The 144,179-nt window shown below is 38.6% G+C and overlaps 3 protein-coding genes and 1 long non-coding RNA gene across 5 annotated transcripts in view; 2 read left to right on the plus strand and 2 right to left on the minus strand.

Moving 5' to 3' along the window:
• The first annotated feature begins 3,284 nt into the window (after positions 1 to 3,284).
• anos1b (anosmin 1b) lies at positions 3,285 to 53,236 on the plus strand. Its single transcript, XM_062424088.1, has 15 exons — positions 3,285 to 3,610; positions 16,094 to 16,141; positions 30,495 to 30,557; positions 31,281 to 31,488; positions 35,625 to 35,809; positions 37,953 to 38,082; positions 41,311 to 41,404; positions 41,947 to 42,184; positions 46,153 to 46,291; positions 47,936 to 48,181; positions 49,100 to 49,194; positions 50,236 to 50,398; positions 50,820 to 51,052; positions 51,770 to 51,913; positions 52,083 to 53,236. Exons 1-14 carry the CDS (start codon positions 3,398 to 3,400, stop codon positions 51,908 to 51,910), a joined length of 2,196 nt encoding a protein of 731 aa, XP_062280072.1. The 5' UTR covers positions 3,285 to 3,397; the 3' UTR covers positions 51,911 to 51,913; positions 52,083 to 53,236.
• LOC133984651 (uncharacterized) lies at positions 44,489 to 49,957 on the minus strand. The gene is made up of 3 exons (XR_009925425.1): positions 49,842 to 49,957; positions 45,151 to 45,241; positions 44,489 to 45,043 (listed from the first exon to the last, which is right to left on the minus strand). It is a non-coding gene; the product is annotated as an uncharacterized LOC133984651 (long non-coding RNA).
• A 1,357-nt stretch (positions 53,237 to 54,593) lies between the features above and the next one.
• Positions 54,594 to 64,594, plus strand: LOC133985158 (sentrin-specific protease 5-like). 2 transcript variants are annotated; one of them, XR_009925439.1, is made up of 11 exons: positions 54,594 to 54,667; positions 56,381 to 58,164; positions 58,686 to 58,791; positions 59,037 to 59,184; positions 59,831 to 59,878; positions 60,084 to 60,161; positions 60,880 to 61,017; positions 62,569 to 62,652; positions 62,986 to 63,036; positions 63,121 to 63,287; positions 63,455 to 64,594. XR_009925439.1 is itself a non-coding variant. In XM_062424737.1 (10 exons), the coding sequence occupies exons 2-10, from the start codon at positions 56,679 to 56,681 to the stop codon at positions 63,229 to 63,231; spliced, it is 2,250 nt and encodes a 749-aa protein (XP_062280721.1). In that variant the 5' UTR covers positions 54,594 to 54,667; positions 56,381 to 56,678; the 3' UTR covers positions 63,232 to 64,594. The 2 variants fall into 2 exon arrangements, 1 of the variants encoding a protein (XP_062280721.1); XM_062424737.1 differs by having other exon boundaries at positions 63,121 to 64,594.
• A 24,872-nt stretch (positions 64,595 to 89,466) lies between these two features.
• The window catches only part of ak4 (adenylate kinase 4), a 439,278-nt gene continuing 384,565 nt past the window's right edge, over positions 89,467 to 144,179 (minus strand). The window contains exon 6 of the transcript XR_009925434.1: positions 89,467 to 89,476. The gene's annotated coding sequence lies outside the window, so the exon portion shown is untranslated. The remainder of the gene's footprint in view (positions 89,477 to 144,179) is intronic.

A 144,179-nucleotide genomic window follows, 5' to 3' on the forward strand; every position in this document is an offset into this window, starting at 1 on the left:
AATGATACAGAGGTCTGTGACTGAGCCAGAAGGTTTGCTGTAGCAGATTTATTCAACATCGGATTCAAATATTCAATAGATTTATGTAACAGTGGTTGAAAATAACTACTTTCATATTACTTGGAAATAAAAAATATAAATACTTAAATACTTGTTCTTTATGTTTGCCACTTCATACTTCTACTTCACTACATTTTTGAAACACTTTTATGGATTAAACAACCAAGATGTGTAAAACATAGTTAAAATCAACATCACTTTGATCAGCTACAACATTAAAATTTTGCATACAAGTTAATGCATCAATAATAAAAATGCAGTCATAGAATCAATACTGTACACTGATATTTAAAAGTTTAATTAATAATGCTTATATTTGTGGTGTTTAAGTACATTTTCCTGATAATATTTTTGTTCATTTTTGAATGCGTAACATTGTGTAACATGAGGAGATTTTAGGGTTCATTAATGTTCATTTATGATTCATGTAGCTTAAGGGAGAGGTTCACATTTTTTCAAGTCTGTCTTAAAACAACAGTCAGGTGCCCAAATAAACATTGAAACGGTTTTTGCTCGCACTAATCATTCCTCCTGTTCATACTGACCTTTAGGAGATCTCGTCCACGTGCGCTTTTAATTTTAAGTGATGAGGGACAAAATCTACAATCCTAGTATTGATCAAAATGTGTTTATAAAAGTTTATCTGAAGATAATATGAGGCTTCAGCTGGATGAGTCAGTCAAATCAAGTGGATATCTTCCATGGTTAGTCTTTTTAGTTAATTGTTTTTTTAATCCCTCTTGTTTCTTGACAGACAGTTTTTCATGATGGAGGTTTGTTAAAAAAAAGAAAATTTGGCACCATCACTACTGTAACTTAACATATATTGAATTTATTTGACTAATTTGGACGTCTGAAGCCTAATATTAGCTTCAAACAGACTTTTAAATACATTTTTGGACAGAAAAAGGGTAGTGGATTATGTCCCCCATCACTTATATTTAAAGTGCATTATGAAGGAATCTCTTAATGGTCAGTATGAACAGAAGGAATGATTACAGCAGGGAAAATGTGTCAATGTTTGTTTGGGCACCTGACTGTTGTTTTAGGACACAAATGAAAACCTGTGAAACTATCCTTTAAGAGCTGAGCTTCTGCCAGACATCTGTGTGCCTCTGTCTGTCTGTCCCACTTTCTGTCTCTCTCTCTGTTTCTCTAACTCGCTCTATTCTTCTTTCAAGCCAATTCAAAGACATTTGGCTTCTGTTACGTGTGTGTGTGTGTGTGTGTGTGTGTGTGTGTGTGTGTGTGTGTGTGTGTTTGAATGTGTACGTGTGCTTGTGTGTGATGTTTGAGTATGTGTTGGGGAGGGTCTTTACTCCACTAATGGTTTGTTCAGAAACCTGAGCAGGGTGTTTTATGAAAATATGAAAATATTCTTTCCGTCATTTACTTAATGGGTAACTACTGTGTGTTCATGTGTGTGAGAGACGGGGGGGGGGGGGGGGGGGGGGGGGGAGAGAGAGAGAGAGAGAGAGAGAGAGAGTGTGTGGATGTGTGCACATGTGTAAGAATTGATTTTACGCTTTCTGATTTAAGGACTGCCAAGGTCCTCTGAGGTCAGGTATGCACACACACACACACACACACACACACACACACACAAACAGAAGCTTTGTACACAATGACAGCATGTCTTCATGCACATTACTTATTCACATTTTGTCTCATAATGACTTTGTATGTATGTCTCTCTCATAGTAGTAGCAGCAGTAATGCAGTTCTGATCAGAGTATTGTCTAGACAAGTAGATCCCAATCTTGGAGTTGGCAATCCCAAGGGGTCCAAAATAAATATGTGAGGCCACGAGACTTATTGTAATGAGAAATAATGATTTGTTTTAACTTTTGTTGGATTTTTACCTTTCTTTTGTTAAAATACTAAATATGGTGACCTCCCCTTCAGGGCTGTAGAAGTCCTTCAAATTAAATCTCAGAAGGCAAATCACAAATCACAAAACTTATGTCCACACTGAAGCCATCATCTATGAATGATACAAAATCAGCAGCTGATGTCTTCATTTTGAGGGTTTACAAGCCATAACGGTTGGGAACCATATACTAACCTACATTACGCAGGCCTTTCCACAGTATATGAATGAGGAGCCTGGTTTCCACTACAGGGCCAAGATCATGTCCTGCCAGTACTTACTAAATATTTATATGACTTAATTTCCCTAAATCAAAATATAGGTGATTCTTTCTACAACTTGTTGCCAACAGAGATGACTCCTCTGCTGGTTTACAGTTTCGTATAAACAAATATGTCTTCCAACCCTGCATCCTAAACATCTTGACAGTGGCCCCACAACTTTTCAACACTTTTCAGTTCACTGAAAAGTGTTGAAAAGTGGTGACTAACACACTGACTGGCTCTTTGACAGGCACCTACCTCAACACATTCTTCAAGTCTCTTTCCCATTAATAAATACTCTTTTATTAGTCTGCTCTAATAATTACCCTTGGAGAGGATTCCCAGACTATAAAGGAAAGTTTGTTTTTCAGAATAGTAATGGTAAGTGTTAATAGGCCTGGAACCTGCCATACAAAGGCTATAAATGCCATCTCTAACTTTACTGCATGGTCTCCACTGATATTTTATACAGTTTCAAAAGCATTTATGTTGATCTTCTTCAACAGACTGTTTATTTCTGTCTGTTATCTCCAGAACTGAGTTGATCATTTTTTAAACTCTTTTTTTACTTTACTTTTTAAAAATCTGTTTAAATGATAAAAAAGAGAACGTTGATAAAAGTGATGCAAGAAAATTATAATACACATTTTACATTTTTGAATTGAAGGAAAACACAGGTATTGGATCAGGAATCAGCAGATTCTTTAAATTAAGGTATCAGAATTAGAATTAGAAAAGGAAAAAGTTGGATCAGCGCTTCCCTGTGTGAAAATCATCAAGATAACAATTACAATGATGACAAATTGTTGCATGAACACCTGTGATACGAATTGCATGAGGATGAAGGTGAAGATTAAAATGATGAAGATGCTGAAAAACAGTATTGTGATGATGATGATGATGATGATGACGGAAGTTGGTAACTAGATGTATACATGTGGTGGGAGAATTGGTGTGAGTGACAATAATGATGATGGTGATGATTTTGAGGATAGTGTCATGTTAGACGATGAGAGATGAAGACTCTGCGTGGCTGCACTTGTGGTGGGAGTGTCCGCGAGGGGGGTAGAGCCGCTCCACTCCCTGCTCACGCGCAGGCAGGAGAAGCACGCACATGCTTCATTTCTGAACTTAAGGTCGCTCGAGCAGGAGGTTGACGCTCCGGACAAGAAGAAGAAAACTCTACCGTTTTAATTTACCGTCCATGATATATTCTGTTTCGTACTTACATCCCGGTGCCATGTCAGTTCGTCGGGCCAGTTTGCTGCTCCTGTGTGCGGTGTTGGCGGTGACGCGTGCTCGCCGGAGTTCACCGGAGCAGGAGGATGTTCAGGAGAAAATCAACAGCGCTAGATGCACGTCCAGGTGTCTCACTCTGCACATGACTCAGCTAACCGCTGCCTTCAGACACATCCAGGTAAATGTCTGACACATTATGACCCTCATTAAGAGCACCAATTTACCATCTTATTAGGCAAATTGATGCTGTTTGCCACTTAAATCCCTAATTACATTAGTTTGATACATAATATAACGCTATGTGACCCTCAAAGGTGTCTGTATTGCGCAAATGTAAGCGCAAATAGGCTGCATAATTTTAGACTACAACATAAACTCTTGATTTAAAAGGTGCATTATATATATATATATATATATATATATATATATATATATATATATATATATATATATATATATATATATATATATATATATATATTCTGTAATTTTACAGGCCACCTGTATTGTGGAAAACACACTGCAACTCTATAACTGTTGATTCATATAGTTCAGTGGGCTCGGCAGGGATTTTGTTTACAACAACAACATTTTGCTAATTTGTTTTACACTCAAAGCAGCTTATCCTAAAATATTTCACAGGATGATATTGGAAGAGTGAGCTGAAGTGAAGGGATAGAAATGAGCATCTTTAGTCAATCAGGTGCAGCCAGTATTTAAATAAAACAGTGGAATTTAGGTTGAAATTATTTTCTCATAGAGTAGTAACACACTGACATAATGACTTTTAAGTGAATTTGCAGATTCAGTAGTTTTCAGTTTGTGATTTGTGCGTGATGACGGCGCACAGTGATGGATGTGACCACAGGCATTTTCGTCAGACCTATGACATGAAAGTTTAGAGGCGTCATTAAACTCAATTTCAACAATACTAAACTGCTGTTATTCTCCATTCTGATTGACACACCAGATGCACACATACCTACGACGTTTGTAGTTGTGTCACTTTTTGTCCGTAACTCTATGTTGCTTTCTGAAGAAAATATATTTATTCATTATAACAATATGGTTTTCTTCCAGATTTATTTTTAATTTAAAAAAAAAATTGCATTCCTTCCTTTTTAATACAAAAATGGCATTTTCAGAAACAATGTCCCTACAATGATTTTAAGTCAGTTAAGAGATGTTGTTGTTATGCACACTGGAAAAGCACTTAAATGATTAATAAGAAGAAAATTCATGATCTTGACTCAAACAATGTTTTTTCCAACATGGCTTTCATCAGGGTGTTTTGGACAAATGTTTTGATCTTGCTCAGAACTTGCCCTGTGCCAGTACTTAAAGGGGCAAAGGTAGACTGAAAATGTTAGGTTATTAGCTTATAGTAGTTGACAAAATTGCTCATCTTAGTGAAATCGCTGGCCCATGCACTGAAGCCTTTGTAGTGAGGAATGTGAGATTAACGGGGACATTAGGACGTTACCAAGTACGAAAAGCCACTTATCGTTAACGGCTTCAACATGTGCATGCTGTGTAGTGGGTGGGAAAGTCATTAACCGCAAAGTTCAGCCCCCACGGCTCAGAGGTGTGTAGAAGAAAGTGTATGTATGTGTGTGTGCATGTGTGTATGTGTGTGGGTTTGCATATGTTCATGTATAAAACAAAGGTTTGGTCTGGTCCTCGGCCATCCAGAATATACTCCCGCCACCTGTGCATTGGGTAATGAGGGTGGCCCCTGGATGACTCTCTAGCTGTAAGATGTGGGTGTATGTGCGTGTGTGTGTTTGTGTCTGTGTCAGTGTGTGTGTGTGTTGGGGTCTCTGGAATGGAGGTGTGAGAAAGGGAACATTTGGTTTAAACTTTATGAAGTGGAGTGCAGTAGTCAGATGTTGAGCAAACAGCAGCGATGGAAATGAGACCAACTTACTGGGAGGTAGCAAACAAGCCAGGCATTCATTTTCTACTTGGGTTACATGTTAGGATGTGGACAAAATGTTGCATTCCATTCTGATATGACTCTTAAATGTTTCAGTAAACACAGCTTGTGTGTGTTCTTGGCTTTAGCTGGTGTCCATGGTGTGTTTACACCACCAGGATTTCCTCACTCTGCCTGCTGACATCTGCAAACATACCTGTTGATGAAATATTCCAGAATCCAGAAAAGGAAAAACAAAGGTCAACCGACTTCATTTATAGTTTGTCAATTACACTTTGTGGTGTGCTGTGCAGTAAATGGTCCATGTCTGTGTCCGAAATCACTCCCTATTTACTTTATAGTGCACTGTATTTACCCTCCGCCATTTTATTTTTGATTGTCCGAGTGTGTAAAATTATCCAGTATGTATTGTCCTCAAAAACTCCACAATGGAAAGAAAAAGTAGTAGAACCATTGCATGTCCACTACCTTCTGCTAAAGATCCAGTGCAATTTGTCGTATTTTATGCATGCAATAATCACCATTGTGCGACTCTACTATTGAGGTATTAAGAGAGATTCAATAATACATAAAAGGACTCTGCAGCTAATGGTGACGACATCTCAAATTGCTTTAAACTTTAAAGGACCAGTGTGCAGGCTTTATTGGCATCTAGTGGTGAGGTTTCAGATTGCAACCAATTGAATACCCCTCCCCCCTTTCAAGTGAGTAGAAGAACCTACAGTCGCCACGAAACTTGCGAAAAATGCTAAGACCTTCCTCTAGAGCCAGTGTTTGGTTTGTCTCTTCTGGGCTAGTGTAGAATCATGGCGGTGCAACATGGTGGGCTCTATGGAAGAGGACACATTTTCTATGTAGATATAAAAGGCTCATTCTATGGTAATGAAAACACAACAATTTTATTGTCAGATGATTATACATTAATTAAACATATGAATATTGCATTCCATTTCTGCCAAGTCCATTCTGTTTGTGTAATGCAGTGTGTAAATTTTACACATTGCATCTTTATTATATTATAAGTAGTGATTGAGTGAAAGATGGAGTGTAGTGATTCACTAAAGTTGGCTATCCCAAGTTTAGTGCTGTGCTTCCTCCTAATATCTAAATTTGTTTTGATAATTCCACTTGTTTCCAACCTACACTTCTAATTTGTTTTTAGTTTTTTTAGATTAAAATTAAGATTAGATTTAAGACTCAATGCTAAATGGAATGACTTCACAAATTGTCTGTAATAAGAGTATAGTTTTATATCATCAAATTGAATATATTTGGGTTGGATAATTTATCTGTCTCAACAAACAGTTTGAACATGTCACCTCAAGATCAGGGAAACTTTGTAATTGTTTTGCCTTTTTTAAACATCACACAATATAGATTAATCAAAAATGAGAGAGAGATTGATCCCTAATGAATTTATTTAGTTATTATTAGCTGCATCTCAATTCAAATATATCTGACAGAAAGAAGTCATTAATTGTTTGAATTACAGAATAGGACTAACAGGAAAGGACAGTGCTAATGTTTTACTCAGAAACTCATTTTAGGATACAAATTGTGTACTGAAAACATTATATTGTACCAAAGTAAAAAGAGGCTTTAAACTTTGAGCAAATAAGGAAATAAGTTTCCTCTCAGCCACATCCTGGGAAACAGCATCACTCCCTGAGCCTATTATAGGACAGTGTAAGGAAACACAGAGAGATTGATGGGTGGGGGAGTCCGAATGTTAGAGCATTCATTCATTTAAGGAACATAATGTTTAAAAGAACATTTTGATAGCAGCTCCACTGACTATAACATCAGCAAGGGCAAATGGAGCTTTACTCATCCTCCACTGTCACCACAATCAGACACAAACACACACATTGCTTCCTCTGGCTTTATGTGGGTGAACCCTGTGTTTTTGGCTCCTTCTTTCTCAGTGTGCGTGTGGCTAGCGTGTAGCCACTAGAATGTGAGTCACCAGTTTTCTATTTACACCTCTCTTTATGCTGCTTCCCTGGGTTTTCCACTACTTTCCCTAGTATGGTGTCATAGCTTAATTATAGCTCTTTGTGTGTGTGCACACATGAGCATATATATGTTGTCATATTCCAAAATTCCTCCTTGATGTGAACTCCTAAAAATACAGGGGGAAAAAATGCGGGCTGGCCTGCAGAATTGAAACTTTTTGCACATACGTCGTAGATTAGATTAGACCGCGTGTCTTAAACACTCACAGGTCTGTGGTGCTGATGAGCGGATGGTTTGCAGTTCAAGCTAGGGCCGAGGGCCAGTGTGTGCCTGAATGAGCTGTCTGTGTGAGAAAGAGCGTTCATGTTTACGTGTGTGTGCGTGCATGTGCGTGTGTTTGTGTGTCCAAGCTGCTCTGCGGTAGGTAGCACTAATCAGCCCAGAGGTCGGTCAGTGAACCAGTCACGCTCTGAAAAAGAGCAGAGACAACGGTCAGGTCAGGTTGCACAGAGATAGACGCAAAGATAAAGGTAGGTAGACAGACTCGGTCAAGCACGAAGACGGGCAGCGGGAAAAAAGACGGCAGGTAGACACACACAGACAGGTGTGATAGACATATATGAAGACAGACATCCTCACAAAATCATACACAGGCTATAAAGTGGACTGATATGAAGGCAGACAGGTAGGCAGTGAGACAGCCAGAGGGGTGGGTGACAGCAGGAGACAAAGACTTGTTTGATTCGTCCCAGAGATATTATGCCTCTTTCTGCTGCTTTGTGACTCCCTGTCATTTGATCGGTAGAAGCAGGGATAGATAGTGATAAAGTTGTGGGTTGTGTAGGATTGACTCTCACCTGAAACCAGGACAAGAAATTCCAAGACACTAAATCACAGCTGGAATGGCGAGGCACCAAGCGGCAAGGCTTTGTTCTTTCAGCCACAGAAAACGAGACGGACAGAAAGACACTTTTTCCACATGAGAACTGTGAGGGGACGTTATACCTGATCACTCAGCAATTAGATCCATTCTTCTTCTTGCCGGTGACTATTTTTCTTGGTTGAGGCAAAACTAAACTTGATAAATTCAAGTATTCTCTTCGTTGTTGCTGTTGGAACTGAACCGAAACAGAAAGACACTTGCCGAATGGGACGAGATTGAGGACCATTATAACAACCACGTTATTGTGATGCTTGTTGTTTACAGGATGTGGGCCACCCCAAACACCAACGTTGACACACGTGCACAGACGCACACACACGCACGCACACACACACACACACACACACACACACACACACACACACACACACTAATTAGGGGCTTCTGTCGGGAATGTTTAGACCTCAACATAGGCTTTTTGGGAAGAACTTTATATTCTTGAGTTGAGTGGAAGTTAGTCATGTTGCAGTCACATCTGCGTGCACACACATACACACTCACTCACACACACACTGTAGCTGTGCTTGCTTCTGGTCATCTGGGGGTGATTAATGCCTAGTATTAAACAGACTTTCTACTGCACCTCACCACAAACACTGACCACCACACACACACACACACACACACACACACACACACACACACACACACACACACACACACACACACACACACACACACACACACACATAACTCACACACACACACACACACACACACACACACACACACACACACACACACACACACACACAGAATATGTACACACACTCTTTCTTTTTCTGTCCCTCTCTCACACAGACACACACACACACACACACACACACACACACACACACACACACACACACACACACACACACACACACACACACTTTTTATCGCTGAATCTGGCAGAAGTGTGATTTATATCTCACTCTCTTTCAAACACTAAAGGGTGTGTGCAGCTGTGCGTGTGCATGCTGATTGTGCACATATATCTGTGTGTGTGTTTTGTTCATATGTATGCGTGTGTGTGTCCCTGCTGCTGCATCCACTAATATCAGGTTGTTATTCTTTAGCAATGATTACTGTGGACTCAGCGGCCATCAGAGCCATGTGGAAGTCCTTTAGTGCAAGTGTTTCTTTTCATTGTGGGTCAGTTCTGTTTCTGACGGGTCTCTCGTGTCTCAGGCTCAGAGATTCTCTCTCGGATCCCAGGCAAAATAAAAGTTTAAGACTTTGTGTTTATAGAGTAGGTATAGAGCCATGTGGAAATCCATCGTTAAAAATGAAATGGGGTTTTGCACATTTTTGTTAAAAGTCATGGATAAAAAGCTGGGCGGAACAGAAATTCTCTTAATATTTTTCAAGCATTGTGTCTTGTGAGAATGACTACATGGATTTGATTTATGTAGGAGCTATAAAATGCACAAAGCCTTTGGACCAAAAAGTTGTGTATGTCCTTGGGTTTTACATTGAGCTTTGCAAATGAAGACAACACTTACAACTTTCTACACAACCATTACTGAGCCACAATAAAGGCATTTGTAAATTGTTCAATGTTCTTCCACTACGTATGAACGTACAGTATTTGAAGTGGGCTTTCCATTAATAAAATAAGGCTGATGACTAAACCCCAGCCAGACGAGCAGCAGTCACCAAAATTTATTGTATCCTGTTTCACAACTAGTATCCACCACCTCTCGCCAGTCTACTCTCTGCTCCTATTAACTAATATTTATTTCCATCTTTCACCTTCTTTTGTCAGTCTCCCTCTGCTCTTTTCAACTTCCTCCCTACCTCCCATTTCCTCTCAGTCTCCCACATCCAACTTGTCTTCTCTTCTTCCAATCCTCCCTCTCCTTCTCTCTTTCTCTGACTTTTTCTAAATGTGCAGCTGTTTTGCCGCAGACATACTGTACACACACACACACACACTTTGAGACCCCACGAAACCCCACTTTGACCACTGTTTAATAGCCATACGGCACACAGGCCCGCCTAAGCTGCCATGATTCGCTCTGACAGCAAATGTGTCCCATGAAATTGACTTGGGATGAGTGTGTGTATGTGTACATCCACATGTGTGTGTATGAATGTGCCTGTCGGGGAATGGGAAGACAGTGAGAGAGAAAGAAAAGATGAGAGCTGAAGAGGGGTGACAGAGAAGGGGGGATGTTATGACGAGTAAGACAGAAAAAGAAAGACAGCGTGAAAAAGATTAAGAGAGGGGATGAAGATGTGAGGCCAGCCTTGGTGGAAATCTGGAGATGTTTAACTGGCTTCACGGTCCTCAGTTCTTTGACTGAAGCATCTACAGTATTTCATCACAATGATTTTCAAGTCCTCTCCTGTAATTTTTACAGGAGTTGGCAGAGCTGTGTAGAGACTAGACTAGAGTTGGAGGGTACAAATCAATGGCAGAAAGAGTGACAGAGTGTGACCAAAGTAAGGGCTAATCTGGATGAGTAGCAGAAGGAGGAGGACGTAGGAATTTAAAGTGTGTGTCTGTGCATGTATTCTGTGTCTGTGTATTCAAATCCTCTGACAGTTTTTTCCTCCTCAATACTCAACATTTAAAATCCACCCTAATACAAGGTCAGGTACAGGCAACTGGCAACTTTAGAAAGACATTCTGGGAAATGCAAGGAATTTGTTTGAGAAGCCAGAAGTACTAAAAGCAGCGAATTATATCGCTCCATCAAAAAAAGAAAAGAAAAGTGGACATTATGAAAGGAATGCTCCATATGTATTTGAAGTGGAATTTGCTACAGAGTGGCACTACAAATGGAAATTTTACAGTGCTAATGTAAATTAAAGTTACCCTGTGGAGTTTTAGACCACTGGTAGCACTATGAAGCAATATCTTTATGAGTGGGTCCTTGTTTTGTTAACCTGATGCCAAATGGTTTGTTACACGGAACCATCTGAGAAATCATCCAGAAAGCTGTTTGTAAAAGGCACTTTGAAAAAATACTTGTCAGGTTGTCTAACACCATCCATCATCTACAGTATTAAACCATGCGAGGCAGCTGGATTCACGATGCTGATTGGCCCGAACCGCCAACACAAGTTTTTAATTTGAAGCCTTACAAGATGGATTGTCGCATTATCTTGCACATTCAGGTGCCTCCTAAGGTAATCGTTTTGTTTGTCTTATGCACAAGCATAAGGACACACATGCATGCGTTAACATGTAGTTGTGTCCCAATGTTTTTGCATAATTTCACTGATTGACAGGTGGGGGTAATATGCCAACGAAAGCAGAAAAACATAGTGAAGAAGAAGTAAGTAGTCAAAAAATCTGACTTACAAATGTTTTAAGAGAAAGGAAGTGTGTTCAGCATGTTTGTTAGGCCTCTTGGATACGCATAATGTGTACAGAAGAACCCCGCAGGGCACCTTTAAGTATATGACAGTATATTTTAACAATATCCAGCAAAGCACATTACAGTTAAACATGTAAAAGTTTTACTTCTCTTGATTTCGTTCTGGACTCGTTTACCACATGACCACATCGCAAAGGAACACGTATTATGTTGTTGAATGTCTGCAAAAGTTTGTCTCCCAGAAGTGAAGCTGGTGAAACTTTGGCGGGTGAATTAATGTCTGTTAAAATTTTAAGCACAGATTAGTAAAGTTGTTCCTGACTGTGTCATTAAACAGCATTAATGGGAGGAGAATGTGATTGCCTCTTAGCTATACCAGCTGCTTAAAAACATTTGAGAGAGAAAATAACTCCTCTATTTGTGTGAATTACACTGCTACTAAAGACCTGTATCCATGGGGACTGTCACTTATTGTGCAATCAGCAGCAGCACCTGGGCAGCCATACTTTTGGCTTGTCGAAATTGCCTTTTAAAGACAGGAAAGACAAGAAGAAACATAAAAATAGTGGGCAAAGGAGGAGGTGTTTTCTCTCTGTCTCTTGAGTGATACCATGACACCCGTCTCTATGCTTCTTCTCTTATCCATTCCTCTTTCCAGCCATCCTTCCCCACAGACTTGTTACTAATCTTTTCATTAGGGGTTTAACCAATGCTTTAATCCTCCATTGCTTTCTTCTTCTTCTCTCTCTCGGCCACCTTTATAAGAAGCTGCTTTTTCTGTCCCCAGTATTATCCCTCGTAACAACTAGTACAGATTTCTGTTAAGCCAATGATATCAACCCCACTAATACTTATTTAGTCTTAAAGGCATTCTAACGCTTGTATGTAATACACTTTTTAAAATGTATTTACCAAATTTATGTTAGAGAACAAGTTAATTGACAGAATTTCTCTGTAGACATTGTGAAACTCAGCCGCACTCCTTGTGTCTCCTCTCTGAAATCTGACTGCCTCTTCACTGCTGCCAACAGCTGGATGATTGAGGCAGTGGTGAGCAGCTGAGCGGTGGATATGGACAGTGGTGAGAGTATGAGAGGAATGAGGCAAACAAAATTTGGGGAGAACTTGGAGCTCTTCCCATTTTCACACATATTCTCAATTGCAAATCTCGGCAGAAAGCAGGCGAGGCTGATGATTTGTCAGTTGTGGAAATGTGCAACACTTGTGAGAGGAAGCTGTCCCCGTGCTACAGACGCAAAGCAGCTTTTAATCACACTTACACCGTTCAAGCAGCGCATCTTTAAAGTATGTCATAGTCTTAAATCCTTGCAGTCAGATTACAGTGGCAGTTCATGGCTGTTCAAATGACAGTAAATACTTCACTACTAGGCTTGTGGGTGACATAAATTTCCAAATGTGTGCGTTGAAATCCAATTTTACTGAAATTGCATCTGTTTTGAATGTTACGACTGAGTCTCTAACCTTTAATTTCAGCCCTTTTACCCCATTTCTAACCCCTTAACCCTCGTCATACCAGAAGCACAATGCTAGCTAAAAGTGTGTGTGTGTAGAAAGAGATGAAACTGGTTCAGGCTAAATACAGCTCACTCAGGAGAGGGTTTAGGAGTCGTTAACAGGGCTCATCCCACACACCCACACAAACCGTTAATGCACGCACACACACACGCACACCTACCCACACATACTGCACATGCATGCACACACACCTACACATAATGTACAAGCACATACACACATGCAGACATGCTCACACACATACACACATACACACACACACCAGAGGTTCATAGTCTCTGGAGGGACACACACATGACAACAGACCGCTACACAATGTGCACACACCAGTTTTCTAATAGCTGTTTTGATGTTGGATGATGGCATCGTGATTGTGCCGATGATGACAAAGCATTTCAAAGAGAAGGTTGCCACACTGACTATTTAACCCATGCAAGTTAAAACAGCTGACCCGGTTTTCAGCCTGCATTTTAAACCATTAAAATGATTAACAATCTCCTGAAACTTAAAAAAAGAAGAAGATATAAATACTTGTTGATGGGGAAGAAGCTGTTGAAAAGAAGCTGCAGGGTGATTCCTGTTAAGTGTTGTTGCACACAAGCAGTAACATCCACATTGTGAAACCAACAGGGCTAATGGGAAATAGCACTAAAATGATTAACTGATTAATCAACCCATGGAGTGACAGAAAAGTAATTGTTAACAGATCTGAATATTGGTTAGGCATTTAAGTAATTAAATTAAATTTAAGTTATTAAGCAACCACACAGCCATGCCAGCAGCTCTGTGAGGCTGCAATTATGCTCAGTGGTGCCTTAAATGCTCACATCAGGATGCTAACATGCTGTTTAGCAGGCATAATGTTTTACCATCTTAGTTTATCATGATAGCAGACTAACATTTGCTCATTAGGACATACAAAAACAACAGCTAAGGCTTATGGGGATATCATTACTTTTTCAGTTATTTGGCCAAAATATTAAGAGATTTACCTGATGACAACTTTAGATGCCTGTTTTCAGCTTTTCCTTTATCCAACTGTCATGTGAATTTGTAGTGAAACTTGGAAATGTAGTTAGAAATAAAATATGACTCAGGTGTGCTTCCAGCTGGGATGAGGCTGTTAAAATTGTCCAAACCTGAGCAGTGAGCACGAAAACATATCAGTAAGACACCAGACTGAATCTCTCAAGACATCATTAATACTGAGTATGTTCAAGTCTTTAGTACAGACACACATGGTCCCCCAGAGTCCTGTTGACTTCGGTGATCTCCTGACTTTTCCTCCACTGCTTCCAGCAGGTTGACATTTTTGCTTTTTAGTGACGTGTCTTGACAACTACTGGATGGATTGCCATGTAATTAGGTGCAGTTAGACATTCATTGCCACCTGCCACCAGCTAGTCAAGGTTTTCACTTAACTAGTGAAATATCTCAACAGACATTCATGGTGTCCAAACAATGAATACTAATGACTTTGTCGATGCTCTTACGTTTCCTCTAGTACCACCATGAATTTGAAATCTGTTTTTGAGTGAAATGTTTCAATAATTAATAATGAATTTCAGTTAAATATATTTCAGACATTTGCGTACCCATCAGGATCAATTTACTCAATTTTACTGTAACAACATAATCAAATTAAATGTTTTAATTGATTAACACTTTGGCTTATAACCAAATTCTTGAAATATTCCCACCAGTCTCATTAGTATTATGTGTTAGTGCTAAGTGAATTTTAGCGTGCTAACATACACTTAGATGATGAACAAACAATATGCCTGCTGTAACATCAGCATGATGGTATTTAACTCAATCAAAGCACTGAATACAACCCCACAGGGCCCCTAGCATGGTTGTCGATTAAAAGATAAGTTGAGTTATTGAATTAATAATTGATAATCACCGTACATACTGTATATTTATTTTCAGTTATATTGATCTTGATGATTATTTATTATTTATTAATGATGTTTATAACTAAGTACCAAAACTTCACAATGATGTACTGTAAGAAAACCCGAAAATGTCGAGGGCTGCAATTAACTATTACTTTCATTATCGATTAATCTTCTGATTATTTTTTCAATTGTTGATCAACCATTTTGATCAACAAAACATCAAAACTAAAAAAATATCCATCACAATTTCCTAGACACCATGGGAATGCCATTACATTTCTTATTTTGTCTGAACAACAGTCCAAACATAAAGATATAAAACATATTTTAATGTAAGACAGGGAAAAGCAGCAAATACTTACATCTGAGAACCTGAAACTATAAGATTTTTCGCATTTTTGCTAAAAAAGGCCTAAATGATTAATTGATGATCAAAATAGTTGCTGATTAATGTCCTGTCGATCAGCTAATTGATTAATCATTGCAGCTCTATGCAGGTCTACATTACTTTGTGTGATCAATAAATAATAATAAGTATGTATGAGATCACTCTGTTCTGCAGCATTTTATTAATAGAATAAATAAAGATTTGCAATACTCGGGAGACTTTTGGTTTTGGTTTGGTTCATCTGCATTTATGTTGCTGTGGTCATATGACGTTTCCCTCTGTCACAGTGGTTATAGCAGCCATGTTTACTGGTGGTCTTGACTCACCAAGCAGTAACTGTACACACACACATACGCAGACACACAGATACACACATAAACATAGATCTTACCAAGTGACGTGATCTCTGTCTGGTTCAGAAGCCACAAACACAGTATGTTAAGTCATTTTGCACCCGGAGGATGATTATGTAAATAAGAGAAAGGTTGAGTGTGTGTGTATCTACATGACAGGTTTGCTCTGGTTATGTAATTTGGTCAGCAATCTTTTATTAACAATATTTTGCTTTCTGTCTCCCTGTCAGTTACCCTGAACACAGGCAGAAGTCGTCAAACACATGATTTGTCTGTGAAAGATTTATTTCCTTCTCTGTGTTTGTTTTAATCCTCGTCCTTTCCGTTTTTCTTCCAGAGTGACCAAGTTCTGGTTTGGTGTGAAAACCACAGACGCTGCGCTCAGGTAAATACACATACACACAAACATGTACTTCTATGAGAACGTTGTACTGACTTGAATTTACACAGTCATTACTATAACCATATCCTAAAACCAAGTCTTTGATAGAGGTTTAACACTTGTTAGCAGTACATCCAACTTGATGGTGTGTGCCAACAGCCATGATTGGTCTTGTTCATGTGTGAAGCTGATGAAGGTTCTCCTCCTAGTTTCTGCACCAGCAACTCTCACTGGTTAATTAAGACATTTTAACCACTGGTGGTGGATCTTGAGAGAAAGCCTGTTATGTCCGCCTGGTCAAGCAGCTATAGGATTCCCCAGAACAATAGTAGATTTACCAGTGATGAATAATTGTGCAGAGGGGAACTGTTCATTTTAAATCCGTGCCAAATGAGGCAGAAGTCTGAAATGTCTTGACTCTTCAATAAATTGCTAACCTTACGTGACAGACAGATTTGAAAAAAATAGTTTTTTAGATTGAAACTTTTGTATCTTACCAAACAGCTCTAGTGTTCTTTGCCATGACAAATATTAAAAATACATTTTGGATAAAAGCATTTGCCAAATGATAAAATGTTAACAGGTGTTTATGACTGGCTGGCACATTATTACTATTGTGTTTTATATAGGATAGGATATATTAAAATAAAAGCAATTATCCACAGAAACAATGTATTTCTGCTCCATGCTACGTCAATCGCTATCTGTCACTGGTGTAAGGGACCAAATTACATGTTGAAATGCAAACAAAAAAACAATAAAAAAATGGATGCTGATTTGTTTTTGCTTGTTGTACGTGGCAATATGAGAGGTGTGATAATACACAACGATGTATCTTGTGTCTAGAAAGTAATAAACTTGATGCACAATATAAACAGCCTCTGTCTCAAGGGGCACGGGGACAGAGTCACAGAGTCTTCTGCATCTTTTCTCCCTTCACTTCTCTATGGAATCTTTACACTCACCGCATGACTCCTGTAATAGCAAAGGTTGTGTTTTCAGTTAAAATAATGTCCTCCACTATATCCCCATTATCCATCCTCCCTGGAGCAGAAATTAGCCCCTGTTTATTCACTTAACACTGCCTGCCAGGAGGCTTTAGCATGTGTGTGTATGTGTGTATGTGTATGTGTGCTAATTCATTGTTTGATTCATGAGTAGTTTCCATCCTGATTATTTTTAGCTGCCAGTCTGTCCACTCTGCAGCAATTCCAGTTTGTTACAGCTTTCTGGATTTAGACTTCTGGTCCCACCTCAGAGTCACAGACAGTGGGTGGATAAAACACAGACTGAAGTTGGATCTCCTTAGTTTAATGCAAATGATCATGTTCTAAATCAGAGAGGCTAAAAGGTTGTCAGGGAAAATGTATTAAATATTGTAAAAAAAAAAAAAAAAAAAAAAAAAGGAATTGTATATTCACATGAGAAGGAACGCATTTTTTAATTTAAAAAAATGACATTTGAAATACTTTTATGGACTAAACCCTGACGCTGTTCTCTCTGTAGCCAAAACATGCCTGTGAAATATCTGTCCACCATGACCTTTTACTTACAGACTTTAACTTACTCAGTATTAATGATGTCTTGAGAGATTCAGTCCTGTGTCTTATTGATGTGTTTTCTGCACTCTTCGTTCAGGTTCAGACCTTTTTAAAAGCTTCAACCCAGCTGGAAGCACACCTGAGTCGTATTTTATTCCTTGCAACATTTCCAAGCATCGCTACAAATTCACTTGACAGTTGGATAAAGGAAAAGCTGAAAACAGGCAGAGGGAACGTTTTTTTTTTTTTTCCTCTGCAGCGCATATCTCAGTAGAGTGTGTGTTGAGGTCAGCAGGGGTTAATGTCAACAACAGCCAAGAGCGTGTCCACCTCCTCCCCAAAAAAACCCTACTACCAACAGGACTGTTGCAGGGGATACCACACTGAGCGAAACATCAGACATCAGCTTTCAACTATACATAACCCCCCACCACCTCAAACACAAACACACAGCTCCTTTGACCTTATAACCAAACTTTTCTCTTTCATTTCTTTACTTGTTTCCTTCCATTGTTTCTACTCCTGGTGTTCAGTGTTCAACAAAGAAACTGAGAGAACGAGAAAGGAAAATATTTTCTAGATTAATAGTGTGTGTAAACTTTATTACCCTGGCTTTGGGTCTTGCTGTTGTACATGTGTGAATACCAGTGTGTCACTATGCTGTAACCGTGGTCCAACAGCAGTCTCAGAGACTGGCCAGTGGGGGCTGGCTCTGCGTAGACCACAATTTTCCTCTCAGACAGCCTGATACTGCACAGACATGCACAGTGTCTCCTCTTGCTTGTTTCAATTGCAAACTTGTTAGTTCTTACCATTTTACAGTCTGTTGAAAGTGGATACAGTGCAATTTGTAAAAGTCAGTGTGGCATGCCAATGAAAATAAATTAGAACAGAAACAAACGTGTCCCGTTCGTCAGCAATAATTGCCAAGATTAATCAAAATAATGAATTACACAGCAGAGGAAGTCCAACACTGTTAATGCTCCCAAGGTGTGAGTATTTGTTAACGCAATATGTTTGGATCTTGCTGTTTTTTGTTTTTTGTAATTGATTATGCATCTTGGGAACATTACACAGTCTGCACAGTTCACTTCATTATTGTTTTATTAGGCTAACAAAAGTGCCACATTCTTCTCTATTCTGTTCTGAATTTGTTCTAGTAACATATTTGATATCAGAGGGAAAACAGAACTAAGGGGAGACAGACTAGAGTATCGTTTGAATTTGCCTAGAAAATGACGAAAACAAATATTCCCTCATGAAAATAGTTGCATATTAATTTACTGTCCATCGGCTAATCAGCTACCAGTTGCAGCTCTAAATAATATATTGGCAGATTACCATTACCGTTTTCACATAAACATTTGACATAAAAGTAAGATCAGGAACCCTTAAATATGTTTTTTTTTTTTTTTTTTTTTTTAAAGAATTGTGACAGAAAAATATGTAGTGAGTATCTTACAGGAAAAAGATAGTGTTGTTAGTGCTTTCTGACCATGTAACGATGGCACTGTCCTTTAAATATATCTTTGCAAATTCTGTGCAGCAAAATTCTTGTTACTTCTATTATCTGACATACCCATTAATGCTAATATCTGTCAATTTACTGCTCTAATAAACAGAAGCCATTGTCTGAAACTGGCAAAATGTAAGTCCCTTTCACACATGCAGTCTTTCTCTGAAATGTTCAGGAACATTTCCTGCATAGGTCATGTGTGAATGGGAACAGGGATGGATGTTCCAGGAAATCTGTACTGCCAAGACCGAGTCACATTTCTGGGAAAATGTTGTTATGGCTGTGTTGTGAATGAAAGCAGTAGCATTGCATGTAAAGACTTATGTCCTTCTGATGAAAGACGATTTCACATGGAGCGATCAAAGCAATCCCAAGACTCGACAATGTTTCTGAAGACATTTGAAGCGAGAAAAAGGAAATGCAGTTACTGAATCGTGATTCATATTTGATCAGCACTTCATAGTTGGAAGGTTTGATCTGAGTTTTGTGAGTTTCGCCCTTTTCTCCTGTTCAGTTATAGGCGGTTGGCATCTGTAAGTGTTGGATTGCTGTCATCTGCTGGACTGTCCCTTGCCTCATGTATATCGAGGTTGCCATGGCATGTGTGAAAAGGTGCAAGATAGAAATGTTCCTGAATGTAGCTGCATGTGTGAATAGCGAAACTTACCAGCAGTTCAGTAATTTACCAGGATCTACGTGTGAAAGAGGCTTTAGATTCATGTCAGAAACCATCTGATCACCAGACATTTGATGCCAGCTTTCATTACTTGATTTGTGCTATAGACACCTTTCATTTGGTACCAAAACAGTATTGAGGCTTGATAACCAGTTCCAGTTTTAGACCATTTTCTGTAGTACAGTAAAAAAAAAAGAAAAGAAAAAAGAATGAGGGATTAGAGGGAGTGGAGTCCCCCAGTCATTAGCTGTTGATCTGTTGGAGTAAAAAAGCACTCCTCTGCACAGTTTGATTTTTTAACTTTTTCTCAGGGGAGCCACATTTTTCTTATGTTTATAAAACCAATTTTAGGGCTATTAGTACAGCAAATCTAGCAAAATGTGACTTGGTCTCAACCTACATTCCACTGCAGGATCTCATAAAGTCCTTTGGCAGTGTAACATGCTCAATAACGTTTGACAGAGTTTTACTGAATAATTTGGGGACTCATATTAGTTTTCCCTCAACTCCTTTTTTGGTCATGATCCAGACTTTGAGCAATGCTGATCTATATTTTTCTCACCCAGTTGTAACATGCATAACACATTGTCACACACCCACACACACAAAATGGTGTGCTGTGAAACTAAAGGATTACTTGAATTTTCCCATGTCTTCTATTTCAACTAGGATGCTTCAAGCTTGAAATGATTTGTTTTTTCATAACAAAATGTCCAAAAACCAGTTATATGAAAAATGAGTTTTATTAGAAATTTCATTTCGGGCATTTTCTTTAATTTATCTTCAGTTTCAGAGCCCTGTCAACATTTGTTTATAAAATGTTAAACAAAATCATGTTTTTAAAATAAAACATGCCATAATGATATACAGCTAATCTCCTGGACTGTATATACTGCATGAAACCTTTGATTACAAGACCTCCTCATAGATAGGAGACATTTATTTATGAATGAACAATGTTGAAGATTAAGTGAGTGCCTTTTACATGATGAAAGAAAGAGGGAGGGAAAAAATTAAACAGATAAAGGTAAGCAGCGTCATAGACTGTGCTGTTTTATCTGTTCCTTTGTTACATCAATGCCTAGGGTCTTACTATTGAAGACACATGCACACACCCACCCACACACACACACACACACACACACACACACACACACACACACACACACACACACACACACACACACACACACACACACACACACACACACACACACACACACACACACACACACACACATACAGCAGGCAGATGTTGCACCAACACATATGGTTTGTGTCACATCATCAGTGGACTCTCTCATGGAAACACACATGGGAGTTGACTAAAACCAAACTACAGCCCTCACTCAAATCTTCCATCTGTCTATTTCCTCCTTCTTTTATCTCTTTCCTTCTCTCTCACACACTCACAGATCACACACACACGTACACACACGCGGAGTTGTAGTAGTAATGTGTACCAGGTGTTTGAGGCAGCGGGGTGTCCACTAACAAACAGGTCTCTTAACTTGGTTTTAAGAAGTTTGCATTACTTGTAATACCAGCTGGAACAGTTCTGCATGTTTAATGGCCTTCGATTTATAATCTGTAGATGTCACCTCATACTTATAACTCACAATATGAATTATATTTTAATTACCTGTGAGTCAATCTTTCCATAAGCCAACAGGTTACCTTTCAACATATAAATTATAAGAGGCTACCACAAGAAGCACTTCTATTGTCTTATCTATAGAGGACACACACATACATACATAGAGGATAGGAATGGTTATTGTGTAACCCCACTACCCCATTTATCCCCCTCTATAAATATCTCTATAAAAATATCTAAGAAAAATATTTATCCATCATTTTTCAGATATTTAGGTTTGTGGATGCCACTATGTTGGAGATGTCACATATTTCAACTCATCCTTGGGGTTTCTAAAGGGTTCCCAGGGCAGGTGAGATATATAGTCTCTCCAGCATGTTCTTGGTTTTCCCTGGAGTCTACTTGCAGTCGGACATGCTCAAAAAACCTCCAGAGGAAAAGCGTTGTAATCCTTACAAGGCAAAAGAGCAGCAATTCCTTTGTGATGGCAGTGTGTTCATCAACTTATCTCAAATGGAGAAGATCGGAAGCAAAGAAATCGCTCACTTTTCACTATGGCACTGGCTTGCAAGGACACAGATATATTTACAATTTTATCAATACCAGTATTGATACCAATACTGCTTATTGATACTCTTATTGATACACTTCTCCATAATTTGGTTTAGTGTACTTTTAAAAAACAAAAGCCAGAAACCATATTGTATTAAGTTACTGTGAGTTGTAAATTCACCACCACTGAGCAGAAGTCAGAAGATAATATTATCTCGGAGCCTGACAAGCCTGGGCAAGGCTTCTCTTCCGCTGAGCAGCCCTCCTGCTCCTGCCTTTGTCTCAGGCTCACCCTGGTCGGCTCTCTCCTCCACCAGCTGCTGACTATACAGCGCTACCTTCTTCTTTTTTCTATTTTAGCATTAAGTTTGATTGTTTTTGAGAAGTTGATCAGTATTTCAGTACTGACCAGTCAGGAACTGGTACTGGTTCTCGATACTCATCCCTACCTGTAAGCATTTCTTAGCAACTATTGTGTAAGTTAAACACTCACTGCTTTCTACAACAATTTACTGGTATTTCGTGCCAAGCCAAATTTCTTTTGTCTTTGTCCTTATAATCTGGGTCTTACAAAAGTGGAATTCTTGAAATGAAATTTTCTTCTCCACCTACATCTTCCCATGGCTTCCTGGTCAACCAGTAAGCCACTTATTCAATTTCACTGCATCATTTCTAGGTGAATTTGCAAGTTCACATTTTTTAACTTTCAACCTCTCTCTTTTTTATGTCAGTCCTGCATAGCATGGATTCCACAATGCCTTACAAAGAGATTTGCTCTGAATGAATGAAGGTGAAGTTTGTGTTGCATCACGCTGCATTCAGTGGGTCATTCAATCCATTATGGATTGTAATGTTTTTTATTTTAGAAAAATGTTTTTCTATTGAACAATAAATTGTTAGTGACTTTGAATATATAGTGTAGCTGCAGATATTTTACAGCAATCCCATCCCCAGATCAATGTGGTTTTAATGTGGCTATTATTCACATTGTTACCATGGCAACATTAACTACTGGAGAGACTGTTGTTGTTGCAGAGTTCATGCATTAGCCTTACTCTGGAGAATTTGCTATCATCTCCTAAATCACAGATATAGAATGTGTCTCATTTTCTCCAATGTAAATGTAGTTGTAAGCTACAGAGTCGGATTGGCCATTCGGAGCAATCTGGGTGGGCCGGTCGCCCTGTGGTCCGCTTGAGCATCCCATTATACAAAAACAAGAGTGAGAGAAATGCCTTGTCGGCCCACTCTGATTATGCACCCCCCCTTTGTGTAATAAGTTTGAGAACCCCTGGCATAGAGCTACTGGAAAATCGAGAGCTTTGCCTTCAAGCTCAACCATGTGTTCACCGCAAAAAAATCTGGTACAATGCTTACATCACTACAGACACTGCATCGACAACCCCGTCACGCTTCATGGTTCTAAATCTCACCTCTATTGTGCTGCTCTTAGGTGAAAATTGAGTGTTGGTTTGAAATGAAATCAACACTCACAGTGTTGTGATCAACAGGTAGGAAGAAATGGATGCAGAGGAATCAGTTGGAAAGAGCTTCAGCAATCAGGCTTCATCATCTCCTTGTGCTACTCTGAACCCCCTCCTCTGTCTCCCCCCATAGATTTTAACAGCGTTCATTATCACTTCACTTGCACAACCCAATACAACAGCTGCAAAGACCAGCTTATATAAGCTTGCACATCTTTTGCTGGCATCACTTGAATTCTGCTTCTTTCTTCTACTTTTCCCACAGTCATTTCTATTCCTTTTGCTGTCCAACCTCGTCCACAAGTTTAATATGATTTCTGGTTGAGATACATTACATTTACTGGGCCATAAGTGGCATTTCTGTCAAAATATTGTCAGAAATGCCAGTTTATGCTCCCACAGCAAAGGGATATACCAATTATCAAAATCTGGTAGCTAATAGAAATAGCTAATCTGGTAAACTTCAGCATGTTTTATAGAACCTGCGGTAGGTTAAATATTTTGACTTCGACCTGCCACCAACACATCAATGTCTTCATGGTTCATACTTCCTTCCTTTCTCTGTACAAAAATCTTTATTACAAACCAGACAGTTTAGCATCCTTTAGTAGCTGAGTTCACCATTTTTGACAGAGAGAAAGCACAAAAAGAAATTTAGTGGAAACACAGAGAGAGAAAACTGTGGTAGAGTTCGGTTGTAGGCTAGTGTGGGTGCATGTGGTTCGAGAGGTGAAGAAGTTAACCACTGAACTATCTTGAGGCATTTGTCTTCCTTTTACTCACTTTCCTTTGCTCTATTCTCTTTCCTGATGCCTTTCCACTCCTCCCACAAGCTGCCGACATAAGTTAGCTCTGGTTGTGTTGCATGTTTTTCCAAAGGCTTGGCTAAACTCAAACCTGCTTTTCAAAGGGATTTTTAGAATTTGTTCCGCTACTTTTCACTCAATTACCACAAAGCCTGAAGTGTGTGTGTCTGTCTGTCTCTTTGTGTGAGTGTGTGCATGAATATATGCGTGTATATGCATATTCAAAAAATATGTCTCCACCATAAACAATTACTTTTAATTAAAATGACTATGAATGATTATGAATAGAATAAATAGTCATGTACTTTGTACATTGTTGAGGAAAATACTTACACCATTTTTAAAGATTTTTAGAATCATATTTTATAGTCAGTGCTCATCTTTTTCATCCATTGCACTGTATGTACAATGGAGAACATACAGTTCAACCAACTGTAAAGTGCAGTATTACATTAAATGCAACAGTAGTGCGTGTAGCATTGTAACATGCTAAACCCAGTAGCATCATCATTCATCATTCATACATTAATTTTAGGCAACAGTATGAACACTGGGGAATAACGGTAGCCTGCAGTTAGTTTAAGTTGAAGTTGGTGAACATGAAAAAGCAGAAAATGACCACAGCGTTATTAATAATGTCATCACATGTGATTTCATTTAGTATGGTATTTAGGAATGTTTTAGTTTTTTTCTTTCAAGCTTTCTCTGAAGCACATTTCACATATGGGGCAGCTGTGGCTCGGGTGGAGCGGGTACACTAACTAGAATATCGGTGGTTTTATTCCTAGCTCCTCCGGTCTGCTTGTCAAAGTGTCCTTGGGCAGGATATTGAACCTCAAATTTCTTTGTATGAATGGGTGATTTAACATTAGAAATATTGTAAGGCCTATCAGATAAAAATGTGCTATATTGCTCCTGATGAGCAGGCTGTCACCTTACATGGCAGCCTCTGCTATCAGTGTATGAATGTATGTGAATGGGTGAATGTTGGCACGTGTTTTAAAGTGCTTTGAGTGGTTGGTAGACTAGAGAAGCAACACATAAATGCAGTCTTTTTTTACCATTAATCTTTTGGAGAAGAAGACATGAAGATGATGCTGTTTTTCACATCAAACAGTGCTTCAAGGTTTTCAGAATGGCTGATGGTGGCAGATGAGAAAAGCTGAAGGGAAATCACTTTCAATCTGTTATAATGTTTCGGAAAGTGTAAAGAATCTTTTACAGAAGAAAAAAACTTTCATACCTGTTGCTTTGTTGCAAAAGAATAAAGTTTATGATTAATTCATACTGATACTGATACTGATACAGATACAAAGATGATGATTGAAAATCCTAGTAAGGCAGGTTAGAGTAAGCAAAAGCTGGCATTGACTGTCTGGTCAGATCTATGATCTTGTTCACTCATTATTTGATCAGACCTAAACACTTTGCGTACTGTACGTAGAAAAAGTAAAATAAGGACCTGAATTACTGATGACAAACCGAAGACATAAATTAACATAAATAGTCTTTCACGTTGCAGCCACTGAACTAGTGACCATATGGAGAGTGAGCACATCTGGTCTGTGGCTGTCTTTCTTTGTCTCTCTCTACCAACTTCTCTCTGGACCTGTTTCACTGTTTGTCTTTCATCTCCTCTCTCCTTTTCAACTGACACTCACTCCTTTCCCCCCTCCATCCTCTCCGAAACCACATCTCTCCTCCCTTCCTTCTCTCGTTTCCTCTCCTCCCTCTCGCTGAGTGTGGCTGTCATCCCTCTACCGTGGCAGGTGAGGCCATTAAGCAGCAGGAGAGCAGGAGGGCTGAGAGACAAGGTGTGTGTGTTTGTTCATGTGCGTGTGCGTGTGTGTGTGTGTGTGTGTGTGTGTGTGTGTGTTTGTGATTCATTATTATACAGATACTTGAGATCCTATGAAAACTGTGCACACATTCAGGCATATACACAGTGATTAATCTTTGCTCTGTTGTTACAGTGTGTTGGTGTGTTAAACAGTAACATCTCTAACCTCTGACCTGTGCTGTGTCTACTGCTCTCTCTCTCTCTTTTTCACTCACACACATAACTCATCATGTCACCTTCAAGGCCAAAAATGTCCGTTTGTCTCTCAGCCCCTCTTATACAAACACAGTGCATGTACTTTAAAGTGATTTACAACATGCAAGTGATATTTGAGAGTGTAAGGTGTATACTGCGTACATACCAAGAGTGTTTTCACTCAAATCCATTAGCCTTGTCCTCCCCCTCTCTCCCCTCTTTCCCATTTCTCTCCATACTGTAGGACTGACCATCTACAATAGTGGTGGAAGAGGAATTCAGATTCTTTACATTAGTCAAAGTAGTAATACCACAATGTAGAAGTTTTCATTTAAAATCTTACTGAAAGCTGCAGTAACCACATTTTTTAGATTACCAGTGGAAGAAATGTGAAAGTTGTCGCTCATATGTCACCCGACTCATCAGTCATTTTGGGGATTTTAGCATCGTTCAGCTCATTGTTTTGGTTTTGGCTCATGAGTTTACCGCATTTCAATTCAATTCAACATAACTTTATTTATCCATGTGAAGACAATTGTATGTTTTCATTATGTTTTATTGTTCTCATCTGTGGCATTTCCAGAATCATCTGTTTTCAGAGAAAAAGCTCAGATGAACCCATGTATGAAAGATCAAAGTCAGTGACTCGCTGCTTAACATAGTAGAGAGTGAATATTGCTCTTAGATTAACTAGGTGTCCAGAAACATGGCTCTATTTAAATATGGATGTGGTTCATTATCTGCTGACTGTATAAATACAAAAACGATCTGGTAACATTACATGGTGATAATATGTTTTGCTGGCCTGTCCCCAAGTACACTGCGGCCAAGTGGCCAAAAAGTAAAAGTACCCATTAGGCAGAATAATCCCTCTGTGTGTTTTTATATAATATTTTATTATTGGATCATTATTACTGATGCATTAACCTGTAGGCAGCATTTTACTGCTCATCAAGGTGAAGCTAATTTAACTACTTCATATAGTGTTAGGTAGTTTAATCAGTAACAGTGCATTGTATTTTACAAACATGCATACATATATTGCATTTAATTTTTTTTATAGCTGTCAATGACCTATCTACCAGCACAGAACATACCTAAGAGAGGGCAATTATTACAGATATTAGTGATATACATGCCTGAGAAACCAGGACACTGACCCCTTCTGAGGTTTCATGAGCTCCAGTAACCAATGAAACATGGGCGAAGGGGAGATGCCCATTTGAAAACCCAAAGAAGCCTTTGGGTAGACTTTACTCTAGGGAGGGAGAATGCCAAAGGAGGACATAAATCACGTTTTATGAATACTATTTTTTGCCAAAAGCATCAAGAAGCACATCCAAGAGGGCAACATTTCAAACTGGTCAAGCAGAGAATGCGTGCTGTATTTTAAAATACAAATACACCAGGCTTTGGTTTCAGTTCTAATGAAGTACAGCCACAGTAAAGACAATATTCCTACATTTATATGTTAACATAGTCCCTTCTAGTCTCTTATAAATAATTTTGTGAATATTGAAGCTTACACCAACGCCATTTAACCCAAAGACAACTCCTGAATTCTTAAAGACTCAGTAATGAACTTCAGTGAGAAGGGATGTGTTTGCCTTAGAGAAGAGACGAGGAGGAGGAGAGGCAGGGAGATTAAGGGAGCTATGATTGGAGATGAGGCAAGAAAGGAGGCAGAGAGATGAGACGAGAGGTGAAGGAGCAGAAGAGGAGGAGTGATAGGGTGAAGACAGGAGACAAAAAGAACAGAGGATTAGAGAAAGGGATGGAAGGGGGAGAAAGGAATAAGGGAGGGTGAAGGACGAAAGGAGAGGAATGAAAAATTAAACATGTCTGTAACTGATCAAAGCAAAGGACGAGAGGGGGGAGTGAAGGATGGGCTGGGTTTGGATGGAAGATTGAGTGGAGGGGATGTAAAAAAAAAAGACAATATTGGTTTGTGTGTGTGTGTGTGTGTGTAAGGTGTTTTGGGGCAGAATTTGACAACCTTAAGCTCTACGCAGCACGTGGTTAAATGAAGACACCCATGGGAGCTCCTTGAAGAAACACATCACACTTCAGGATCTGGTTACAGTAGTGAGTGTGTGTGAGTGTGTGTGTGTGTGTGTGAGTGTGTGTGTGTGTGTGTGTGTGTGTGTGTGTGTGTGTGTGTGTGTGTGTGTCTTACATTATCTCTGTGTCTTCTCATACTCCTTCAGGAATGCACCAAAACGAGCAGTAGAGAGAAAAAGGAAAATAACTTAAAGTGATACTTCTTTCGAAATGTATCTTTTGTGGAGAAAACATCGGCCTCAAATATGACTATAAAAAGTTTGTAGTTTGCTTCCTAATGGAGCATAAAGGCTGTGGTCAGGTTGGATTCATGGCAGTTATAATGGATTTAAATGTGACAAATTTCATGGCAGCAAAAGTATCAAATTGTTCAAAAAAGTGCTGCATGTTGTAACATTTCTGTTCATCCTCATGATAAGGGCGTTCCAAAAAATCATATTTTTGCCATGCTGATCAAAGGAAGAGCAGGAGATGGGCAGTCTCACATGCATGTAGTGGTGATTTTAAATACCACTTAGACTGCTTGTGATGTCTAAAGGGCAACCAGCACACATTGAAGTGTCAACCCACAATCAGCTCTTCTGAAAAGCAATAATTATATGACATTTGGTCCCCCAGTCTGGTGCAATGACTACTTCTTCAGTCTGGGTGATGTGTCTGGTGTATGCTACGTCAGATTTTATGTGTCTTGCACTTCAGCTTTGACTTCTATCTTTAGTCATAATTTAGAATAATCCACTAAACATTTGCTGATCAAAATATACATGAAACTACAACATGAACTCCTACAGAAAGTTTATAACATATGACACCAAGAGGGGATATTCGCAAATAAAAATATGTGACTAACTGGCTTTCACAGCGTGCGAACCAGTGCTTGACATGCCTGCTCACAAACTGAACTGAGGATTGAGGCTTTGTAATAGGCCATATTTTGGTAAAAAATGTGAGTGTTTGGAACATACTGAACATACAGATGGACAACAGAGAAGGGAGTCGAGTTGTTTTTCTGGAGGTTTTTATTTTATGATGTCAGTTTTGAAATCCTTGCATGAATCTAAGCTGACCACAACCTTTGTTTTCTGTGGAGAAGCAAACTGCAACTTTTTTACAGTCACATTTCAAATGTAGGACTAGAGTGGCAACTGTAATACTGAAACAAGAGATTTAAGTATTACTTCAAGCTAAACTAAATTTATTCTTGATTTAAGTTAAATTAACCAACTGTACAACATTAAAAAGCAATCATTCTTCGTGCTTAGACCCCAATTTATATCCATCAAGTTGCAAATCCAGCCACATATGGCTTCAACTGGCTTCGGTTTGTTGAGTCTGTATGAATCCTTGTTACAAGTCACAATATAGTGTTCATTTTAAACATTAAATTCAAGTTTACATGGTCTCTAATGCAGTGCTCAAGTGTGACGATAATCCTAAAAGCCTGCAGTTGTCACGTGAAAAATAGTAAATTGCACCTTCTTTTTTTTTAAAACAGCTGAGATTGTTTCCATCCAACAGTAGCCATTTATTTTTATAAGTTGAGTTTTTATGCCTCTTTGTCAGTTCTGTTTGTTCCCCTGGAATCAGTGTGATGGAATAAATTGGAGAAATGATTGAAGCCAGGCGCACTGGGGAGCTGAGGGAGACAGACGGACAGACAGAGCGAGAGAGAGGAGGGGGTGAAGGTTGGGGGGTGAAACCGCAGTTTTTATATGTTGTCTGGTTTTAATTTGGTAAGAGCTATCATTCACCAGTTCACTGAGGTGGCAAACCAGATGATTGTGAGTATGTGTGTGTGTGTGTGTGTGTGTGTGTGTGTGTGTGTGCGTGCGTGCTTTAAAAATGTGTGTTTCCCTCTGTGCTTTCTACTTACTTAAACACTGAGATGTATGCCACTTTATTCATCCTTGCTCATCATTGTTTTGTACTACATGTATCTTCAAACCTGGCCTACTTTTAAAGGTGCTGATGTAAAAATGTTGTTCTTCACTTATTTTATCATGTGTAATGAAGCTGTCAGCAAAGTATAAATTGTAAAATATTTTCCTGATTGTTTTCAAAGCCTCATTTGTTTCTTTTTATCTGTAGTGCCTTCAGCCATGCAAAGAACTGTGGGAAACCAGGAAGATGCTTTCTCCAAAGACTTGTGAGGTAAGACAGAGAGAGTATCGTGTGTGTGTGTGTGTGTGTGTGTGTGTGTGAGTGTGTGTGTGTGTATGTGTTTGTGTGAGTCACAGTGTCACTTCTGCACTAGAAACTTGCTTTTGTTGGCACAATGACACTTGAGTTTTTAGTCTGTGTGGGCCATGAATTAAAATTCTTGTGTGTGTTTATGCAAGGTTTTGTTTGAGTGTTATGAATAACATATTTGTGTGCTTTTGGATGTATACATGTGAGAGTGTGCACCAGTTTTGTGTGTATTTTGTACGTGTGTGTGTATGTGTGTGTGGCCTTAAATGATTATTTGCAGAACCAGTCACTGCGGTTTTCAGATAGATTAGTTTTTCATCACAATAGCTGAAGCATGTTACTGGCTGGATGGCTGACTGGCTGGCTGGTTAGGAACACAGAGCAATTCAGAGCTATTAACTAAAGCTTGTGTTTACATTTTGCTGATCTGCAGCCATGTGCTCCGATGCAAATATACACACACACGCACACAGTTGTATACACATGTACTCCTTGTGAGACCAAATCTCAAGGGCTGCTTTCAAAGACTCAGTAGGAATTTACCAAGGGAACACTTTCACCTCTGCTGTGTGTTTTCCTGCCCTCTTGTGTGTATTTGTTTATATTGTAATAATAACTTCCCTCCCCTCAGTTCACATCTTTCATCTCCCTCTTTCTCTCATTTACGTACTCTCCCTCCATCAGAAACAGACAGAGTGTGTGACGAGCAGGGAGTTTCTGGCCTCCTTGAGGTCATCCAGACAGGGTGACTGCCCTTCGCCTCAGCGAGCAACCGGATTTGCCGCAGCTTGCGTGGAGAGCTGCTCATCAGACCAACATTGTCCCTCCCCCAGGAAGTGCTGCTCCAATGGCTGTGGACATACTTGCCAAGCCCCAGCCAATCTATATAAAGGTAAATGTGACTCCGTAACAGCTGGTCGGCGCTTGTTTGTAAAAGCCTGACAGTTTTAAGTGAGAACATCTTTAACACTTCACTTCATATTCTGACCCTTCACAGTATCCTCTCATAAATAGCCTCTATACCAAACTTCCACAAATCTATTTTCTTTCATAAATACCTAATCATTCATTAGTAAATAGGTGATTCATCCTTCATGAAGCTTTCAGAGAGCTTCACAATCATTCACAATCACAGTATATTATGGCTGTACATTACATAAAACAGGAGAACACGACAGCCATCATGATTTCATTGAATTGTATTGGAGGCGATGAATGCAACAACATTTTTGAATGGTTATTTTTGATTTTAATATAAAACAAATAAGTGTAAAATGTGCATCAGCTCCACTAAAATTAAGTTTCCATTTTTGGTCATGGAAACAGTCATAAGATTTCAGGCTAAGACAATGGTGTAGGTGTTTTTATTGCTTTCAGATGGACGGATAAGGTTACAGTAAGGTTTAATGAAATAATTGTTTTTTCATTGCATCAAGCTTGGCTCTGGGCTACTTAATATGATGTTGATAAAGGAATTTGATCAGTCCAATGCTTGCACACATTTTAATTAATAATATAATCAGGCTTTTTTTCTTTTAAAAACAAGCTCTTTTCTTGTTACTCATAGCACTGAACATGTTTTTGTTTGGGAAGAATGTACATCCAGTTTTTGATGACATCTAACTCTTGTTCCTGTGGTGTTTAAATGCGTTTACAGTGAGTTGCTTTTGGTCAAAAATGTCTGCCAAATAAATTAAATGTAATTTAATGTGATAAAGATCATTAAATACTGCCTGCTTGATTGTCTGAAGTCCCAGAGGGTCCTGTTGTGGTTAACAGCTCCATCTCGAGTCTGTGTGAGGGCTAGACAGGAACATAAACCGCCTCACATGCCTATGTGGTGAAGACTGGACCACCATCATAATTAAATACAAAGAGAGAGTGGTGTGAAATGCTGGGATTTGCACATTTTGGGTTGACAGTCTTTTGTTGTGAATATTTTCACATATTTTGTATTAAATGTCATTAATTTAGTCAGGAAGTATAAAATCACTATTGTTATTTACTTATTTAAAGCGATCCCTGTTAGCTAATGGCACCAGCTAGTCCGAAGTTAGAGTCCGAACACAATACATCATATTCATCATATGGATATACAACATCACATTTGTATTATGTTATGTTCATCACACGTGCACTATTAATTGTGTTACATTAAGAAAGTCATTCATATTTTCTCAAACATTAATTCAGATGTACATTCATTTCTGACTCTACTTAACCCAGTGAGTAGATGGTTGGGTAAGAACGAATTAGACTCAGGGGCCATCACCAGGGAACAAGAACAAGACGCTGACCAACATTGGACTATTGATCAGCTGTCTAAATAATGCATTCTTAAATGGTATTTGAATGAGAATTTGCTATTATTTAGACTTATAAGAAAGGGGCAGCTATTCCAATGACTGATGGCACGATAAATGACTTTTTGTACTGCATTAGATTTTGGGCAACATATCCACCTGCTGTTCTAGTGAAAAGACTGTCAACGTTACTACATTTGATAATTCGAGTCTGTAAAAAACTAATTGTATTACACCCCGTGTTTTACACGAAAGATACGGTAACTTCATAAATGAGATGGCGTTTCGTCTAAAGTTTTTTAATTAAATTAAAAGCCCATCATCAGTAATATCAAATCCTACATTAAATCTATCTCCTTTAACCATACGTTACACATTTGTGTAAGGGTGGAAAAAGTGGAGTAGTTGTGTGTGTTTAAACTTGTATTTAATCCATTACAGTCAAAGTTATCTTGTACTTGTGAATTGAATATTCTGCCTTACTGTCCAGTGTGTCAGTGCCCACCGAGCCATGTTCAGGACGTGCATTCAACTACTTCCTTAATTCACTCACGTCCATGCTGTTAGAGTGAAATGTACACCTTTTACTAAGCATTATATTGGTTTCTTAAAACTGCCCATATTTTACCGTAGTGCATTGATCCTGTTTACAAACAAAATCATTAAAATAACTTGTTATATCAGATGGTTTGGTTAGAAACTTGTTATCCAATTCCCCAACAGAAGAGCTTTCAGATTTCTTTGTCCACCTTATTTCATTTGAAGTTCTCCAGAGTGCTTTACTATTTTGTTTTACAGCAGAGATTTTCAAAGTCTGAGACTGTACACCTCCCCTCAGACAAAGCTTCTAAAAAAAGGTGCCCCATCATCCCCCTTTAGTTTACTTGCTTAGTTTTGCTCAATTCTTGGATGCCTTTGGGATCATGATTCTGTTATTTGATCCCATTGACAGTCAACAACTGAGCCAAGATAGTTTGATATTGATGTTTGACATACTTCAAACTAGACCAAATACATAAAATATGTCTGACTGTAAGCATTTATTTGTTTCTGACTCTGAGAAAGTGGGAGAAACAGTAAAATTCCCCAAAACTACTGTATCTCTGAACTATCTCCAAATCAAATTTAAGCTATTCTATGTGATCTCCTTTTGATAACTAATGTAATAAATAATGTAATATTTATTCATTTCCATTCACCAAGCATCCCCTGAAACTGTTTATTTTATATATATTTTTTATTTTTATTTTTATTTTGTTGTGTCACAATTGATTGAATATTTTGTCAATATTCTGTCTTCCACAGAACTTGACTTTGTAGATTTGGCTTCATCTCTCTTCTTCATGACATATTTTAAAGACTCACTCAAAGACTCAGATCAAGAGTTGATCTGGATTTGGCAGTACACTTCATGGGAGCATATTGGTAAACAATCCTCATAAAAATATGTAAAGAAGCCTCTGGGTCCTGACTAGCATATGCATCAACCCAGCTTATATTTCTGACATCTTCCAAAAAACATTCAGAGGTTAATTTCTTGCATGTTCTTGTATGTGTAACTTTAACAGCACATTTAGGGATTTTGGTTTTCCTGGTAGTTGATATCATGTTATGGTCACTGAACCCTACAAGCAGAGAGACCGGTTTAGTGCTGCGCTTAGGAGCATTTATGTAAATGTGGTCAATGCATGTAGCAGATGTACAGCCAGTACTGTTAGTAAAGACTCTGGTCGGTTGAGAAATCATCTGTGATACATTCCAATGATACCATTTTCTTTTTTATTGAATATTGACTTGCAAGCCAGTTGATATTCATGTTCCCTAGTAAGAAAATTTCACATCTGCAACTCTGTCAGCTTACATAAGTCATTCAAATATTGAGTGAGTATCAGTTCCAGGAGGTCTGTAACAACAGCCTATCAAGATTGGCTTTAAGTGAAGACAATGTACGCTAGCCCATAAGTTATTTGGCATGAACTCAGCACAAAGTGTTGCAGGAAAACTATTTGTATGTATGTTTATTTATGTATATTCTGGATGGTAACATCCAAGTGGGTCTCAGACACTGCCAAGATGTGGATGGTTTTATGCTGAGTAAGATATTTCAGTTCATGGACCTTATTTCTGACAGATGTTCAGATGTTACATCATAAGGCCCTTTGTTGGAGATGTTAACATGTTGAATTTCATGATTTGTAACAAAATATGGTGACATTCAGCAGTTTAAAAGAAATCATGGAAAGTAATAGGGAATAAGATCATTTGTGTGGTTATTTTCAAATTATCCGTCAGCAATAGAGATAGTACATGGAATAATCCTTCAACCATGATCCATTAGTCTCCGCAGGATATTCAATCATCAAACTTATCCAGTTTGTTGATATGTCTGATAATGAGAACTTTGTCGATCCGTTCAAATTAATGAATACTTTGCTATTTGCGTTCCAAGTTGCCTGGATCTTATTTTGTTTTCTTAATATGTGTGCTTTCCTGGCGAAGTCTGTGTTCTTGGTGAGGTGTTCATTGATATACACATCAGTCCCCTTTAGTTTCTGTCTTTTTTCTTTCTGTTGGTGAAGCCAGTAGATCATATGTATAATTCAATTTTATGGATATAAAGGTGTTTTAAACGTCATATAAGTTTGAAGGCTTCTCCACATGCCGTCTATCCCACCCATTGTTAAAATAGCTTTTAAGTACCATCACTTTTTTTTTTCTCTTGCAGGTGTTCCTCTGAAGCCTCGTAGAGAGATGAGCTTCGTGGAAGATTTGGAGGGTCATGTGAAGGTGGTGTGGGTGTCAAAGTTCAATGTCAGCGTGGAGCCAGTCATTTACATGCTCCAGTCCCGCTGGAACATAGGCATTCACCCCAGTGAAGATCATGCCTCTCCTTGGGCCACCGTTGCCATGGTAACTAACATACAGCCTCTCACCTTTCACCCTGGGTCTTTCATTGAGAATTTGTAGATTTAAGATACTGAGATCATAAAGGAGATGCTTCTTATTGACTAAGAAGTTGATATAAGGTGTTACTCCATTAAAAAAATATGTTTATTAATTTTTGATTGTTCTGTGAATCATTTTCTCACATGTGAAGAGATATCGTCCCTTTATGTCACACTTTCTGCAAAATAATTAAGGGATATCAGCTGTAGAGATGTTGGTTTAACCCTAACCCAGATATATTACAACATAGTTTATTCTGTTGAATCAGAAACTTTGACAGTAGTAATCAAAGTTATAAAAATCGTTCCCTGTGACTTTAACAGTGGAACAACGCCACAAAGTTTGTAACATATCTTTACCTCATAACTCTCCAATTTGCCTCGAATGATGAAACTTCTCAACTATGGAGATGGATGTTAGACTCTGTTTCCACCTCATCAGTCTGCTGCCTTGCTGTCTAAACCTCTCCACCCCAGCCAGCCTCCCATTCTGCCAGGGTAAACTGTATGAGTGTGTATGTGTGTGCATGAGTGAGTGTGTGTGTGTGCACTGTACGTCCACGTGTATGTGCCTGTGTGAGGTTAGGTAAATAAGCAGAGCTTAAAAAGGAACCACAGGCAGCCACAGTCGTTCCACCGACTGACTCTGAATGACTGAACGCTCATTATGGACTTAAATAGATGGCAGCTCGTGTCTGTGAGTGTGTGTGTCTGTGTGTGTGTGTGTGATTGTGGATGAGTGGATTTTAAGCAGTGATTACATTTGCACTGTCGGGGAGACAAAACATGTGAATCTTAAGCAAGTTTAACCATAATTTGGGCAAATCATTTAATTTCACTATTATCAGATGGAATTCCAATCTAACTGTGTTCATTTGACTTTCCAACTCGTTAACTTGTGAAACTCATATGTCTAAAAGTACACAAGGCTGTCATCCTTTTTCAAGGAAATAAATTATGGATTTATGAGATATGACAGGATATATGACCAGAGTGGGTTTGGACTGTGAAGTCTGTTTCTGTTTACAATAACGGTAATAAAATCATAGTAACAGCGATTTCAGTATTAAAAGCATATAGGTCTTGGTATAATGTTAACTATTGAGCATTAATGTGCCTTTTGGAGAAAAAGAAAGTGTTAATTAATTTGCATTTCTGAGATTTTAAAACATATTCTGCAAAAAAGTTTTGACTTTTTTCTCACCCAAGGATCAAATTAACGTAAATGTTTAATATTCAAAGGTTGTAGAAACATTGTGGAGTTTTCTGGCACAACTTCACCTACTTCCAAAGTGCATGGAGAAGGGGAAAAAGTCTGAAGAAAAATCAAACTCCAGCAACACTTGTAGTATAGGATTATTTAGACCAACGCGTTTCGGCTTGCGTTGGTTCCTGATGAAGGCCGCAAGCCGAAACACGTTGGTCTAAAGTTCTCCTATACTACAAGTGTTGCTGGAGCTTTGTTTTTCTTCAGACTTAATATTTAAAGGTTCCCTGTGGAGTTTTTTTGCAAACAAACCAAAGTTATCTTTACATTCGCTGTTACTCACCAAAATTCATTGTGTACATCCTTGGGAACTATGAATGTGTTTAATGTGTTTCCTTCCTTGTAAAACATTTGCACAATAGGTTGTAAATCCTGTATTGTTTACAGCCATTTACTGGGTTGCAGTATTCCTCTCTGCCTGTGTTGGTGCCTTGCTGTGTTTTTTGACACTTTATAGCCACCTGTAGAGGAGAGCAATACCATGAAACAAATGGTGGGACAGCGTATCATATCACCCATGTTCACATATGCGTCCATGTGTGCGTGCACATTGCAAACAAAACAGGGGCCCACTAATAAAATACTGCTCCATTGTGCTATGAGATGTCAAAAACACAGCAGTTTAACTTGGTGAGTTATGTAAAATTGGACATATCATTAAAACATATGCCATCATTTAATAATTGTCCACAAAAAGGAATGAAACCTGTCATATATTGTTTTATCTGTTAGATAAAAGAAGTTAATGACACTCTCAATGCTCAAAGCCTTTCATATAAAGTATTTTTCTGTCATCCACCTGGTTTGTTATTAATACATGTGACGTAATTGTACTTTTTAGACCCTCTCTGAAGATGTGGTTCTGTCAGATCTGAGACCTCAACGTTGGTACCAGTTCAGAGTAGCAGCCATCAACAGCCACGGCAGCAGAGGCTTTACCACACCCAGCAAACACTACATCTCCAGCAAAGGTACTACTAACATGCTATAAACACATACTCTCATTTTCTTCAGAGAGCTGTTATGTATGTCACAGAGAGAGTGATGATTCCTCCTGTTTCCATAACCTATCTGTGAATTTTGATATTCTGTCATGAGACACTAAGCAAAACACTGATTCCTGCGTTCCATTTGTGTCATTTTAAGAGAGATATTACACCTCTCTGAGGAAAAGTCAAAAACCCGGGAAAATTTCCCTTTCTCTCCTTCCCTGTTCTTTCTCTCTTTTTCACTCAGAGTTGATGGATAAGGTACACACAGCAGGCAAACCATCAGACAGTTCATAAAACACAGACAGGAAACAGAAAATACACACAACTGCATGCGCACACATTCACATATAGTGTACAGACACACACTTATATACTCACTCAGTTGGTTTTGTGCCAGAATGAAGTCCCTCGTGGGTCAGTGAGACAGAGTGAAAGTGAGAGTAAGACAGAAAGGCGCACGCACACACACACACACACACACACACACACACACACACACACACACACACACACACACACACACACACACACACACACTAACACACACACACACACACACACACACACACACACACACACAAACACAGTAGGAGGTCCTAGCTTTAATGCTTAGCAGACTTAGATCATATTGGTGTTTAGCCAGGATTGGCTAGTGATATGAATCCCCTGCCAGGATTGGCTGGAGCATGTTTGTACGTGAATAATGACTTCAGGTTGGACCGAACTTTGGAAAATGGTTCTTTATCAGTTGAACACTTTGGGGAGATTATGAAGAGGTGTCTGAGATACCATTTTCCACCTCTGCATCAAAAGAGCAAATGGTGGAATTCTTCATGAAACGTCCCTGGCAGCTCATGGTGCGTTACTTTGCATTTTGGGAAATATACCTGTTTGTTTTCTTGCTGAGACTCAGATGAGAAGATTGATACCACTCTCAGATGGTATCAATCTTCTCATCTAACTCTCTGCAAGAAAGCAAATAAGCGTATTTCCCAAAAGGTTGAACTATCCTTTAAGACATGACGTGTGTGTGTGTGTGTGTGTGTGTGTGTGTGTGTGTGTGTGTTGGTGTGTGTGTGTGTGTGTGTGTGCGCTCTTGTATATATTTTAAGGGCCTGGGCTAAAGGTTAAAGACACACACTTAGACATTCCAAATACCATCTGATCAGAGTCAGAGTCTTGTGTTTCCAGTTCATTAGTCTGATTAGTCAGGGGCTGTAGGTCAAGGGTCACAAATCAGGAAGCTGGCAGATGTCAAGATGGTTGAGGTTCCTCCACTGTGACCTGGTGTTAACCAGAGAGAAAATCTGAGTTTGAAGATCTCTTTCCCGTTCATTTAGATGTAAGTGTTGTGAAGGACCTGCCAGCAGTAATTACGAGAAAATGTCTGGATGAGAAAACTCATCTTAATGTCTTCATTTTATGAAACAGTGGAGTGAAATCCAGCTGATTGAGGGAGAAACAGAGAGAAAAAGCCCTCAGAGAAGAAGGTATGTTTTGGTTCTGATCAGGCAATTACTGTTGGCCCAAAGAGACACACTGCTTGTTCCAAAAACATATTAAATGCATATACATGCACACACAAACAGGCCAGGTCTTCCAGCCCTAATATTTTGCTATAACTTTGATCTCTGCATCTGGAGCAGCCAAGCACAGCCCGGGGCCTGTGGGAGGCCTGCCATGGGGGATGTAGTTCTAATCAGATACATTTTGTAGTTTTAATCAAATACAGCATTGGGATATGAGGCTCTAATGAGATACAGAGCCAGTGTTGAAAGAGCGATGACCCCAGGATTTCATCTGGGAGGCAAACAGTGACTAGTGGTGGTCGTCTTTGGTCTTTGTTGTGGTAGCTACTGAAAAGGTAGGCTTCAGACTTCTCCAGTATCACTCACCTTTGATGCTGTAAATCTAATTGGCTGAGTGGACCTGACTGAGACCAAGCGGAAATTATCCTTTTCCCCTCAAATGGCTTTTGTATTTTGCTCCGCTGCAGCACATTAAACACTGAGTTATTAGACAATTTAATAAAGCTGGTGGACGTCCTCTGCTTTGTAAGAATAGGGATCTCAGCACCAGTCCCTCTTCACCACATAGGACCAAATGATTAAGTGTTTTTATTTGAGATCAAGATTGCAGTTTTTTATATGACAAGGGAAGTAATTTTAATCGGAAGTTACAGCCAAATTTAAAGTTAACAGCATCTTAACAAGCTGTTGCAAGTGAAAGTTTAACCATTGGCTATAATGACAACTGTTTATTCAGCTGGAGCTAATTAATTTTAATTTTGTGAGTTGGCAAAACAACAAAAGTAATTAACTATAGGCTGCCGTCTAGTTGATATGCTATGCATCTCGACATCTGTACTATTTTCGCTTGGCCAATTTTGTAATTTTGATGTAATTAACCAATAAATATGACACCACTTTTGAATGTCACAACTGTCACATTGAATGAATAGATTGATGAATTAAGGTTTTATTATTGTGTCACATGTACAACTATGACCGTACTGCATAAGCTTACAAGAGACAGTAGAAATACTATAAAAATCTAGAGTGCTGCATGTACATGTTCAGAAAATCTTTTGCTTGGTGAAGACCTGAGAGGTTCCAAACTTTGTATTTTTCAGTTCATAATAAGAAGACTTTGGATCTATAATCCAGTGTGCGAACACTCAACCTTTTCCTTCATTTAATTTATTTTCCTGCATATGAGTTATGAATATATAGTACAGGATGTGCACACACTTTCTTTTTGCTCTTTACTATATAATTCTGGAATTACATCTGAATATTGTTGACTAATGTTAAGTATAACACTAATGTAATCAATTAGACGAATGTACTTATAAGTTGACTTTTCTTTGACTGACGGGTTTAAAAGAGCCCTGTGAAGACCTCAACAACAAGCAGCTGCATTAAATTATCTGATTTTGTTTCTGTAGAACAGAGGGTGAAGTTGTGACAATGTTTGGCACTATTGTATCTTGTTTATTACTATGCAGTACGGACCTTTAGCTTAATTTATATTCACACTTTACATCACAATATTTGTCTTGAATTGTCAATCCTGTCACTATCTGACATGATGACCAACAACAAATCTGATATTCTCGGTCATCTGAAACAGTTCTAATGAAAATGTATCCTTATGATGATGATGTTATTTTGATGATCATTTGTTTCTCTGTTCATCTCGCTGCAGATCCCTCCCTTCCAGAACCTCCAATAAATATCAGAGTGAGCAACCAGACTCTGGACTGGACGGGTTCACAACCAGGGTCCCAGCTCACAGACAGGTATCTAAATAGATGAAAGATAATTCAATAAACCTGTTTGTGTTTTTCCTTGCTGGGTAGTTGCTATGCATCGTTTCAACTCGGCAGGCTGCCGTTGTGGACAATCAGTCGTAAATTGTGATCAGGTGGATAGTCAGTGCCTGTGTGATTGCTTAGCTGCATACACATTACAGTTCATCCTTGTTCAATCATATATTACAGCATCTTTTCTGTTTGTGCAGTAATGGAAAACAAGGTCATATTAAGTTCAGCCCACATCTTGGATCAGCAACAATATTCCAATGAAATCTTTAATAATAGATGCGGGCACAGAAATTGTAGCTTACATAGAACATGATGATGAAAATGTCTGAGCCCCTGCTGTACTCATATACAGTAAATAAGAGATTTAACACTGAAAACAGGTGACAGACAAGTGGAGCATCAATTTTACAGCCACTCAGTGGGCGTACAAGGAAGGAAATACTGCACTTTCTAGTTCATTAATATGAATTTGTTGACATTCATGCTGTGATGTTTGACTTTGTGCTTTCTTTTCATAGGTCAAGGGGAAATGAGGTCACTGTGACAGTCTTAATACGCTGGGAACCTCCCAGGGAGGGTGACCTGCCAGTCCATAACTACAGAGTCACTTGGATATCTCGACATACACACACAGCACACAAAAGCACACATTCACTGCATGCACATACACATACAATGCACAACAACATGCACACACGGCTTACACACACACCAGAACAGGGTAAAAAGGAGAGCAACAGCAGAGTGACTCAGGGGGTAAGAAGACTTTCTGTTCATTTATTTACACTAAACACATAATAAAGTGATGGACACGTGCATAATAATAATCTCAATTAATAAAAGTATCTCATTCACATCTAAATTTTAATACAGTCTTTACACATTGTTTAAAGGCTTGCATACACACACTCACACATTTGTACTTACTATACCTCTTAGGACCTGCAAATCTGATAACCCAACCCTCTCCCTAACTTTAATAACTATTTGAGACAGAAGATGTACACGTGGTGCAAGTCTACTCAACGTATGCTTGTCCCATATTTGACCCACTCATTTGAGACAGTTGTCAATCTGTTTGTCACTGTTAGCTGAGGCTCCAGTCTGCAAAGTTGTTTCCTTTATTTCACTGCTAAACCAGAGAATTAAACTGTACTCTGAATAATTACCATCTCAATTTCACATCTCCTTCTTAAAATAACTTACAGTCACTTTCTATCTCTCTCTCTGTCTCTCTCTATGCAAAGTCAATTAAATTATATTTTTATATTTTACCATTCCTGATAGCAATGCCAGTGCTGGCCACATCCAACTTAACTCATGAGGAGGGTTGTAAAGACCCCAGAAGCGGGTTTGATGACATTGGTCTGAATGAGTTTCAACCTAAACCTTTTTTATATTTACCCTAAACAAAGTCTTAAAGGATAGGTTCACAGTTTTTCAAGTCTGTCTTAAAACAGTCAGGTGCCCAAATGAACACTGACATGTTTTTTTTTTTATGTAATCATTCGTTCCGTTTGCACCAGCCCTAGTTTACAAAAATGTATTTGAAAGTGGCATTAGTTGTCCAAATTTGTCAAATCAAGTCGATATCTTTTTACTGTGAAATTCCCATTTTGTTATTTGTTTGTTGTTGAGCTAAATAGGAAAACACTGAGACAAAAGAGGAATTTTTTTTTACTAAAAAGATTGTAAGTGTTTAGATATCCACCATATCTGCTTAATTAGTTTTACACCTGTTTTGAGACAGTTTAAAAAAATGTGAGCCTGTCCTTTAACCCTAAAGCAACCATTTTAGAATTTTGAATGAAACTCCTCAGTCTGTAGGTAAAAAATCACATTGGTCCTTACAAAGGTTGAAATACAAGAATGCAAACGCAACATACACCACTGATCTGTAGCTGCACCTGAGAGATTTTACTAGTCTTTTAAACCCATGAACCACACACGCACACACACACACACACACACACACACACACACACACACACACACACACACATTCCTATTTGTACCCTGGTTGTGATTACTGCAATGATTTTACAGGCCTCTGCAGTGCTCAAAGAGAACAGGTCCTGTAAACAGCTACTGTGTGCAAGTGGTGGTTCAAACTGAAATAACTGATTTAATTTGCTCATACACAGCATTACACAGGTAAACAAGAAACAGCACATACCATTGTAATCTATTATGCTCACATTTAGCACTCTTTTAAGTATATATTCTTAATATTAGACCTTAAGTTACTGCAATTAATTCAGATTAGAGAATACACAACTGAAACACCTGTGGCCAATAAAAATTCATACAAATAGGAAATGGGAATACTAAGTGGGACTATGGCATCTTAAATTCAGGATGTGGATTTATATAATGAGCAAAATATAATGAGGTGATGGCCACTAAAGTTGATTAAACATGATGTTATGGTTATTATGGTTGCAGTTTTCGAGAAGTGGTTTTATGGAGTTGCATGCTGATCGTATGTACATGTATTTTACATTAACTTATAACTTTATATGTTTAAGTTCACATGTTAACTATTTTCAATCTGGTTTTGACATATTCACCCGGAAATCATTGTTTGGCACGCTCGCTCATTTCTGAGGTCTTTTGCAGACATTCTGTGCATATGTTCCTTGTGAATCTGAAAATGCAATATTGTGCTCAGACATACCATTATCTTCATGGGACATAACTTTGTTAGAGTGCTATGACAACATGTAGGCTTCACAGCACTGGAATAACATGACAACTTAGCCACATAGATTGATTGACAACAGGCTCCGTGGCTCTCCTGCATTTGGATAATATGTTTAAGTCAAATCAAAGCATCAGGGAACAAGGGCATTTGTGAGTGAGTGTATCAGTTATCACAGCTGTAAAGCATAAGACCTGTGTGAAACCAGTGTTATATGGTGGATATTTTATGTTGAATCAGAACTATATCTTCCAACTTAACATGCTTATGTGGTGAGAAACATGATACCAAGCGAATTATGGGATATGACGTTATTTTACAGTGATAGAGTGAGTCATTGCTCTCTCATTGTTTGCTCAATTCACAAAGAAACTTCTTCTTTCATAGTGTATGCTTGAAATTATAGTTAATGCAGCAGTGACAATTAAGAGGGTGGATCTTGCTATTATGATTATAGGTGTGATTATGATGTTAAAAAAAGCAACCAAGCAACCAAAATACCCATAATCACATCAAACAACACATATTACAGCTTCAATGCAGCAGTTATGATTTCCCATGTATTGACTGAACATTTTCCTTCAAATTTGTTCAACATTTAGAAAAAAACAAAACGTTTTGATGAAAGTACTCTTTGCACAGGATCCCTCCACTTAAGACCCACTTAACTGCTGAAGAATGATGTGAATATTTACTTCAAGAAAAGAGAAAAGATTAAAAACATAAACATCAGAGCTTCAAGGTTTTAATGCAAGCGCACTCATATGGTCCTAGCTATCCTAAGTAGTGATGGCGATCCCAGACTGAGCCTGGTGGAGCCATTTATCTGTAGTCTGGTCCTCTGTTCTGCTTGGCTGGAAGGCCTGGAATTTAAATGAGGCCCCCTAAATAGTGTTCCCTACTTGCAGCTGCATCTATGCACACACAGAGACAGTAGCATCACAACAGGTAGGAAGCAGAAGAGCATAGTTGCACTGTTAAAATGGTGAATTCGGAAAATTCGGTATATTTTATTGCTCACCATTAAGATGATACATTCCCTCGATTTCTATATAACAAAAAATTGTGTCAGTCAGGAATTTATGCAGGACTGGAGGGTTGTAGCATTAAACCTGTAAAAAGTAAAAGGGGAAATTAGAGGAAGTATTCAAACATGGAAAAACGTCTGCTGAATCAGCGCTTTTACATATACATCAGTTTCTTACATATAATGTCCTCTGACATTATGCACTAAAATAGAAATCCAGGCTTTTCTCCCTGTGTGTCACAATTACCCCCACACACATGCGCGCGTGTACAGCTGTACAGACCATATGTTTTGTCTATCTTGAGCGCAATGGAAACACTTCAACCCCATTTTGTCTGTAGGTCAAGAAACTGCTTTTAACTTTTGTCTCATTCTGTCACAAGTATACATACATATAGAGACACACACACACACACACACACACACGCATGCACACACGCACGCACACACACTCACACACAGGCACACACACAGACTTGTTATCATCCAAGCATCTCTTTGTTGTGACTAGCTCGGATCCACACAGACAGACAGAGCTGATTGACTAAGAGCCTGTTAATTAGCTGTCAGTCAAGCAGCAGGCTAATGTGGAACAGGTCTTGACTGTCAGTCACAAGGCACGCCACATACAGTACGCCTCTCAGGATGATGATGATGAGGATTATGGTGGCAGTGAGAACGATGATTATGATAATGATGGTGGTGGCTATAGTGGCAATGTGGTTTCTATCACAGATTATATAACAGGTTTTTTTTATATACTGCCTGCTTTAGACTGACAGTCTAAAGTGATTGAATGTAAGGAATTTTAGACACAAGCTCATCAAAATGACTTATATATTATATAGATATTTTCTACAATTTCAATGAGACATCAGTCAGATTCTAACCAGTGAATTACAGACTGAGAAGAATCCAAGGACTGCAGGCCTGAAAGGCTAAAACAAACTGTTTATTTATGGTCTAATCCATCCCATTTTGTAAATGATGTTATAGGCGCAGTGTGAGCTGTGGCTGCAGGGTTTGCTGCCCGCTACTTCTTACTTCCTGTCTGTCCAGACAGTGGCCTACTGGGGTCAGAAGAGACTGAAGAGTCCCAGAGCCCAAATTGTTTTCACTACAGTCACTCATACAGGTAAACGAAAAACAAACATCTCCTTCATAGGGCTCGGTGGTATGACCTAACATTTACACCATAGTATATTTATTTATTTTTATATTTATTTGACAATGACAATGTTTATCACTGTATATATGTCTCACAAATTGAGTTGATTCTGATTTAACAGTAAAGCAATTGAGGGCTGGGTTAGTAATTATTTATTATTAATCTCAGTTAACTATTAACATGCTTTAGTGTGATGAGTTAGTTTAATACATAGAATAGAATAGAATAGAATATACTTTATTGTCCCCTAGGGGAAATTTGTCATGGATGAAGTATCTGAGTATGCTTGGCTTCAGTCTGCAGTACACCTTCAATTTTGGGTGAAATATTGAGGTTTTATATTGTACATATCCACTGTTTCCACCATTTCCTGAAAGCAATCTCTGTCAACACTCTGGATTAGCATAATGTTTTTAGGTACATGACATGTATAGATGGTGTATGTGCAGTACTGAAAAGTTGGCTGGAAATATTTAACTTTCAGGAAGAAGCACAAAACGTCCAATAGGTGTAGTGTACAGTTTTGTCTTGTAGGAATACAAATAGTAATAACAATAAATAAAAGTAAGAAGCTTCTTGCCAAGTAGTTTGAACTGTAGATGCACCGTTTGTGTTGCTGTGATTCAACCAAACAGCCATGCCACCTTCTGTAGCAACTGAGGAACTCAATCCTAAACATAAACTCTCGTCCATATTTCTGAACATTTTATTAACTTGCCATGCCATTAATAAATACCGTTTATGTGGCCCACGGCACCCATTTGTTAACAGAGCCATACATTATCGAGTTAATGATTTTCCTGTTAGTTCAGAGTTGGTGCGTTTGCTGAATGTCAGCATATTCTGTCTAACTACAGCTGCACTTTTTAAACACACTGACTGTTTAGTGGAAAGCGGTGATGTTAAGTGTTGTCCAGGCAACAGAGGTATTTATAGGTGACCTGTCGGTCAGTCCAACAGAGGATTATAGCCAGCTGCAGCTCAATTATCAAACCACATACCAATAATGTTATATGGAACATATTACCATTTATAATTTTGAAGTATTCATTTTTGACACAATCCATGTACAGTATTAGTCTGGTTTCTCTCAGTGCTAATGAGGGTCAGTTAGGCCAGATAAAGGCAATTAGTGTTCCTGAGTAAATTAAATAAATGGGAAAGCTAGCTACCAGCTGCACTCTCATCACCACTTTATGGTTTTCCTGGCATAATATATAACATTTATGAATTCCACGTGCTGTATAACATATATCAAGTGAGTCATATGATGTATTCTTGTGAAGTTGACATTTTTCAGAACAGCTACTGCATAAAGGCTACTTATTAAGTGCAAAATGGTTGTTTAGTAATTCAAAAACCAGTGAATATTACTCCTGCATCCCAACTTTTTTTTTGTGGGTTTGTAGAATGAACATTTTCTGACCACATAAAAGGGAATTTGTGTGGATGAAACAATGTTTATTATTCATAAGCTTTGACATTCACATTATTTTTATTTCATACTGTCCTGTTTGTTTTCATTCCAAAGAAATGCCTTCAAATCAGCCAAACTCCATATTTTAACATTTATTATTTTTCTCCTCTCCTCTCAATCCAACTCCACCAAAGGAGAAGACTTCTCCAATGAGCTCCCCTCTTCTTCCTCCTCATCATCTTCATCATCCCTTCCCTCATCTCCTTCCCTCTCATCTTCCTCTCCTTCTTCCTCAGACCTCCCACTTTCATCTTCTCTCCCTCAACCTGAATCCCCCCTTAACCCCGTCACCCCTGGTGACCTACGCCTGGAGGTTGCTGCCCCTCATTACCATAATGATCAGCTGCAGGTCAAGGTGTTCTGGAAGTGGTCTCACCATGGTGAGTTGATTTGGAAACACTTACTGTAACAAATTAACAACACACTGACATAAAGCCCAGTGTCACACTGTATATTATATCGGACTACAGAAACAACCTTGGCTTCATCTGACTCCAGCAGGTAGATAAGTACATGAAAAGTGAAAAGGTACATGTTCCACTTGCCCTGATTGTGAGTCTTTCTTTATCTACAAAGAGCACTGTGCTTTACTGATTTATTTATGCTCAACTCTAGCATATTTTAGGAGAATATTAACAGTTTTTTAACCTGAAATAATGCTGAGAGGAGTTTGCATGGGTTCTCTTGGTACTCTTGGCGTTCCTCTCTCAGACTAATAATATGCAGGTTAGGTTAATTGGTGACTCTAAATTGTCTGTAGGTGTGAATGTGAGTGTGAATGGTTGTCTGTCTCTATACTGGATGTTTGCCCTGTGATTGACTGGTGACCTGTCCAGGGTGTATCCCGCTTCTCGCCCCAATGTCAGCTGAGATTAGCTCCAGCTCCCCGCAAGAAAATTGATGGATGTAATGCAGAGAGGGTGGATGTGTTTATTTGTTTGCATACAGCCCCAACAACCTGCAGCAATAAGATAGGCAGACTGTAGCCTCGGAGGATAAAAACTCCTTGAAGCACTACTCACTGCTACTCCTTTAGCGTATTGTTCTGAGCACATGGTAGTAATTGAAGGGTGCTCAGATGAATGTATTAACTTTTTTATGAACTCCTCTCTTGTGTAGATGTTGGCAGCTGGACAGTCAGAGGACAATGTTCAGAGATTTTTGAAAGAAAATCAATCTCAAGTACAAAAGGGAGAGGACATAAACAGGATCTTGAAAAATGAGGACTAAAATTACGCCATTGCACATTTCTACTTTTGCACTGTGTGTCTGATTTCTTTTGTTTTGTTGTATTACAGCCAGACAGAGACACCCGGGTCCATACATTTTGCGGTGGCGTCCACATACCTGCAGCACTAATATTACAAGCACAGAGAGAACAACAACTGTGCAGGTATGTCTACCCTGGGTGTATTTTATGTGTCAGCGTGTTCGTGAAATAGTGTACAGGTGTTTTGTTACTCTGTGAATGTTATCATTGTGTCTCTGTTTATATTGGAGATCAGATTTCATCACCATAACTCAGACCAGTCTGGAATGCTCTCATCCTCTGTCTGTGTATAACTTTGTCTCTCTGCCATCATCTCTCCCCGTCTCTGTGACATATCATAAATCTGTCAAATCATTGTCTGAAATATTCCAGATTTCTGTGCCTGTATTTGTCAGTTAAACTTGGCTTTTTTTTCAAAAGAGACAATCAGTCTAACCTTCATATAAACTACTGTCTCTCTCAACCAGCAATTACACAAGCCAACACCAGAGTTTGTACCAAGCTGAAGTGTTTGTGGATTGTCTTCTTGAGCTTGTAAACGTGTAAACAAAATGGCAATGTCATCTAAACAGACTATACAAGTGTGCATAATACACCGATAACTGCTGTATATGTCAAAGTTCGACTGAAAAATGATTGATAGGAAAATAAACAGTGGAAACATCCAGTAATGACCACTAACCATTAAAGTGAAAAAAAATTTTTTTTAAATCAACATTAATCCCGTATTCCCTTTGAAACTGCACTTTTTAAGAGAAAACTGAACTCACCACTGTTGTTCGACTGGTGACGTGTTGTCTAAAGTGATCACAGGCCTACTGAGTTGATAAATATCAATGTACTTTGTGCAATTTGTTGAGGTCAAAGAACATGATGTCTGTTCACTGAAGTTCAGGCTCTTCGAACAGTTACGCCATCTCTCACCATTTGAAGCTGCCAACCTGCAAAGCTGCCAAGTACAGCTTTAAACTGGTGTTTATTTCAACATGGAGCTAACAAGCTGCTTATATGTGACAGATTCCCAAACAAAAATAGTGGTAATGTGTATATTTTAAGGGACCTTGTAATAGGTCAAATTTAACAAGCAGCTGTGTGCAGTTTACACTATACTGTCTCTTTAATCACGGTTTTTATCCTTAACCTGACTATATTTTCTTCCTCCAGGGTACCCATCACACCATCACAGGCCTGCTCTTTGCCTGTAAGTACCGGGTCACTGTGGCATTACAGACTGACCCAGGATCAGAGGCCGTTGCCTGGGTTACGACCCCGACTTGCTCCTCCATCACAGTCAGAGGAGGCAAAGCTTTGCCCTGCAACACTGAGGGTAAGAGGAACTACATGAAACACACTCTACTGACCTGCTTTAATCCTGTAAACCCTTAAATCCTTCATTAAGAAGTAGTTTTTTTCCATTTGTCTCGTCTTCTCTTTGGAACATAACACAGCAAACACAGAACTACACATACACTGAAACTTTATATATTGTATCACAATATTCACTAGTCTTCAAGGTTTCTCAAACAAATGTTTTTATGCATACAGCCAACCAATTAAACGCAGTTGATGGTTGCCTTCACATAATTGTGTTTTATGGCTAATCACTGACTTAACCCTTATTATGGGATTTTCTTCAGTTTATTAGTGTGATTATTTTAGGATAAAGTCATTATTAAACCTCCTGAGAAATAATTTAGAAACGTGTTCCGTAAGTGAGGGAAATGTTCTGTGCATTTTGTTTGTGTCAGAGCGCCTCCTGGCAGGCAGAAAGGTGGTACTGCGTCCAGAACGGCTGACCACAGATTTCAAACAAGTGAACGGCACCCTGCTCACCACATTTCGCTGGAGGATGTCCCATCATGCACTGGACCCGGCAGCTGTTGAGGGGTTCCAATTCACCTGGACGATGCAGTCAGGGGTTAACATGGCAACGGAAGGCCAAGACGACACTCTTATCTCTCAGACACAGACAATCGCACCGGTGAGACAGAAAGAGAGGTCTAAACAGTTGCAGCATTATCCAGTATTTGTGTATGAAGTTCCGTCATTTCACAAAAGTTGAGTAAAAGTTGTAAAATAAAGAAACATCATGAAACAGCATTTACCTACAGTAGACAAGGTGAATTGCTATATTTTTCTTGTCAACAATTTTCATGAACAATGAATTGACCTTAATCCTGTGTGGCACAGAGCTTCATGATTAACCAAAAACGTTTAAAAACATACCAGTGAGTGACATTGTTGTTCTGGGTGACATATTCCTTTGTTATCATGAACATGGGAACTGTAGTTTATATTGAGTCAATCACACATACACTGTGTTGTTGCTGAAAATAGAGCACCAAATGTGTGAATGACACTGTTTGAATAATACCTGCTAAAAACTACAGTGCTAAAGAAATTATTTTGCCTCTTTTGAAAATGACACTATACATATTTGTAACACATTTTTAAAGATTTGCATTACAAACACTGGGCTTGTGGTTGAGTGCCACAGTGAGACTAAAGCGTTGTTGGTTTTAGTCTTTTCATGGGATTTGCTGGCAATAAGAAAAATACAGAATAATTTTCATTATCCTGTAACATATATAGTTATTTTAGTTTTTTCCTCATTGAAAGACTTGTGTAGAGGAAATAGTGTGTGCGTGTGTGTGTGGGTGTGCGTACATCTGCATTAATCTTGTTTCTCACTCCTCAGTCTCAGCGGTCGGTGGTAGTTCAGGGTCTCCAGGGTGACAGTGTTTACCAGCTGCAGCTCCAGGTGTTAACAGCAGGGGGCAGCAATGGTGCTGCAGTCTCAAAGACCATTCACACCCCAGTGATTGATTCCACACAGTGAGAGGTATCATTGCACCTTCACCAGCACACAGTCTATTAAAATGCAATAGTCACACTTTTATTCTGTTGCTTTATAAAATATCTTACATTCCTGAATGTTTTGAGAATATGTTGCCATGAATAGATAACACTTCATCTTCTGCCCGCTTAATCATGCCAATCATCTCCTACAGGTCCCAACCCTAAAGTCCCCGTCTGCTGCACCACTGCCATCTTCACCAACACCCACTTTTATACTGTCTTCCAAAGTGCAACAAGGTTTCATCACAGTTCAACTTCAGAAAATGTGACCAAAGCTGTAAAATATAGAAATGTCTTTTTTGTAAAGTTGATCATTTGCTAAAATGACAGGTATTTCCTACTCGTATTCTGTCTCTCTTATACTTTAATCACCTTTTCAACTTCAGGAAAGTTGTGCACTTGCTCAAATGAAATAAAAATTATTTGTATTTCAGTCATGAATCAGCTTACCCAAGTCAATATTGTTTTGTAAAAAATGTAAAAGATGTCAATTTAAAAAGCTCTCAGTACTCACATATAGTCTCAACAGTGAAACTTGTATCTGTGCACCACACTTCTTCTGTTTTTCATTAGATCTGCAGCATTTTTCTAAAGAATTCATCATGGCATTAGTACCACAGTTAGTACTGCAGCATTGCATGACATGTATATGAAAAGTGCTTGGCTGCATATGTTCATGTTCAATGTTTAGATTGGACTAATAACGTCATTTCTAATCACTTGACATCACTGGAGCCAAATGACACATGTAAAGAGACATTGTATGCCTGTTGTTTACCATGCAAGTAGAGAATAATATAGCACTGACCTTATGTACAAATAGAAATGTATAGCAATAGAATGACTGTGTTTATTTCAATGCATTATCTTTGACATCAGTGGGTGTGTATGCTGAAGCCTTGAAGTAAGCTCAGATATATTTTAATTTTTTTAATTTTATGTTTAAAAAAAAGCGTATTTCTTTTTGTTTTTTTGTTTTTTGTTTAACTATAATTTGTCTGAATTTGCTTGTTTGATACATTTTTAGCCTGCTCCAGCATTAATATGCATCATGCTTCACCCAAACTGTGATATGTGACATTTCCACACAGTTAATACAGCTATGCCTGTGTCAAGGTTTGTGATATTGATTTGAAAAGGCTGAGAATTATTATGTTAATATGCCCTTTTAATTACCCTTGTTTTTGTTTACTTTGACATTTTACTGTTTATAATTTTGTACTTAATTCTTTTACTCATTAACAGTTAGTCTTATTTATTGTTATCCTGTCTTTGTTTTTTGTAATTAAATGATATCAAGATACAACATACGTGTTTTGTCTCAGTAATCTGGCACTAAGTATGTGGTTGAAACAGGTATAATATTTTAGCTCTGACCTTATTTCACATTTTCTCTCTTGTGAAATGCAAACTTAGGTTTCTTATGAGTAAATGACAGTAGTGGGGTCATGGTTGTAGTTCCCTGTGAGGACAATGAGATATAGGCTACAGTGATAGTTAGTTAGACCCATTGAAAAAAAAATTGAATACTTTTAGGCAAACACATAAATGAATAATTGATTTAGAACTGCCCTGTCAGAATTGAATCCTGGGTAGTACGAATCCATTTTTGAACAAGCATTTGGAAAATAAAATATAGACTACAGAACGTATGATTTAAGTCCTCATCTGCTCAGAAATGGGGTTTTTAAGGTTGTTCTTTCAGTTGGATGTTTGAACTCCATTGTTCAAAATATGTATCTGCAAAGTTTGACACTTAAAAGCTGGCATTTATCTGCTGGAAAATGAAAAGTTTCTTTGTGCTTTTTGAAGTCTAAGTTACAGGGGTGTGCCCTATAAGCATGATTTTGAAATATTTTGGAAGCTCCATCAAATAAGCAACTTACACAAGTGTGATGTGGAAACATGAAGCCTCTGGTGCACATACACTGAGATTGGATTTTACAGTGAAGTAGGAGAACTCTTCAATGTAGAAGACACTTTCAATGTTGATTGTTTGTCACTGTGACTTTCTCCTCTCCCTCTTTATTTCTGCTTTCTCCCTCTTCCCCTTCTCTCCCTCTTCTCCCGTTCTCTCTCTCTCCCACAACCCCAACCAGTCAAGGCAGATGGCTGCCCACCTAGAGCCCAGTTCTGCCTGACGCCAAGTGCTTGCTCATGTGGGAATGTTGGGTCTCTTTAAATTAAATTAAAGGATACGGTCTTGACCTGCTCCATGTGAAAAGTGCCTTGAGATGACTTTTGTTGTGATTTGGTGTTATAGAAATAAAGATTGAGTGATTGATTGATTGATTGATTTATTGATTGATCTTGTGTCCAACTGTCAAAAATTTTAAATAAAAAATGATTACATATTCATAGAATCTGGATTCTTAATCAAGGAGAAGGGCGAGATGTAATTTCTCTTTCAACTTCTAACTAAGCAATTGAACTTAAAAAAATAAAACATTCCAGACAAATTAGTATTCGAAGTTTTTTATATATATTAAAACATGTTTGGAAATGATCTTCAATATAATAAATAAAATACAACAAATGTAGATAAAACCTCTTAGAGGGTTTTGTGTGGTCAAGCTGCAGGTGGGAGTAAAAGCCGAAAGGGTCTTCGGGAGATCATCCGGAAACAGCCGAAGTTGACCCCGACGACGTGACGCAATCAATGAGCGCCGCCAATTTGGATTGTTGTTTCTTCAAATCGTGGTCAGACGATACTCAAGTTTGTTTTTTCACAGACAAGGTAGTGTATATGAATGTTTATCTCTACTGTTAGTCTCGGTTTTCATCGTATGCTCAATAACAATACCAGTAATGACTTGCAACTCCTTCTTTGTTCTCAAACGCCTCCAACTTCCTTCTGAAAATGGAGGAAATGTTTTGCAAGCGCTGGTTTGTATTTTCGCCTCCTTTTTTGGCTGCAGATAGCTAACTTAGCTAGCTTCAAGGGAATGACTAACTTATGCATGAAAGAAAATCCACATTGGACATACTTAAATGAATTGATGGTCCTGTGAATCCGTAGAAGATGGGCGAGTAGCCCGGTTAGCTTAGCAAACGCAAATCTGTTTTCCTTTTTCATTACTTCACGCTAATTTCATTAACTTAATGGACTCTAGTGGTAATTGGGAAAGTCGCGTCTAATGTGTCAATATACATTAAATGTTTGCTGCATATAAGTGTTGTTATATATCGTAAGACTACTTCAAAGAGATGGGTTGCACAAAATACCAATTAGCACCTTTTTATTTTGTAATTAGGATGCATTTGCTCAAGAAGTCAGCTACCTGCAGGCTAAAACATCAAATGAAGGGCAGACCGCATTTTATCAGCGAACCACCTGTTAATTGAAGATCAATGACCATGATGCTGCACAGTTGATGAAATACAGAATCCTCCATTAAACAAGTCTAGTTATATTTTATCTTCCTGCCTGACAGTGAAGAGTAATGAGAGATCAGCGGCATATGGAGATACGAATAGAGCTAAATCTACAAGGAACATGGAAAAACTCAATGGAGAATCAGACGGTGCCCATGGTGTGTTTACTTGGAAATGGGGACATTTTGTGGTTCACATATGTAATCATACATTTAGATGAAACTCCTTCAGACATAATAAAACCGTCTTCAGTGGGAATTGTAAAAAAAAAAATTAACCCCCAAATCTTACATAGGACATCATTTATATTATTCCAATGGTTGTGGATCACATAGTCAGGACTGCTTTCGCACTTAAGAGACAAATGAAGCAGAAAAATGTAATTGTTAATGTCATACATTGTGAAGCGTCAGATCAGGAGTGCTCATTTGAATTTTCTTCACCACAGTTGTAATATTCACATTTGTTGTATTTCAGATTCATTTTAGGTGCTGCTGTTATACTTTTTGTTGATTATTCAGGTATCAATATTTAATTCGCTCAATTCTGACATCCATGGAATATCATGCACCTTGTTATCATAGCAATATCCACCTGACCATTTTATTCTTTTTTGTTATAATTCTTTTTTGTTTATATTTGTGTTAGTTTATTTAGTTAATGTATACAATTTAGCATTTCTTTTACATTTTTGCCTCATCTTTGGCTGCTGTAGCATTTTAATTTCCCTTTGGGATTAAAAAAAGTCTCTATCTATGTAATCCCAGCAGCAGAAGAGTTACTACAGTTTGGCTTTTCTTATTTAATTGATTCAGATAAGAATCAATCTGCAGAGATGCAGTTGTTTTTAAAATCCTAAACAAGGTCTCTTGGTGTGCTGCTTTTTCTCTGGGTTCTTGACTTGCTTGTGAACCCCTGGGTGAGGCCTGAGTCACGTCTTGCACGTTCAATTTGAGACAATTCAATTATCTAGCTACCTGGGATGATTTGACAAAAAAATGTTTTATTGGTTATTTTTTTCCCTCCCTGTTTCTTTTATGCTTTCCTTACCACCTTTTCTTCTTTCTCTGATTAGGAGACCATGGTGATCTTATTCCAGGCAAAGTCTAGCTACCACTGAGGACCACTCAAAGTATACCTCCCAAGTCCAAGTCTGCTGCCATCAGTAACCTCTATGGTGGGAAAGGCTTGAGAACAAACTACTTTTCTACACAAGAAAGGTGGTTGACACAAAAACACTTGGAAAGAAGAAGTGACGGGATTGAGAAAGAACAAACCGCGATACTTAAAATTCAGCAGACCAAAGGGGAGGAGTGGACAGGAGTGTGGAGAGAGGTGTTGGGGATGGGGCTGAAAAGCCAAAAGAGGACGTCATGGTTCACAGCGACTCTGCTTCCCCAATGAAAACACCACTATCAGTATCACCTCATTTAACGACTTCTGCTACAGCACCTCCCCTCGTGCCTCCCCCTTCAGATACTACTGGTCAGGATCTAACCAAGACCCCGGCAAAACTCCTCACTTCAGACATTACCTCCAACGCAGACTTGACCCAGCCCTCTACACAGACTCTTGCTGATGCTGAGCCCCCCGTTTTAACCCCAGGAAAAGCACTTACAGCTAACTCAAGTCCAGCATCAGGCTGGACCACCTCAGAGACAACAACCCCTGCTCAGGCCACAGCCAATGGACGCACATCAGGCAGAAAGAGGACTCCTAAGGCTTGTGACTGCTGTGGCCCAAACAGTACTGGTCACAATGTCAAAACCCCAGTCAGAGGAAGGGGAAGGGGGAGAGGGAGAGGGCGGGGCTTTGGTAGGGACTTTTTGGACACCCCTACAAGGAAAACTGGGGGCCAGTTGACACGCATCAAGAGCTTTGATTTGACCAAGGACATGGTAGAGGAGGAAAAGGATGACATGTATGAGTATGAGTATACTCAGTCACAACCCCCTGTTGCCCTGCCTGTCGATGTCTCCCTGCCGAATGGACCAATAAGGAACTGTGTTGCTCCAGAGAAAGGGGCCATGCAGAAAAATGAGGACATGTCGATAGAGGGTTCAGGGGATGCTGGCACAGGAGTGAAAGAAAGTGGGGACGGCAGCGATGTGGAGATGAGGTTGCCGGGAACGGCAGGCAGGAAATGGTCAGCGGTTAGAGGCAGAGGAGGCAGGGGTAAGATGGGAGCTACGTTTGCGTCGAAAATGGAAGTAGAAGTCGGAATGAAGACGGGCTCTGTAGGTGGTGTTGTCGGTTCTAAGACGGATGCCTTAACTGAATCAGTGTTAGCGCAGGTGCACGAGGAAAACAAGGATGCAGAGATGGAGCATGAAGAGCAGACAGACTCCATTTCGATTAAATCTCCGTTAGGAAACGGAGATACGATAAACCTGTCTGAAACAGAACTTGAAGGGGAGGACAGCATGAACTTGACTAAACCAGAAAATGGAATACTCTCCATTTCAGGGCAGTCAGGTTCTGCTTCAAGCCCAGGAACTCCCCAGGACCTCGACTCTGTGATGCAGGTGGACGAGACTCCTGACAGAACAGACTCGGCGTCCTTACCGGAAACTCTTTCCAACGGAAACGCCACCACACCAACAGACCATGACCACAGACCCACACCGACGGAGATGGAAACTCTTTCTTCTCCAAACCAGTGTCCGGTTTCAGTGTGCAGCATGCAGCACAGCTGGGCATTAAAAGATCACAGGCTGTACTGTGCGCCAGGGACCTGGGAGAAAAAGCAGGTGGAAGAAGAGTCGGGTACAGATCAGTCAAAGGAAACACACAGAGGAGAGATGGATGGAAAGAAGCTGAATAATGAAAGCCTGGAGCAGCTTACTGATATGGTCCACGGTAAGATGTGTGTTTGAGCCACCACATGAAATATATATCATCATCCCTCTCAGTTTGTTCAAATGAAAGCAGGATAAATCATTGATCTTTTTACACACTTACTTGAACTAATGATAGTTTAGTTAAGAAGTACTCTGGGATAATTTATTATTTCCAGAAAAAGAAATTAAAGATATGAGTAGCTGAGACTACTTGTGAACTGATACGCACAAATTATTTTTGTTTTGTTGTAACCTCTTGATCATGAAATGGTGAATAGAGCAGTTGTAGGGAATATAGTAGGAATTAGTATTTTCAGTATTTTTCCTTATGTTTTCAAAATAGTTTAATGCAGCAAAGTAGCCTGATATTTGGAATAGGTGCATGCTGCTCCAGAAGCCCTTATACTGAGCCTGACCGCCAACAGATATTTAAGATAAATCCTCATACCCCCAAAAAAAGAAACATTGTTTGTGTTTGAGAAAATCTTATCAGATCATTAAGTCATGTTATAATTTGTTGTGTGATTTCCTCTCATTTAGAATTTCTGGAGAGCTTCTATATAAAATATGGCAGTTTCATTCCTCTGAGTGAGACAGATGTCCTGGAGTACCTGAAGAAGAACGGCAACTGTGACCTCAGCAACAAGTTAGCATTTAAACACACACACACGTATATTTTGCCTAAATGCACCTGTCGGGATATTAATGAGGCAGCGTTGAACACTTTAGATACAATCTCTGCTGCCAGTAGAGTAGCTATAACAGAGGATTTAATCCAGTGATACAGGTGAAACAGTACTGTTCATACAAACAGCAGAAAGTCAGTTGAATGACTGTTGAAATCAAAACGGAAATGAGGCTGCATCTCTTCTGTCGATGTGTTTGCTTTAGGGGACTAAACATCAAAGGGGAGATGACTCGGTACAGGGCAGGGCTGGCCTCTGCTCCTATTTCGGGCTTCATGGTGATGTATAACAAACACACACTGAGCCTGGAGGACCTTAGCACACTGGAGGAACAGAACTGGCTTAATGACCAGGTAAGGAAGTACAGAGAGTTAAGCCCTGTTTCAAGCAAAAAGTTCCAGGAACTATGGAACCAGAAGAACTAGAAGTCCCTGTTGTGCTATTTTATGTTTCCACTGTATCTGAAGAACTGGACAGATTATGCAAATTGGACTCATGATGAATTAAAAAAAACGTCAGCATTTGAAATGCAGTAAAAACAAAAGGAAACAGCAGAGTCATCCTGTTCTTTACTGTTGCCTGATGTTTGAGATCGAATGAATAAATGAAAGGGATAAATGCAGAAGAGGAAAATAAAACTGAAACTCATGAGGGCCTGTTTACAAAATTACCCTATCTGTTGGGTGTTTGATGGTTATTCATTTCTGCTTTAGAACGTAACTGCCGCCAAACAATCAGAAAATGAAGACAAAATTCACTGTTCCCTATGTGGAAATGCAGGTGGAGGAAATTAGTCCCTCCACGGGTTCTTAGTCACGTGGGAAAGAATAATACAGCTTTGTACAGCAATGCAGAAAACTTACTTACTTACTCTACTTATCATTTTCTCAATTCTCACTCTGTCCAGCTTTTAGTGAGGATTTTAACTTTTGATTCAGACTTAGACTGAAACCCTTCTTCATTTCACTCCTCGTCTGTGCTTCTGGCTGTTTCTTGCAGATTATCAACATGTATGGAGAACTAATTATGGAGGCAACAGAGCACAAGGTAGGCGTTCAAAACATTGTAGCATAGGAATATATAAATACAAAATATATATATATTTTTTAAAAGGCCAACTGTAGGAGTCTAAAATTTTAATGGATCAGCTCAATGTCCCAGAGATAATATTTAGATTCTTAGACATGTTTTTTTTATTTTTTTTATTAAATTGTTAAAAGACTAAATGTGTTTTATTATTCATCTCTTACAGGTTCATTTTTTCAACAGTTTTTTCCACAAGCAGCTGGTTGCCAAGGGTTATGATGGTGTGAAAAGATGGACTAAAAAAGTAAGGAGGATGGAACGGTTTGGATATTTTAAAAAAAGGAAGAAAAAGGTCTGCACACTGTGGCTCCCTTAGATGTAATTTATGCATCTTCAGACTGATGAAGAGCATGTAGCCCCAAACGTCACTGTCGGATGTCTCATTAAATTGGATCTAAGGGAGCTACAGTGTGCAGACCTTTATCTATCTCTTTTACATCATGTCTTTGGTGCAGCACCTATTTGAAGTTTATTGGATGTGTGCATCTGCTACACTTTCTGATACAGTCTGGAAATGTGTAATTTTCTGCTGTTTTGACAGTAACTATAATAGCTGCACCTCGATATCATGTTCTCAGCTCTTAATCTGCTAACATTTCACAGTTAAAACAGGAAACCAAATCATCACTTTGGTGACACATTGGATCACTGTTAGCCTTTTTGTGTGGTCTGCTAACCCCTGTTGGCAACCAATGTCTAAATTCAGTGTGCTAACTACATAAAAGTATGTCTAGTAAATAGGTACTGTAATTCTTGTAACCACCATATCTTATAACTTTCAAACCACTGCACTGTTTCAACCTGCAAGTAGAGGAAGTCGAACACTAGTGTCAAACAGAAATGCTGATGAACTTTGAAACATTTGTCTTATATAAAACAGTAATTGTCTAATACTTGGACTGTTGTATTGAGCAACATTTTGTGGCTTAGATATCTAATTTGTGTTTGTATGATTATTTCAGGTCGATCTGTTCTCCAAGTGGCTGTTGCTAATTCCCATCCATTTAGAAATCCACTGGTCTCTCGTCACAGTCACTATGGCAACCAAAACCATCAATTACTACGACAGCCAAGGCATTGTCTTCAGACACACAACAGATGTGAGTGCCTCTGTGCATACTGTCATTATTTTGGTCTTTTTTGTTTGTCTGTGTTTGTAGATTTTGAAACATCTGTAGAGCAAAAGACCACTAATGAGATTTGATCATCACTAATCCAGGTTTCCTCCTCTGCCATGATAAGTCATTGGACCATCAATTTCTGGCGAGAAACTAGCAAGAATAACTAGAATTTAACTAATTTCATTGTAGGTTGTAGTGAACCAGAACAAAGTGAACAGACTTTATATTAGTAGATAATGCTGGAAGACACTTTGACAGTTTGGACAGACTGGTTTTTTACTTGTGTAATGTCATCACTTAAGAGTTTTGACTTCATTACCTATGGTATTAACATGCTATTCTATTACACACCCTGATAATTTATTGTATACAAATTCAACACATCTACAGCCAACTTGTAGCTGCAATGAGCAGTTTCAAAGTCTAGTGTTACAGACGTGTCGTATTTTGCACTGCCTGGACTGCTGAAAAAAATGTAATGCATTTGTTCATTCACGAGGAGTCAGGTTTTTGTGGAAGGGTTAAGGTGAAACTATCAATCAGTCAAAAATGTTAGACAATCAGTCGCGAGGATCACTTATAAAAAAGGCGAACCATCAAGCCACATGTTACTGGATTTGACTTGTAGACACAGTTGCGCAGTAGATTTGTTATTTGTAGACTCCATTGTGTCACCTTTGTAAACCAGAATTCAATATTTCCTGATATTTAAGTGGTCTGGGATCTAGTTCAAGACATGGTTGAATATTTGACACCATGTCATATTTTCCCCCATTTTTGCTCATAATCTCACAGATGGATGTTTTAGCTTTTCCAGTCCTCCTGCTCCCTTCTTGGAGACTATTTCACCTTCTTTAAGAGTTTCAATACATGTGCAATCCACACATACAATATATTATTTATTAAATCTGAAATTACATTAAAATTTACAGAAAATGTTTGGTTGGTACCAAAAAATATAGAAATACGGTAATTATTTCACTCTCACAGTGGAAATGTAGAAGCGTTCAAATTGTTGCTGAATATTGCACCAACGACTTAACCTGTATTCCTTTCTTGTTTGTTCAAATGGAAATGCCCACTCAGTACACACACAGTGTCTTCCTAACAGACTCGCTCGCTGTTAGAGCATGAAAAACTGTCCAGCTGCTGCGTGACAAGAGCTCTGGAGCAGAGCTGGAGCCTCAAGACAAATAAGACCTGCGAGTCACATCAGTAAAACCTACGTTAGCTCACATGGGAAGAAGTTTATAGAGGGACTTGGGAAAACGGCCTTTTGCCACTAACACATATTTGCTTCCACCAAAATCAGATTTTTTTAAAGCTACAAAATGATATAAAAAACAATTTACCTGCCCTTTAACACTGTGTGTGTGTGTGTGTGTGTGTGTGTGTGTGTGTGTGTGTGTGTGTGTGTGTGTGTGTGTGTGTGTGTGTGTGTGTGTGTGTGTGTGTGTGTGTGTGTGTGTGTGTGTGTGTGTGTGTGTGTGTGTGTGTGTGTGTGTGTGTGTGTGTGTGTGTGTGTGTCAGAACATTATGAAGTACCTTCAGTCTGAAGCTCGAGAGAAGAAGCAAACAGCTTTCCAGAAAGGCTGGAAGATCACTATCATCAAGGTAAGCCTGAAATAATTCATAATGCCCAGCAAAGTGGATGTTGGTCAACTTAAAAAATGACTGCAGAAATATTACTGCTAACTTGATTTTGATAAACAGAACATTCAGAACTGAATTGTTATCATTAAAGGCTAAATAAAAATTTGGAACACTGACCGCTTATTAAAGCAAATGGCTAAACCGTTTTTGTTTTTATGTCTATGTTAATTTCTTAATGTCTCACTGCAAAGTCAAATAAGTAAAAAATATATACATACACTGTTCAGTCCATCAGCTACAACTGAAATGTTTTTTTTCTGGCTCCTGGCTAACTGGGATTTGTTGACTCCTCAGGGTATTCCTCAGCAGAAAAATGACAGCGACTGTGGAGTTTTTGTCCTCGAGGTGAGACATTATTCTTTCCCACCTTTCCGTCCTCCCCCTCCTGTCTTTCATTCATCACATTGTCTTTCTGTCTTTGTCTGTCAGTACTGCCGACGTCTCTCGGTGAAGCAGCCTCTGCAGTTCAGTCAGGAGGACATGCCTCGCATCCGCAAGAGACTCTACAAGGAGCTGTGTGACTGTCGCCTCAACGACTGAATTACTGAATAACAGCCACCTTTACTCACTCACTGCTTACCTGGTTACATGAGACGGTCTGTATAAACCTGTCAGATGACCTGTTTTATTGACAGCCTGTTTCACTAGCTAACTCACAACCTGACTGTTTTGCAGGCAGTCACAACTGCCTGTGTGACTGACAGCAGTGGCAGGTCACTTTTGAGTTTTTGTGACTGAGTTCAATAACTGTCTACTTCAGCAGATTTTTACTTGCAAACTTGGAAAGAACTACTGACATGGCCCCCTACTGACAGCCCAAAATGCTGGACCCGTACACTTCAGGTTGCTTTTGCTTTCTACGTTCAGCATCCCCAGCGGATTTCAACCAAACAGCCAGTTTTAAGGACATGGGAGCTCTTACTTGGACTTATAATGCAGGCGTTGGACCAGCTCGGACCAATGCGGTGGACTTTTCTTTCCAAATGGAGTGGCCTTACATCCCGGATGGCCATTTTAAACTAAGTGACATTTTTAACTGTTTATTTTATGCTGAACTTAGCAACAGTGTCATGCTTACAGTTACAGTTGTTTTTAACATGTTATAAAGCTAGGAAGTGCGATTCAGTGGACCAACTGTTCACTTAAAACTTGAAGGTTTGAGTTGGTTTTGTTCTCTTGGACTACAAACATTTGCACGGTTAGAGGCCTACCCATCGAAGACTTCAGATTATCAACTGAATGTACTGATGACGTCTTCTTCCAGGCTGCCTCGCAGGGTGGTGACTTAACACCGTACAGGCTAATGGCGCATTTTGGCTGTGGCTTGAAACAGGGATATAATTTTGCAAGTTAGTTTTTGTTTATTCTTTGAGTGTCAGGTTTTTGTCAACTTACTCCAAATAATTTCTTTCTCAAATTCCAGTTTTCCCACCACATTATCCCCTGCATTTATTTTGTTTTGCTGTGATCACATCCTTATTGTAGGTTTTGCACAAGCATTTTTCCCCATTTTTTTTTTAGCTATAAGCCATTGTTTGATAACAGTTTGTTTGACTCCATCAGTTTGTCATGCTGGTTTTTAAATTTCATGTTAAGCTGTACAGCTAGCTGCTGATGGGAGGACCACAGTTTTGATTTTAACCAACCTTACACTGTCAAACTTCTTCATATAGAAGCATTAACAGAAGCAGAAAGACTTGGTTATAGTCTTGATGTTGAAACAAGTGGACCTCACTTATTTTTTTGAAATCTTCTGTCCAGCCTGGATTTTGTTGTTATATTACCTTATATGTATTTACATACTGTATTGTACTTTTACTGGCCAACTACTGTACATGCTTGCTTTGGCTAAAAACCACAGTGGTTTATTGACTGTTTTTATTGTTATTAAAAGGCCAATACTGCTGGGAAGTTTTTTGGAGGTTTTCTTATTGTATGAGTAGTGCCATACAAATCACACAAATGCTTAATTCATAAGTAAACATGGAGGCAACAGCATGCAGTGACAGGAATTATGTCTTCGCTCCACTTGTAGTGATAATTTAGTTTTTTAGGCGGCTAAAAATTCCCATTCTGATCAAATCTTGTGCATAGATAACCACATTTATCCAGTAGCGCCTTTTTCACGTTTTTCTTCTTTCAGGTGTCCTTGAGATCCAGCTCCGATAAAAAATAAAATGAATAAAAAGTCAGAAGAGGCATTGACTCACTTCTGATATCAATAACCTTCAGGGGAATATACAATAAATTGTCACTTTATATGAGCGGATAACAGAACAGACTTTCGAGTTAAATCTGTTCTTGCAAAGCAGATAATGACTGAGTGTGACTTCAAAGTTAATCTTATTATCAATCCTCTTTTCTCATCAAAGTTAAATCAAACAGTCTAGAGAATTAATCTTTTTTTCCTTAACTGAGAAATCAATTTCTGCACTTGATGAAGAAAAAAACTGCAGCATCGTTTTGGTTTGTAACAGATCAATGTACTCTTGTTGAGCTTAATTAACTAATGCATTACTACAATTAACCAGAAGAGGGGGGCCTATATTAGTCATTTTCATCTTGCAATAGCCATCCTCCCTTTTTTTTTTCTTGGCCTCCACCCAGAGCACACGGTCACAAATATGTCAATGGCCTTGGAGCTGGATAAAAGTTGAGTGTCTTGCTAAGGGCATCCCAACAGGAACACCTACTGACATGGGTGCTTAAGCAGTGCCTTCTGGGTGAGGGATAGTCTAATATTCATTATGCGGGTTGGACTGCTTAAATGCTACATACTCTAATGTCATAATTAGCATTACACAGGCCTGTAAATTAGTTGGCCTTTGAAAAGCAGGTTTATGCTAATTATGTGCATTACGTTAAAGCAGATTCCAGTTTGAGATGACTGCATTCTCAGTCTGTGGGGAGTGTTTTCTTCAGTTTTGCACAGATAAAACTTAGATACCTGCTGTGTTCTGTTTTTGATTCTTTGATTGCATTCAGTACTGTGTTTCATGTTTAATCACGTCACCTGAAAGAGCATTAGTATAATAGTATTACTAATTAGTGTGGTATTTAGTAAAATAATGATACATTTATCAAATTAGACTAAGTCTACAGCCATGTCAGCAGCTGTTTGGCAGATATGATGTTTTTGATGTTCACCATCATGTTATCATGCTTATGTTCTACTTAATTAAATTGTTTAATTCGTTTTTACGGTATTTCATAAACCGTTTATTGGACAAATCCAATCTATCCTATCAATAGTCAAGATATTTCAGCCTTCAATTTAAGGACATCATTTGTGGTTGACAGTAAAGATGTGAAGACAGTTTGGACATATAGTAGTGGTGTCTCTGTTTTCCTCTCACATCAAATCTAATTCAGCTCATTTCAGGCAGGTTAACTGCCAAGCCATGCTTTATCTCTCTAATGTGGAGAAAGGATAATGGGATAAAAGGCAGGAGAAAACAGCTCTCCCTGTGTGTGAGAGTTGGATAAATGTTGGCTAGGGCACATGTGATCTCATCTTCCAGCTGGACTTGTCCTCGGCTTTTCTTTCAGTCCACTTGCCTCTCTGTTGGCCCTCTTGTCTTCGTGACGCCTATCTGTCTGGAGCCCCCAACTTCAACTTCAGCTTTGCTTTTTCCCGAGGGAAATTTTGTTTTGCAGCCACGGCTTAAAATACTATACTATAAAACATAATATACTGAAAACATCCCACAAAAAGGACAATAAAACCAAAATATAACTCAGATGAATAACATATCGGGGCCAAAATAAAGTCACCGCTTTTGATGAATTAAATCGGACACCAACAGAGTTGCTCCTGTAACCCCGACATTTTAAAAGAATAACAGCAAGAACTTGTCCAAGTAAAGTGCCACAGTCTAAGTGCCAAGCGCAATGAGAGCCAGCTACATGAAAACACCTAGCCTATTGCACTAGTTCTGGGCACCATACATCTGTGAAAAGCAAACAGTTTAAAGTTTGTTCTTCTAATGACAACCATATACACTTACAACATTTCAAAGTAGTTTATGAGAAGCTGAGACAGGGAGACACTTTTCAGCCTGTGAAACTGTTTAAATATGATTTTTTTTTTGTACTTGCACTGAGAACCTTGAGTGCAGTACTGAAAGCTTATTTGAAAATCTTCAATTAAAGAAGGTCATCATTAACACTGCATACTAAAATCTGCTTTCCCTAAAAAAAAGAAAGAAGTAAAATCATTGCTGTCATCTTTGTAAAAACAATCAAGAATGTATCAATGAAATTCCTTCACCAAGCCACTCCCGACAATACAATACAACAACAGAGGCTCTGTTGAAGCTTATTACAGGTCATCAGTAGATATCAAAACAGAAACTGATCCCAGTTAGAGTAACCATTTGTGCCCAGTTCTTCATTTGTGAGTGACTGTAAAATCTATGGTTCTGTAGAGACATTTAACATGATTAAAGCCACTTTGAGAAACATTTAAAAATGTATTACTGTAGCGCCCCTCAATGGTGGTACTAAAAACAACACCATACCTTTTATTGACTGTTCCTACTCCTTCTATAATACTGAGAAATGACTAAATAATCTGCTGATTCTAATCAATGCTTCCTGCAGTTATTCGAACACAAAATCAAGGTAATCCAATGTCAAGACAATTTGCCCTTCTCTCTGAAATCCCCCATCCTCTCATTCTCTCATTCACTCCTCCTTATATAAAGCGTATAAAAGACACTCAATAATTTACTGTGGTGAGGAGTAAATTGGCATTTTAGATCAATTTAAACGTCAAATTATAAGATATCAATAACAGGTGTGGTGTCACATGACTGAAATTTTTGCATCTAAAAATGCAGTGCATCGTGGGATTGTTAGGGAAAAGGTAGCACACATGAATATTTGTTGGTACTATATAGTACACAATAAAATAAAGTGGTGTGCGTTAAATGTAGTGCACTATTTAGTAAACGGGGAACTCTTTTTTAACATAGGCGTTGTTTCAGCTGTATAACCTGCATAACTGGGGGGGGGGGGTTCAATAGGGGTAAACCAATTTGCCACTGTACAACTGGTATGACAGAACATTTTTCAGTCGACTGAATAATCTATAGCCTTGCAAGGGGGATGGAGGTGTGCTGTAAATGTTGGGATAATAAATAAGAGGCTGAGGTTTAGTCCCTCGGTGCCTCCTTGAAATATCTTTTAGCCTTCTCAGTTTCATCATGAGGGAAGTCAGCGCTACTGGCTTGGATTTTTTTTGAGAGCTTTCGGGTCCTTGTTTCTTAAAAACAGGAACAAAAACAAGACACAAGTAGCGGAGTAAAAGCAGAAGTGAATGCATTCAATAATATTGTGTAGTCCTCAACTTCTGCTTTCCTTGGTCACTATGAAAGCACTGCAGCTCTATACGTTTAAGTATGTCAATTGTAGGAGTAGCTCTGGAAAAGTTATTAATCTCTAAGGAAATACGAACACTATGAAAGTATTAAATCTCACATAGAAATCTATTCAGGTCATCTGGCAGCTGCTTAGAAGTAAAACCATCCAGTGAGATTATGTTATTACCCCTATCATGAGAACGTGCCTGTCATGCTTTTCATTCCAATTGAGATTATTACTGCTAAATTTAAGATGAATCTTAATCCTATATCTAAAGGTTTACCTCTCCACATTCTGTGCCAGCATCTTTGTTTTCATTAGTTTGAAACCCTGTGGCTTTTTGTTTGGATAAAGCACTACTGTTGGCCACACATTACATCTTTCAGTTTATTAGATGAGTCTTCAAAGATGGAGCCGGCTGCACAATGGAAGCAACCCTGCAGGACATCTTGACTAGATGTCTCAACATTTTCTTTGTCTGGAATACAGCCCTGTTTTAAAGGAAACTGACCCCATTCCTCTTGGGAGCTACGAGGGTCATGCTCATACAGAGAGTAAGTTGTAATAGTCCCACTACTCTCAATTATTTTATTAATTTCCTTGACTGTTGATAGATTTCTTAATTTCACTGATTAAACTATTTTACAGAAAGGGAATGGGAAAGAAAGAGGAGAGGATTGGCAGGAAGAGCGGGATGGAGTGAAGTGCGTATAAAAAAAGGGATTTACTTTGGAGAGATTGAGAGGGAGGCCAGGAAGGGAGGATCAAGCTCAGAATAGGGGAGAGAAGAAGAGTTTGCCTCTTAAAAGGACATTGAGATGAATATGGAGCACAGTGAAGGAACAGGATTAAGGGATGAGGGAGGGAGATGGACGGTTTGGAGGATCTGAGGAGGTCAGTGCTTCAGGAAGTATGCAGTAATCACAGATATTAGTCAGAAAGCTAAAAGGGGATAAGAGTCTTTGCAAGTAGTTATGTAAAGCATAGCTGAGGCTATAATAAAGGGAGTCAGATAGAGGTTGTTGAATATTCAAATATGACACTTTTAACAGTAGCCTCTTCCAATCCCTATGCAAATTCCCACTTCTTTTGACTTACTGTCAGTGATGTAGAGTAGAATAAAAAGATAAAAAGGTGAACATAAACTGTAACCTTTAATCATAGCAGCCACCAGTGCATGCAAAATTTCTCTTTTCCTTAAATACTCTCTACATTGCCTCTTTGCTATTGTTCAAACCATAGTACAAATGAATGTCACATACTTTTGTTATCTTAAATATTAGAATAAACTCTAGTTTGGAAATTAAAAAACGTGCTACTGTATGCACTTTACAACTTAATTATTAGTTAGTATTAGTTCAATGAATTAGTTATAACCTGAGGTGGTTTATCTGGGTTGTGTCTAGCTTCATACTAGATAAAATCCCCTAAATGTAACCTTGATGTTAGATATGTCTAATATCATATGGCTCTTTGAGCTTTTCAGTGTCAACCACAAATCATCCTAAATATTTATCATGGGGAAATATTTCTGTTGTTCCAGCTGGTACTCTGTGGCCAGTGACTTCATTATTACTTAATCACATTCCCATGAACCAAAATATTATCATTAAAAGATAGAGGGATAGCATTGATATGAATATATATACAATATAGTACAATTCTTATATCAATCATTTGGTCAGTAGGTCACAAAAAGCCAGTATATTCTCTCTTGTCAAATACACATATTCCAAAGAGCCTTTTTCTAAATGTGCAGAACAAGTGAAGTCGGAAAAGCTAGTAACTGTACATTCCCCAGCAGTGTTTACTTGCCTCCTCCTTGCCGAACACTGCTGAACTCTATTGGCCCTTTCACATTCATCACACTGAATGAGGTCTTTTTGATCATTGCTCGTACTTTTTTTTCCCATTTAAGAGACATGTATCTCTCATTTCCAAATACTTTAGCACAAGTATCAACACAGTCACTAGCTTCACATGCTGATCTCAGCTGGCTGTTCTGCAACAGATGGACATGTTAATCTTCCTCCTCATCCCCTCCTCTCACCAACACTTCTATCATTATATTATGGTGTCCTTGCTGTTTACCAGAAACAGCAGATTGATGCATATGTGCATTTATGAGAGCAACATAAACACCAAAATGAGCCAATTTTATTGAAAATATTAAATTTTAACGACTGTGTATTCATGTGTGTATACTATGGTCACTTCTGCTTACACTGTATAACATAAGTCCTGTTGCACTAAGTACTGCCATAGGTGACGACAATTCAATTAGTTTAATTAAAACTCTTTGCTGATTTATTTAGTGAGTAGCAAGAGAGGAAGTGGTCAAAGTGACCTTTTTCTTTTATTGGTGCAATTAGACATGGTAGAGAAATGGTGATGAATTAGATGTGTAGGGACATTGGTGTAATTAAATATACAGACAAAAACACTATAAACAATACAATAAAAATGCAAAAATAAAAAGGTAGTAGGACTTAAACAGAGGACAGAAGCTGGAACATGGGATAGTTCTCTATACATTTTATATTGGTATGTTTCTGTATATGTATTAAAATATGTTGTGTAAGTGTATTATGTTTTCATGTATGCATAGTTGTGAGTAAGGGAATAATCGTGTAAGGATCAGAGTGACTTTTGATGCTGTAACACTGAGATAAGAAGTTGTTAGGTAATTAAATCAATCATGCATCACAGCCAGAAACCAGTCACTACTTGAAATTCAAGGCATGATTTAAAATATCACTATTTTGCAGAGTGCCATTGTGTGTTGATTATCAGCTGGAAAAGTTCTGTATATGTTGGACCTGTGATTAGTAGATTCCACCTCATACTGTGTGTTAGTGGCTAAGCGTCAAAGCTTTTGGTGATAAACTGCAAACACAGACATTTCTCTGCCATTTTTTCAGGTATAACTTGTGTTCAAGTTTGTATGTGTGTCCTAAATGCATACTGAAAATTCCATCCATAAGTGAACCTGCATACATTTTTTTCACTTAAGCACAATAAGCTTTACAATCAGAATTACATGGTCACCTTATACGGTTGATATGGCAAATATGTCAGCAAACAGTTGCCTATTTACAATCCCAGCCGACATAGGACAACATAAGCATTGATTTGAAGTTGTGTTTGTGTCACTTGAAGAATTTAAGTCTAATATTCACTCTTCTTTGAGCCCTGCTTGGTCTCTATCAACTCTTGATAGAAATATATGGATCTTTAGCTGCTAAATGCTCCAACTATTATTCCTTTGTTGCTAACTTTATCTGCTATTTGGAAATGTTCAAGTAGTGTTAAGAAACAGTTTGTTTGCGCTTTATTATTATTTTAAAAAGCTGTGTAGCAGCCTGAATATTATGTACTTTATATTTCAATTATTATTAATTATTATATGCAGCCTATTACATCTTTACATGTTATTATTAATGACATTAAACACTGTTATTACATTATGATACAACAACACATAAAAGGTGTTTACTGCTTGTTTTCCTTTTTGAGTAAATTCAGACAACAGGGAAAAGGGAAGACAGGAAGAGACTCTCTGAGCAGGTTAAATGGCCTGTTATTAACCCCATGAGCTGCTGTTGTTGATGAGACAAATGGAAAATTGTCACTTACCTAAGCACACACGCGCGCGCACACACACACACACACACACACACACACACACACACACACACACACACACACACACACACACACACACACACACACACACACACACACACACACACACACACACACACACACACAACTTTACTTTACTGTACACCCGTCTTCTCCCTGTCCCCACAGAGCTCGATGTAACCTTCCACTTCCTTTCTCATCACCATGACGATGCCCTTTGGGTAAATCAAAACAAAGCTAAATGTCTCTGTCATCATAGGGGTTCATTCTACAGGTAGCTCTTATTATTTATAAAAACAGACACTGACAAAATTTTCCTTTTTCTAAGCAGCTGTAGCATATCCATTATACTGCATGATTTTTTATTATTGAATGGGTTTCTCTTAAGTTTTAGTTTTGTCATCACTCATTCAGCTGAGTGTGGTAAATGTGGAAGTTCATGTAAATAAAATCACAGACTGTAAATGTTCACTATAAGTAACTAGACCAATAAAATATCAAACCATATATACGTTGTGCTGTACTTGTGAGGTCCCTTACTGACATAATTAATTTTTTATCCACAAAGTCTAACCTTTCATGCAGCTATAATCCATATTTCTATATGTATATAACAATGGATGATGTGACATTGTGAAAGGATTAGCTCGTGATAAAAAACCCAGAGAATTATCACCTGATTTTGTAATTTCCCTCTACTCTATGAACCTTAGTGTCTTTTAGCTCATTGTTTTGTTTTCCTTGCCTGTATGTATCCACATTAGGCAGTTAAAAAGGTCTGAAAACTTACTATTGGCTGGTGCACATGGTGGAGCATTTAGCAGGTTGTAGCAGCTACAATAATTAGTCAGAACAGTCCAAAAATGTATTCACTCTCAGGTGAAACTCAGATTGGTCCTCATAAACATAGAAGCAAAAGAACACACGCACGCACGCACGCACGCACGCACGCACGCACGCACACACGCTCTCTCTCTCTCTCTCTCTCTCTCTCTCTCTCTCTCTCTCTCTCTCTCTCTCTCTCTCTCTCTCTCTCTCTCTCTCTCTCTCTCTCTCTCTCTCTCTCTCTCTCTCTCTCACACACACATACTTTTCAAGCTGGGTGTGAACAAAAAAGTATTTTTTAATCATTTTTTTTATATACCAATGCTGCCATTAACAGCCCTGTCTCAAACTGCAGAGTGTTTAAGTTTGCAGTGATTTCTCTCAGAACACTCATTACAAAGAAGATTCACCACAGCATTTTTAATTCCACCCAGGGAAATTTTAGCATGCAACCAAAGTGATTTGCAGTGGAGACCGTAATGCTTTTAGCTCTCATGGTGTATTTGCATTGAAAATGTAATGTTCTTCAGTGCTTTTTCAGCAGGCTGCCTCTGTTTTTCCAGAGAGTAATGTCATTATGATGTGTCTGTATGAACAGAGACATAAAAAGTCAGAAACAGCAATAAAATGATCAGGAAATGTTTCAAGACAGGGAAACAGCTGTTGTGTTGAAGTTGCAAAGCAGATCTGGTTGATTATGAGATTTTCTGCTGAGAGCATTGGAGGGGGGCTGGGCCTTTTGTCCTTCAGCTTAAAGGGAAATCATGAGCCTCTATTTCATGGCTCAGTGGAAGAGAAAGACACTGATATGATACAACCAATTGTCCTGCAGTGCTGGTGGTGCATTTGCAGTGTTAAAGGATAAAGCTGTTGTTATTTTATCTTCTTAGTATAACAAACAAGTGCTCAAAGCACTTCATACCATTGCATTTGGACGACATTTTCCTTCATTACTATTAACATAGCCAGTGTAGTTTATTCCTCTAAGCTAGCCAAACGCAGTGTAAATAAAGAATCTGAGCATGCTCAGTGACATCTGCCCAACACAGCGTCACTCCAGAGATTGAAAAATGCATTTGCAGGGTTGTCCAGATTACAGTAAACTACACTGGCCATGTTCATTCTACACACACCCTTAAGAGGCAAATAATAAAATAACACAAGCCTTGACTTTTAACATGGGCTGTGACTGTCCCCACAAGACACTCAAAACCACAAAAATAAAACCTTTTCCTGCATACATTAACAAAGGTAAACTTCTTAAGCATTTTAGCGAGGTGATCAAGAACCCCTAAACCGAAACAAATTAGACCACAGACCCCCGTCTGATAGGAGTTCTGCTTCAAGATATTATATTAAGGAAAGTGTATATACCCATTCCCAAAGTAGCCATACATTCTATCATTGTGTTACTGACAGATAGAATTATAGTGAAAATAAATTATTCCACTTTTTGCTGGGGACCCCCATGAACCCCCTCACTTTAAGCACCACTGTTTTGATGAACATAATATTTTCCCAGAGCCTCTTTGTCCCAGTGGAGTCTGCCATTAAAGAAATATACTACGGAGGATTCTCTTTGGTACAGACATTTATGAAGATGAACATATATGGGCATAAATCTCTGCTGTTAATATATCACAGGTTAGTCGCCTAATGCATTCTGCACACAGCCTTAAATGTGGGTACTGAAGGACACTGTGTGTGTGTGTGTGTGTGTGTGTGTGTGTGTGTGTGTGTGTGTGTGTGTGTGTGTGTGTGTATTTGTTTGTGTGTGCTTGTGCTTAACATTAGTAGAAGCATGTTGGCACACTGTAGGCTAATGCATGTGTTTATGTGTTCTGCTGTGTGATTGTGTTTTTTCTTATCTACAGAAACATAGTGGATATGTGTCTGTAAATATATGTTACTGGTTTTATGTCGTTGTGTGTGTGTGTGTGTGTGTGTGTGTGTGTGTGTGTGAGTGTGTGTGTGTGCACGTGCGTGCGCACGCAGGTGTGCAGTTGACTTTGTTTTGAGGAGGAATATCCTTAAAGACAACATTTCATGTATTGAGTCTGACTGCATGCCCTTACCACTGAACTGTGTGTCACTGTGCGCACCTGGACCTGTCAACCAATTTTCCACTGATTGAAATAATAACCCAGCCTACCTCCTGGATGCTCTCTCTCTGATTGCAGGTCTGTTAAACTAGAAAAAGGCACACACACACACACACACACACACACACACACACACACACACACACACACACACACACACACACACACACACACACACACACACACACACACACACACACACACACACACACACACACACACCAATGAGCTGTAGAGTCTCTGACTGCCTGCATACATAAATATGTACAGTTTGACATCCACATCTACATGGGTATCTACATATAATCAGTATGGATGGATGTGTGTGTGTGTGTGTGTGTGTGTGTGTGTGTGTGTGTGTGTGTGTGTGTGGCAGGCAGGCCTGCAGGAGTAGTGTATTTGAAAAGATTTTAGACTGGGCTGGCAGAAGACAAAGAGATGTGGAGGAAAAGCACTTTACGCAAAGACTGACACTGAAATATGAGGGGCCGTTTAGGAAATAATTCATAGTTGCTCTCACATGTTACATCATACTCTCTTACAAACACTAGTATAGTCACGCACACATACTATCATACTCTCTCACATACACTACTATAGTCACACACACTTACTACTATAGTTACACACACACACACTTACTATCATACTCTCTCACATACACTACTATAGTCACACACACTTACTATCATACTCTCTCACATACACTACTATAGTCACACACACTTACTATCATACTCTCTCACATATACTACTATAGTCACACACACTTACTATCATACTCTCTCACATATACTACTATAGTCACACACACATACTATCATACTCTCTTACACGCTATTATGGATGGAACAACATGATAGTGAATGTATGAGCGAATAATATGCGATGTGTGCGAGTATAGTAGTATGTGTGAGAGAGTTTGATTGAAAAGGAAGTCAACTTGAATTCCCAGTTTCTGATTGGCTCATTGCGGATGTAGGTACCGGATGTCCTACTTTCCAGCGGGATCTCAAGGACAATGTCCCGCCTCCTCTAAGATGATGAATTTGCATGGATGCTAACATCTGAAAATGGTCGACCGGGACCGTGTCAATGAGGCAATTGGACTTTTAAATAACATTTTAACTGGTTCCAATGTGATAACCACAATGTCGGAAATTTCGAACCGTAATCAACAGCCCTCACGTAGCGCGGTCGATGAGGAAATGCGGCGCAAATGACATTGCTTCAACTGTTAATATGAAAATAACTATTGCTTAAATATTTTTTTCTCCTCCCAGAGCTGTGCACCAATCAAGGAATGAGGCTTTATAGTATTTCCTGTTCAAACAAACTAACTTCCTGTTTTAGTAATTTTGAGTATAATAGTGTATGTGAGAGAGTATGATAGTAAGTGTGTGTGACTATAGTAGTGTACAGTATGTGCACAGTACACCAATGCATGTTTCATGTTATGAGTATCAGTTGTCTTGGTACGCTACGCTAAGATCTTCTCGGGTGAAAACAACTCCAGTCACAGAGGCAATGAGCTAGTGGGCTTCTACTGCATTATAGAAAGGTAAAACATGTACTGTACAGCAGTTTGATACAATATTATGAACAGCTGAGCAGAGTTACATGTCAATTATAACATATTACAACCTGACTGTACATGTGTTTAGTATATTTGTGTCCATCTGCATCAGAAGCAAATTCATATTTAGCCATCCTGTCATATGCCATGTGCATGTGAACTGTGTGCCTGCTTGCAAACAACACATTTTAATTTGCTTTTTTTCTGACACACAGTATTAATGTTCAAAAACAGTACATCAGCAGTCGGCCGAACCATTTTCTTAATAACCCATATGCATGTTTTATAGCAGTTTTTCATGCGTCTGTGTGCATGTGTGCATACAGAGGCAGTGTTATGCTGTTGAGTCATGTCTGGAGATCATGCTGTGAGGACCGACAGGTTAAATTTGCAAGATGGGGAGCAAGATAACACAGTGTGTAGGCAAACCCTCTCAGCACGCCTCGCTCACTGTACACACAATGAATACCTTCACTTCTTCTAAGTGATCTGCATGTGAGGAATAGTCAGTTAAACAGGAGTTATTTTTTCTATTTTGGGATGAGGGTGCATTTTTATATAAAACAATATGTGTGACTGTTTTACCATCACAAATGTTGGCATGGTCTAAAGATAAAGTGATGGTATTATTTAGTAAATATGTTGACCTTTATCACAGTCAAAATGTGGCCCATTCAGGCACCACGCAGAGGGAATTATGACTATAATCCTGGCGAACCCAGCACTCACCTACAGTATGACAGCAGCTTGCAAGTTTGCTGTAATGCATCAGCTCGGCCAAGTGGCTTTCAAGGTCAAACTAATCTTAACTGCTGAGCAAATAAACCACATTATAAAGGTGCTTTTGTGCATCTGTGTCAGACAGCTGTGAGAAAACAGAAAATATTTCTCTTTTTGTCAAGGGCATAAAATATTTTTGTAATTTTATAAAGGACGATAATGTAAACGTGCTGCCTAGAAACATCTAGACATGGAGATGTTTTATCTTCATTTGCACCAACAGATGGTGAATTATTTTCCCACTAGAGAGAAAATAAAAGAAGCATCTAGTGGAAGTGTGATGAACTTTGAAAATAAACTTTGAAAGTACATGTAAAAATAAGACAGAGCACTGTATGGTATTCATGGGAGAATTTGACCAGAATGTTAGTACAATCAGCAGTTGGCAGAGACAAATCACTGTACTAGAAATGAAATCAGTTGTAGTGTGAAATAGTGGTAGTGTTATGTACGCATGTGTTATGTGTGTATGTATGTGATTGGTGTACACCAATAGAAAGACAGGGAAGGACATCTCTGTCTTTTTTTGAGTATTTGAATTATTTATTACTTGCTGATTTTTGTGTGTATGTTTCTGTATCTGTTCGTGTGTCCTTGTGTGTGTGTCTGTGTGTGTGTGTGTTTGTCTGTGTGTGTGTGTGCATATGCGCGTGTGTGCGTACATTTATGTGCCCATGTGCATGTGTCTCAGCACCCCTCTCAAACTACCAGATGGCAATGCTTCCTAATCATGGTTGTGTTACTTAAGTATTAAATCCCCCTGTTGAAGAAACCAACACACACACACTCTTGGCATTCTTCCTATTTGCTCACCTTCCACGCAAGTACATGCACAGACAAACACTGAGGCACACATACACACACTCTGCACACTTAATGTCGGTAATGTCCTAACCCCAGCATGACACACACGTCACTCAAATCATTAATTAAATGCAACACAAACACACATGTTGGGATTTGTGGATTGGAAGGGGTGGGTTTAGTGGGAATAAACAAAAAGCAGCGGGTATCTCAGTCCAATTAGACGTACAAAATGCAGCATGTCATAGCTTAAACAAATACCATTTGTCATGCACAGTGGCATCATCTTGCATCAATATGGAACAGTTCAATTCTCATCTGTCTTGGTGCCCAGTGATAGCATTTAACATAGTGAGCAGAGGAATTATGTTGGTGAAATGAAATCAGGGAGGAAGTATCATGAAAAAAATACTGGTTCCATTTTAGTAAAAGTGGTGTTTTAATCTGGGTAGCAGAGTCGATGAGCCTTGAGAATTGATTTGCATATTACTATGTACAGATGTTTTAATTTAACTCAGTACAGGGGCGTTTAAATGTGAGATTGAGTCAATCCACTGAGATGCCATGGAAGGCAAAGAAACTATTTGCATGCAGAAACATCACTTCTGTTTTGTTCTCTTCTCAATTCCATGTAATCATTTTCTTCCACCTTCAATTGTAAATATAATGCAGCTCAGTTGCAGAATATAAATAGACCTAAATAGATTAATTTCATCTCCATCTGTTGTCACATACAGTAGAGGTGATATTCACATTATAGCAGATAAATGTTTATCTCCTGTAAACATGGCTCTTCAGCCTATGACTTTATTCATAACAGTATGACAGCTAAGGGTCCTCACAGTGTAGGTGTTGCTGCGTATGTGTTTACAGTCCTTGGATCCACAAAGGGGAATGTAATCAAATGTACACACTCAGATAATGGGATCTCTCCCTGTGTTCTCCTCTATCACTGTGAACTGGATGCTCACACTCGCTATAGAGAATGTCTGTAAAGCCTGCGCCAGCAGGAAGCAAGTGTTGTATGTGTTGTAGGTATTTTCTTACAGTAGTGCCCAGAGGCTCCGATAGAAAAGTAGGAAGACTGTAATACTTGAGGGATTCTGCTTCATAGAGAGACAAACCAAACACTCCTCAGGCTCTTTGGCTTCAAGCAGATATTTCACTTATGTTCACTTCTTTTTCACATTGCCTCTGTCTAAGGTCTTGTGTGGACAGCTGCCGGTTCAAGTAAATGTTAGCATAACTCATATCCCCAGTTAAAATAAACATACTTGAAAACATATAAAACATGGATTCTGGATAGAGATTCAAATTAGTTTCAAGGGTTTTAGAAGCATGCAACAATCTTACTGCTGTAGAGCTCATTGATATTTCTGCCACCATTTTCCTAGCCCTGGCACAGGAAGATATTGTCCCCCTTGTAATCATGTCTGGAAAGCTCTTGATTGTTTTTTCAACTGGGGAAATTTGAACTGTTGGAAAAAAAAAAAAAATTCAAAGGCAGCAAGAAATAAGGTCTATCAGGAAGATCCTGCAACTGAACAGAAAGCCACTCAACAGAAAGTCAGATAGCTGGAGAACACATAAAATGCAGTCGTCTTGTTAGCATTACAAGACCAAGAGGATCAGCTGACCAAGAAAGTCAAGTTGACCATGAGAGAGGTAGTCGAGGATATGCTTTCCAGTGAAATTCAAGCTCTAAACACTATGACTGAATCTTCAAACTCAGCAGTTACCAAACCAATACCGGGATACTGGATGCTACAACAGCTAATATGAGAGTGGTCAAACATGATGTGAGTAGCCTCCAGAGGGATGTGCTAAATCTTTGTGAGAAACAGATCACAGAGATGCAACACCCGACTTGTTGGCCTAGCTTAGTCAGCAGAGGGTGAAAATACAGTTTCTACAAGAGAATTAACCAGTGTGGATCTGCTCTCTTGTGGGGTAGAGAAGACTGAAATTTAATTCAATGGGCCGTATTTATACCATCCGGGACAGACCAATCGTATCTGGACACTCATCTTTCAATTACTTAGATATCAGGAAAGAAAGAAAATTCTCAAGAAGTTTATTTCTGTACTCTCCATGGTCTCCATGCTCAGCAGCACCCCACAACCCCAGCTCTCCATTCCCCACCACAGCAGCTGATAAAGAAATCTCAGTGGACACTCTACCCGACTCAACCTGATCCAGACAGCTGACTAATTCAGACTGGTAAGAGTAGGAACCATTTGCCAGAGGCTGACGTAATTTAGAGCTGAGGCTATTAAACTTGACTGGAACAATATTTTGAGCACGTCAGCTCATTCACTATAAGTTTGTGCATACATATTATGCCACACCATACAGGCACTTAAAAAAAGCTTACAGATAGTCTAGGAATGCCCTTTTGTATCTAACCTGTAGTCTAAGGTGGCTAACTTTCTTGAAAATATCCTGGGATTACCAACTCTTAAAAAAACAGCAACCTGGAGCGCCCTGGTGGTCAAGAGGTTAGAGTGCATGCCATGTAATCGCAGCGTCGCTGGTTTGAATCCGACCAGGGACCTATGCTGCACGTCATTCCCCCCTCTCTGTTTCCTGTCGGCTTCTCTGCCAGCTACTATCTAAATAAAGGCACAAATACACCTTAAAAAGAAACCAACAACCCACCTTAATTTTATTCAATTGTGATGGGTTCAGTGTCGTTGACGTTGGTGCCATTTGATGTGGCTGTGGAGGCTGCATGCATACATTGCACTGACACTCACACTTATTCACAGGTTGGGGAAGGGAGCTCAGATGTTGGACTGATGCCAGCAGTCTTCTGGTGTCATTTATTTTGGTCCTCCTCTGTTGGTTGGTGTAAAGTATTTGTTTGATCATCCTAGCACAAGTGACCTGCCAGGGTGATTTATTGAGTGGCAAAGGTTCAATGGCACACACACACACAGACACACACACACACACACACACACACACACACACACACACACACACACACACACACACACACACACACACACACACACACACACACACACACACACACACACACACACACACACACCACTGTCATTATCTAGTGTCTTGTTCTTTGCAAGGCAATGGTTTGTGACAAATTCAATAAAAAGTTGGTCACACATGATGTGAGATGAAAGAGATATGAAAAAAAAACGACCTGTGTACTTTTACTCATTGCATATCCCAAAAGGAACCCAGTTAGCGATTGGTGGAGACTTTAAATATGTATGGAGATATATTATATATATAATTACAGCATGATTAATAAATATTCTCTCCCGAGCTTCACATAATAATCCTTTTATATGTGATGCTAATCAGCAGTGGACAAGGCAGAGATGGTGTAATCATAGCCTCTTGTAAATATTACTGCTGACAGATAAGACCTTCCTGGTTTGCTGAAAAGTACATTACCGATGTGATAGTTGTCTCTACCTTAATATAATAACATTTTTATGAGCCCCAGAAAGAAGCAACAGCAATAATGAAAGGCAACAGTGCACCAGATGCACTATTATACACGCACACAAAATGGTTCGGTAATTGGCAGCACAATAAAGGATTTTAAAATGAGTCGCCTCCTTGTAACATCTTACCACCTCATTTCTCACAATTCCAAGCCAATACTTTATTTGCATAACCCGGCCTCAATGCTAAGCACTTCCACGTGTGCAATTCTTTTCTTTGCCACATAAAAACAGGCGTGATACTCAAAACACAAGGTTGAAAGGGTCAGTTAGGTGGTTTGCCAGAAATGAGTAAATAATGTTTTTAGTCAATAGGCTGCTGCATTGTTAAATAAACTAAATCCTCGTTCAACAGAAACCTCCTCTTCTGGTTGGTTGAGGAGATTAGACATGCTTTGTGGTGGCAGAGAGACAAGGGATTTGCAAACAAAAAAAAAGAGGGGGGGAAACCCAAATCTCTGCGAGGGAGGAAAAAAGCCATAAGGAGCTCTAATATATTAGTTAAAACTGTCTTTACACAATCAGTCACAGTCTGTCTCCATAAATTCAAATGTTTTCATGTCTTAGTTTTAAAGGAGCTTTGTGTGGCTAAAATCTGTCCGTTCTATTGGATTGCAATGGCACACAACTCCCATATCTGAATTAAAGTAGAAATTCATGACACAAAGCACTTCAGTCAGAAATAGCATTCAAGGATACTTTTTATGCGTCACTTGTATTTTGCCCACTGCAGAGCAGTAGAGGTGTAATAAAGATTAAAATGTCCTTTTTTGGAGTGACAGAAAAACACTAACTCTAAGGCATGTATGGTTTAAACATGGCTAACACATGTATGCTTTAATCCCTTTTGATTATTTTTTCCAGCTGTGTTTTGACAGTTTGCAGATTATACATTTGACTTTTAACTCCATTTTCCTGTAACTGTTTGCAGGGAGAGAAAAGCTTCTCTGCAATCCTTCTGTTTAATGTAGGCCATTAAATGTGAGCTCCAGTGTATTAAATGTCACAAACTATATATACTTGAGTGTAAAAGAAATGTTTAATGCTGCAGATTCATTATGGTCTGTATTTTACTAATTCTGTTACCGGAAAAAATCAATGCAGAGCAGCAGATTCTCACAAGACTTGATAAAGAGGGACAGACTGGAGACAGCAGTTATCACACACATCATGACCTTGTGTCACATTGACACACGTACGTACGCACACACACACACACACACACACACACACACACACACACACACACACACACACACACACACACACACACACACACACACACACACACACACAAACACACACACACACACGCACACACGCACACACACACACACACACACACACACACACACACACACACACACACACACACACACACACACACACACACACACACACACACACACACACAAACTCAGTCACAAATGTATTGACTTCCTGAACATGAGAACTGACATTTACAAATCATTATATATGAATTCACCAGAGAGAGATTCTGCCTTTTTTCCACATTATTCTTCCTCTTGTTGACTGGTTCAGTACACTTCAAAGCAACAGACTATTTACCGCAACATGGGAATCTCTTCAAAAGTCATTTGTTCTTGTAATGTAATTTGTGGGAATTCACTGAGCTCATGTTGCTGAAAAGTTAATAATAGTTCTTGAAGTACTTATCATACTGTGACTCAACAGGGGTGAAATAGAGAGAAACTTCATGTGCTCACAATCATGGTATAGAGCTCACTTCTCGGATGTGTGTTATCTAGTCTAGAGATTATCATACAATTTACAAGTCTAAGCGGCCATCTGATACCTTTGTTGACTGTCCATTTTAGTTATGGAAATCGTTGATTAGTGTGAAAACAAGTAATTTGATGCCGCTGTCATCCAGGGAATTAAGTTGTAAAATGTATAATTTAAATAAAACTTCAGTTCTCTTAACCATAACATATGGCAAAGTCAGGTGAGTTGATTGGCACAGCCGGGCTGAGTTGTCTAATCAAGCTCTCCTGTTTCTCTGCAGGAATGACTGGACTGAGTGAGAGCTGGACAAAGAGTGAAGGAGCGTTGGAGTAGCAGAAAAGGGTGAAGAGCTTTAAGTTTGTGTTTTGTATTAAGCCATGTGCCTGAGTGTAGGGCAGCAGCAGCAGCACACAGGAGCTGTGTGAGTTTTGATTTGTTAAATAAAAGGGTTAATTGAACTCTGTCTGTGCTCTCTGCTGAGGGAACCCACTGTGGCAGCAACTTGTGCCACAATCACTTTAGACAAATTGAACCAATGACTGTGAAAATGTTACTTGGACCAATAAATTACTTCACCATATGTACAAAGAGAGCTAACTGCTTTGAAGTGAACATTCCAGCATTTTGGAAAATTATCTTCTGAGTTTGCTTTGAGATAGATAAGGTAATCTATCATCAACCTATGTGTGCACAGTCTACAGGTACGGTAAGGCTGGAAACAAGGACAAAACCTTTGAGAAAATGTTCAACCCTGCTCAAGAGAGCCATATTTTTTTGTTCAAGGGATTAAAAAAAGATTAAAGAATCCTCAAATAGTTTGGATGGCTCAAGTTTTTGTTTTGTAGACGGATGAGACACAGGAGATCTTTAAGGCTGCACTGCGTCACTTTTTATACTTTCAAACACTCAAATATGCTCTAGGTTGCAAATAGGGCATAATTTCAGACACAGCCTATGTTCTGTAAGGAGGAAAAGCCTTGCTGCACTCACATCTGTTATGGTGTAAAACTGTTTAGCCGCTCTGCTGTCACATCCAGAGGTGATTGAATGTTCCATTCAGATAATACATTTACATTTGTTGGAACATATACTTAAAGGGGACATCTTTATACAGTTATAATATTGAATGTCTGTGTTAGGTAAAGTTCTATAACGTGAGATGAGTATATGTAAAAATGAGCCAGGGCTTCAACCTGCTCTGAACGCTGCGTTTGCAGTTACCTCTACTTCCTTCCCATGATGTCAGATAGTTCGCACATACCCACAGATAGCTGTCTACTTCATAGCCTTTGTTGCCAAGGTTGTTGCTAAGATTCTTTTGAGCAGAGAATGAGAAAAGAAGTGAAATCCTACTTCTAATGTTTGTAAAGCCTCCAGATTTGAAGTGGAGTGCAGAGTGGGCTCATTGGGAGGGGGAGCCTTAAAAAGACAGGAGCTAAAACAGACTGTTTCAGACAGAGGCTGAACTGAGGGGCTACATAAAGGGCCCTTCTGAGATAGTCAAGGAGGTCTTTGATATGTTAATCATACAAAGATATAGCAGTATGGCCCCAAAATAAAAATATAGACCTGGAAATTGGCATGATACATCCCCTTTAAGATAACAGGCCAAGTGTTTCCCTGTGCCTTCAGCCCGTGTGTTTAGCCAGGCTAAACACATCCTAAACCTGTGCACTGAAATACAAAGCCAGACAATCGGAGATCTCGCCTACCGAAGTCTTGGGATTTCTAAATGTACAATATTTGAACTAATAAACCTATACCCCTTACATTTTTGTCAACGATTGAAAATTAGGCTCCCCCCCTCTGTAGTGAACTGCATCTTGTCTTTTTCTTAAACTCTTTGTTTCCATCCAGTTTTAACAAGTAAAACTGGGAGATTTTCCTCAGTCTCTAAAAGAGAGGCAGTTCGAGATTGACCTGTAAATCTACAGATCTCTTTGGGTAAAGTGTCAAACAAGCTATTTCCAAAAATTGTTGCACTGTTTCTTTAAATCATGACCAGGCGTCGAAATGTTTTTCATTTCTGTGTTTATTTTCTCTTGGAGGCATCTTTCTTGAGTTTACAACTATATACATTTTAATATGTGAAATTAAATTATTTAAATTACTATTTTCTTAAAGCTTCTTTGTAGTTCACACTCTGTCAAGACCATCTTTGCTCAGTATCAAGTCTTCCTTTCATTTGGGCTTTGTGGTCTGTTATTTCTGCTCATGACAGGTCTCTGGTCCTACATCAGACTCAAATGCTCTGATCGTCTCTCTCTCTCTCTCTCTCTCTCTCTCTCTCTCTCTCTCTCTCTCTCTCTCTCTCTCGCTGCCTCTCAATTGGTCCACACCGCTCGCCTGCTGACAGGGGAGGGAGGGATGGATGCAGGGGAACACTGAGTTTTAAATGCGTGAAAGCCCTCAACCCCCTCATACGTAAAGCTCCTTGGTCATGCAAGGGAGCTTGTGTGAATGGTAAACCGGCATGCAACTGGGACAAAAGAGAATCAGTTTGCTTAACGAGTCAGTTTTGTGTCAATTTTGTTTCAGTCTGGACAACAAGAAATCTTAGATCATGTGAGCACAACACGCCTGGAGAGTCTGGATTACCCTGGTCGCTGTTCGTTGGGCAGTGTTGTGGAGTATCCCAACAGAGGATGGCGAAAATACCCCGCTGATACGGAATAAAAAGACAGTTTATTTGTGTATGCGCACGGTGACAGTAGCTTTCTACAGCCTCAAAACAACGCGCAAAAGGCGTCGGGATTCCCTTTGTCCCCACGTGTGGATGAGCTGTGGCGAAGACGCAAGGTAACCAAGACGCATTGGTTTGTAGGCTATCTAACCGGATTCACTGTCCCGTTTTATTTGCTGGACGAGCGTAGTCTGTGCTTTCTTTCGATCCTAAATGCAAAATGGTGAAGAATGGGGCTGAATGTAAATTGATTTTTGTTTTTTTAAATATGTGCACTGGGTTTTGGGATGGTTTTGTTTGGCTCCTGTCATCGTTTAATACACAGACAAGTTCAGTTTAACCCGAAGCTTTGACCTCAGGTAGTTTCCCCTTTCTTTTATTTACACTGGCAGGCTGTAAAACTCAGCCTAGTCCACTTAATCTTTGAACCCTTAAATAAATTATAAACATGACTGAGTGAAAGTAAGTGTATTATTAATGGGCCATGAATCATACAGTAATGTTTCTGTCATAGTCAAACAGGAAAACCTAATGCAAATAAATCCGTCCTTGTGATATTTTAAACTCTGAAATATTGACATAATGGTAGCCTAAATTGGCCTATTTCTGCCATTACTATCTTTCATTGGGTAGGTTAAATGCCACATTTCCTTTAAATTGGATGTTAATATAGGCTATTGTAATTCACAGGGCTCTAAGAGATAACAGTACACCTGTCCATCAGCATAAGTGGCACTGATTTACATCAGACATGTCAGGGTCATATTTCTGTCAGCCGTGTCATCCACAGCTGCCCTGAAACCTTGCAGGAAAGTGCTCATTAGCCCCTGGAGGAGACACAATTGCCATGATGATGCTGCCTGATAACTCACACAGGTTGACCTGGCCTGCTTTAAACAATATTAGAAGCAAATATACTCACATATTAACTGTGGTACAGTTTCTAACTGTCCCAAACCTTGAGGTGTCCCTCACTTCAACCTTGAAGTGTCCCTCTTTTCAATGATATATCTCCTTTTTTCCTAAATTTAGAGGGCTTTCAAAACGTCTGCCCATCACAGTTTGGCAGCTTGATATTCAGTGTTGCAGAGAACAGCAATTGTCCTGCTGTGCTGCTTTTCATCCTGCTGAAATATTTTCCACATCATATGGCCTTGGTATTGAATGACAGACTTTGCAGATAAAGAAGCATGATATTAGTTAGTCTCTATCTGCTGAGGTGGTCTCGTGTTTTCACATATTTGCATTATTTAAATGTGCAAATGAGGTGTCAGGAAAAGCTTGGTGAGCTGAGAATGTATTCAGATCATGAACTGGAATAGAGACTTGGTACAATGGGAATTCCTTGCAGGTTGGAAAGGCAGTGCAGGGACTCCCAGTAGTGACAGATCCAAACCAGCAGGGTATCCTGCTTCGTGAACGAAACTGTGAACAAGCATAAAAATCAGTCTGCTGATGAGCTAGCTGGCAGGCACGTTTCCTTCCAGCGACTCGATTTTTCTCATTTCTCTCTCTTTTCTCAAGTTATCCATTATCTTTCTCCCTGAGATCTGATTCTGCTGCATATAAATGCTTCAGTACTATCTTCATGCTCCCCTGCTCGCCTTCCTTCATGTCTTTCACTCCTCTACCTTTAATTCTCCCAGTGCTGTTCTGATGCCTGTCACATCTTCAGTCTTTGCTTCTTTCTTTGTCTTGCAGTCATTCCCTTCCCAAATGGGAGAACTATGTAACATTGTTCTTCCATACCAGTTGTTCCATCCAAAACTCAGGGTCTATCGATCTGTTGGCTTCCAGTCCGTGTTTAAATGTGGAAAACCATTGATCCGTGAGCAGAGCTCTTAGCGGAGAGGCACCAGTATACACAGTATCACAGCGCATGAGTAATTGTGTCTAATTCTGACTGTCAAGATTGATTTTTTGCTATTTACAAATATTTAATTGGTATCATTATGGGACTGAAATTGGTTATACTAACCTACTTTTTGTTGACTTTGTAATTGAGCACTCCATGTGGGCAGCTTGACTGCATTAAAAGTGTGTTTGTGTTTTTTTTCTGGGATACACAGTGGGATCTGCATGCACATTAATCCTTTGGGATATTTATTGGGGTGATCATACTTTCTGTAATTTCTCACTCAGTATGCATGCCAGCAATTAGGCTGCTTAGAGTCATGGACTTTACTGTACATCCATGCAGTAAGTGGTACAATATATGTTTGCAACACATCATATATCCAAAAAATGTGTCTTTCAGTCACTGTCAGCTGCCATTCTGAGATATTTATTTACGAAAACAGTGAGCTGTCCTCTTTTTTTGGTATTTGTATCCTATATCTAATTGCATTGAGAATGTACAGAGAGACATTGTGAAGAAGGGAGACACACGAGAAATGGCTCCAGTGAGTCAGGGCAGACACACAGTAAGTTCAGAGGTAACTGCTTGATTAAGTCTGGACACAACAATCCAATTCCAACAAGAACTAGCTGTCCAAATCCCAATGTCTTGAATCACCCTCAGTAGAAGGGACAGAACAGCAGCCATTAGTAAATAGCCTCTGAAAGTCAGACTACACCGTTTGAACCCCCTTGTAATGTGATTTAAGTTTGGCTGGACTGATACATGTCAGAACAATCTTTGGGTTTTTAGATGATGATGTGACTCAAGGGACCGCAAAATCCCCAAACTTAGTTAACAACTATTTCATCTACAGTAGGTGCTGCTTATGCAATGGCATGGCTTATTTTTAGTCCCAAATGTATTCTTAGATAAAAGACAATCGCTATAAATATGTTTTTGAATATGTGTTGTGTTTTGGTTGAAAAGCAGGGGCAAAGACCAGTTAAAGCTCGGTGAGTGGTTAGAGTTGATGTTAAAAGACAAGGAGAAGGTTAACAATCATTTAATCTATATCCTACTTGAAATGATTTATCTCATTGAACTTTGCCAGTCTATAATGAAATAAGGGCTGCCATTATGAGGATTGACCGTAACTGAAAGAAGAAATCAGAGATACTTATCCAAAGAAGATTTGCTTGGTATTTGTCATTTTTAGGCAACACCTTACTTTACACTCTTTCAGCAGCACACTTTCACACCTGGAGGCTACGCAGTATTGTGACATTGTTCCCAATGACAATTTGCTGACTCCATCTGTTCTTTATCAACAACACCCTGCTGCACACCTGCAATATTTCATACCTTAAAGCTGTATATGTATACTGTTGACTGTAGAGAAGCTCTAATCTACAGGACAACCACTACATATCGTTGGCTGTTGTTGAGGCAGAGGAGGAACATTTCTTTTTTACTAAGCTGACACAAAATTTGAGTCACAGGCCTACTAATTTATCTTCAGACCCAGTCAGCCCAGTCAGCTACTGCCACTCCTTGTCATCTTTAGAGCTGTACTCATCGTGTTCAGTTTTTCTTTCTGTGCAGCCCCAACCCCTAGTCCCTGTCTGTCACTCAGCCAATCCCATCATCCTGTAATTTTAATTGCAATACAGATAATTTGAATGTGCAACTCAATTGCAGTGCTCAGTTTTGCTCTCATAGGGGTTGTAATTAAAGGTCAGGTCAATTTTTCAGGCTATGATGTCAGTATTCGCTACTTTTTCCAATGTTGTTGTTATGTTATGCAGACAAATAAGGGATATTGCCAAGTGTGTGTGTGTGTGTGTGTTTTTAAAAATGCCTATTCATGCTATTATTTTTGTTTGGTCATCATGATTGACACCACCACTATATTCGTCCTGGCCCTTTTTGGAAGTTGGTTTAATACTCTTGGCAGATTCCCCAGACTGAAGAGGCATCTGCTAGATATTCCACAATCAAAGAGAGGATTAAAGAATAGAATGCAAACTGGTAAAAGTGACACATGCCAACAACTAATTATCCGTCTTTTTGGGAGTTTAGAGGGGGAAGATATTAGACTTGTTTAAGTGTACACAAATTTGTGATTGCATGTGTTTTGTAACCACAACATGCTAGCTGCTGGTGAACATCTGTGTTGTTTTAATGATCACAGCATATAGTGTCAAAACTATGCAAAGTTTTGAGCCCCCAGTATGCATACTTGTATTTACCTGTGATTAATTGATATGTTCTTGCCTCAATTTTTTCTTACTCTGCAAACAAAATTAGAACCTCATTAGACCATGCGTGCATACCAATCATAAACGTACCACAGTCTTAAAAAATGGTATAGTCCATAGAACCCCAATTATTTAAGAAATGAGCTAAATATACAACATTTAGAAGTGTGAAATTGCCATTAACGTGCAGTGTATTTGCTAATTATAAAATTAACAGCTAAGATGTTGTAATGCGTAAATCATCACCATAATTGTAACAATTCCTTAGATGGTAATTGAAAGAGTGTACTTATTCTGTGTGCAAAGTAGGAACATTTCCAGCACATATAAGTGAATGAGGCCCATTGGGTCAAATGAGTGATGCATGCTGTTGGTGTATGTGCTGAATAGCCTCAAGGTACTGTTACACTTAAGAAACAGTATGTCTATGTGTGTGTGTGTGTGTGTTGATTATGTATGTGTGATAGCAGTCCTGCATCTCTTAGGATTCCTGTTTTATCTAGAATGAAATAGTACAATAATACATCTCTGATGCTAAAATTAATTACTATTAAGTACTAACATCAAGTGCTGATATTGTCAGCCAGAGAAATGTCTCATATCATCAGCTGGCGCAACTGTAGTACAACATGAAGTATGTTCAAATGAAAACCACCTCTCTATATTATTAAGTGTAGATTATAAAAAAATAGAGATTTTCCCTCCCCTTGTTTTTTTCTGTCTGGTCAGTGGGGTAAATATATTTCTTGGTGTTGTTAGTCATTTAATTTCCCATGAGCACAAGGGTAATCATAATGCAAGTGCAATATAAAAATCACATGACACATTATGTTTTGAAATAAATGTTAGATTGATTTGAACTTTATTTAATTCAGGGTTATGATAGTAATAATCCATGTATATATTACCAAATCTCACTGCAGCCATGTCTAGATGGACTGTACTCAAGTGAGTTTACTTTTTTTTTTTTTTTGACTTTTTTGACTTTTATTATCCTGCGGCTCCTATTCAAAAAGCTGAAAAATTAAATTCAAGTCCTGCTGGAGTTAACATACTTTTTGGGATGTGTTTTTTGAAAGGCAATCAAAATATATTTCCATTTTATTATTGAAATATTATGTTAATGTATGCTGGGTGCAGAATAAACAGTAAAGTATGCCCAACGCAATGCCTGCATCTGGTCCACCAAAAGGAGGCTTCAATTCAATGTCAAAGCCACATTCCAGTTTGACAGGTGAATCACATTAATAATAGCTGACCTTTATCCCTAGTAGCTACCATGATGAGATGGTCTGAAATCTTTTCAATCTGATGCAAACATTTCAGGAAAGACACATTCAGTGGTAGCAATAGTAACCGGTGTATAAAGGCAGCAATATTTGATGGGATTGTGTGCTTTTTTTAATGTCCACAATGAGGATGACTTGGTAACTGGGATGATGATGCTGCAAACACAACAGTGCCAGGAATAGCAGGAGCAGACCCGAGGGAGTAAACCATAGCTGGGCACAGGCATTAAGAGGATAGGGCTTCTGAAGCAGCAGCATATGGGACAATGGCACCAAAATCTACAGAGCCAGGAGAGTGCAGCAGGACCAGAGCCAGGAATAGCCTTCCCCCCCTACAGCAGGGTAGAGATCTACTGGGCTGGATGTAGAGTGGCTGGAGGGAACATGACAGAACATCAATGGACCCGAGGCACGACAGACAAACGCAAATGGGCCAAGCATATAATGTTATTATAATGTTGTAGATTAGTGGGGCATTGAAAAAATGCTAGCTCATGAATTGAAATAGTTTGGGAGTAGCAGGTCAATGAATTAAACTTACTGTGGTCTGTCACTGCTAAAGCATTAGTGTATTTAGGCAAGGTCAATGAACCACTAATTAGCTATGTATATTAATAGGAAAGAGCAAACCACACACTTTAGCTACAGAGGACTTTCTAGGCTTTAACTTTGGTACATAGTAGATGTTTTGGAAGGGTTTCCCAATGTGAGTTTGATAAAGCAAGTTTGATCAAGTTAAATTTTTTGTCTTCACAGGTTAATTTCTGCTTAGCTACTTGTTCCTAGTTCAATTTGTGCAGGCTGAAGTGAACAAAAACCTGGAGAGGTAAAAGCAAGGCTTAATCTTTACAACTGGTCTAGAAGTAAATTTGGAAGAGTTAGGAATAAATGCAAAAAACCCCAGAAATAATCAAATTGATAAAATCAATAAAATGAACTGAATTTTATTCACCACCAGTACATTATCTGCTAATCTGCCACTGATGTTGTGTTTCATTCATTAGGTTGTCTAAGCAAGATGTTTAAAATACATTTAAATGGATTTCTCTTAAATTTAGTTGAAAATGTAAAGGTGCAGCTGGCTGCATTGAACGTAATCGACACACACCCTTAGCTAGCCAACTTTTGGTCACTGCAAAATTGTTCTATGCATATTTATTAAGGCTGCAACTAATAATTATTTTGATTATTGCATTTACAAAATGTCAAATAGTGAAACATTTCAATAGTGACGTCTTCAGATGTCTTATTTTTGATAAGTCATCTGAGGACATTCAGTTTGCTATCGTTTATGACACAGCATTAACTCATCACATTTGTGAAATTAAAAACTGCACAATAAATTTCCAATTCATTTTCTATTAATCGATGAATCAACTAATTGCTGCAGGTTATTTGTTATTTATTTATTGTTTTGTATTGTAAATAGACATTTTGTTCAAACAGTATAAATGTGGATAATCTATTTTTTTGTCATCCCCTCATGTTGCCTGTCATTTCAGATGTAATGACTTTGCTATTTGCAGTAGTTTTTTCTGATTTTCATTCCTCTCCCCTTGTGTCCATTTATACATTTCCACATCCATCCAGCCATTGTTGCACCATCTTCAGTGAGCACTTTTAAGTGGCCTTTCACTTGTCTGGTCGATAGAGACATGGCAGGATAATGCCCACAGCTCTCTAGGGTAAATGGACTTGATATATAATGGCGGATATGTGGATCAGCAGTACAGCCGTGTGTGCACATGCATTCGTTTGAGACAGAATTTTAGGAATAAGTGGAGAGTAAGAGGTCGTCAGCCAACTGATTTCAACTATGACAGTCAGAGCACATTTCGTGATAATTGGATTTTTGTTGCCAAACTCATCTTTGACAGAAATATTCCCATTTATTCTTGACTTCTGCAAATCTTGGGAGGACATTATTTTCCTAATCTAATGGTTCTCTGCTTGCACACTCAACAGCAAAAATGATGAGGTGAGGACACAGAATTGGACGTACTGGACAGGAATTGGAAGAAAAACATCTCAAGTCCTTGGAAGGGTTGATTGTAAATTATGTGCCACAGGTGTTCAAGTTCTGGATATGAAATGGTCTTAGCCTACACTGTTGCTGTCTAAAGAAAGATCTGGGGTGGGCTGGATCTCGCTTTGTTCTGCATTATTTTTAGATGATAATTTGATTTGACATTTTCTGCTTCCTGAGCATTTAAAAAAAAAAAAAAAAAGTGTCATATTTAGACACATTTGTAAGGCAGCAGCAGTTAGATGCCATATTTATTATACTGTTCAAATTACGCTTTCTGGCCCCTCTTATAGGTCACAAACTGTGGGTGGTCCCATTCATTGTTCTGTGAATTAAATTCTATTCTTGTTTTTTTGCCTTCATTTGCTGCTCTCTGTCTCTCCCCCGACCCTGACAGTCAGACGACTTATGAATATCGTAAAACAATGTAAATAATCTTGGCTTTTAATTTAATCAGTGATTAAACAAAAGAACGCCCTCTCTCCCCTCTCACTCAGTGACTCTGAAAGAGTATTACCCTTGCAAAGCTTAAGCTGACACAAATGAATAGCTCGAAAAGATGAGCTAGATAATTGAGAGTAATTAACATGCCAAGCGTTCAGCTCGTGTCTTCATGTTCAAGAGAAGCGGGGGCTATTGCTGATGAGCAGATTGAAGGGTAGAATTGGGATTGTGTTTATGTTAAACACACTGGTGATTGACATCGTACAGATAAAGCTTGGGTAAAGATAGTACTCCAAAAAAAATAATTATAATATATAATAATACACTAATTATTATTTTCTGAAATTTTTTTTAGACCTCTAATATTAGATTTTTGCGAAATTGTCTGTGGGTTGAAATGCTTGTAAATCAAATTCAGCTCTTTTCTGTACTTCCTACCCACCCCACCACTAGTTTCAAACTGAGTGCGTAAAATGTAGCTAGCTAGATAGTGAATTTAGGATTTAATAGCACAGAAAAACAGTAAAAAGTAAGTTGAAACATTAACAAATAAAATTGCTGAATGCTCTGACAGAGAATGTTGGGTCAGATTAGTTGTTGGCTCTTATAATAAGGGTCCTGGTATGTCACTGGCATGGCTTACCAGCACACCTCAATGTAACTGAACTGTCTTTGATGTTATTGGTTATGTCCCTGGTTTTGTTGCAATGACACAGTGAGAAAGGTCCATTATGTTTGTGTCAAGGAGATCTTTTTTGTATCCAGACAGGAAGAGTTCAATTGACTTATTAACCAATCGCTACTCTTCGCTTACTTGATGTAATACCTTGGTAATCAATATTTGATGAATACCTACGGTTAGTCACAGCCTCTACAGACACTTTCAGACTGACTCAGTGATGTGGGATGTTTACTCTTGATCTTAATGGGTCAACATGCAGCCCTGCTTCCGAGCAGAGTTAGAGGGTTAAAGGCCGGCCTGACACCTCTCACCTTTTGTATAAGAGGGTGAACACACAGTTCTATAATCACTATAGGATTATAATGAGGTTATAGGGTCAAAACAGGAATACTATTGACTTATCATAGGAATTCCCTCTCAATTCTTTAAGCCTTCTCAATCATAAATGTATGGACCCGTGGTATGGAATAAAGTGAAACTCACTGGTTAACTCTTAAGAAATCATTATAAATTGCACCACCTCAACTGCACCATGATGAACGTTTATTTTGTACTCCACAACTCTCTTTAGCAAATGCAGTATATTCTGACTCTATATGTATTTTATCTGTTGTAATTCTTTGGTTTAGCAGTGCATGGAATTACAATTGTGGACTTGGGTTTACTGTGTATGGCGACAAGAAGGGATTAACCCATGACATCAGTCTGGTATGATTGGGTCAAATGCGGGATGATCCCATATACATAATCCCATGTTAAACATGCGGAAAGTGTGTGTGAAAATGGCATAAAGCAGTACTTTCCATCTGAAAGGGTGTGTGTGCGTGGAGGGAGAAAAGGGACATTAGTCTTCTTTGCTTCATCCAGTGTCATTGCTGGTGTGCATTTCAGTGAGGTTCATGACACATTAAAGTCCTCATTGTCACTTGATTGTTTGACCTTTTACTGTGAGGCAGAATAACGTATGTGCAGAGTTTGACACTAACAGGCTGTTTTCACATTCATCTGCTGAAGAGGGAAAGTTTCTCTGTGTCTGCTGAAAATCTGAGTTTGATAAGCAGGATTTGTGATGGCACAACTAATTAGGACTCCAGTCCAGGTCCAGTTTGCAATTTCTTTAAGTGTGATGTGTATACATGAAGCCTCCATTGCCCATACACTGAGAGTAGACTTTGAAGTGAAATAGAAAACATCTTGTGTCCGGCAATTAAACATTTGAAGTGAAAAACATCTTCCAACAAGGTAAATGAACTTTTGTAAACCTTAATATTCAAAGAAAAGTATTTTACTATCCTATATTAAAACATGTCTGAAGGGGATCTTTAACTTCAATAAAGCAATCCAAACGTAGCTGTAGACCATCTTTCATACAGGTTTCATGCAGGTGACTGATAAACTAGTACAAATCTAATACACCTAAACAATAAACCTAGCTATAAGATTAAAATGTGAATAAAAATTATGAAATTAAAATGAAATAAATAGATGTGCCTTGGTATTGTACTGTTTAAGAGGCATGTTACATTACCGCAGCGTTTTCTGTTGTCTATCTACTGTCACTATCTAATGAGGGTGTAAAGTCCCTCCACACCCCACCAAAAAATCTGTCAGATAAGTAGAACAAAATGAAAAGACAGTAAAAAGATCAAAATATGACACACAATAGACCTTTTCTCAGCAGACATTTTGACATGTCAAAGCACGTAAAGTACAATATTATTATTGTTATATATTTTTCCACATCAAGTTGAACTGAGCCTTAGTTAATGTAATCACTTCTGGCTGAGCTTTTAATGCTATGATATGTCAAAATATCGTAGCATTTTGCTGTGAAAAAAGATGAAAATAGTGATAAAACACAAGTAAAATCTTAGGGAGGCTAAAAATATATTTATTTTGTTTATACCCAATTAAAATCCATAAACCCAACTCTAATAATCAAATAAATTGCTATCTAATAAAATTAGTTGATCTAATTTTAAAATATTTATTTGTGGTTAATTCTAAGTTTGTGTCTGTGTTTGTTAGAACATATACCTTCTTTCTCTCCCTCCACCTCCATTTTTTCTCTTGTTTTTTATAATGAACAGAGTTGATGTAAAGTCCCCACTCAGATTTATGCTCTCTACCACATGCTCAGTAGGAGTGCCGCCCTCACACTGATTGCTCCTCTTCATTAGAATAACGCTGCTTGAAGGAGCAAATTAAAGAGGGATGCTGGCCTAATCAAGTTTTTTTTAATTGTCTTTATAAGAACTTATGAGAAAGCACTTATTTTTCCATAAGCTGATTTCCTGAAGACTTATTCAAGCAGGGGTTGCTAGGCAGATGGATGAGTATGTGAGCATGAAATGACAACATTCACTTCATGGTGTGAGAAGGGAGAGAGGAGAGTGTCTGAAGGAGAAACACAATGAAGAGTGACTTTGCTCATTAGGAACTCCCTCAGCTTCAGTTTTCTCTCTTACACTGATGATGATCTCTTTGGGGAAGAAAAATTAAGTCCCCAGACAAAGCGAACCAGTCTCTGGAGCCAGCAGATAATACTGTTCATTGTCGAAGGTGTGAAGCTGCTCTGCTGCTGGTTCAGGACCTTTCAAATTCATATGATGAAAGTTTTTCAAGCCAAATACTTAAAGTCACTAGTTATGTAGCTGGGGCCCTTCTGCCAAGGAGCACAGAAGAGGCTGAAATAAATAATATGCACGGAAAGATCTGTAAAGGTTAGTCTTGGGCTGGGAAAATGTGAAAAAATCCACAGATTTAGAAAACAGGTGCAAAGAATCTATTTCCACTGCGCTGACCTCTCACTCTGTGATTTTCTCCTTTACTATTCTCATGTGGGAGGCTTTCAGAGGCTGTAGGCTGCAGAATGATGGGAAAGTTTCACATAAATCTGTCCACACAGAAATGAAGCATTTTCGATGTGTCATTCTTTCTTGCAGGAGAAACTGTTTTGAAATTCTTTGTCATTGAAGTTGTGAAGAATTTGTAGTAAAATGTTGAACGTTGTATTAAGTCCTGCTTTGTCTAATATAGATTATGATAATGTGTGTAGCTAAAGACATTGATGCATGACTCAGACAGATGCAAATAGTGCCACAGTTTATTTGTTGTGGCCATCACACATTCTTTTTAAGATTAACTGGCAGTCACTGTGATAATTTGGCAGAGCTGTAAACTCTGTCCTCATGGTGTTTTGGCATTTGATGTAAGCTGTCAAACTCATGGATCTATTACTCAAACTGAACTTTAATTCATTGTTATCATAACTGAAACAACAGATGGACAACAGCTTTGTGATTGTGCCTATGTGGAATTTATAGTCTTCACTTCACCTGGGCAGTGTATTTTAGAGTGAGAATAACACCAAAGAAGTCAAAGGAAAGCCAATGAATTAATGGAACTGAGCTTTAGTGACTGGTGGAGGCACCTTTTTTGTGACTGTATTATTATTTTTCATTATCAATTGGTAAACTGATCGTTGTCTTGAATAATCAATTACTCATTTTGTCTTTGTGAAAAGTTACCACAGTCAAAGATGATGTCTTTAAAATGTCTTATTTTGTCAGTCTTAAAGTCAAAGATATTCAGTGTACTATCATGACGAAGAAAAGCATCAAATCACCACACTCAAGAAGCTGAGACAATCACATTTTTGGCATATTTGCGTAAAAACTACTAAAATTATTATTTGATTATTATAATAGTTAATTTAATTTCTGTAGATCAAGTAACCGATTAATTAACTAATTGTTGTAGCTCTGTATGAATGTAGTACTCCTACTACTGTATTTCCCTGTTGTCAGGGTCAGAAGTTGGGGTCATCAGTTCTAATAGAAACAGATTAGTACACAAATAACCATGATATAATTTTCACAGGGCACATTTTGTTGTGTTGCTCCAGTGTTTCGACAGGTTTGGGATATTAATTACAAATTACAATCGTGGAGTCGATTTTATGCCAATTTAATACCAATGATTGGAGCCAATTTTATGTTTTTTTTAATCTGTGGTGAAGAAGACCAAGGCCTTTACTGTGTGGGTGATAAATTTAAACTGTTGGCCTGTAATTACTCAGTGTGGTGACTTCGACTTAGACCCTAATCTAAATATCCTGATCAGGATGCAAGTCTTATTGCAGCAGGTGTGACATAACCACTTTGGTTATGATAGGACCCTACGACTGTGTTGTGTCTAGATTGCCTGCCTGAAACACTTATTCAAAACTACATCGGAAAGAAAATAGAAAAATAGACAGATAAATCAAACGTGTCTCCTCCACAACAAAAAATACACAATTCATGCTGTCAAAGACTGTTATGTAACTAACAGAAAGCTGACAAAAAGGTGATTTAAGACAAGGTTTACAAAACTGTCATGTGATCCCTGGAGGCTTTTCAAGCACCTCTGCCTGGACATCTGTGTGCTTTAAACTGGATTAGCTCCAGAGAATGAGTAGTGGGTAAAGAGGATTCAAATCATAGAGCAATTTTTTAAATTAATTTATTTAAATGGCTTTTCCTTTAACTCTGGAGGATGGAAAACAAAATTGGTTTTCTGCATTTGGTAAATTGTTATAATCAATTCTGGTCAGCCACATCAAAAATGATTATATGGTGCTATTATGGGACTGCAATTGTATACCTTTTTACTGAACATGTGGTTGAAACATCTGGTGTGCATATGTAGTTTGACCTTTTTTCATGCTGAAACAGTAGCAAGGGTGAGGAGGTTGTGTAGAGATTGAAATATTCCAGCAGACAGACATTCAAAGCAATCAGTATGGAAATTTAACTAAAACAATTAAATTACCCATAACATTTGAAAAACTCTCTCTTTACAATGTGCAGAAATACAATAAAAAATAATGTATTCTGTTGTGTGATAGTTCAAACTCTTTTATGAATACAGTGTTGTAGTCAAAAATGTTTAATATTTGTCTGACAAGCTGCTAGATGGCTGATATTTCTGACTACCAGATGAAATTATGAGCATGCATCAGTGAGTGAGTTAAACCTGCCACTTTATAAAAGAAGATGAGATATCATTAAGCGTCTCAGTATCAGCTTGAGATTCTGCTTCAGTTACCCAGTAGTAAGCCACTGCTGAAACACAGTCACTGGGTTAAGTAGTTTGCTTTGTGTTTCATAACTGTGCTAATTGCTGATATAAGTCAACCTCTGAGCAGTATTATAAGCAATACCTGAAATGATTAAGTATATTGTTTATTTAAAGATAAGAGCAATTTGTCTCAGCTGAAATTGAGCCCAGCATTTGTTTATTCTTAAAACAGAATTATTTAACAAGTAGAGGGTGAAAAAATAACTTCTGTTACACATTTTAAATGATAATCCTCCCTGCAAATATTAATATATACTGATGTGGGGTGACTGGCTCATGAACTTCATCGTTAGCCATCCCTTCACCACCTCCTCTTTTTTCATTTTGTTGATAGTACAGAATCTCTTCAATATAATCTATAAAAGCCCAATACTGTATTTGATTTTTGCAATAGTGAGCTAAACCCGAACCTCATATTTAAGGATTGGGTTTTTACAAAGCCTAAGCTTGCATGCAGAGGGTGGGTGTGCACTGCTGAACGTTGCCATGGGATTTGACAAGATTCAGAATCTGTTGAAGATAACATTGTGTTTAAGCTTGTTCTGAGTTTTTATTAATGTCAGAATGTTCATTCATATAAGATCAACAATTCAGAGAACTGAACTGTTCTTGGAAATTTAGTTTAGTAGATTTGTTATGGTGTCACGTAATCAACATGCTTTCTGTCTGAGGCACTCATGCATACATTTACACACATAAAGAGAACAGTGTGATGATCAAAAGAATGAGTTTTACTTTTATGATGTGGAGCAGTCTGGATATCTTTTTATGAGAAATCAGAACCAGTCATGATATTGTATGACAGAAAGCAGCTATGCACTGTGCAGTCTTATTATGAGGGGGAAAATTAACATACACACACTAATATACAGTAATGAAAATGAATATTGCATTGATACAAAATCTTAAGGTTGTGCTTAATGTGATTGGGGGTATGCAATTATCATTTGCATTATATTACAGCCAGTTTTGTACATCTTTATTGTTATATGTCTCCTGCTGTCTGCTGGTATGATGCAAGAGCATGACAGATCGCAGTGAATTAATCCTCGTAGTGAACAGACTGGATGCTACTCCTTTTGGTTGCTTTGTGTACACTCATTTTGCATTTGATGTGTTTCATTTCCTCCTTCATTTTTAGTGGGGCATAAATTATCTTTCAAAAACACCACTAGGCTTTTTCACTGGCCAGATTGGTTGTCACACAGGGATTCACCTCATACAGACCTGTAATCAAGTTTTAAACTTCTAATAAATAATAATAAAAACCTAATAAAAAGCAAAAGGTAGAAACCAAACAGCTGACAAGCAGACAATTTCAAGCTATAACTTAAAGTAACTTAAAGTCAGTCTACAGTACAACATGGACCAGACGATGGGTAGACTGGAGGGTAGCCAGGCAGCTGCTAAGATCCTGTTTCTCTTCCTCTTGTTAGATGTCCCACTGAGCCAGTCAGTCAACAGGACAAGCAGGCAGAGAGCTTGTTATCTCTGCTCTATTAGGCTGATACATGGCATGCTCTGTTGAAGCCCTCTTCCAATGATGTTGTTGCATGTGAATGTGTGTGTTTGAGAGGAACACGATGAGATGTGACACAACACCTCATCACATTTTGCCATAACGCCTACCTGAAATTGTCTCCTGTGCAACATTTGAAATTTTATACCTGTGAACTGTAGTCTGGGGAATAGGGTGTTTTTCCAGCTATTACTGGTTATGATTGACTGCCTGATGGATGGAGAGAGGAAATGGTTGCCGTACACTTTGGTAGAAATTGATAGAGCCACTCTTTAGTTTGCAAATCAGACACGGAATTGGAGACAGGGTTAAGAAGTTTAGTGACTTTGCTTTCTAACTAGAAAACATAGGCAGTAGCACTTCCATGGGCAAAAACACCTTGTTAAACACGTTAAAAAAAATCAAAAATCCTATTTATTCAAACTGCCTTTATCTCATTACTAATAAGCCATTGGTTACTCTTAAGTGCAATACACCACAGTGTTTTGTATTATTTGATGCATGTCAGTTAATGCCTGTTGCAGCCATGGCTAGAGAGACAAAAAAGTTAGGTATAGCAGCCACGTGCCAATCTGGGGTGCAATTAGGATAAAATTGCCACCTTTCTGCAGAATTGAATAACGTTGATGCTGGTGTTTCTTGACGAGTTGAGATGTCAAGATGTCGCTGGTGTGTGAGCTTACATACAGTAGAATGAGGGGTGTTGATGTTTTGATGCAGGTGAGATGCTGCCAGTGGGTGTTGTCCTTTTAGGATTTTTATTCTCACTGTGTGATGTCCTGTTCCAACATCTGTTTTAAAAATTATGGTTGTAATGATACCATATGATGGAACCATATTTTTTTAAAGCCATCTATGATGACACTGCTCTCCTGTTATGTAATGGTGCAAGGAAGGTTCTCATAACATACATTAAGCCACTTCACACCAAACTGAGTATCACCTTAATGCTACAGGTTTGCAAACCAGTTGTATCCTTAATGGTCTCTTTCTTTTACACGCATAGACTAGTACAGTACTAATAGCCTCTGCACTCTCCAGATCTCATGATACCTTTGGGATGAGTTTGTATGAGGGTTTTACAACACAAATGGTCAGCCAAAAGATAAACAGAAACTGAATGTTGCAATCCACCAGAATATTTCAACCAACCCTGTCATCTACATAATGAATTCTACCCCAATTATGTGTGACATCTAAAGGTAGGAGGTCAGGGTGGGTGGTCGTGAGCACAGAGAACAGGACTTTGACTGATGTCCTACTTACATACTTACTACGTTTAGGCTACTAAAACACTTAAAAAATAGGAACGTTTTTAACAAAAATTGAAAATGTGACTTTGTCAATGTTTAAACAAAACAGCAGTCGTTCCCTAAACTTTAATAAGTGTTCTGAATGTAATAAACATTATCATAAGAACATTAATCAAGTTTTAGGTTGCATAAACCGATATAGCAACAAATTCAATATTTTGACAGAGAACATTTTAGAGACATGTTGCATTGACAATGAGCTATTTGTTATGTTTGGTACTTGTCCTTGTAAATGTTATGTGATATGATGTGTGTTGAATATACACATACTTTTTAGGGGACAGATTTTCTGGAGACAAGACTTGGTCATATCCAGTATTAGCAAAGTGCACTGTTAAAACTATCCACAGTGAGAAATTGTCCTTCCTTTACAAAGTCACTTTGAGAAGTTTGTGATATGGTGCTCACCTGATCTGCCATAATCTCAGTATGACTACAAGTTAAAGGGAAGGAAATGTCACAGAGAGCTTTATTATTTTAGGAAAGCACATGACTATTTGTCCACTCTGACCACTGGTGACTGTGTGACTAACTTAAACACACAACCATTAAACACACAAAGATGCTTCACCCGTGCTCTGTGTGTGATAAACACACACATGGGAAATTATTTTTGGATTGTTTTCATGCAGGGGGCATGCCTGCAGTGGTTTGTTTTGTTGAAGGCTCACAATTTTTGGTATGTTTGTGTGTCCTGTCTTCTGTTTTCACACCTGTCTTCCCCTAATGCTGCTAATTAGAAGTAACACACACACACACACACACACACACACACACACACACACACACACACACACACACACACACACACACACACACACACACACACACACACACACCGACACACCATACTCCTCTTTAGTACCATTGTGCTTCATCCCCTGAGGTTACAGTGCTAATCTTTGTTCATAAACTGATTTCTATATTTGTGCTGCTGAGCACTGTACTCACTAATTATCTGCTAATGGTGATAGCTGGAACTAACTGTCATCCCTTCAGAGAGGCCTTGCTACTGATAATTTCCTCCACGAAATATAAAGCACATATATACATTATATGTATGTAAATCTAAGAAAAATTCCCGTTAAATAACAGTAAAGAGCTGGCAGATACAGTTGCCAGCTCTTTACTGTTTAAGTTGTTTGTGTTCTCTAAAAGACGTCATGGTTCAGATACAATGTCACACAGCCGACGGACTGTAAGACTAGAGTTCTAATCCTATGTAAATGTATGGATGATACAACAGACATCCACAGATAGGAAACAGATAAAAGAGCAGGGGGAGGTAACAGAGGAATTTACATTATACAGTCAAAAATATTGAAACCTATGTGCTTCTGTCAGATGATGCACCATGTCTCCCAGAAAATGATTGCAATTACAAATGCTTTGGTAATCACATGTGTATTTCTTTTGTTTGCATTGGAAATACACAAAAAACTGAAACAAAAGTAAAATCTGATAAAATTACATACAGAACTCAAAAATGAACTAGACAAAATTATTTGCACTCTAAGCTTTAATATTTCTCTGCACAAGTGCTCTCTGGGATTCAGATCTGGACTCATTGTTGGCCATTATAGAACTATCTCCTCTCTCTCTCTGAGTACTTTTTGACGTGTGTTTGGGTCATTGTCCTGCTGGAAGACCCATGAACTCTGGTAGAGACGCTGCTTTCTGACACTGGGCACTACATTGCGCCCCAAAATTTCATGATGCCATCCACACAGTCAAGGCATCCGGTGCCAGAAGCAGCAAAGTAACCCCAAAACATCTGTGAACCTCCACCATGTTTGATTGAAGGGACCGTGCTCTTTTCTTTGAAGGCCTCATTTTATGACGTCACGAAAGTTTTGGCAAACTTCAGTCCGGCTGTTTTATGCCTTTGTGTCAGCAGTGGTCTGCTACCTCACCTACACATTTCCAGCACGACTAGGCTCGCCTCGCCTCGACACGGTTCCAGAACAGACCTTTTCCATTACAAAAAAGTACCTACTCAACGTGGGCGGGGTCATCATAGCACGGCTCCGCGAAACTGCCGTGACTTCGTTTTATACGCGACACAAAACACATAAACAATGGAGGATATTGAGGCAGTGGTGTACTTGCTGCTGTATGTGGCTTTTTGTCACACACAAAGCAAGAAAATTGAGCAGTATAGCTGTAACTATGGTTGTAACGCTGCTGCCGGTATTTAAAAATGCCGGACGGCTCATGACTCTTCCAGCGACAACTCTTCTGACCAATCAGCGGCCAGCAGTGCGTCGACGTCACATTTTAGTAGGGCTAAAGCAGTACCAGGTACTTTCCCTAGTGGAAACGCAAAAAGAACCGAGGCGAGTCGAGGCGAGTCGTGCTGGAACTGTATAGTGGAAAAGCGCCATTAGTGTCAAGTGCAGGGGCCAATATTTTTGGCCATGACTATAGAAACTATTACTGACTATCCCTGTAACACATTTCACATATGGGGTATACATGGTCTAGTCATACTAGGTTTTGACCAGGTCTTGCATGGAATGGAAAGATTTAATGTGCTATGTTTCATAATCCTGAAGTGGACAAACCCAAACAAATGCATTAAAATCCACATTGTAGATAATGTAGGTAGTAAGTGGGTTTAGGAAAGCCAGCTTGTGAAGCAGTTCAACTTAATGCTATAATTATTCAATGCTAGCAACTTTCCTGTGTCCTAAAATGCATGTGCACATACCTTTGAGCTATCCTAGAGAGTAGCTTCAGTGTAGCCAACAGTGAAGGTTACCTGTCTACTTTGCTGTAAAAAGTAAGACTAATTACACTGAGAAAGTACATATTATTAAATGTCTCTATCTGTTAAAGGTGCTGGATAGCAGTGAGCTTGTGTAGCAAGAGTAATATGTGCTAAGTATTTCCTTTTTTTCTGTGTTTAGGTGGTGTGATGGGGTGTTTTTATGTAATAGTGACATCTCCTTGGGGCTTAAAGGTTGTCCTGAGTGTTCAAGCTGAAACAAATGTGTCCATCTGCTTCAAGGGCATGAACTGTCCTTTACAATTAGATTTCTTAACATGGTAAATATGCCGTCTCCAAACTGTCTGCATAGAGCCTAGGTGCTTCTTCCTCTGCTTCCTAATTTCACACCTCATTCTTCAACCCGTCTTTTTTAACCTCCGGCCTTTTCTCTTTATTTCATTAAATCCTTGCTGACCTGCTTCCTTGTGGCTGAATTTCCTTTCTCCGTCTCCATCTTCATGTCATTCTCTGGGCCATTCCTCATCTAATTTGGCCAAATCTCCCTAAAATGGTCTCATTCAGATTCATTTTCTTCTTTTATCTCCTGGCCCTCTTTCTGTATCACTGTCTGCCACTGCTGATGTCACAGGAGGAACATATGAGTTCTTACAGGCCTTATACAACTGCCTGAATTGGCTCATTAGAGGGAGGGCTCAATGACTGTGGAGTCAATCATGTCTTGTACTTTTGAATGATTAGCATGGGGGGAATTAAATCGTGCTGAACCATTAAGGTGTTTTCAGGTTTCATTAGCTCGCTTTTTCATTAGCATGTGCTACTGAGGGAAAAAATATAAAAAAAGAAAAAGTATAGAGAAAAGTCATAAAGATTAACCACATTGGAAAGATCATTTGAAAACATCAGATGTATTACTCAATTTGTTTTGGTTTGTGTTCATTAGTCTGTTTAGTCTGATTTTCAATCTCCCTCCACACACACACACACACACACACACACACACACACCCATCCAGACCAGCCATCCCAACTCTCCCGGAAGTTCCAGGAGTCTCCCACATATTGATAGCGGCTCCTTGACGCCCGCAAATGAGCTAGCAAGAGTGCGCTGTAGGGAGTGACTGCGTGTGTGTGTGTTTGTGTGACTATCAATGCAGCGCGTGTGAGAGCAAAGTGTCCTGATAGCATGAGAAATGTTATGCTCAGAATCAGTTAAAAGCACCTATTCACTCTGCTTTAGAGCTATTAGTGACAAAATGAGATGAATGACAGTATTGTCTGTCAGTCTCTTTATGTATAATTTTAAAAAAAATGGAGTGAAAACTGGCACCTTTGCAATCAAGCTGTCATTCTGCTAAGTCTTTCTTATGCTCTGTTTCTAGAAGTTATTGTGATGCAGTTATTTCTTGAAGTCTGCAAAAAGTCTCCAAATGTACTGTATTTTACTTTTAAATAAGGAAATGTATGTAGCTGACAGTAGATTTTGTGTGCAAAAACAAATTAAGATGTGTGTCAGCCCCTGTGCTATATATTGTTTGGTTTTATCAGCACTGTGATTTACAATGCTATCACAAAATAGTTGACCTGTAATTCTAAGCAGTCATGTGGAGCCCATCCTGTATTAGTAAGTGTGAAGACATTTTGAAATTATTAGACATAAGCATCTAGTGTAGTTAAAATATGTTTTCTCCTATCCATCTCTTTTTTCTGTATTCTGTAGTTTTCTCAGCTGTGATATTTCAGCTTTGTTGATTCAAGTTCGTTTTATGTAGCCTTGAATACACTACATAGAAGCTGTCATCTTTGTTTTGTTGTAACAAGAAGATCACGTCTCCTGTTGTCACATCACATGTCAGTGACTTCACAGTCTCATTTGTGAAGCCAGCTTGCCAGTCACACAGCCATCAGTGATTTTAACATCCTAATATTTCACTTCCTTTTGCAGCCTAAAGAAATGATTGAACTCAATATTAATAAGCAACAAATCAGAACGGCACAAAATATAAGAACTGACATAATATTGAAACAGCTCGAAATACAAACTGTCACAGCTCTAATAATGTGTGACAAATGGTGACGAACTACTGATTCTGTTGCTATTTATCTTGTGTTTTGGTCATGAGATGCACCATTCAAGGCCGAGTCTATTCAGCCATGAACATCTGTTTGAACTAGCAGGTTAACAGCATGCAAACACCCTCCACAAAACATTCACCCATCAGGGGAGTGAGGCAAGCAAGGACATAGCATTCAGTTTACTTTGAACATTTGTCTTGGTCACACAAAAATATCTTTATATATTGTTAGTGTTCACTTTTAATGTGTTTTTGATCCTTTGATGTTTATGTGTTAATATTTGCAGTTCATATACTGTATGTATGTGTATATGTTTTCTTTGTGGTCTTGCTCATTGCTATGTTTCTGATATTTTAGTCCAGTATGAGACTGCATGTAGCTTGAGATCATCAGGCAGAACGTGTCCTGAGTCCTGAGTATATGGTTGGTTGAGACAGTATTGTATTTTGTATCTCTTCTTAAAACATACTTTTATTATGATTTTTGAGCAGGTTTTTTTTCATAACTGGATTTTTCCTGAATTTGGTATTTATTTTATTTATCATATGACTGCAATTTGATTTAGTTACTTTGTTGTAGTCCAGTTGATGTCTGTTGTTACAAATCAATCTATTTGTTTTATTAGAAGTGATTTGATGCTGTGTGCAAAGCACTTCGTAACATTGTACATGTTTTGAAAAGTGCTCAACAAATAAGAATTAGTATATATTTTGTATTTGCACTTACACATACTTATAAACTGTTAGTGCAAATGTAATTGCTCTCAAACTACCAACGTAGCTCCAATCAAACTGTGATAAGTATTGGTATTGTTTTGTTTTTTACTGGAACCATCGTTTTCTGACACTGGGGAGTGATAGGAAAGTTATCTCAAAGTTATGCCAACACTCCAATAAAATGAGATGAATAGAAATTGGAAAGCATTGAAAAAGCAACATTTGGAAAAGCTCAACAGAAAAAAATACCCAATAACTCCAGATCATTCATGGACTTCACTATCAGCAGTTTTCATTGCAACTTGTTCTAAAAGTCTGTCTGTTTGTGGTTTCCAGGTGTTCTTGTGAAGCTGCTGGGGTTGGACAGCGAAGGAGATACTCAAGGAAAAATGAGGAAAAGCCGGAGTGTTCTCACAGTGTCACCCAACAGTGTAAGTCACCTCGTCCCTAAAATATCACACCACTTACATAATAGACATCAATCACATTTTGAGGACACGTGTCATCACTGGGGATAGGTTTCATAACACTGCATCAAAAATATTGATCTTTTTTGCAATGAAAGAGCCCCCATTAGTGTTTAGGGTTGAGAGGTAACCAACATTTGATTTGTAATCTTTAATTTTAGGCGAATACGTCAAAGTCTCTAATCCGACACAAAATGTTCTTCTGTTCAGAGAGAGAGAGAAAAACATGAACATTGAGAAGAATACACAGAAAATCCCTGACTGAGACAGACAGAGACAGATTTATTATGAAATAGTGAGGATTATGAATAATTAGGAGGCGTTCAAGAGTTTTCAAGTGACAAAGCAGCTCACTTTTTGTAGCTTCCAGTTTAAGCTGTGGCTATGTGAAGACAGAGAAGAACAGAGATAAGCAATTCTCCACATACACATAGAAAGGCAAGGCAAGTTTATTTGTACAGCACATTTCAAAACAAGGCAAATGAAAGTGCTTTACATAAAACATGAAAGGCATCAAGACATAATGTAAAAACAACACAAAGCAATATTACATTTAAATGCAATTTAAGTGTTAAATTGGAAATAAAAGTAAACTAAAATAGAATAAGGCACTTTCTTGGTCTTAGTGGGGGTCTAGAGGAGCAGCGTACTGAATTTCAATCTGTTGCAGCTGTCTGATTGATTTTTTTTTGTTTTCCTTTTTTCTTAGGGAAACCTGTAAATAGACCGTTAAAGTAGTTGAGTCCTCTGTAGATACATTCATGGTCAGGTTTTTCATGCTGAGACATAAGTCCTTTAATTCTTGACATATTCCATAGTGGGTGACAAAACGCTGACTTTATAATTTTCTTAATGTTGCTGTTGAAATTCAGGACAGAGTCCATCACTACAACAAGAGTTCTGGCTTGGTTTGTGGTTTTTAACATTATCAATTGAAGCTGGGCACTGACTTTTAAGCATTCTTCCTTGGTTATAAAAACAATTACTCAAGTTTTGTCTTTGTTTAATTGAAAAATATTTTGGCACATCCAGTCACTGATTTGTGAGTACTTACTCAGTGTTTGTATTAGACCATAGACTCTAGAATATTGTGATGTAAGTTGTGTCATCTTCAAAAATATGGTAACATATTTTGTTGTTCTCCATAATCTGTGCTAGGAGCAGCATGTAGATATTGAACAGAAAAGGGCCCCAGAATGGAGCCTTGGGAAACTCAGCATGTCATTTTTGTCTGCTCAATGTGTAATTACCTATAGACATAAAGTAGTCCCTGCCCTTTAAGTAGCACTGAAACCAGTTGAGTACTGTGCCAGAAAATCCCACCCAGTTTTCCCAGTTGGTCTAATAATATGTTGTGGTCAACTGTGTCGAATGCAGCTCAGAGATCCAATAATGCTAAGACTAAAATTCTGCCACTGTCTGTATATAAGTGAATGCCATTGACAACTTAACAAGAGCAGACTCAGTGCTGTGGTGTGGTCAAAATCCTGACTGGAAGACATCAAAAAATGGTTTACTGCCAATTGTTCAGGTGTTGAAAAACAGCTTTTTCAATGATTTTATAGAAGGGTGTACTTTGTTCCCAGCTTTCTAAAGTTCATCTCTTTGTCTTCCCCCACATGTTTTGACAGCTCTTTTCTTTCTTTTGCTTGGCTCTGTCCTTTAACATCAGGTCTCTCTTGCACAAAGTTTTTTTTTTTTATAGCTCACAAAGTTCTCCCCTTTTCTGTTATCATTCTGGCTCACAGGTTATAAACATGTGATGTTTAAACCCACAGGTCCAATGGTTTGCACTGTTTGTTGTGTGTATGTGCAGTTCAGCATATCCTGCACACCTGTGTCTTAGTTTTAAGATACATTTATGCATGTGGACAGTCTTGCAAAAAGAATAATATTAATGTGTTTTGATATTGCATGAGCTAAATTTGTTGTAAAAATGTATTTTTTCATTATAAGAACAGTCTTTTTAAACATATATGAAGATTGTATTTGCACAATCTGTAAAAAATAAAACTGAACTTTATATTATTTTGTAGCAATTTGAGGCAGCGTACTGTATATGGTAGGTTTATTCAACAAAAAGCACAAGATTTATGTTAATTCAACGTGGGCGTTTCTATGTTAGGACAATTAAACCATTTTGTAAAGGTTTGGAAACGATAGTGGTCATTGTTAAATACTGAAAAAAGTCAACAGTGACAACAGTGCAGATGGCACACAAACTCCAGACTCCACTGTCTTAACTGGGTGCTTTTTATGGCCATCTACCTCCTTGAGCCATTATTACTTACTGCTGTGCTATAACCATGTAACACATAGGGACTACAGATGAAAATGAGCTTTTAGCTGGTGCAATATATGTATTGTGCATTGTCCCTGTTAACAAAAAAAAAAAATCTGTCTGCACTCAAACTAAAATTCACCTTAAAATGTATTCATTTTTGAAACACTGTGTTATGACGAAATAATGTGTGTGTAGCACTTGTACATTCATTCTGCACACTGCATGGACAGACACATGCAGGTGCACTTTGCAGTTGATTGTAGGTGTTGGGTAGTATCGTTCAAATAATCCGTAGTTGAAGGTGTGGGTGTGTATTACTCAGCCTCTACCTTACTCTTCATGTAAATTTGAACATTGTGTACTTTTTTTTTGCTTCATTTGAATTTGTCTTACTTAATTACCTCCCTCTGGTTTTGTCTCTTCTTTCTTGGAAATGTACTGGTCTCAAGATTTCAGCCTTTAAAAAAAAAAAGCCCAGCAGAGTGACACAATAATGTGTTTTTCAACCAACACAAAAGAAAAAAATGAACAAGCTCGTAGATGGAGCTTGTCTAACATGGGATCACTCTCATCTGTGATTGACAATGATAATAATGATACAACCACAATAATAACAAATTAACATTATAATAGAAATTACAACTATGATAGCAATTGTCTTGTCTAATGGATTAGGAATGTAAAAAGATAATCAGCCGAGTATTTGCACTATGATTTGTCAAGGGTGAGTGCAGCTTTAGAAGCTCGAAAGTTAGTTTAGTTTAGGGGTGGAAAAGATGTTACCTGTCAGACAGTTCAGTAAATTTATGATGGCACACCATGATATTCCCTGCAGGGGCAAAAACATAATTTAACAGTTGTATTGGGTTTCTGGAAACAAAGGGGAAACCTTTTTATTGCAAGTATTGTCATTGGAATTGGCTGTTTTGTACTTGACATCAATTTCTTACAAGGTCCAGGGGAGCTTTTCTGAATCTCACTCTGTGCTTTTAACTTCCTGTGCAGGGGGGGTAAACAATTTCTCGGGGAATAGCTTTGTTGTCACAGTGATGTTGGCAACCGATGCAGACATTGTACTGGAGGGTGGGGTAGCTTCAGCAGTTTAGTTACACTTCTTAACTCGCTTCTTAAACCACAAATAGTCATTATTACATAACAGTTTCTGTGCATATTAAAAAAATGAATTACAGTGTGTTAATTATTCAGCTTTAGAGGTGCTGGTAAGTGTATTTTTTTCTATCATTGGGCAGAACCAGACTAGCTGTTTCCACCTGATTCCAGTCTTCAAGTATTATAAACATTTGCTCATCTTGTGCTTTAAAAATAAATGTCAAAATAAATGTCATAATTTAGGAATTATGTGTAAATGCCTCTTACATATGGTATTTGTCTGATTTGTGAAAACAGATGACCAAACCAATAATGCATGCTTTTCTTTTTAAGGCCTTGCATATGTATCCATATTCAAAAAGCCTGGAAATCCTGTGTTCTTACAGCATGGTATGTTTCAGTTAAGGCATTATTTCCTCAATCAATGAGGTTAAGTGTACAGAGTCGAAAAAGGACATTGTTATTGGATTCCAGCTCTAACAGAAGGGATTTGGTTTAGCTGGGATTAGATTTGAGTAGTCTAAGTGTGTACAGATATGCCTATGAGTGTTAGTGTTAATGATTTGACCCATCATGAAGCTCATGTTTGGATTGGATTAGTTTGATGAGTTGTATGTGTGTACAGTGAGAGTGTATGTGTAGGTGATTAATTCCCTAAACATTCATGCATGAGTGTGTGTGTCTTAGGGAGAGGTTGTGTTATTAGACAGTGGTGTGCTGAAGGGTGGACAGATTAAATAATGTCTCTGCGCCCTACCGACCTAATGACCTCATTCCCATGCAGATCACAGCTAACCACCTATGATCTGATCAGCTCTGACTCCTTGTATGTGTATGTACCCTTCTAGTTTTCTGTGTGAGTGTGTTTTAATGTATGCCATCACTGTATGTGACTCTGCATATTTCTGTCAGTGTGTCTCAATACATATCTCCACTTGTGGATACTCACTTGCAGGTGCTCTGCATTTGGCCAACATTTTGCTCATTAAATTAAAATCTGTTTCAGAGGGTTAATGGAAGTGTCTGTGCATATATTACTCTCATATCAGTTATCATATCTCCATATAAGATATTTCCACACCCTGTAACAAAAAAATCAATTTAACATTAAAGCTTCAATTTAAACCACATTGTCTCTTCTGATTCATCTCAGTAGTTCAGTAAATGCTTTAAAATGGGAATTCAGCAAGTTTTACAACAAATGTGAAGGTCCCTAAAAAGGTCTGTATTATCTAAAGTCACAAGATCTGAATTGTTCAAGTTTGTCTTAAAATAGTAGACAGATACCCAAATGAACATTGAAACAGAATTTTCTTGCTGTATTCAGAGATACCCTCCAAATACATTTTCAGTGTAAGAGATGGGGAACAAAACCCACAGTCCACCTTCTGTGCAAAATGTAAAAGCTTATCTGCAACTAATAAGAAGCTTTGCTGCCCATATTTACGAAAACAAGTGGATAAAATTAAAAGTTACAGTATTTTTAATGATTCATTTCCTCTTTTTGTTACTATAGTTCCACCACAGCCCAACATGGAAACAACGGTGGGGGAACACAAAAAGGATTTTTTTTTTACTAACAAGACTAGGCCAAAACCAAGTATATGGCTGAAGCAGATATGGAAAAACTACAGTGCTTTTAATTTGAAACTGATACAGGGAGTGGAGGCAGCCTGACCAATGGAGTGACTTCATCAGTCAGTCAGCCAGTCATGAACTGGCATTTGTAGAGCTGGCCCTGCTGTTGTGAGCCAGACAAAAAGATGAACTGTAGAAGATATCCTCTTGATTTGACTAACTCAGACTGCTAAAGCCTCATATTATCTTCAGATAGTCTTTAAATGCATTTTAGCACAAAACAGGGACTGTGGGTTTTGTCTCCCATCACTTACAATGTAAGTGCATTTAGAGGGGACTTTTTAATAGTCTCTATGAACAGGAGGAAAGATAACAGAAAGCAAAACGTCTTTCATTGTTCATACCTGACTATTGTTTTAAGACAGAATTGAAAAACTGTCAACCTATCCTTCAAATTAAGGTTATTAGAGAACTTATTTTTAACCATGCTGACAAATACAGTTGCAGTTAGTTAGCATTTAGTAGCTGATAATTATTGCTGATGTTATTTGCTTTGTTAGGTGTTATTGTTAGTAAATCAAATTAATAAGACCGCAGCATGAATACAAACCAAACTTATGTAAGTGTGTAACAAAGGAACTGGCGCAGAACCTTATTATTAAGAGGTTTTCCTCATGCTATTTGGCAAACACTTTTATAGTCAATGTTTCTGGACATTTGGTGTACAAAAAACAACCTATGATTGATGACAAACTATTTGGACTGCAATTTCAGTGAACTACCTTTTATGATAATGAGTCTTCCATTTCCATCACAAGCCTATTCACTGCCCTGTAATTTTCTCCAATTCAAGCACTTTCACAAAGAAAAAAAACACACAACTATGTTACATACTAGGCAATGTTTTTTGAAAGAACAGACTCCCTCACCACCCAACAATGCCTGCAGGCACACACAGCCCTCCTTCTTCATTGCCACAATATATCCTCCACAGTCTGTTGGTTTCTCCTCATGTCCCTTTATCACTCTTCCCCCAGCTCTGCACCACAGTGTGCAATAGGTAAGGTGTCTGATCACAGCCGGCTCATATCACTGCAGCATCATAGCTTTGCTATATTTTCTACTGTAGCCAAATTATCTGTCTTTCAGAGCTTCTCATTATGCTTCACTGGGTAGATTTTCCTGTGTGTTTTATCTCATCTAGCTGCTTTATACATCTTGGGAGACATTCACAAGAGATCTATTTTGTCAAATGACCAAAGGATGTGATGCTTAAACAAAGTGCTTGTCCGATGATCAATCAGTCTCTGAAAACTCCTTTCCCTACACCTCTCTGACAGAACTGCTGACAATTTTTGTAGCATTTTGAAAGTGCAACGACACAAATTTCTTTAAATTCCATTTGAAAGTGTGTGTCATTATTCCTATTTATGCAATTCATTATATCTCACCCTCCTCCATGACAGCAGGATTTTCAACCTTTCAAAGTGTGGATATTTGGAAAAGTGCATTTTATACAATCTTTTTTTTCGGCCCATAAGCACCACCATTAGAAACCACTTTCCTACCAACAGGTGACAGTGGTTTGTTTATACATTATTGTTTCCTAACCTTAACCAAGGAATTTTTGGGTCTAAACTTTACAAAACTTACAGTATTTTTGTGAAACGGTCATACTGACAAATGATATAATGTCATGCTGATGGCCCCAGAACAGAACATACTTAGATGGGTTGTATTGGAAGACAACAGCAAACCTGTTTTGTCAACCTAGATTTTTAGTTTAGTTTGAGTTTGAGTTTAGTTTCAGTCCTTTCCTTTTTTAGTATATTTCCTCCTCTGACTCTTAATCTCTTTTGCTCCCTTTCTCTAACTTCTTTCAGCTTTCATCTCTTATTCTGTCATGCTACCACTCTCTTTATCTTTCTCTCTCTCTCTCCAACAGTTGAATACTGTATTTAAAGGGAGCGCAGGTCAAACTGAACAGCTGTTCATCCTCTAATTAGAAGGCTAGGAACTTGTGGGTTGAATCTTATCCAGCGCAAGCAACAGCTCAACTGTATCTCTCTCCCTTCCTCCCATCCTCTCTACTCAAGTCTGTTCTCATTCACTCTTCTCTGTCTTTAATAACATCTATTTCACCTCCCTTCACTGTTTCTTCATCGGATTTAACAAATACTGTAATCTCCTTTCACTCTCTATCTCTCTTTTGTGTCTGTCAGGAGGAGTGATGTTGGTAACCACAGCAACAGTAACTCTTCTCTCGCGTGGCACCTCAGGATTAGGCAAGCTGTGACCTCTTGCACATAGCTTCAGTGTATCACTTGGCATTGTTTTGAGCGCCTTGTCATTCACTGAATGTTCTAATGTTATCCTGTCTGTGCGATACTTTAGGTTCACTGCACTTGAAAAACAGGATATTTTATTTCATACAACCCAGTTTGTGGCTTTCTTTTACTGGTAGGGATTTTATTACTTCATGTTCCTGCTTAAATTGTACATGTTTTGAAAAATTTAAACTTTTTCAATCATTTATGCTAACCATGATTGTGATGAAGTGAGTAGAAGACTTCTGCAGTCAGAGGCCACATTATAATATCAAATGTTCAAATAAAGTGTCAGAAAATTGTGAAAATACCTATCACAATTTCTTAAAAGCCATAAAGTACAAATATTCAAATGACTTGTGAAAAGCACAAGTGAAAATATGCCATATTTGCTCAAAAATGACTGATCAAAATAGTTTGATTCATTTTGTGTTAATTGGTTAATCGATTCATCAACTTGTTTGGGATTTATACTGGTTTAGAGGGGGGGAAAGCAGGAACTGTTGGCCAGATCAATGTCTACATCAGGCTATTGATCTATTTTTAATATAATACTTTGGATGTTTTGTTAGTTAACTCTGTGGCAGAAATGCTCAGACATATAACATGGAAGCACTGATGGAAGCAAAGTGCTTCTTGTGTGGGGGCAGGGAATGGGTCCTAGAAAGAAAAAAACATGAAGAGATGAAGAAGATGGATTCAGGCTGCATCTCAATCCATTTCTCATCCATTGTTACATCTCCTGGTCTTTCCTGTCTCTCCAATAAAGTATCTGTGCATACAAATAAATGTAGCTGGGCACGAAAATAGCTCTCAGCGAATTGCACTGAGCATGTTTTTTGTGCTCAAGACTCAGACGAGCAAAATTTATCACATGCCATGCGTTTTGCCATAGAGGGAGAATGTAGGCAATTTATTTTATCTCTTGTCTGAGACATGGGATCAGGCTATTTCACAGTGATAAAGAAAAGACGGTGATAAAAGAAAGAAAGGAGTGATAATAATTCACCAGTTTTTATTAATATCCTGTTCCTCTGTCAACCCCAGGGGAATATTTCATCTCTTTTAGCAGCCTATAAATCGAACTAAATGGAATTATTAGTCCTGGAGTGGCCTTTTATTCAAAGACGACAACTGTGTCTCTGTTATTGCATGAAAACCTTATGAAGCGTTTTTCAAATCCAACGTTTTATTGTATTGTCTTTTTTTTTCTTAATCTGCTGATACATTTGAAAAAACTCTGACTCAGGGGAAGCAAATAATTGCACAATTACAAAAATGCATGGTCATCACTCATGAGTGTGAAAAAGAGACATGATTCTTGTATTTTCGAAAAATATTACTTTTAAATATTACATTTAATGTTTAACGTTTTTCAATCAGTACTGCTTCAGTTAAATAGAACAGTATATACACACACACATACTGACACTGTATCCACCAACCACTATGTTTATTTTACTCCTCCATTAAAAAGAGCTTCAAGCAGAATTCCATGTATCTGGCATGCTCATTCTGTATATGAATGTGTGCCTGTAGTTAATGTGCAGGCACAGGTGGGCGTTTCTAGGAAATGCACAGTATATACAAAATACATGTCTTTAGTCTGAATGTGTATTTTTTGCTGCAAGCAATGCTCTGCTGTGAATATGTCTTATATCATACGATACTAATCAGTCTCTTTCAGCTGCTCTCCTGGTGCTGTCCTTCCTCCCTCTTCCTCCTGCACTTACTCATCTTTCTCTCACTCTCTTCAGCCATCTGCCCCCACCTCCTCCTGCTTTACTCCACACTCTGCAAGTCCTCTCTCTTATGCCCTGCCCCAGCTGTTATCTTCTCGCACTTACTCTCCCCTCTGTCAGACCTTTTTACCTCTCTGTCTTCCCTCTCCCACTCACTATACCTCCCCCTCTATAACTGATGGGAAGCAGGTGTTGTTTTCTCAGCTCATCTCCTCATTTCCTCCCTGTTGTTGTGTTGCCTTGGTGTTCAAATGGCAAGAGCGTAGAGGGATTTGGGTGTTGGTTGAGGTGAGAGCGGGTGAGAAATGGGAAAGATGCCCTGAGATGCATTATGCATTAATTGTTTACCTAAAGAGAAAAATCACAAATAATACAAATACATGTAGGAAATCATTTTTTGTCCTGTTGAACTTTCACCCACTACAAGCAGATCTGAAAGCTTGATTATAGAGGTTTTGAGGTCTCTCCTCCCATAAAATAAACTAACAAAGCATTACTGTAGACTGCATTGTACTGCCTAAAATAGCTATTTGATTTTGTCATTAACATGTCTGTGCCTGGTTAAAAACATTTTTTTTTTAGGACCTGCAGTATAAATAACAGTTCAGTTGTATTCTGTATTGAGTAAAGTAGAGGTAAGAAAACATCCAAATATTGTCTGACTGACATATTAACAAGTACATTCAGACATAGGCGACTTCATTAGTTGGGTTAAACTGTTTTTAAGCTAAAATTTGCTTTTCTGCTGAGAATAGGGACATAGGTAACATAGAGCCTGATAATAACTCTCTGTGCCTCAGCTCTCTAGCAATTATAATTTGGAATATCCAAATGTCATTACATTAAATGATCTGATACAGTTTCTTTGTTAAACATCAGAAACAATCAGTGATACAATATTCTGAACTCAAAGTTTTCTTAAAAGCTTTGTTTTGGGCTTTTCCCTTAATCTTAAGGCCTTTTTCAAAGTGAAGGGAGTCAGCATCTACTCTACCCCAAATCATTCAACACCTCATGATCTCTGGCTCTATAGTGAGACATGTCCATAAGAAAAAATTCTAATTTCAAGTTTCACTTACAAGTGTGTCCTGTTTTTCACGTTTAAACCAGAGAAAATTGTTTGCAGTGGTTGAAGCAGTAAAGAAGTTCTCATCAAAGAACTCCTCATACCTACTTGATAAAATATTGTTTTTAAGCTATGAGGAAATTGCAGATGCAAATTGCTTATGCATTCTAAAATTACCTAATATAAGCTTTATGCTTGTCTGGTGCCTCATTTGTCACCTTTTAAAGTTAAGGCAGCTTGACTAAGGTTAGTAAAAGATTGTCTGTATGGTTAAAGTAAACCAGCGTTAACTTTTTGTTGGGTTCAAACCCACTGCTATGTATCCTGTCATCCATCCAACCCGACCTTCTTTCCACATTTTTATGGTCATGCTCCTTTCTGCTTTTCTTGTAAAAATATAGGTTATTTCTGGAGAGTGCAGTATTACAAATAACAAACAGCGAAAGGTCATTTTAGGTTGCTGTTTGAACACACATTGACTTAACATCGTTTCAGAGGTGGGAGGTTCAACTTTCACTTTTGTATTGTATTTGTATGCGAAGCATTTTACAGGAATACATTTTATTGCAATGCACTCGTATTTGTATTCTGTCTCGTGCTCATTTGAACTTGTCAAAATTATCATGGCCTTCAGACTGACATGTAAATTAGACTGTGCAGCTGAGGAATAAACATGACTATTTATGCCCTACAATCAGTTTGCTACAGACAGCACATGCTAACAAGACACATTAAGCCAGTAAATGAGGCAGAAGGAAAGAGTGAAGGCTTCAGAGGAGGGATGACGAAGGGCAAAAAACCCTGAAATTATGCAGGAATTGTGCTGTTGTACTGTACAGCTCAGTTGTTTTTGCCCATTATTTCATATTAACATTCATAATAATTCATAAGTAATAATGGTGACTAAATAATTAAACTTTGGAATGCAAATTGGGTTTTTTTTTTTTTTTACACCCCTATGTGAGATCACCTGAGACAAAAAGCAGGTGAGAAGTGGTATTAGGCCTCTGGTTAGGTGATCTGGATAAATAAATGTAATGGAGAGAGAGGTGACCATGCTTGACTGTGTAAAACTCCTGACCTTTAGTCAGAAACAAGCCTGTGGCGCCCCTTAGTGGCCAAATTTCCATTAATAGAAGGCGTATTTTATGAGTTCTACATGATTTCTTTCATGTTCTATTACCTCAGTACAGTCCATTATAACTCCATCTACATAACTATGTGCCTTTCTCAATTAATGTTAAAACTTCAGTTTCATGCACTAACTTCCTCCAACACCGTTCTTTCTCCCCCCAGGACAGCAAAGAGCCTCCAGATTGCTGCCTCAGTGAATCTTTTACCTCCCCATCATGCACACTGGGTGTTGACCTGTGCCGAGGCAGACGGCGCTTCTCAGGCAACCTGCAGCTACCGCCATTGTCATGGCGTCAGGGGGAGAGGTCACGGACACCTGACGATGAGATCATAGCCAGACCAACATCCCTGCCGTTTGGAGCACCTCCCAGAATAGACATCACACCGGTTGATCCTGAATGGTAAGTGGGCTGTTGGGTAGAAGGCAGAGTCAGATTGTATTGTATTGTTTTGAAGAATTTAAAACTATGGTTTTTAAGCAAATGTCTGAAAAATAGACACTGTGGAGATGCACAGTTTTCAAATCACAACAGTGATACACTATTCATGTTTTTAGTTGTTAGTGCTTATGTCCCTCTCTTCACACCTTACCTAGACACACTAACAGCAGAGGGAGCAGTGGAATGTGAGCAGACATAAATTAAGTGTAAATTGCTATATTACACATTATACAGTAATAATAACAATAATCTTTATTCATAGAGGGCTTTTCAAAACTTATGTTACAAAGTGCTTCACAATGGCAATCAAAAATAGGGCAGACAAACCATAAAATGAAAGCGCACATAAAACCGAACATTTACTGTAAGATGAAACAAGAGAGACAGAAAAAATCGGGAAAGGCTGTCCCTTCTACAGCAGCTACTAACTAGAGGAATCATGGTGATGACGGTTGTGGAAGCGGAAAATTCAAGTTTGAGAGCAGTCAGGCACATTTTGAAGAAGTAACTTACATTTGGCCTTGAAGAGTTTATGGCAAACTGTCAGACAAGACAGAAGGGGGAAGCAGAGCTGCCCCAGGCTGTTCTCAGCAAGGGAAGAGAACTGCTGTTTTTGACTGAAGATATAGTCAGGTGATGAGAGGAGTTATTTGAATTAGACTTTTTGTGGAAAAGGCAGATTCTAAAGACTCGGAGGAAGACTTGCCCACCTTTCTGGCAGAAGTTATTGAGGTACCCAAAAGTTTTTAGGTGGAAAATCATCAAGGTGGGTTTAGATTCAGAAGGCGGTTGATATTGTTATGTTGTCTTGGTTGACACACAAATTAAATGTTGCAACAAGGTTAGTGACAGCACCTATAAACTGGCACATGTGGGTAGGGGTTCCCAGGACTTGTACCTCAAGTTTGCGTTAAGTTTTGAAGGAGCAATGTGGATTTTGTCTTTGTGATTAATACAAAAGTACTAGAGAAGTTATTGGTGTTTTCCTAATCAGTCATGTGTTTTGTTGACTTTAAAAAGATTCATGGTTGAGTGTTGCTCTATGAACCATCCGGTCCTTGTATAACTGAAGTGAGTGCTGTGTCTATTCTTGATATATTTTAAGTGCATTCTCGGTTGGTGTTGGGTTGATCTTTTTACTTTTTATTTTTGGGTGAGTAGATGACAAACAATCCAGTTTGGTGATTTCAGGATTGCATCTCTGATTTTCATTGAGGATATAGTTGGCTTTTGATGACAGCTTCATCTGACTGTGAACTTCAGCATATGTCTGTATAGGTGTGCTACTGCTTAAATGAAAAATAGAAATCAGCCCATTAAGAATGTGTGTACGACATTGAAGTTAGATTTATTTTATAACTTTTGAAGTGAATCTGGAGACACAAGGTTAATAAGATGTAGTTTGAACAGCTACTCATTGAAGACAAAGTTATGCCAAAACCATGGGTTCTTCTTTCGTACTGAGCAAAGACTGGGCTTCAGAAATCCTGTTAGAATACCTCTCTGCATCAGTGGTTGATCTGTCATGGTGAATTCAGACTGTTGAAGATGACACTGCCTTGTTTCATTATTTATGCACCATGACTTCAGACAGTGGTGCATGCACAGACACAATGGACACACTCTCACAGCAACAGGTACACTGTGCAGTTTCAGATAACACATACTCAAACACAAACAGCAAGCGGCCAGCTCGTGGCGGGCAGCCAGTTGTCCAGTCGTGTCAAATTCACATACGCTTTTACTTAACTAGCTAATCAGTCCTGATTGGCCCTGTGCTTGAGTGTGGTGTCGCTGTGTGTGTGTGTGTGTGTGTGTGTGTGTGTGTGTGTGTGTGTGTGTGTGTGTGTGTGTGTGTGTGTGTGTGTGTGTGTGTGTGTGTGTGTGTGTGTGATGTTAGTTAAGATGGAGCCAGTTGAGAAACACTTTAATTTAATTTGCCAAGTGTTGCATTCTTTTCAATTAAATGAATAAGGGCTACTGGAAAGGTTAGTCCTAATCAGTCCTGATTGGAACAGCACTCAAGTGTAGTGTGTGTGTGTGTGTGTTTAAGTATACTGTACTGTATATACATGTATGTCTTTGTGTGTGTCTAGCTAGTATCTTCAAGATGTACGATTTTGAGGTTTTTTATTTGTATGTAACTGTACTGTTTTTTCTTCATTATCCCTATCTATCTCACCTAACAACCCCTTATCTTATAACCCCTTTATCACAAGTGTTCCCACTTTGGTTGTGTTAAAGCAACAGGGCCTAGATAATTGTATGTATTATTGTAGCTAAAACATGCCTTTAAGCCTTACTGTTGTTGCTTTGGAAGACTGTTAAAAATGTAAAAATATCAAAAAGGGAGTAGTGTTTTGTTACTCAACATAATTGTAAGAAAGCTTATGTTAAATTGGCTTTATTGTTGGGCACATTGGCTTCATCTATTAAGAACCTCATGAGAAAGTGGCTCCCTGAAATTGGCACACTATTGTAAGAAACAAAATCAAAAATGATCTTCATTGTTTTGAAATGTATTATGATAGATCACATTTAAATCCAGAAAAGAGTCCTGCTTAATTAGAAGTCAGTGAGTGAATGTTTTAAGAGCTGCAGTTCTTACTTCCACCAGAGGAGAGCAGTGTGAACATGGTTAGAGGGTTCACAGGTCCCCTGGAGATGAATGGAGGAACATGTAGATTCTTCTATAAAAGGTACAGGGGGTCACTTAATAGCTTGATGGGTCTGAAAATGATACAAATAAGTGCATATGGTATCCTTCATACTCACCAGATCTCAACCCAGTTGGACACCTTATGATTCATGTCTGACAGAGCTCTTTTACCACCATCTTCAAAACACCAAAAAAGGGAAATATTGCTGAAGAAAAGTATTTATTTCTACAGAAAAGAGTATCCATCTCAAGTCACACTGAAGCTATTCTGACAGGTTGTGGTCCCAAACTCCTTACCAATTGTTTTAGTTTTAATTTTACACGTTTCTAAACATACAGAACACAAACAAATACACTTACTTTTATATTTTAATTCATAGGATCTGACGAAGATTTCCATTTCTTTCTGTTAACAGCGAATTTATTGGTGGCTGTACAGTCCGCTCAGGCAACCGCAGACTTTATAGCAGGTGAGGTGTGTGTCATTCGTCAGTAACCCTGGTGGAAGAGGCAGACATGTTTCCCCTGTGTGCTTTTCCCTCCTGGCCATCCTCTCTTTTAATAGCCATCACAGTATGTCTCCTTCAGGCACCACTGCTGCTAAACGTCATGGTCAGCAGAACCTTCCTGAAGGTTCTCCGGTCAGATTACACTCATCCCTAGTGAAGCCTTAGGGTGGTAGTTGTAAGTGTGTGTGTGTGTCTATATTATCTGTCTGTTGCACCATTTCAGTACCAGTCATGAGCACATCTCCTTGTCTCTCCTCTCCATCCACTCTTTTCCCACTTGAACTTTGATGCTTCGATCAATGTTTGGTAAGGAGGATAAGTGAGGGTGCAAAAAGTTATTTTGGGATTCAATTATATTTCCTGCTGATGTACACAATTGTTTGAAAGCTTGAAAGTGCCTCACATATTGATTTTTGAAATAGTGCGTGTGGTTGATTGTGCTTGTACCACTGCTTGAGAATAGCTAATGTTGTTGGAGACAGATGCTGTGTATATTGTGCATGTGTGGGACAGATTTACTGAGAGTTAGGACAGTGCTAAATAAATGCCACTGGATACAATGCAGTGCATGCACACTTGCAATCAGACCTTCTCCTTGTGTAGTTTTAGCAATTTCCATGTGTCCTTCACCTAGATTGTCCTAATTAGGTGAAGAGCTGTCATCACAATACAATTAAACACATCTGTTAGCTCTTTCAACATATTAGGGTTGTATTCAGGCTTTGTTTTCTATCACATTACCTCATGTCCTTTGACTGTGGCTGTTAGCCAGCTGACGTGCATGTTCCACGACTGCGCGAGTGGGGAAAAAAGTATTCAGGTTTTTTTTTTGCATTTTCATGCCACTTTGAATCTGTTAAGGCTGTCAAACCATGTGTTTTGACTATACATGTTTATGTCTGTTGAAGTGTTACAACTGGCAGTATTCAACATGCTTTACTAGCTGATCCAGTGTAGGGAGGCTCAGATTACTAAGGAAGTGATGATTGGCTAAAGACAGTCTAATTCATGTGTCTGGGACCACATACAAACCTTAACTAGACTAGATTTTATCCAAAAACACCAAAAAAAAAACATGACAGAACCAGAGCCACTGGCAGTGTGTTAACAAGAGAAAGGGCAACACTCACTGACAGAACATAATATTCTTGGTAAATGCAGAATAAATCACAGTTATTAATGGAGTTAGATAAGTTGTTCCAGCATTTTGAAATGTAATTTTGACATGGTCTGTGCAAATCCTCATAATAATGCAAGAGGAGAGATGGGAACACATTCAGTAAATGATGTTGGAATAAGTTCTATGAAAAAGTTGTAATGTACTGTAGTTTTACTGTGGTAAAGTGATAATTCAGAGCTGCGTGAAGAAAGCATAATTATAATTTCTGGCAGCAATACTTATATATTCAGTACATACAGAATAATACTAGCACAATACTTCCCAGAATACTTGTGCTTGGAAACATTTATCTATTAAAAGTGCAAAGCAGTGTGGTCTGTGATGTTTGATTCTGATAATTATATAATTTGATCAGATCTGCTATTTCAGAACCCTCTCCAAACTTGATTTGAAACCGTATTTGGATATGTTGTTTACCCAGGGTCAGGACGACACTGGTCAGATTATGGCTTGTCTGCACTCTGTGTACTTTCTTTGTGCATTGAGCACTGCCCTCTCTGCTGTTCTACCAGACAGCTTTGGTGTGGGTGTGAGTAATCCACACAGTCAGTGAGCACAAATTGGATCTTAACATTTTTCATTTTAGCGTGCACCGAGATAAATTACACACAAAGATTGTATTTATTTCTAATGTGTAGTTCTCGCTATGAAGTGTGTATAGAAAGTATGCAACCCCCCCTTTGATTTTTTGATGTTTTATTTGAGGATCAGTGGATTAATTAAGCGTTTTAGACTCAAAAGAAAAAAATATTCTCTCATGTTAAAGCAAGCAGGCACGCAAGCATGCTGTAAAAGAAAGAATTATGTCATGTATAAAAACATCGAGATGGGGCCCTAGGCGCAATATAACTCTTTTTCTGTGAGGAAGGGAAATGCTGCTCACCTCAACTCCAACAAAACACTAATACTGTCCATCCAACTAATATCTAAACATGATTTTCACATGATTCTGCGGATTAGCGAGGAGCATTTTGGATGATTTGATAAGATCCACCTTTATCACTAAATCCTTGGAAAGCGCAGTCATGCTCTTTACATTTTCATCAGCTTTGGTAGAGGGGGAAAAAATCTTTCACATTTACCTCTCCTATACTCCTGGTTGTCAGTTTATGTTGCATGGCAATCCTCTCATGTATGAAAGTGAATTAAACCTGAGTTTCAGTATAGTTCAGTCTGTTAAGCTGTGAGTTGTTGTTGGAAATGTTTAAACAGGATAACCTTCTGAATATTACAGTATACCAACCAGCCCAGGGAGAAATGTAGCAGACTTTCTCTGCTCTGTAATTGTGCACATAAATTACAAACTCCAAAAAGAAATATTAGCACGGTCACCTTCAAATCAATTTTGTTTTTCTCATCTGCAACTATTTCTATTGTTTTTTGCCTTCTTTATACTCTTTCTTCACTTCACTGCAATTTTTCTTTTGCATAAGATTTTTTCCTTTGTTTATACTTCCACTGATCATGCATGGGAGTAAACAATGAACAGACTATTTTTAACCCTTTTCCACCTCACTTTGGCACATTAATGTTTACGATCTGCTTTTAAATAAAATGTGTGTCCCTTTTTTATGAAGTGCAAAAGAGGAAATAAGGAAGAGAGGGATTTATGTAATCATAGATGCTATATTAAGGGCTCTCATCTCAAGACCTAAACCCATCACACACACTGCCCCCCATCATACAGCACACTACCTATACACTTGAGACAAACACACCTAGACATGCAAGATCCCCTTCCCTCCCACCACACACATCTTCACAAGGTGTCACTGTGGGAGACCAGAGACTGAGGGAAAATGAGGCAGGCTGAGACGTCTTTCTTACATATTGTGACATTATAGAAAGTGACAGAAAGGGCTGGTGGGGGCAGGGATGTTTATAACATTTTCAACCCTATACTCAGCAGGGTGAAATAATAACAGAAAATGAGCAGAATATTGATTAAGTCAATTCAGTCAATTTCCTTCTAGTAGTTAGCAAAACATATACATGGAAATACTCCTGTCAATACAAAACACTAGTGGTACAAAAAACCCTACATGGGTCAGTGTGAAACTAAAACTACTGTTGGCTGACACTAACACAGAAATGCAAAAGAGCTGTAGGCCTGCAACTGACCTATTAATGACCAACCTATTAATACATTTTTCTATGAATCACTTAAAAGCTTTGGTTTTCTATAAAATATTGAACAATACTATAAGTTTCTCATGCCCCAGAACCCAATATGACATCAAGAACAAGAGTCCAAAACCCAAATATACTCAATTATCAATCATTTAAAACAGAGGGAAAAAAATTGAGAAACTGGAGCTAATTGTGTTTGAAAGAAATGTTGGTCAGTTGTTCTGTCACTTTGGATCAATTATAATGAAATGTGTAATAGATGATGGCTTGATGGCTCCCAAACGATACATTTTACAGACTTGATAATCCCCACACATTTTATTTTATGCCATCAGCAGGCCAACAATTTCATATATCTATTGAAATATCTCAATGTTTACTAAAATTACATACAAATGGAGATACAGAAATCATAATTTCCAGATGATTTATCCTGATTACTTTGGTGATCCTCTGAGTTTTCCTTTAGAGCCACCAGGAAGCTAACAATTGTAGTTTTGAGTGAAATATCTTGATAATTACTCCCATGAAACTTGGTACAGACAATGTTCCCCTCACTATCAATTGTACTAACTTTAGTTATCATTCATCACCTTTCTATATAGCGTCACCATCTTTAACTTATCCTGTCTGTAAATATATAACCAAATACTATGATGGTGGCAATTGCCACTAACATGACTGTCTACTGTGTTTTTTTTGGATACATGATTCAAATGATTAATCAATCAAATTTTTAATGTTAATGCTTAGTTGAGTAATTATGTCAGCATTAAAGGCCTTCATTACTAGAGTGGCCCAGATGCCTAAAAATTGCAGCATTTTTATCAGTCTCTCATCCCGCTAATAGCAATATAGAGGTCCACTTGGGAAAGGAACATGACACACCAGTGAAGAGTTGTCAGAGCCTGGCTGTTGTATATCGGAGATCTTCCTGTACTGTGACTGTGCATTGTGTGCTTTCATTCAAGCCCGTTCAAACTGTTTAACATGGAATGAAATGGCCCAGTCACTCTCTAATTCAATTTCTTTCAATCTTTTATCTCTCTCGAAATGACTGTCTGCCATTAGCTCTCTGCACTTCTCATTTCTGCTTTGTCATTCATCTTTTTCCATTGCAGAAATCTCACTAATGTACAAGAGGCAGCACTAATATTTTAAGATTAGTGCACAGGTGTTTTGGGTCATTCTTTAATTCTTTCTTCTTTTAACATTGAATATTTAGAAGCAGCTTCAGTTTCATAAAGGATTGGCACATAGATGGAAACATTTTGAGAATTCTCTTTCTTTTTTGTTTTTCTCATGCCATCTTAGAGTGCCTTGGTTAAGCAGGATTTTGAAGACATGCGTTGCTGCACAGTATATATTTTAAATCATTTAAGCTATCAGTACTAGATGCTGCTGAGATGTGATTGTGATGATGTTTGGGATGTCCTAATGTATATCACTGATTGTGAGGGTTGAAATCCCTGGTATATTGGTTGGTATATAATAGAAGATGTTTCAAAGGTAAATTTGATTTGAAATAACACAAAAACCCAACAAATATTGCATAGCACACAATAATACACAAATAGTTAAACTGAAAGTCATTAACTTTTAAACATTGTCCACAGGATGTCAATACAAGATTAAATATAGCCTACCTATACTCGTGATTTGCCTTCAATAAACGAACAACTAGCTGCTTGTAATAAACTTGTACCATGTCAAAACTATATCAAATTCCCACAACTAAGATTTAAAAAATCTATTTGCTATAATATTAATGAGCAGTTGTAATGTAAGCGAATATGATTACACTTTGGTAAATTGTGGGTTATTTAACGTTCTGCTTTTGTTCTCTTTGAAGTCATGTTTTCATACTCATTCTCCATCTAAAATAAGTGATATTACATTACAAGCATGTTAATTGAGTCGTACAATCTTCTAAATAGCTAGAAAGTCAACTTGTTTCCCAAACATAATAATCAAACTCTTAGGAGGGAAGTGGAGGGAAAAGTAAACAAGTCAATATATGAATTAAACTCTCCGAGAAGCTGACATACTCATAGTCATGCTGTCCAATAAACTAAAGTAGTAATAGTGCTGTCTCTATTCTTTAGGGCTGCTGTCATTTTGAAAATATTAAACTCGTGGCATGATAGAACCAAGAAACATTCTGTACAAGTCATTGACGTGCTATGTCAAGTGTTAAGTGTAGCCTCTTTGCTGTTGAGACTCTGATTATTTGTACCGGGGCGTGAAGGAGGTGAGTGACACACAAACAGAGCCAGGGAATGCCATGCATCGCTGGCTGATTTAAACTCACAACACCACTAACAAATGATGCACACTCTAGCCTGCTGGGCTCCTATGACGTCTTTTATTACAAGTGTTTTCTTCTTTATATATATATATATATATATATATATATATATATACTTGTAAAGTAATACTATTTTCAAAGGGTTTATTGGCAAGCATTTAGTGAGACGGAGCTCCATGCTTCGATGCCTCAGAATTATCAGTGACTCACAACCAAAACAAATCCGTCCACAGAGCAGACGAGCAAGTGCTCACATTTACAATACTTGTCACGCTGCCTTTCCGCCTCTTCTGATGTTCCTTTTGGATTCCCTCCCTCATCTTCTTTTTCTCCACCTTCAGGGCATTGCCCTTCTTTTTCTTTCTCTTCTTTTCATCACTCGGAGAAGCTCTTTATGTATGGATGTGCATCTCGATGAGTGTATCTATCTATTCTCTTTTTCTTCTCTCTGTGCATACTGTGGCAGTCTCATGGTTGGATTGCTTCCACTATGAGCAGACAGAATTATGGATGGGCAAGAGTGTCTGTGAAAGAGAGAAAAGGAGAAAAGGTTAAATGAATTGGGATGGAATATACATTGTTTCACTGTTAACAGTAAGTTAATCTGTGGTTGCATCCTTAATGCACAATTACTTTAATGTGGCATAAATGTGTTCTTTAGAGTGTTTTTTTTCAATCAGTTGACCTTTGAGAAGTGTGTATGTTTCTCTCCACTGATACCCATTAAGCTGTTTGCTTTTATCTCCCTCCCAAATTGCCTTTTTTTTTCTTGGCCTGCACGCACCAGTTGCCTGCCTCACTAAAGGTTATAAAATCATCAGCATTACCACAAATCCTGGCTAAACAAAAAATAAATAATAAATCTGACAACCTGTTACTGTGCCTGCCTGCTTGTCGTCACAACAGCCACCAGCCAATCCCCAACAGGGGAGGTGTGGCTTGCACTGCTGCGTGTCTGCTCTCCGCTCCTTGTGTATATTCTGAATGAAACAGTAAGTGAAGCATTTGCCTGTGTGCTGTGCTGTGCTCCGCTCACTGCTCTGACGAGTAAAGGGAAAGCTGACTTGAGGCTCGGCATAGTGAGAGTCACTTTGTGCCACACCAGGAGTGCCTTTAGAGAGGTGGGGGTTGTTTGCAGAAGAGAGGAGGTCAGTCAAGCAGTAGTTGATGGAGGAAGGGAAAGACAGGAGGAGGCAAAGAGCAGTTTGCAGCCCTTCTGAATCTTTCATAAGGGAGATCTTCCAACCTCAAGCTGCCTGGATGGACTGAGAAAAAAAGAGTTGGTTCTGAGATTTGCATTTAGGAGGCGCCACCAGTGACAGAGAGACACAGGGAGAAGGAGGGAGGGCGATATACCACTGGGGTGTGCACTTGAAGACAGCAAGACCAGGAGGGAGATGGGAGTGAAGCAGTGTTGAGAAGAGGAATTCTCTCCTGGAATGAGTTGTATGTGACCCTGCTGTGGGTAAAGCTCCTGTAAGAGCCTGTGATGAACAGAAGACCAGCAGAAAAGCACGGTGCATGAGCCAAAAGAAAGAGAGAGGGAGAGTGCATAACTGCCGACTGGCTAATCCCTAAACCCGTTAAGAACGGGGGAAATGGGGGAAGGATAGAAAGCACGGAGGCAAAGCAACCCACATAACAAAAAGGTATGTGTTCGTTGGCCTTTTCATGGGTGTATGCGTGTGTGTGTGAGTAGCCTCAATCTTTCCTCTACAACATTTCTCAACGCTGTGTAAACTTCTCTGTGTCTGGATAAGGCAAAAGGAGGGCAAAATCTGCTGTGCATGACCAACTGATGTGACTGAATTTGGACAGAAAAGGGGCAACATTTGAAAGAGGAAGAAAAGCCTGCCATACAGGACTGAACCAAGCCTGCAGGGATGTCATCCAACGAGCTGAGCGTTGAGATGGACTCCTGCATCCGAACTTTCAAGGAGCACATGCACCTGGAGCTGGAACCCCCAAAGATCCCAGGTGGGGTGGGGGGAAAGAGGGGTGCCACATCCCCCAAACTTTCCCCACGAAGCTCCCCACGCCTCTTCCGCAAGCTGATGGTCAACAAGAGCATTCGACAGAGGCGACGCTTCACTGTAGCTCACACTTGGTAAGGCTTGTGTGTGTGTGTGTGTGTGTGTGTGTGTGTGTGTGTGTGTGTGTGTGTGTGTGTGTGTGTGTGTGGATGGGGGGGACTGTATGGTTGAGACATACAGAAAAAGGAAAAGGGAAAAGGGAGGGGTCGGTACAAAATATTTTCAGACAGAGGATTAGAGTGAAGGAAGATAATATCTGGATTGGAAGAGGAAACTCTAGACATAATGAGGCCAAATTGGTGGGAGAATTGGGAGATTCAAAGAGATAACATTGGAAGAGAAAAAAAATACATCAGGCAGAAAAAAGGGGGAGAGCTGGGAGATGGACAGATGAGTTATATAAGAAGAATTGTATAGGGGTTAGCAGGGGTGACAAAGAATAGAGCAGTAGAGAATTTAAAATATTAAGGGTGAGAAAATGCAAGTTCAGAAAAGAGGGAAAGAAAGCTTTATTTCTCTAAAATAATTTATTTTGTCATAAGGAGTGGGGTCAAAATAATAGTAAAGGGTTTAGAAGATTACATAATGGACTAAAATCACATTCAGCAGGCTCCCCTGTCCTCCATTTTGATGCGCTGTATCACTCCCCTGTACCTAGGTGAATTGTGTGTGTGTGTGTGTGTGTGTATGTGTGTGTGTATTTGCGTGGGGATCAGTCCTCTTTTTGGATGGCTGAAGTGATGTGGAGGGAGTGTTTGGTATGTTATGCAATCTGGTGGTTCTTAACCTTTTTGGTTCACAACCCCAGTGAACAAATTGATGTCTACATAACACAAGCTCAACACAAATATCACAAATTAATTGCACCACGACACAAGACAGTTCACCCTTGTCCCATTCACATGTTGTTGCATCATACACATCATACAACAAACCCATTTCATGCAGTTTCTCTCATTAAAAAGGCCCAGAGGCTTTTTAAAAAATGTAACAAGACCATATGGTCAAGAAAATGATATAGCCACATATCAACTGTAGGATATCCCTCAACCTTATAATTATTTGCATCATTGTGTGTCCCACCCCCACCCTCTCTCTGAGTCTACCTCTTCATTTTGCAGCAGATAGGCACTATGCAAAATGTGTAGGGAGGGTTTGCTATGTTATGCAATGTATGGATTAGTGGTGGAGGAAAATAGCTGCTTTGATTTGACTACAGTGCCTCAAGGTGACTCTTGTCTCTTATATTAAAAAACAGCATTTACATTTGTTCACATTTGGCAAAGAGAGGTCCTTTGTTTTCTTTACTTCATGCTTTTATATAAAAGCGAATATTGTTATCTAAAAGAGGAGAAATGTGCATACATTATGCCCTGAAATGGTTACAACAGGATTACATATTGGACATTTGTGGTAATGTGATAAAGTGGGCTTGTCACTGCTTGTGAGGGCTTTGTATAAACATTTTGCCTCTGTTTTGGGATAAGAGGGAAAGGAAATGAGTTGAGATATGAATCTGCTCCTGTATGTTGTGTCTAAATGCCAGGGACAGCCTGGGACTAAAAAATGGCCCTGGACCAGCCCACCACAACCAGCCCGCGGTTACTGCACCATCCCCGCCCCATCGATGCACATACAAACACACAAGCTTTTAATACCACCACAGATAAACATAAAGGATGAATAGTATGCTACTGTAACCCTAATACAGAACTCTTTTAAGAGATTTGTCACCAGCATGACACCACTGTGAGCAAACCATGATAGATTCAGGCTACTATCTTGAGCGGTCAGTGTTTCGTGATTAATGTCCATATTTGAACAGGCTGTATAATCTGTTTCAACACAGGAAATTAGTCAGATAATGCCACTGCCAGTTTGATCACTTTAACCTTGAGACTTGAAGGACTTCAGTTTTACTCTCTAGGATTTTGCAGGTCTATAAACAATAAATAATTACAAAAAATCAGGTACAGACTTAACATATTTGTACTTCTTCTAAAGTGAAGTAAAACATTAAATAGCATTTAAATAAACAAATAATTCTAAATAATGTCTAAAACTGAACAAAAATTCAGTACTGTACATCTTTGACCTTGTGATGAGGAGCAGGCAACTATTCTTGGTTATTGCTGATCTATAAACAATAAGTAATAATTGCAATCATCTACTGCACACGTTTCTACTTCTGCTATGCTACAATTACTTAGGGGTATTGTTGGCCTATACTCAATAAATAATTTATATAAACACTAGGTATTGCAGGGTTCAACATTAACCATGGCCCAACAACCACAAAAAATGACTCTGTTGCCACCAAATATTCTATGTAGGTAGCCCACTGTAGCCCCCTAGTTTTATCCCATACTGTGAGCCTACGCCAACCCAATGTAAAGGTTCCACAAACCTCCTGATTCCTTCATGCCTTTTGATTTAAAATTAACGGCGTGGCCATGGTGTCAGTCACCTAACCAGGTGTAAAGGTGCATAGAAAAGTCCCAACACTTACAGTTTGACAACACTATGAAGTTACTTTTTTCAAGGTATTCTGATAGACACTATTTTAAGCAGATGTCATACTTTCCGAGTAGAATGATCATTCTGAAAATTGCCATGATCAATACTGGTGTCATTTAAAGTGTAGGTAGCCTCAGACCGCACCCTGTTGCAAAGCCCCCTTTTGCCAATGACTGTCTACTATGTGCTAAAGCACCTATTTTGCTTCTTGCCTGCTCTCTGTGAGTTGACATCTGACCACCACTTACAAATTCTCTATGTCTGCTTTGGATGCCCTTAAAAAGCACAGCACAATTCAGCACACTTCCTGTGCATGGCTTTCTTTTCGTGTTTTTCTATAAATTTGGAAGATACATTTCCACAGTGCTTTCTGATTTTTGCTGTAGATAGAAACAAAAAACATTTTCAAATTGTCTGACTTTGGGTGTTTGGAGGGGCTGGCTTCTTCTTAGCTAACCTGCACCTCTCTGTGTATGTGCTCATAAGATATACAAACAAACTAGCCACAGTGCAGCTGGGTGTCAGTCCCAGCTGCAGCACAGCAAGTGTAGAGATCCTGGCACTCAAAGCAATTGTGAGAATGTCGAACCATAATAACTCAGCACGCACAGGGATTCATGCTTCTCTACACCTACCACCGTGACTGTGGGGTATGTTAACTATGCAAGTAGCTAATGTAAAAACACATACAGACTTGTAAGTTGTAGCTGTGTGTTATCATGAGCTATTAAACCTGCTAGATGTCCCTCTTGTCCCATTCTTACAGCTGGCATTGTGCTTGGGGCCTGGTCCTATCTACAGCAAGGCTGACTAGTACCATCGTCACCCTTACCCTGGGTCTTCGCAGCATTTTCAACCTTGTCCTTGACACTAGCGCCAGCGCTCACAAAATGAAACATATCACTCCGCTTCATGCATGTTGTAGCATCAGTTTGAAGTGACTTGACTTCAAGCTGTGAAGTGAAGTGACTTTTATCTCGAGCCTTTTCAACACTGCCTTCCTGTTTTTGCTCAGGTTTTTTTTTATGAATGGGCATAATAATAACTTATATTACAAAGATTTGGAATGATTTTGAAACCTTGTGGCAATAGAGTCAAATTTTAATTAAGTCCAATGTGATTTTCAAATTTGCAAGTCTCTAAAAAACGTTTTATATAAAGTATAATGGAAGACTTGAACAAGTTCTAATTCTAGTTCTAGTTCAATGTTGTAAATACTGTGCGTTATTTAATTTAATTTTTTATATATTACATATATAAAAGTTTTACCCAATAAATAAAAAGGGGCCCAGCTTATCACACTTTGTTTTAATGATCAGTCTCCATGACCACAGATGTACAATACATGTGTACATGTGTGAAGCTCCAGAAGGAATGGAAGAGACAGGGTACCATTTGTGTGGACCCCACCCTTACTCATCATGCAATACCAGAAAAAAAGTAATTTAGTTCCACGTGTACAAGCGTGCTAGAAATATTACAGGGCCAACACACACACACACACACACACACACTCGGTACACTGGCATTCACACACACACACACACACACACACACACACACACACACACACACACACACACACACACACACACACACACACACACACACACACACACACACACACACATAGAGACAGCCTTTACTATAAAAAGCACTGCTACAGAAAAAAAAAATTCACAGTGCATCTGCAAGCTGGTAACAGCTTGTAGCTTTCTAAACCAACAAGTACGACATCTGCAGAAATGCAGAACACCCTGTCTTACTGAGGCGAAATCACAACATCCTTAAAGAAACACAAATTGAACCGCTGGATAAAAGCCATAAAAATACAATAAATACAGTAGCAGGACATAATAACCGTAATAATACAACAACAGCACAATCAAAATTGTATTTATGATCGAACAGGAATATGTATTCAAGTTTTAATGAGTTTGGTAAAATCCTTTTTGCACAGAATATCACTTACAATGGACATTAAAGACAGATGATGATCAGTCTATTTGGCCCATTGTGGATCTCAACTAGTTGCAATTTTAAAAATTAACGCTCCCGCTGTTATTGGTTAAAGGCAAAGTCATGAATTGTCAGAGTTTTCTATATCAACATTTAGAAATACTGTAGTTTCTTTCCTCTTGTAAGTTGCAGCAGTGACCTGGCTGAAGTGTCCTCATTTTCTTTAATGAATTCACTGAATTGTCCAATTTCATACAACAAAATCTTCATCCAGATCACCATATTGCATATGCATGCATATTTCTTCTGGGTATTAGTTGCTCCTGTACGCAGATCTTGTATGTAGATGATAGATGGAATATTGTTCAAAAATCCAAATATCAGCCTAATATTTTTGTAGGAGTGATACCTTAGATCCAGTTCCACAACAAGTCTATCTATGACGGTGATAAAAAAAACTGTTGCTTTGAACTTGTCTCAGAACTTGTTTCATCCTTTTTTGTACCTCAGTGTGTCCACTTTCTAATGTTGGGACACAACTGGAGGCATGTTTTTTGCATCACTGTCAAAGTTGACAAAATGATCCCATAGGCTGGACTCATAATCCCTCAATGAGCTGATCAACAGTGTTACATAAGTCCAGTTCAACTGCCTGTAGATCAGTGTGAGTCTTGTGAAAATGTTGCAGTATGTTGTTCCACATGTTGCACAAAAAGCCACTCTCCAATCTTCACCTAGAGTGTCCTGGCTTCATCCAGTCCAGAGCAATACGGTTTTGGTTCAAGTCATCACTTAACTTTTGTATTGACTCATAAATTCATGGGTGATTCTTATGCAGACTGTTTAAAGTCTCGACCCAGTGGTGGTCATTAGGTGCTAAACCTGCTGTAATTATCTGCTAACGGGACATGGATTTGGCAGAACAATTTAAAAGGGTCAAATTATATAAAAAAAATTCCTCTGTCTGAAGGCAGCAGTTAACACTGTTAACCCTCACTAAATTGAGTGTGTGTAGCGCACTGTACCGACTCAGTCATAGGGTTAATCTGTTTAGTGCCTACTTGCAGGCCATTATATTACCAGACATGTTCCCTGCAATAGCATACAGTACAACGAGGCTCTGCAGTTATGGATATCTGTGCCCATGTCTCCAAGAAAAGACTGGAAAGACTGCAAAGTGACTATCCTGAGTTACTCTTGTCACATATCTTGTGCCCTCTCTGCAGCAACAGGAACAGCCATTATGGAAGGATTTATGGCAGCTGGGACATGGCTAATTCCCAGGTGTTGGTGGTACAACATACCAGTGGTTGGATGAACTCTCAGTACCTCTGTCTCGTATGGTTGTAGTTGTCGACTAAATGAAGAGAAGATCCAGCAGCCTTGAAATACCCAGTCAATTTAGATTTTGTTTAGTCGATCTTGGTCATACTGTTCTTTAAGCCGTTGTGCTTTTCATTACATAACATATGCGTTATTTAATCAAGAAATCACACTGAGATTGAGATCTCATTTGTAAGTGAGACCGGAGTACAGAGTTAAAAAAAACACCTATTATGATAATGGTAATGACATAGCAATATAAAATATGAATAAAATAGCAGAGATTAAAATATACCTTCATATAAACAACAACATGACAAATTATAATTAAGGACTTTCTAAAATATATCTGGCATAGGTATAAAAAAGGAATAAAATAAAGCATGTTATGTGAAACAGTCACACCTGAAATCAATCACACATAAAGTCCTCCTAACCATATTTCTGAACAGGAGTGACAATAAATATGGTGGTAGTTTTTTAATTTGATCCCACCTAACAGAGAGGGAGGGCTAGCCCACCTCCTGATACAAGACGGTGATGGATGCCATATGGTTTGTCAGTAATAGATCTAAGAGCTGAGTGATAGACAGCATCCAGATGTTTAAGATTAGAGATAGGAGCATGTCTATAAATAACAACGCCAAATCCAATACAGAGGGAAAGGTCACTTCCACAATCCTTTTTGTACTACACAAATGGATACAGGCCCTATTCCTGTACAAAATACTAATTTTCATCCTTAATTTGCAACGTAAATATGGATTTTAAAAGTAAATTTGTCATTGATCCAGATGCTGAATTATTTATAGTAAGGAACTGTCTCAATCGTTTCAGAATTAATATCAAAACTAATGTCAATTTCCTTAGCTGTTGAGAAAAAACACAACTTGTATCTGCATTTCAAATAAGTTTAATGTTGAGAAGGGCATACTCTAGGGTATTAAATGAGAATTGCAGATTATGAGTGGCTGACTGAATAGGGTTTGCTGAACTATATACAATAGTATCATCTGCATAACAATGTAAATCACATAATACCGGACCTAAGATGGAGCCAAGTGGAGTGTCCTTAGTCACTAGAAGTAACAAAGAAACCTTGCTCAGCCATACCTGGCTGTTTGTATGATAGAAAAGAGATAATATGTGGATACTGGTTTGCATGTTTTGCTCTGTGTGTAAAGTTTGTACAGCTATAATTGTGTCTATTTGAGAGTATTTGACTCTTTGCCACATCTGTATGCATACCTATGTGTGTTTTTGGATGCACATATGGCATTTGAAAATGTGGTGGGTGTTTATCTTTGTTCTCTTTCAATGCGTGTCTCTCTCCTCTCTCCACAGCAGCAGTCACAATAGGGGCTCATGTCTGTTTATCTCCTCTCTTTCTCATTGTATGGCCTATTTCCTAGCAGAGAGAGGTTTGTGGGGGTTGGGTGGGTACAAAGGGGGGAAAGCGAGAGGGAAAATGTCTTCATTTAGAAATCATTAAAAATGTCATTTGTGTCCTTTGCCTTGTTTGTTCTCATAAGTCCACAGTATATGGGCTTGACTCAGGGATAAGTCAACACCCATAACAGCCATTAACCACCAGTCCAGCCCATTAACAGCCATGTTCATGATTAAGTGTCCTTGAGCGAGACACTGTGGTCTGTCTGCTCAGTCATTGTAATTCTCTAAGAGTGACAGCTACAAAAGCTAAAAATGGAAATGGGAAAGAGAGCCCAAAGGAGAGAATCAACAGTCATTTCCAGAGGAGGAGGAGTTGTGACAATAAGTGAGGAGAACATTAAGGAGACAATGACACACACTAACAAGGACCAGGTGTCTTAAATTTGTTTCATGCTTTTTTTTTTATCAGACACACAATCCATGTATACTTAAAAATATAAGTAGTCACTAGGATTACAGGATTAATCACTGCACTATTTGTTTATCCCATGTCATGAAATATACTGCCCCACAATATCATAATCCTTTTTAGCCTTAAAAAATTACCATTTCTCTAAATGTTCAAGAGTATTACCAGCGATGCATTCTGTCTGGCTTAATTTTCTCCCCACCTCTGCTATGCCCTGGGAAAAATACATCAGAAATTGATGATGAATTACTGATATGGCAAATGAAAAAAACTTTGTTATGAAATCATGATTTTTTTGGATGCTCCAAAATGTAGCACTGCATTAATTAGCACTAGTTATCATTAGGATTCTTCAAATAAACAAAGAACAAGAAAAATAATTCAAGTACCTCAGTTTGAGGCTGAAGGCAAAGCTGAAGTGCAATGCCACTGATGGCTGCTAGATGATGGCACCAAAAAAATCCCTGGTTTCAGTTGACTCCGGTTCAAGTGTCAAATTGTCTCTAGGAATAAAAAGCCAATTTATTTTTTATAAACAAGACATTATGGTCTCAAATTCAGGTGCCTGCACTCCTTATTTGGAAGGTCCTGGCTCTAAATGGAAAAGATGGCACTGGTCATAAACTGTAACTCTGGGCTTCAAACCGGCTCCAGTGCAAACCAAAGGGTGATGTATTATCTTCTTTATATACAGTCTATGTTTCAATCTTCAACTGGTTTTGACATCAGGTTGAATCACACATATTGCATATGGAGAGATTTTACAGATGTATTATCTTGGACACTCAGTTTACTAGTTCTTATTATTAAGAGTTTTCTGAACTCTTGTGTAATCAATTATAAATTATATTCTTGCTATTACTCATGATAGCATTATTTGGCCCTTGCTGTGGACTAGAGGCTAGTGAACTCCTGACCTACTGGCACTCAGACAAGGACTCCTCTGTTTGAGCTGTTCAGCTGTTCCCTTGTCTCTTTCTCTGTCTGTCTCTGTCTTTTATACTCTCTTTGTGTGTCTCTGTATGTCTTTTCCTAAGTTTGACTCTGACTGTCTGCTTCTTTCTGTCTGCCTTCTTTTTGTCTGTTTTCTTGTGTCTTTCCATGTCTGTCTTTGTTTCTCTTTGTAGGCATTTCTCTCCCTTTTCTTTCCACGTCTTTTTTTCTCTATCTTTCCCCCTTTTGCACTCCAAAGCACTACATGATGTAAATGTTTGATGGCCGGCAGAGACATCTGACTGCTCCGTTTTCCACTCACACAAAAAGCACATTAAGGAGAGAGAGACAGAAAAATTGGAGGAAAGTAAGAGAGTGTCATGGGAATAGGAACAGAAGGGCTGGTGAAAAGAGGGGGAGAAGAGGTAAAAGAAGAAAGGAAAAAGCCCTATTTCCTCAGCATATATTTTGATGTTGAATAAATGCATATGTATGAAACCCTTAAATATCACCAAACACATAATTAAGGATCATCATATCTAAATAAGTATAAAAAATGTAATGTTTCTTTTTATAAATCTTCAATAGAAAACTGTGCTTGCTTAGATTATTGAACTTGGCCTCCTACTGTGTGTTGACGTCCATCAGATACTTTCAGGTTGATGATGAGATACTGCGAGGAAAAAGTAGAAAGACCGATAAACAGGTGGAGGGAGCTACATGCATTGTGTATAGAAACAGGCAGACAGATAAACTTAAAAAACGGATCTCTCTTACCACAGAGGAGTCATCCCTAGCAAAAAACAAAGAGTGGCTGCTCTACACAGAGGGTTATTTACCTTAGCTTAAATGTCAACCTAAATATCCATCTATCATCTATTCCATCCAGCGCTCCGTCTGCTATTGATTTCTGTCTCCACTCGCCTCTGTGACTCACCCAAAATCATCTTTATATGAACGTCAGGGAAGGCTTGACGTGATTATTGTTACTGCTGCAGCCAGTGTGTTTACGCCAGCTGCTCACTTCAGCAAGAGAAAGAACCAGACAGAAGAGGGATTATTTCATTACTGAGTAACTGTTTAAAATGTAAATATATTGATACATTTTTATAGACAAGCAACCTCTCTTACTGCATGTAAAAGTATGCTCATGTCATGTGCCAGAAGTCAGAGTCTAGCCCTTTTGTTTTGTTTGTGTTGCAGTTATGTAATAATATCCTGCAACTCTGTGGGAATGTTGGCCACTGTGTCATGTTTTGTCCCTGTGAAATGTTTTTGTATGTACAGACAGTAGTTTGTAGTTAAGTCTCTGAATATTTAGCCATTTTTCAGACAGTTTTTGTTGTGGCAGGATAAGTTAAGCAAGAGGCACCGTGGTTCCCTGATACTGAAAAAATCTTCCCTGACACAAAGCAAGAGTTTACTCTACTGAATCTATTGTACTGTATTCCTGTCCTGTATTAGAGGACTCCTCAGGGGTGTTATAACATTTGTCAGAGAAACAAAGGAGACTCTCTGTTTAATTAACTCAGTACAAATCATTGAGAGATTTATGAAGATTCATTTCAAACTGTGTTTGTTTGATGTAGCTAGCTTGTTATCCTTTGAGCACACAGAGGGCAAAGGGGCCAGCTGGCTAATGTTAACAAGCAAATGTTAGCTGACTTAATAGCTAATGTTAGCCCTGCTCCCACTCTGAATCAGCTATTGTCTCGTGTTTCCTTAAAAAAACAAAAACAAAAAATAACAAAAAAACATTACCCTGAAGTGAGAATAGGTAGGTTTTTTTTACAGGAACATACTTAGATCAGTAGCATAATATATAAGCAAATGATAAAAGCTAACATAGTGTTTTGGCTATGTAGAGTTTATGTTTACATGCAGTTTAAAGTTATCAAGGACCCAAATTGTCTTGTTTGCACAAGATCCATATGATCTTTTGGGACTTTTGGGAGCGCCACAGACTGCCAAATTGAAACCAGAATGTCTGAGTTCTGCTCCAGAAGAAGGAAAGCCTCATTTAAAAACCCATTGACATTTGTAACAATGCAAATAACTAAAAATCCAGCCATGGAACAGCCTTACTCAATAGCAAGAACTACAAATTATCCAACAAAATAGGTTGTTGGTCCTTGCATTCCAGCACGACATTGTGTTTTATGATCTGACGCCCATGTTGGCAGGACAACATCATTTGTCTGTGCCCTCCAAAACAGATACAAATCACTGCAGAAAATATACATTTCATGATTTGAATCACTAGGTCAATATTTGGTTAGATTTATGCGCAAAAGGACTTACTCAAACCATGACCACAAAGGACTTGGGTTGTCAAACCAATAATAACTGGTTGGCTAAGGTTAGGGAACACTCGTGGTCATGGTTTCTCCAACCGCAACTTGGGAAAAACAATCATTCACAAGAGCAACACCAGACCTTTTTGAGTTAGTGACAAATTCAAATATGTAGGCGGTGACAGAGGTCTGAAACCAGGCTACCTCCTCTCCTCCTCTTCCTGCTCCTCATCCTCATCCTCCTCCGCTTCTTCGTTCTCTCTTACTGCATGACTCGGTTCAGCATCCTCCATCTCTATCTCCTATCTCCCTGTACTGAACCAGCCGAGCAGAAAGTTAACTATTACGGATGGGTGAAGGAATATGATGGCTCAGGGTTGTGTATGTGTGTGCATCTGTGTGTGCATTCCTCCATACATGTCTGTATGTGATTATCTCGGCTGGGATTGGAATTCAATGGCTGTAAACTTGTGGCAAGTTACGGGTGAGACGTTTCACACCTTTTTACACATGGCCTATTAAATTCTCAGATTGCTCATGTTAATTTCATAACTGCTCAGTAATGACATTATTTATCCTGGCTGTAGGTTTACATACATTTCAGCTCCTAATAGAGCAACATAAGACAGTCATAAATTCCACATAATGAGCCAGAGAGATATTTACAAGAAATTATTCCCTAATGTTGACACAATATGTAAGCAACTTGACTGCTTAATTATCTCAAGCAGTCTTTAAGTATACATGCGTGCAGGAGTAAAGGGCTGATGGGAAGGTAGCGCTTGTTCCCCTGAGATGTCCTGGTGGTTGCTTTAAGCTACTGTAAAGAACATACTGTACTTACACTGCTGTCAGCTTCAATCTAACTGATGAAGTGTATTGCTCGTCATCACACCATTGCCCCTTTTGTACTCAGGCTGTATATGGTCTACCAAAGCAACAGAGCATTTAAAGGATTTTTCCCCCCCTGGTGTGTACTGGTCATGATGAAGACTGATAAAATACTGTGTTTTTCCTTCCGTACACTGCTAAGTCCTAAAGAATAAACACTCAACTGTTATCTTGCAGCTTATGGATTCAAATCAGAATGTCACTGTGTCTGGAAAGAAAAACAATGAAGGAAACTAATTTAATGCCTATGCCCTACTATTCCTACAGCATATAGTGGTGTTTCACTAATATACATTACAGATGTTTGAACCTGCTTTGGTAAAAACACACATCAGACACAAAAAATGAGAAACAAAGAGAACAATAGAGACAGCAATAAATAGAGGACTGAAAACAAAAAAATAACCTCGCTGCATGGATGCAATAATAAAGCATTACTTTAATAATAAAGTATATAGTATATAACAGAGCATTAAAGTGCTTATATCTATGGTACATACATAGGCTTGTTGTCATGCCATGTATTACATGTATTTGATATTCTTGTGGCTCTAATACAATTTTGAACTTTGAATCAGGCTCATTAAGGCTCGTTTTAATTTTGATATGACATCAAAGACAGGCACAATGATATATAAAATGGCAATTAGTAGTACATCTGTTTGAATCACTCAACTCAATGAATCACCAGTTCTTGCCATCGTAGAGCCTCAGGTCCTTGTCCTTGGGTCTCTGCAAAACACATGGCCTTTAGTGCCAGCATTCAGGGAACATTGGAAAATCCATTTGTCTTCATTATATTCCATGCTCATCCCCTTTCCTCCTCCTTCTCCTCCTCTTTCTACAACCCCCTCCCCCTATCTAGCTTGCCATCTTCTGATGATAATGTGACATTTGTAATGAAATTTCGGGGAGCTGTTTCTCTCTTTTGAACATATAATTTTCAACTTACATTCACAGGTAGTTGCATGTTTTAAATTGAACACGATCAATGATGACGCATCAGAAAATATTAGCACTGGATTGCTGGGAGTTTAATCTGTTTTAGGGCAACAGAAGTTTAAGTTATAATGGTTTTCTCCTTTTTAATAAAGCTCAAAACATAACATTCGCTGTTAGAATGATGGGATAGAAACAGAAAGAATCCGCAGGAGGGATTGAGACACAAAGAACGAGAGCAATTAGTTGCCATTTTAGTTTAGAGTTAGAGAATGGGGTTATGTGATGCGTGCAAGGACCATGCATCTATTCATACTGTGCTTCTTAGGGCAGCTACGACTGTGAATTTGTCATTAACATATTACTCAGTGTGAGATTGAGCAAGCATGTGTGTATTTGCGACATACACATTCTTCTTGGTGTGCTTGCATACCGTCATCCTTCTGAGAGGGAATACAGCTGTGTCATTACCCTAATACTCGTGATGCTATGTGCCTGTCTGTGTGTGTGTGTATATGTGTGAACCAGCTGTATATTCTTTGCAAGCATTCGTTCATAACAATAACAAGAGCTCTAAAGCACCATTTAAATGAGCTGAAGTAAGCACAACACAACAGTACATTTCCTCTCTTTTTTTTGCAATAAGAAAGAAGTAGCGATTATTCTCCACTTGATTGCTGTCTGTCATACTGACTGAAAGGAATTGTGGCAGCATCTTTTTTTTTTTCTGGCTGGCAACAATGTGCAGCGATGCAGAAGCGAGGCTGAGCTGCATTGTGCTTTATCTTA

Source organism: Scomber scombrus, chromosome 8 (assembly GCF_963691925.1).
Source record: "Scomber scombrus chromosome 8, fScoSco1.1, whole genome shotgun sequence".
NCBI lineage: Eukaryota > Metazoa > Chordata > Actinopteri > Scombriformes > Scombridae > Scomber > Scomber scombrus.

Coding starts and splice junctions, on each gene's coding strand:
- anos1b (XM_062424088.1), top strand. CDS start 3,398: ATGATATATTCTGTTTCGTACTTACATCCCGGTGCCATGTCAGTTCGT. Junction 41,405..41,946: donor GGGTCCCAGCTCACAGACAG/GTATCTAAATAG, acceptor TTCTTTTCATAG/GTCAAGGGGAAATGAGGTCA. Junction 46,292..47,935: donor CACTACAGTCACTCATACAG/GTAAACGAAAAA, acceptor ACTCCACCAAAG/GAGAAGACTTCTCCAATGAG.
- LOC133985158 (XM_062424737.1), top strand. CDS start 56,679: ATGGTTCACAGCGACTCTGCTTCCCCAATGAAAACACCACTATCAGTA. Junction 58,792..59,036: donor AACTGTGACCTCAGCAACAA/GTTAGCATTTAA, acceptor TGTTTGCTTTAG/GGGACTAAACATCAAAGGGG. Junction 61,018..62,568: donor TCTTCAGACACACAACAGAT/GTGAGTGCCTCT, acceptor TGTGTGTGTCAG/AACATTATGAAGTACCTTCA.